The following is a 129,713-nucleotide window of genomic DNA, read 5'->3' on the forward strand; positions in this document are numbered from 1 at the left end:
GAGTTAATGCTGCTGTGTTGTGCTGATGCCAGTGTAAATGTTGAATAAAAGCTGTTTTGTGTTGGTACTAGAATAAAACTAGGCTTTTCCTTGTTCTTATTTATCAGCATGTGCCCGAGAGAATTTGGTGTTGTCTTTGCCATGGAAAAGCGGGAGACAGCAACTGTGAGATTAGGATCCCAGAACCCTTTACACATTCTTTGGAAACATTCACTCACTCACTCATTCATTTATAGAACTAATTAGGGGCCAACTGTCTGCAACATTATGGTCTGTACTTCTGGAGTCTGAAATCTAGTGGAGAACTGAGGAACACACCCCATGAGCTATCCCAAAACTTCCTCCAGGCAGGCTGTTGTTTCTTGTTCCCAGGGAACAGGAAGATCCTTGGAGCTCCTGGAGGATGCTCTTAGTTCAGGGAAGCAAACCTCCTTCAGCTGGGGGATCAAATTATTTCTAGACAGTGATGATTTCCTCAATGTTCACTGAGAGCTTGAGACTTCTCACCTGTGCTGGGGAGACACTATTTGTATCCAACCGCAGGGTTGAGACGTGAGGACTTGAACCAGTCCTCTTGGGTCCAAATATCTGGCATGGTTCAACTGCTACTTAAACTCTGCTTTTGGGAGAGGATAATGATATCTATTTCAGTGTTGTACTAGAGATTAAATGTGTGGTCTACTTTAATTTACCCCTTGGATATCATAATCACTATATAAAAACCTAATAATAACAACAATATGATAATTATCATCTTTCTGAGCAAGAGTACAGGATTGATAACCAGGGTGGACCACCCCGAGGTCTTAGGTCAGGAGTCTGGGAGGCCAGTTGCAATACCACATTATGCCATTAGATGGCACCAAACCCACATTGTCCAAACATTGACTCCTGCCTCCTTGTTCTTAATCACATTAATAATTGGTTCTGCCTAATGAAGATAACTCGCAGAAGGCAATGGCAACCCACTCTGGTACTCTTGCCTGGAGAATCCCATGGATGGAGGAGCCTGGTGGGCTGCAGTCCATGGGGTCGCTAAGAGTCGGACACAACTGAGGGACTTCACTTTCACTTTTCACTTTTATGCATTGGAGAAGGAAAGGGCAAGCCACTCCTGTATTCTTGCCTGGAGAATCTCAGGGACGGGGGAGCCTGGTGGGCTGCCGTCTATGGGGTCGCACAGAGTCGGACAGGACTGAAGTGACTTAGCAGTAGCAGCAATGAAGATAAACGGGAGAACTATATAAATACATTGCTCTGTTGGGGGAAGAAGGTTCTTTCCTGAACAATAAAAATAGAAGATTATAATTTATGATTTAAGAATAGTGAATATGACTTTTCAAATGTTATCCTTATAATGCTACCTGTCAGGGACCATGCAGTAGAAAGATTTCTATGTGACTTTGATCTATCACATCAACCATGATGGGTTCTGTATCATTAGGAAATTTGAGTCAGCATCATACCAAGGATTAAAAGGCTTCTGGTTAAAAGGCTTCTGCATCCACTTTTACTTTGTTTGAAAAATATTTATTGGGACTTCCCTGGTGGTCCAGTGGTTAAGGCCCCATGCTTCCTGTGCAGTGGTTGCAGGTTCAATCCCTAGTCAGAGAACTAAGATCCCACGTGCATTGTGATGTGGTCAAAAAATTAAATGAGAAGTATTTATGAAATTACAACCAGGAACCTCAGAGGCCATCTAGCTCAAAGACTTCCTTTTACACATGAGAATATTGAGGTAGAGGGAAATGAAGTGACTTCCTCATATCAAGTCACTGGTCAAAGGCAGTTTTGCTGGGTGCAGCCTGGGTCTCCTGACTAAGGGTCTTTCCTGGACCCAGATGACTCTGGATTTTAAGGCTGCTGCAGATGTGCTCTGCGAAGATTTGGATACATGTGCTAATCTGTATGGCTCATGATCGTCACACTAGATGATAAGCAGGAGTGGCATGGACATTGGACACAGCCTGGAAGAGAGATTCACCACAGGTTAACATTCAGTAGTCGGCAGTATATTGGGTTGTATTAATAGAGGTAGAACAGCTGAAACAAAGGAGGTGATAGTTGTGATCTCCCCACTGTTGGTTATACCAGCCTGGGACATTGCAGCTGTTTTCAGGCAGAACACACTTTCAAAGAAGGGGGTTGGGAGGCTCAAAGAGAAATCTGTCTTCAGATATCTGAAGGGCTATCATGTGAGAGGAAGATTAAATTTCTACTTTGGCCCCGAGGAGTACAACCATAAGCAGGGAAGCGGCAAAAGAGCATTAGTTTGGAAATCAAACAGGCTTGAGTACACAGGGCCACTCACTAGTTATGACCTTGGGATGATTTACCTTATTGATGCCAAGTTTGTTCATTTATAGGAGGGAGATTCTACCTTCCTCATAGAATTTTCTGGTAAATACATCAACTAGGGTATACTAATATTTGGCTACCTTCCCAAACAAGGGTTCAGATCTGTAAATGAGCTCCAGTGGACACCTAAGCATGTGTGTGCTGCCATCCGTTCTCCCTCCCCGCTCCGCATGGTCTGGGTTTTCCTTTGCTTGTAAGGGACACATCACCCTGTGTGTTGTCTGCCCAGCCTTCCTCGAGTTTCCTGCTTTAGGGCAACCACAGCCCAGAGAAGCACTTCCTCCTGCTGGACTTCTCCGACTGGCCCTCCCTGCAACCTGTCCTCTTGGCCCTCCTCCTCTGCTGCCTCCTGATTGTAACTGGCAGCTCGGCGCTGGTCCTGCGGGCAGTGTGTGCCTGTGTAGTACTTCCTCTGCCATCTGACCCTGGTGGGCTTCACCACGAGCATGGTGCCACCCCTGCTGGCCAACGTGCACCACCAGGCGCTGAGGCTGGAGCGTGGTGGCTGCCTGGCACGGCCGTGTGCATCGCTGGCACTGGGCTCGGCTGAGTGTGTCCTCCTGGCGGTGATGGCTCTGGACTGTGCAGCCGCTGGTGTGGTCTGCCATCATCCTGGCCTACCTGGTGCCGTGGCCCATGCTGTATGGGGCATGAGGACCAGAGGCAGCCGCAGGAAGGTAGTGGGCACCTGTAGGTCTCACTGACAGCCATCTGCTTGTTCCATTGATCCGCCATCTACCTCTACCTGCAGCCCAGGCACAGCTGCAACCAGTGTTGGGCAAATTCATTTCTCTTTTCTACACTGTAGTCACACCCGCCCTCAACCCACTCCTCACCACCCTCAGGAATAAGGAAGTGAAGGGGGCAGCGAAGAGTTACCTGGGGGCGGGGTGTGGGGAGAGGGCAAGATGCACAGTGAGTCAGGCGGGGAGGGAAGGAGGGGAGTGTTACCCTGGGGCCCAAGGATGGGAACGCCCACTGGAAAGTCAGTCAGTTTATCCTTCAGGCTCTTCACTTCTCTATGAGAATCTGTAAGATTTGTCCTTAAGCAGCCAGTGGTTAATGGGGGAGATCCCTTCCTCCCATCAGGAAGGGTTCATGTGCTTCTAGGGAAGTGTCTATATCTGTACACTTGTAGGTTTAGTGTTCGTGGAAATGGTCCTCAGGCTCTCTCTAAGCCAAGAAAGAGAGGATACATGATTTGAGGGGGAATTTCCCCATCCTCAGGGGATGCTATAAGCAACCCCCCCCCCCCCACCCAACCAGAGATTCCATGTGCTAAAATGATGTACGACTTGATCACGGCTGTTAGAAGAGACCATGGAAGACCCCGTGGCCTGCTATCAGAGTATCCCCAAATGACAAGAGGATCATGGATTTTTCCCTGCAGGAGACCCCACCCAGAAGCATAAGCCCTGGTCTCTCAGCTCAGGGAATCAGTCCAACCACGTGTCCCCCTGCCCACTTGAATAGCGCCCACCCCAGAACATCTGAGTCATGGTTGTGATGAGCAACGCCTATGACTGTGCTTTGTACTCAGCGGTGTTACGTTCAGAAACTCTTCTGCAGGAAGTGGTTCTTGAGACAACTGTAAAGAAGGGAAGAGACTAGTAGGGGAGAGGACGGACATATATCAGGTCAAGAGAAAAGCATATACATGATCAGGAGGGAGACTTGAAGTGGTGACAGAGGAGGAAAGGAAGGGAATGAGATGGAGGAAGCAGAGAGGGAAAAGCTCCACTAGCCAGACTGGGCAGAGTGTGGGGGTCAACCCAGAAACCAATCTCCACCCCCCTCACTCAACCCAGAGAAGACCTGCTAGAGCCTGAGGCAGGCAGGAAAGAGACTGCTCCTCAATACCCCACCTTTCTGACAGTGTTCCCACCTCTAGCATATATGTTCCCACAGAGCTCCCACCAGAGGCATAAAATCTCTAGATCCCCAAGGTGAATATCTTGCCATGATCACCATCATCTCCGGAAATAAGAACCATTTAAGTGGGTGTGAGAATAACAGGGGGCTTGGTACCAAGTTCCATTCATACCAAATAGCTTTTAAAAAGTCAAGAGGACATAGTGTAATTGAATTTCTGAATTATTTATGAATAAGCCTGCAATCATGTCAGAGTAAGTAATTACCTCACTTGGTAATAAACTATTTCACTCTTCTCTGTAAATAGAAAGTGAGTTTGGCTCAATGTTTATTTACTGATATGACAGATGAAGCACTGAGCTAAACATAGATGCAAATACAAATATGAGTAAAACATGAGACCCCCACCTAAAATTGACTATGTTGTTGGATGGAAAAGAAATAGACATTTTGAGATAAATCAGAGGGAACCAAGAAAGGATTAAATTGCAAGCTTCCTTGAATGTTATCTCTAATTTCCCTTAAATTTTCATTTATTATTTTCTAGTATATTATGCCTGTATTATATGAATTCTCCCATTTAGTCAATTATGTTAGAATCAAAGAATCGTTGAGCTAGAAATATTCTGCAGATTTTGTCCCCACTCTGTCCAGTCTTTGAGTTTTATTTATTTTTCCGATTAAATTTGAGAATTTTTCAAAGGATGTGATTAGTGAGTAAGGATAAAAAGGATAAGTGGTCTTTTACTCCTGGTATCATTGCACTCCCAGGATGGTCATCAATCAATGCAGTGCTATGTCAGAAAAAGTAAATGATCTTTGCTGTAGCCTACAAAAAAACGCGACACTGCAAATCAGTTATACATCAACCGTAACAAATGTGGAATTATCCAAATGGACTCTACTTCCCAGGGCAGAGGTCTACTTGGCCTACTTCATTTCCAATCCCAGCTCCTTGCTCAAATAGTTTTTCAGCATATTCATCAGCTGGTCCTCCAGGATTATATTGTTCATGACCTGCATGGTCAGCTGCTCGATAGTCATATAGGACAGGTGCCTAATGATGGCAATGGTATTGTTATAGAGCCTCTCCTGTTTGTCAGCTGGTAGCTCCATTATGATCTGAGGAACTGACTTAAACTTTCCCCTCGTCATCCATGCACCTAACAGACCCCCGACGGCTCCCCCAACAGCTATTCCTTGTGGACCGCCCATCAAACCACCTGCAAGGGCCACAGTCCCCGTGACTACAGCGCCCAACCAGGAGTACTTGAAGGCAGCCTTCATCTTTCTCTTCTCAGAGACGGAGCACAGCAGCTTCATGATGTCCTGCACTGCAACCTCAATGCTAGGCACATAGGCCCCTTTCTCTCGGGATCCTCTGGGGGTCTTCTGGGGTTTTGCGGTCTTCGAACTCCTCTGAAGGAGGAAACGGGAATCAAAACAGTGTTTCCATAGTTTGAAGTTTTGCCAGCCCTGCTGAGCACAAAGGCCACCGCCACTACATACCACATGCCCTACCGGTGGCCACGGCAAGGTCTCAATACCAGAGAACTCAGGAGCCCAACAATCAGGTCCTCTTCACAGAAACTTACTTCACATTGCGTACGTATCCATGCTTGTCTCCTCCACTTCCAGATGTCTTCTTGGCCACCCCATCTCCCCAGCACTGTCCCTCATGCACCCCTGAGAGCTCTGTCATGTCTCGGAGGTCCTCTCTCTTTCCCCTCCACAGTATCAGATCCAAACCTACACCAGGCTTGGCAGCCATCTCTGCGCTCAAGAGAGCAGAAACAGGAGAGAGAGCAGAGGAGCTGGCCTCCCGTTTATAGAAGCAGCTAAGCTGGAAATCCTCTGCCTGCCTGCTGTGTGTGTCAGGCTTTCCTGGACCCTTTGTTCTTGCAAGTGCTAGAGAATTTACTGTCACTTTCTCTACAGTAGATTCCGTAAGCAGAAATGTCATCTAATCAAGCATGTCTCTCTCAGCCAATCTATTGCCCTGCTTGTACCTAACGTGAGAGACTCTTCTGTGTTGGAAATGGTTGTGTGCTTAACCACATCCTTCACCACTCGCAATCCTGACTTCTGTGTGGGCCTGGACCCTCAGTGGCTTGATGACTTTGAACACTTGGTGGTCCTTTCCGGCTCTTTCCATCCTGGAGAACATGGTTTTACAGCAGTGTTCATGTAGTGAGAGGAATGGGAGCCGAGAACTCATTTTGATATTTTGAAAACCTTAATCAGATGTCATGTTCTCCTCTTTGAAACTCTCACTAGAGAGTGAATCATGTTGGAAAACCCAATACTTACTTGAGTGTATTTTGTGGGGAGAGACATACATTCTGAAACACACAGAATGAGTGTGAAGGGGGAAGAATGCCTGATGGAATTGAATGGAAACCTTGGCTTGCCTTTTCTCTCGTCAGATAGCTCTCCAGGATCTTACTCTCCCTGTGTTTAGAAAACACGACTGTGAGCTTGGACTGAGGCACAGTAGTAAAGGGCTATCCCAAGTCCACTGTCCAGTACGATCCTGGGATTCTGAAACCTCACCAGTGGGCAGGCAGAAAAGCTCAGATTAGGTTGAGGGTGATCTGGAATGAGAAAGTCCTGTGGCAGGACAGGGATGGGGTGAGGGGCCTGGAATGAGTAAGGAAGCCTGAGCAAGGCAGCCTATTTTCCAACTTTACTTGCACTCATTTGGTTCCTTAAATCTGCACGCCACTTCTGGAAAGAGAAGAGGAAGTGTGGACGCTTAAAACTGCTCAAAATTAAATCATGTCTTCTCTGAGGCTTTCTGTCTTGCCCTTCTGGCTCCAGGGGCCTATGCCATGTTGGTGCCTATGTCTGCATTCTCAGGGGCAGCAGGGAACCTTGGTCAGAGTCTCCAGGATGCTGAGCCCAGAAATGTCATTTACCAGGAATGATATCTGTGTGCCAATACCCCTGAGATCTCTCCCCACAGCCAGCCCCCTGAGCTGCAGATCTGTGGATCTAGCTGCTTCCATGCATGGTTCTGTGGACTTCCCTGTTTGTCCTTGAACTTGCCTGGCTCTCTGCCACCTGGGCACTGAGCACCCCTTTCCCTCTGACTCTACCCTCAACACAAACGATTTATTAGAATATGCAATGTAAGCAGCATCTCCTCCAGGAAGTCCTCCCTGACTCTCTCCCACCCTCTTCCGGGTTATATGCTCCTCTCCTGTCCTTTTCCAGACCTTCTGCAAGCCTTCCAGAGCATGTTCTCCAGCGATAGGGTCATCTGCTTACTTGTCCTTTACCCTTAGTCAACAGTGGAAATCTTGAGGGTCATGATTGTGTCTGAATTATCCTATACGTTCAGCACTTCCCAGGCATGTTGACGGACACAGGGTGTACTTACTAACTGGTTACAAAATGCATGAATGAGTTAATAGATGAATGAATAAGTGAGTCAAAAAGGAAGCATTTCTTGAGTACTTATACCTCAAACTATAGATGCGGCTCTACTGTTGATAGTAGTCTGGTACTTGGGTAAAAACAGACATATAGACCAGTGGAACAGAAACGAGGGGCCAAATGTAAGCCCGTGCATATGTGGTCAATGCCTATTTCACCAGGGAGCCAAGAATGCTCAACGGGGAGAAGACAGACCTTTTAATAAATAGTGTTGGGAAAATGGGATGTCTGCATGATGAAAAACTGAAAGGGATCTCAGTCCCACTCCCTTTCGCAATGTCAGATGGAGTAAAGATTCAAGTGTAAGACGTTTAAGCATAGAGCTCTTAGAATGAAATACAGAGGAAAAGGCCCTTGACATTGCTAGGGGCTGAGGGTTTCAGAAAATGGGGAGGTGGATGTTCAGAAGGTGCCAACTCTCAGTTATGAAATGATAAGTTCTGCGAATCTAATGTTCAGCCTGTAGACCAGTGGTCCCCAAGCCCGGGCAATGAACAGGAACCAAACCGTGGCCTGTTAGGAGACGGGTTGCCCAGAGAAAGTGCACGGCAGGAGAAAGGAAAACCATCCCCACCTTTCCCAAGTCCCTGGCCGAGGTCCCTGGAAAAATTCTCTTCCACGAAACTAGTCCCTGGGGTCATAAAGGTTGGGGAGTGCTGGTGTTGACCATAGTTAATATTATTGCATTGGATACTTAAAAGTTGCAATGAGAGTAGAATGTTAATGTTCTCACCACCATCACAATACAAAATGATGATTATGAGATGAAGAATGTGCTAACCTTTTTGTGGCAAACACTTTGCCATATATAGGTTTATAAGGCATAATATTATATGCTTTACATTTACAAGATGTTAAATGAAAACCACTTCTCAATAAAGCTGCAAAAATACAAAAATGAAGGTAGTGGTCATGAATGCTATGTGAAATTTCTGAACACAACTATGGCCTTTTCTTCATCTACAATCAACTGAACAGATGCAGGGAAAGGCTAGGATTTTAGCCGGATTTCAACACAAACCTTGATAGTATGTGTGAAAAAAAATAGTAATTATAATGACTGACTAGGGAATCTAAACTGGAGAGAGAGATGTAAAGATAAGAGGGAGATGAAGGACAGTGATAAATGTCTAGGTACGTACTGAGGAAGAAACTGAAAGGAGATGGTATAGAAGTATAGTCTCTGTTGATACTGAATTCTCAGGAATCATGCACGTAGCTTTGGAGAGAGTGAGAGTGAGTCAGGACAAGCCCGTCAAGGAATAAAAGGGAGCCAAGGCGGTTTGGTGGGGATGACAGCAGCTAGGAGGGTTAGGGGGCAAAGCTGCAGTCAAAACTGAGGATGATGTCATTTAATCTGCAACATCTCCCACAGGGAAGGTATTCTTTTTTTTTAAGATTTATTAAATTTTGGTTGCCCCGGGTCTACGTTGCTGTGCACAGGCTTTCCCTTGTTGTGGGACACAGTTTTCTCATTGCTGAGGCTTCTCTGGTTGCTGCGCACGGCTTCTAGAGCACAGGCCAGGAGCTGTGGGCACCGGCTTTGTTGCTCAGGGGGAATGTGCCAGCTTTCCAGATCAGGGATGGTACCTGTGTCCCCTGCATTGGCTGGTGGACTCTTAGCCACCAGACCAACTAAAATCCCCCACAGATGAGGACTGCAACACATGCCTTATAGATGACGACACCAAGCGGCATGAGGTTAAATAGCTGGCTAAGGTCTCTCAGCAGAGCCTGAAATCTTAAGTCAGTTAAAAATTAAGAGTAAAAAGCAAAAAAATTCAGAGTAGCAATGATGTGAGAAGGAATTGTGCTGCCTCTGGCTTCCACACACTGCCAGGGACAGTCTACCCAAGAGGGCCTCTCCCTCCAAAGTTTTCCCTTCGCTACACTGGGGGAGCTCACTCTGAATGTCCCATACAAAGGACTAAATAAGGGCCAGGGTCGTAGAGTCTCCAGAGCTTCATCTTCTCTCCTAAACACCAGGAATAGTTGATTCCCTGGTTTCCTCTCCAGTAAGAGGGTCATCAACACCCTTTCTCATTCTCTACAGCTGCTCTGCCCTTTACAACCAGGAAGGACAATTTTGCTGCCACCACCAGCTAATCCTGATTTGCCATCGCCACAAGGGTCAGGCAATTCTTCTCGTCTAAGGTAACTGCTCTGATCGCAAGCATCCATTTCAGAAATCAACAGTTGTGTCACCTGGCCTTTCTTCCATCCTTGCCCTGGCCACTTCAAACCCGGAGAATCCAGAGCAGGAGCAAGAGACCAAGAGACCAACTTCTCACCTGGAAACTGAAGTTGGTGATGGACCCTGAGGCCTGGCGTGCTGTGATTCATGGGGCTGCAAAGAGTCGGACATGACTGAGTGACTGAACTGAACTGAACTGAGCTGAAATATACTTGCCACAGAATAAGACACAAAGGCGGGCATATTATACACCACACTTCAAAAAATGGTCCTACAGATGAGGGGCACATTCTAGAGTACAAAATGATGTGTGGGGACACATTATAGATTATTATTTCAGACGGAGTTGTGTTCTGGATCTTGAGAGTAGTTTTGGGGTTTGTCTTTGTATATGTGTCCAAATATGTCTGAGCTATGTGTTTGGAAATGCATGTGTACCTGCAGTGAAGATGTCTGTGCAGTTTGATCCTTCTGTGCCTGTTTGCAGAGTTTGGCATCTTTGACTTGCCTGTCTGAACTAGTGTGTGTCTATGAAATCACAGAATTTGATGAGTTGACTTTGTATAACTCTAGGTCTCTGGAACCAGTGGTCTACCAACCTGAATGTTATCTCATGCATTTATTTATCTTTAGTATGACTATAAAATTATCTAGACATAAAGGTCAGTCTTTGCTTGCATGTACTTTTTTTTTTAATATTATTTTATTAGTCACTATCCCTAGCTTATCAGAGCCTGGTTCCTGAAAAGATGAAGGATCTTTCAATTACTCAGATTTGTGTTGAAATCCTGATTAGCATTTAGAAACCATGTGACCCTGGGCCTATTATTTAATCTCAATTACCTTCTTTTGTTACTGTATAAAATAGAAATAGTAACCAATTTTCAGATGACTGAGATTAGAATTAATATATGATAAGTGATATAAATTTTTACCCCAGTCTGTCTTTACCTTGTGTAGAACCCTCAAAAAATCTGTGTTCTGATGTGAAATAAGGATAGTAGTTACCATGTATTAAAAGCCTATTATATTGTCAGGCTGCAATGCCGGAGACCCTGGGTTCAATCCTTGGGTCAGGAAGATCACCTGGAGAAGGGAATGGCTACCCTGTCCAGTATTCTCACCTGGCTTGGTGGATTCCAAGGGAAGCTTAGTGAGTCATACGAGGTTTTGGTGTTAGTGTGAGTCATGTCCTCTTTATATTCTATACTGGTTGGAGAATCACCCTACAATGGGTAGATATAAAAACATAAGAAATACTTACAGCCAAGTGATATTGAAAATAGGGTCACTATAATAAATGAATTCATATTATAAAATAAAAGTAAAAACAGTACAGAGAAGATGTTTTCTAAACAGGGTTTCCTGCTCATTCCATCTCCCAATTGGTCAGTGAAGGTCTCTGTAATGGGTAGATACCCATTACACAATGAGTAGGTAGTAAAACATAGGAAATCCATATGGCCAAGTGATATTGAAAGTAGGGTCACTATAATAAATGAATTATTAATATAAAAAATGTACAAACAGTACAGAGAAGATGTTTCCTAAACAGGGTTTTCATCTAAAATAGTCATAGTCATGGAGGAAGCCCTCGGAATCTCCCATTAGACTGTCAAGTCTTGGAAGGTCTCTGTACTCCATTGGTTAGTATAATCAGTCACCTGGACGAAAAAGGCCAAGGACAGTTGCCTAGACTGCCTGCTCCCTTCTACACCATTGTGACCCCTCCTTCATTGCCCCCACCCCTCTCTGCCTGACCGGTCCTCCAACAAGCTATATCCCTTCCTTGTTTGAGACTTATCTTTTGAAACTTTCAGGCCATAATGTAAGAAAACCAGTCTTATTCTTTGGTAACCATACCTCTTAGCCATCCCCAAAATGTTATCTATAATTTCCCACCTTATTTACCTTTCTCCTATCCAGATAAAGTTTGTCATATGTCAAAACCCAAGCATCTAACAATGTACATCAGAGTTTATAAACACCTCTCAAAGAGAATTTCCAAGATTTGACAGTCTAATGGAAGATTCCTAGGGCTTTCTCCATGACTATGACTATTTTAGATAAAAACCCTGTTCAGGAAACATCTCTGTACTGTTTGTACTTTTTTTTAAAAAAAATAATGGTAATTTGTTTATTACAGTGTCCCTATTATTAGTATCACTTGGCCATATGTATTTCCTATGCTTTTATATCTACCCATTATAGAATATGATCTCCTCCTTTAACCAAATCAGGGCCCCACTCACAGAAAGTAGGGACTACATCTGAGTCTTACTTTAACAATCTGAACACAGAGCATCTCACTCCTGTGCTCTCACTAGAAAGCCTCAGAGGACTTCTTTCAGGCTCCATTCAAAAATATCTCCCCAGTCCAGGTGCCACAGACATTTCTTCACTGAACTCTTACTCTTCTGTGCTAAGCTCTGCCCTCATTGCAAGTACTCTTTGTCGAGAGTATAGTCTTACAGAAGGCAATGATTCAGGGCATTAACAACTTAGGATAAATGAATTCTGTGAACTTCACTTTTGGGAAAATAAGAAATCTTAGGTTTAAGAACCCTGGAAGCCTGAAAAGAATAAGAGAGAAAGGGATCAAGACAGTATTTCCATAGCTTTAAGTCTTGCCATGGTGCTGAGCACAAAAACCACTCCCGCCTCCTACCAAATACCCTTATCAGTGACCAGTATAAGCTCTTGATGCAAGAGAACTCAGGAGGCAAACGACCTGGTTCTCTTCATGGAAATTTTCTTCACATTGAGTAGGTATCAATACCCATCTCCTCCCCTTCCAGATGCATTTCCAGCATGCCTCCTTCAACTCCCAGCACTGTCCTTCATGCATTCCCGAGACCCTCTCATGTCTCAGAGGCCCTCTCAATTCCCCCAACCCGGGTATCAAATCCCAACTCACACAGGTAGTGTAGGTGTCCATATCTGCAATCAGAGGAGCAGAATCAAGAGACAGAGCAAAAGACTTGTCGGCCAGTTTAAATAAGCTGCTTAGTAGGAAATGACCCGCCCACCTGCTGTGTTTATCAAGCTTCCTTGTACCCTTTGTTCTCTTGCAAGTTCTCCTGAATTTACTCTCACTTTCGCTATTGGAGAGTCAATAAAAATACCTCCTCACCAAGCACATCTTAGGTCAGCCAATCCATTTGCCCTCCTTTTTCGAAACATGGGATGGTATTTTTCTGTTGAGAATTTTTCTCTGATGAACAACTGAGAAAACGGTTAGCCTGCAGCCCTGGAGCCTTACTGGCCTGAAGACCCTTAACACTTGTGGTCGTTTCCTGCTGCTCTTAAGTGACCCACCCACATTAGTTGGGAGCCTTCGTGAGAGCAAGGGTACCCAGGAAAAGACAGTGAGACTCGCTGTGTGTGATGTGACCAGGAGCAGCCTGTTCACACTAGCCTGCAGGGTATGTGAAGCACACCTAGAGAAAACACAGGATAGATAGCCCTGGACTGAGAAGAGCCATGAGTTCCAGTCCCAGGGCTGACTCAATTAACCTGGGCAAGTCTGCTCCCCTCCCTGGATGCTGGTTTCTGGTCTATAAAATGATATGGTTGGAGAGAATTCCTAAGTGTCTTCCAGGCTCTGAAATCTTTGTTCATAAATGCCCTTTACAAAGAACTTTAGATTCCTGGATCTTGAGCTTTCTATCACTTCCCGTGCTGTCTGTGAACCTGCAAATCAAACCCACTACTTGAGAACAACCCCAAACCAGCAATCAAAGGCTGACTCCTACCTTCCACAGGGAAAGCAATCACACATCCCTGTCACACCACAGTGCCTCCACTTCCTCGCCTTTACTCCTGGACACTCACTAGGAGCTATTTACTCCCTGGCTCTTCAGATATGGATTAGGGCAAAAAGAGAGTACATAAACTGTGGGTGCTCAGGGAATTTTCCTGATCACTCTGACCTCCTGACATTCCAAATGAATTCCTGTGCTTTCCCAAAGTCTCAGGACATTGCCAGAGAGCCAGTTCAAGAAAAACTTTTATTGAAAGTGCTTCAAACGTTTTCAAAGTGAAAGGTCTGTGAAAATGCAGGTTGTCATCTTTGTTTGCTGTGTTTTCAGTGGTCATCTACTGTATCTTCACTCACTGATAAATATCAGACGATCCCATTTATTCTAGGTGTTTCCATCCTGGAGAACTTGGGTTACAAAAGTGGCTACACAGAGTTATGGGATTCAAGAGCTCATTCCAGTATTTTAACAAACTTAACATAAATCACATATTTGAAACTCTTATTAGATAGCTAATTAAACTGAAAAAACTGATTGTTATTTCAATTATTTTGTGGTTTAGACATACTTTTTTAAACACAGGATAAGTATGAAGGGAAAAGAATGCTTGATATAAAGACTGGAAATCTTGGCCTACTACTCTCCCTTCAGATGTTTCTCCAGGTTTTCTGTTTAGAATACGAGTTTGTGATATCTGGTTGCTGCAGAGTAGAAAATGTTGACCCGTGCTGTTCCTGCATCCACTGTTCAATAGGATTTGGGAACTCTGAAACGTCATCAGTGGCCAGGCAGAAAATGTCAGATGAGGTTGAGGGCAATAGGAGAAGTGAAACCCCTGCAGCAGGATAAGGATGAGGGCACAGGTCTGGAGCAAGAAAGGAGAGCAGTACAAAGCAGAGTTGAATAAACACCATCTCCTTCAAAATTTTATTTGTATCTAATACTTTCTTAGGTCTTAATGTTATTTCTGAAAAAAGAGAAGAGGGACAGTAGATGGTTAAAGCTTCTTATAATTAAATCTCTCTCTTACAGGCTTTCTCTCACCCTCAGGCATGCAGGATCTTAGTTCCTGGAACTAGGGATTGAACCCTTGCCCCTGAAGTGGGAGCAGGAGTCTACTGCTGGGAAAGTCTATCCTACAAGCACCATCCTGGTGACAATATCTGCATTCTCTGGGGAAGCAGGGAACCTTCACCAGAGTCTCCTGGAGGGAGAGCCCAGGAATGACATTTCCCAGGGATGACATTTGTCTGTTGATACCCCTCAGATCTGTACCCACAGCCAGCCCTGAGCTGCAGATCTGTAGGTCTAGCTGCTTCCACGCATGGTTCCCTGGATTCCCTGGGTGTCCTTGAACATGCCAAGCTCTCTCTGTCACCGAGTCACTGAGCACACTGTTCTGTCCCACTGTATCCCCAACACTGTGGATGTACAAGAATATGCAACGGAAGCAGCATCTTCTCTAGGAAGGCCTCCTGACTCTCTTGCATCCTATGTCATATTATTCAGGGTTACATGTCCTTCTTCTGTCCTTTCATACTTCCTCTACAAAGCTGTCAGAGGCCATTTCTCCAGTCATAAGTTCATCAGTTTACTTGCCCTTCACCCTCAGTCAGCAGTACGAATCTTAAATATCATAATTGTGTCTCTCTTTTTGCTTCTGGCTGCACCTCGCAGCATATGGGATCACAGTTCCCTGATCAAGGATCGAACCTGGGGCCCCTGTATTGGATGCAAGGCATTTTAACGTCTGGACCACCAGGGAAGTCTTTCATAATTGTGTCTTAATTTTCCTGAATTTTTAGCACTCCTCAGGCATGCTGTCTGGCACACTAAATAAACAAATATTTAGTACATGCATGAATGAATTATTAAATGCATAAATAAGGAAGTGAATAAAAAGTGAGAAATAACATTTACCTAGTCCTTACTATATTTCAGAAGTAGCACAAGATATTATTAAATAGTACCTCATTAAAATTTTAACATTCTGATGAGGTAAGTATTAGTATTTTTGTTGATAAGCAAAAGTCCTATCAGTAGTAGCTGGTAAGCAAGTGTTCAGATGTGAAGCTCTATTTCTGCATTCCTTGTCTTCTCCTGTTGTGCCTCAGTGGAAAGAAAAGTGAGGCGTGTGTACACACGCAATCTTTTTGATTATAGCATAGGTACAAGTTGAAGGAAGGAAGAGAGAGAAAGGAATGTGGAGGGTGCACGGAGCCTTAGGATGAATGAAAGCAAGAGGCATTTGGGAGGTCTCTGTGTAGGCAGGAGCATCCGTGGGTGGTGGGCCCTGCCTGGAACAATCTATGGCTCCATTGTGTGGTAGGGAACAAAGAGTCCGTGAGTGCAGGACTCAGATCCTGGAGGAAGATCGCACCATGGTGCAAAGGTAGAGAAGAACTGCTCTCCCAGAACTGTGAGTGACAAAAGATGACACTGTAAGGCAATTCCACAGCGCAGTAGAGAAACTGCCTGCTGGAGCTGGGGATTTCCAGCTTATACAGGATCTGGATTCCGAGAAATGGTGTCTCTTCAAGGAAGGAGAATAACAGATCTGGACTTTGATCTCTCTTTTCCCTCCTCCCTTCCTTTTTGGAGAAATTCAAAAAGAACTTACGGAGTTCTCCCAAGTCCAGGAGAAGCGGAGTTCTAAATGCCCCAATATCCCTTGCTGACCACAGGTTCTTCCTGGGATCTGACTCTTCTTTGCTTTTTACCACAGCATCCATCTGACATTTTTCCATCAAAGTAACAAACTTTTTCAGAGGCAAAGAGATCTCTTTTCCTTTGCCCCTCTAACAAATTCAGAAGATCAGCCAAGGTCGAAGATCATGCTGTGTAGATTTTGGCAGGTTTTAAAGCAAATGTCTCAGATATCAACAGCCCCTCAGCTTGGCCCTAGCTGACGGGATGGTCTAGGGCTCATCACTGTTCCCTCTGGGACTCCCAGGAGCAGACGCCTCTTTCCCATCTCTTTCATAAATGCCCATGAAAGAGGTTATAAAACTGCTTTGGGATCAGGAATATTGCTTCAGAATAGCCAGGCAAACTCAATCCAAATACACCTGGGCATTCTTATAGAATGATGGTTAGGGGAAAAGTTTCTGCTGCACTGTCCCTCATGCACCCCTGGGCTCCGTCATGACTCGGAGGTCCTCTCTCTTTCCCCTCCACAGTATCAAATCCCAACTTACACCAGGGGCGGCAGCGATCTCTGTGCTCAAGAAAGTAGAAACGGGAGAGTGAGCAAAGGATCTGGCCTCCCGTTTATAGAAGCAGCTAAGTTGGAAATCCTCTGCCTGCCTGCTGTGTGTGTCAGGTTTTCCTGGACCCTTTGTTCTTGCAAGTGCTAGAGAATTTACTGTCACTTTCTCTACAGTGGATTCTGTAAACAGAAATGTCATCCAATCAAGCATGTCTCTCTTGGCCAATCCATTGCCCTGCTTGTTCCTAACGTGAGATGACCCTGTTGTGTTGGAAATTGTTCTGTGCTCAACCGCCCACTACTCCCAATCCTGACTTCTATGTAGGCCTGGACCCTCAGTGGCTTGAAGATTTTGAACCCTTGGTGGTCCTTTCCAGCTGTTTTCATCCTGGAGAACACAGTTTTACCGAAGTGTCTGTGTAATGAAAGGAATGGGAGCCGAGAACTCATTTCAATATTTTTAAAACCTTAATCGAATGTCATGTTCTCCTCTTTGAAACTCTCATTAGAGAGTGAATCATGTTGGAGAAGCTAATACTTACTTGAGTGTATTTTGTTGGGGGAAGACATACATTCTGAAACATATGAGTGTGACGGGAGAAGAATGCCTAATGAAATTGAGTGGAAACCTTGACTTGCCTTTTCTCCCTTCAGACAACTCTCCAGGGTCTTACTGTCCTTGTGTTTAGAAAACACAATTGTGAGCTTGGACTGAGGCACAGCAGTAAAGGGCTATCCCAAGTCCACTGTCTAGTAGGATCCGGGGATTCTGAAACTTCACCAGTGGCCAGGCAGAAAAGCTCAGATCAGTTGAGGGTGATCTGAAAAGAGAAAGTCCTGCAGCAGGACAGGGATGGGTCTGGAAAGAGTAAGGAAGAGTTGGACAAGGCAGACGTGAGTAAAATCTTTTCGGTTTTCAAATTTTTCTTGCATCCTTTTAATTTCTTAACTCTTCATGCCACTTTTGGAAAGAGAACAGGAAGTGTGGATAGTTAAATCTGCTTAAAATTAAGTCACATCTTCTCAGAGGCTTTCTGTCTTGCCCTTCTGGCTCCAGGAGCCTATGCCATGTTGGTGCCTATGTCTGCATTCTCAGAGGAAGCAGGGATCCTTGGTCAGAATCTCCAGGATGCTGAGCCCAGAAATGTCATTTACCAGGAATGATGTCTGTGTGCCAATACCCCTGAGATCTCTCCCCACAGCCAGCCCCCTGAGCTGCAGATCTGTGAATCTAGCTGCTTCCATGCATGGTTCTGTGGACTTCCCTGTTTGTCCTTGAACTTGCCTGGCTCTCTGCCACCTGGAAACTGAGCACACCTTTCCCACTCACTCTACCCTCAACACCTTGGATTTATTAGAATATGCAATGTAAGCAGCATCTCCTCCTGGAATCCTCCCTGACACTCCACACTGACACTCCATCCTCTCTTGGCTTATATCCTCATCTCCTGTCATTTTCTAACCCCTCTGCAATGCTCTCCAAGCCCATTCTCCAGCGATAGGATCATCTGCTTACTTGTCCTTTACCTTTAGTCAACAGTGGAAAACATGATGGTCATGGTTTTGACTGCATTACCCTATACCTTCAGCACTTTCTGGGTGTGTTGTCGGGCACAGGATGTATTTACTAACTAGAATAGTTACCAAATGCATGAATGAATTAATAAATGAATGAATAATTGAATAAAAGTTCAGTTCAGTTCAGTTCAGTTGCTCAGTCGTGTCCGACTCTTTGTGACCCCGTGAATTGCAGCATGCCAGGCCTCCCTGTCCATCACCAACTCCCGGAGTTGACTTAAACTTATGCCTATCGAGTTGGTGATGCCATCCAGCCATCTCATCCTCTGTTGTCCCCTCCTCCTCCTGCCCCAACCCCTCCCAGCATCAGGGTCTTTTCCAATGAGTCAACTCATCCCATGAGGTGGCCAGAGTACTGGAGTTTCAGCTTCAGCATCAGTCCTTCCAATGAACACCCAGGACTGATCTCCTTTAGGAAGGACTAGTTGGATCTCCTTGCAGTCCAAGGGACTCTCAAGAGTCTTCTCCAACACCACAGTTCAAAAGCATCAATTTTTTGGTGCTAAGCCTTCTTCACAGTCCAACTCTCACATCCATACATGACCATGGGAAAAACCATAGCCTTGACTAGATGGACCTTTGTTGGCAAAGTAATGTCTTTGCTTTTTAATATGCTGTCTAGGTTGGTCATAACTTTCCTTCCAAGGAGTAAGCGTCTTTTAATGTCATGGCTGCAATCACCATCTGCAGTTATTTTGGAGCCCCCCAAAAAATAAAGTCTGACACTGTGTCCACTGTCTCCCCATCTATTTCCCATGAGGTGATGGGACCAGATGCCATGATCTTAGTTTTCTGAATGTTGAGCTTTAAGCCAACTTTTTCACTCTCCTCTTTCACTTTCATCGAGAGGCTTTTTAGTTCGTCTTCACTCTCTGCCATAAGGGTGGTGTCATCTGCATATCTGAGGTTATTGATATTTCTCCCAGCAATCTTGATTCCAGCTTGTGCTTCTTCCAGCCCAGCGTTTCTCATGATGTACTCTGCATATAACTTAAATAAGCAGGGTGACAATATACAGCCTTGAGGTACTCCTTTTCCTATTGGGAACCAGTCTGGTGTTCCATGTCCAGTTCTAACTGTTGCTTCCTGACCTGCATACAGGTTTCTCAAGAGGCAGGTCAGGTGGTCTGGTATTCCTATCTCTTTCAGAATTTTCCACAGTTTATTGTGATCCACACAATCGAAGGCTTTGGCGTAGTCAAAAAAGCAGAAATGTTTTTCTGGAACTCCCTTGCTTTTTCGGTGATCCAGCGGATGTTGGCAATTTGATCTCTGGTTCCTCTGCCTTTTCTAAAACCAGTTTGAACATCTGGAAGTTCACGGTTCACGTATTGCTGAAGCCTGGCTTGGAAAATTTTGAGCATTACTTTACTAGTGTGAGAGATGAGTGCAATTGTGCGGTAGTTTGAGCATTCTTTGGCATTGCCTTTCCTAGGGATTGGAATGAAAATTGACATTTTCCAGTCCTGTGGCCACTGCTGAGTTCTCCAAATTTGCTGGCATATTGAGTGCAGCACTTTCACAGCATCATCTTTCAGGATTTGAAATAGCTCAACTGGTATTCCATCACCTCCACTAGCTTTGTTCGTAGTGATGCTTCCTAAGGCCCACTTGACTTCACATTCTAGGATGTCTGACTCTAGGTCAGTGATCACACCATTGTGATTATCTGGGTCATGAAGATCTTTTTTGTACAGTTCTTCTGTGTATTCTTGCCACCTCTTCTTAATATCTTCTGCTTCTGTTAGGTCCATACCATTTCTGTCCTTTATCGAACCCATCTTTGCCTGAAATTTTCTCTTGATATCTCTCATTTTCTTGAAGAGATCTCTAGTCTTTCCCATTGTTGTTTTCCTCTATTTCTTTGCATTGATCACTGAGGAAGGCTTTCTTATCCCTCCTGGCTGTTCTTTGGAACTCTGCATTCAAATGGGAATATCTTTCTTTTTCTCCTTTGCTTTTCGCTTCTCTTCTTCTCACAGCTATTTGTAAGGCTGCCTCAGACAGCCATTTTGCCTTTTTGCATTTCTTTTCCATGGGGATGGTCTTGATCCCTGTCTCCTGTACAATGTCACGAACCTCTGTCCACAGTTCATCAGGCTCTCTGTCTATCAGATCTAGTTCTTTAAATCTATTTCTCACTTCCACTGTATAATCATAAGGGATTTGATTTAGGCCATACCTGAATGGTCTAGTGGTTTTCCCTACTTTCTTCAGTTTAAGTCTGAATTTGGCAATAAGGTTTTCATGATCTGAGCCACAGTCAGCTCCCGGTCTTGTTTTTGCTGACTGTATAGAGCTTCTCCATCTTTGGCTGCAAAGAATATAACTGATTTTGGTGTTGACCATCTGGTGATGTCCATGTGTAGAGTCTTCTCTTGTGTTGTTGGAAGAGGGTGTTTGCTATGACCAGTGCATTCTCTTGGGAAAACTCTATTAGCCTTTGCCCTGCTTCATTCTGTCCTCCAAGGCCAAATTTGGCTGTTACTCCAGGTGTTTCTTGACTTCCTACTTTTGCATTCCAGTCCTCTATAATGAAAATGACATCTTTTTTGGGTGTTAGTTCTAAAAGGTCATATAGGTCTTCATAGAACCGGCTTGGATTACTGTGGTATTGAATGGTTTGCCTTGGAAACAAACAGAGATCATTCTGTTGTTTTTGAGATTGCATCCAAGTACTGCATTTCAGACTCGTTTGTTGACCATGATGGCTACTCCATTTCTTCTAAGGGATTCCTGCCCACAGTAGTAGATATAATGGTCATCTGAGTTAAATTCACCCATTCCAGTCCATTTTAGTTCGCTGATTCCTAGAATGTCGACATCCACTCTTGCCATCTCCTGTTTGACCACTTCCAATTTGCCTTGATTCATGGACCTAACATTCCAGGTTCCTATGCAATATTGCTCTTTACAGCATCAGACCTTGCTTCTATCACTAGTCACATCCATAACTGGGTGTTGTTTTTGCCTTGGCTTCATCCCTTCATTCTTTCTGGAGTTATTTCTCCACTGATCTCCAGTAGCATATTGGGCACTTACTGCCCTGGGGAGTTCCTCTTTCAGTATCCTATCATTTTGCCTTCTCATACTGTTCATGGGGTTCTCAAGGCAAGAATACTGAAGTGGTTTGCCATTCCCTTCTCCAGTGGAGCACATTCTCTCAGCCCTCTCCACCATGACCCAACCGTCTTGGGTGGCCCCCCATGGCATGGCTTAGTTTCATTGAGTTAGACAAGGCTGTGGTCCTGTGATCAGATTGGCTAGTTTTCTGTGATTATGGTTTTAGTGTGTCTGCCCTCTGATGCCCTCTGGCAACACCTACCATCCTACTTGGGTTTCTCTTACCTTGGACGTGGGATATCTCTTCATGGCTGCTCCAGCAAAGTGCAGCCACTGCTCCTTACCTTGGCGGAGGTGTATCTTCTCACAGCCACCCCTCCTGACCTTGAACGTGGAGTAGTTCCTCTCAGCCCTCCTGCACCCCCGCAGCCGCTCCTTGGAACTGGGGTTGCTCCTCTCGGCCACAGCCTTTCTTGAGTACTTAATATATATCAAACTATAAGACAAGGCTATCCTATTGAAAAAAGTTTGGTACTTGGATGAAAAACAGACATACAGGCCAGTGGACCAGAACTGAGGGGTCAGATTTAAGCCCATGCTGCTGCTAAGTCGCTTCATTCATGTCCGACTCTGTGCGACCCCATAGATGGCAGCCCACCAGGCTCCTCCACTTCTGGGATTCTCTAGGCAAGAACACTGGAGTTGGTTGCCATTTCCTTCTCCATAAGCCCATGCAAATGTAGTTAACTCATATTTCCCAAAGGAGCCAAGAATTCTCAATGGGGAAACCAAATTTTTATTAAATCTTGTTGGGAAAACTGGGAATCTGCATGCTGAAAAATGAAAAAGGATCTCTATCTCACTCCCATTCACAACAATTCATGTGGAATTGAGTAAAGGTTCTCCTATAATGCTTTATGCATAGAGCTCTTAGAATAAAACATGGGCAAAAAGTCCCTTGACATGTGTGCAGGCAAGAGTCTTCGTACTGTGCTTCAAGTTCAGTCAATAAAATCCATTTTCAACAAGCCACAGTTTCTTAGGGGTTACAGCTCTCCGAGTCTGAAACAACTGTCTCACCCGGGCCACTGAGAGGGCCCTTCGTACCTGGAGATTGTGCCTCTGCCCCTCATCACCAGGTTCCATCAGAACCAAGGGCAGCTCCTCATCACTGGGCTTCACCACCTTCAGGGTGAGGTGGATGGTTGTTTCCTTGTCAGTGCCATACGATGACAGAGTTCTCTGGGACTTTAGGGTCTTTGAGCTCAGCTGGAGGACCTGGTCCTTCTTGGGAACCTTGGGCTTAGACCGCACATTTTCAGTGATGTCGTTTGCTCTTTGTCTCAAGTTGACTTTGAAGGTCGTGCATCCCACTGGCTCACAAGGGACATTCACCTGGACAACAAAGGCCAGGAGACTGTTCCTTAGAATGCCTGCCCCCTTTTACATCCTTTGTGCCACTGCCTAATTAAAGCTCCCACCTTTCACTGCCAGTCTGTTTCTCCACTTTCTTTGCAACAATGTCTGTCCTTTCCATCTGTGGTGCTTCTTTCTCTGAATTTTCAAAGTTATAACGTCAGAAAAGCAGTGATATTCCTCTGTGACCATATCTCTTACCCATCTTAAAATGTTGTTAATGATTTCCTACCTTATTTACCTGTTTCCTGTTTAGATAAACTTTGTCAAGTGTCAAAAGTATATACAGCTACCAAGCATCCAAAGATGTACTTGACATTCCAAACAACTCCCAAAGAGAATTTCTAGCACTTGACAGCCTAGCGTAATACTGACAGGGTTGTCTTCCATGATTATGTGAGAAGGCGATCATGGTTAGGACACATATTCACTGTGCTGTTAATTTCCTTTTAATGTTCCAATGCTATACAGTAACAACCTACATATTCTGGTGGTGGTATGTTCAATATCTCTCGTTCACCTTTATTTCCTCTGTTTTTATATCACCTAGTATAGAATATAATCTCCTCCTTAATCAGATAAAGGTTCCACTCACAGAAAGTAGGGAGTATGTCTAAGTCTTAATTCAATATTCTGAACACGGGGATGCTCACTTCTGTGTTGCATGAATGTGGACAATTATATGCCAACAAATTTACAACTTAGTGGAAATGGATAAATTGCTAGCAATATAATATAACCTATTATGTCTGAAATCATGATGAGTTGAAAAATCTGAGCAGAGCAATAACAAGGAAGGCAATTGAATCAGTAACCAAAAGCCTCCCAATAAGGAAAAGCTCGGGACTACATTGTCTTGAAATGAATGCCACCAAAATTTTAAAGATGAATTAAAACCAATTCTTCTCAATACCTTCTTTCAAATAGAAGAGGGCAGAACACTGCTAAACCCTTTTGATGAGGCAGCAGTACCTTGATGGTGGGCCTTAGGAAACATCACTATGGACAAACCTAGTGGAGGTGATGGAATTCCAGTTGAGTTATTTCAAATCCTAAAAGATTATGCTGTTAAAGTGCTGCACTCAAAATGCCAGCAAATTTGGGGAACTCAGCAGTGGCCACAGGACTGGAAAAGGTCAGTTTTCATTCTAATCCCAAAGAAAGGCAATGCCAAAAATTGTTCAAACTATCGCACAATTGCACTCATCTCACATGCTAGCATAGTAATGTAAAATCCTCCAAGCCAGGCTTCAACAGTACATGAACTGTGAACTTCCAGATGTTCAAGCTGGATTTAGAAAAGGCAGAGGAACCAGAGATCAAATTGCCAACATCCACTGGGTCATCAAGAAAGCAAGAGAGTTTCAGGAAAACATCTACTTCTATTTATCGACTACCCCAAAGCCTTGACTGTGTGAATCACAACAAACTGTGGAAAATTCTTCAAGAGATGGGAATACCAGACCAACTGACCTGCCTCCTGAGAAATCTGTATGCAGATGAAAAAGCAACAGTCAGAACTGCACATGGAACAACAGGCTGGTTCCAAATTGGAAAAAGAGTCTATCAAGGCTGTATATTGTCACCCTGCTTATTTAACTTATATGCAGAGTACATTATGCAAAATGTCAGGGTGGATGAAGCGGCACAAGCTGGAATCAAGATTGCTGGGAAATATCAATAACCTCAGATATGCAGATGACACCACTCTTATGGAAGAAAGTGAAGAACTAAAGTGCCCCTTGATGAAAGTGAAAGAGGAGAGTGAACAAGTTGGCTTAAAACTCAAGATCATGGCATCTGGTCCCATCACTTCCTGGCAAATAAATGGGGAAACAGGGAGTTTGTTTTTTTGGGCTCCAAAATCACTGCAGATGGTGACTGCCACCATGAAATTTAAAGACACTTAGTCCTTGGAAGAAAAGCTATGACCAACCTACACAGCATATTCAAAAGCAGAGACATAACTTTGCCAACAAAGGTCCGTCTAGTCAAAGGTATGATTTTTCCAGTAGTCATGTATGGATGTGAGAGCTGGACTATAAGGAAAGTTGAGCACCAAAGAATTGATGCTTTTGAACTGTGGTGTTGGAGAAGACTCTTGAGAGTTCCTTGGACTGCGAGGAGATGCAACCAGTCCATCCTAAAGGAAATCAGCGCTGAATATTCATTGGAAGGACTGATGCTGAAGCTGAAACTCCAATACTTTGGCCACCTGATGCGAAGAACTGACTCACTGGAAAAGACCCTGATGGTGGGAAAGATTGAAGGCGGGAGGAGAAGGGGATGACAGAGGATGAGATGGTTGGATGGCATCACCGACTTGATGGACATGATTTGAGTAGGCTCCGAGAGTTGGTGATGGACAGGGAAGCCTGGCGTGCTGCAGTCCATGGGGCTGCATAAAGTTGGACATGACTGAGCGACTGAACTGAACTGAATACCTTGATACCAAAGCCAGATAATGGTAGTAGAAGAAAAATAAAATTGAGAAAGAGACTGGTCCATTTTCCTAATGAATAAAGTAATGAGTGAAAACATGATGTAAAAAATCCCAAGAAAAGTTGGGAACCAGATGGCTTCACAGGAGAATTCTAGCATGTATCTTTTTGAAACTATTCCAAAAAATTGAAGAGGAAAGAATACTCCCAAGATCCATTTATGAGGCCACCATCACCAAAACCAAAGATACCGCAAAAGAAGAAAATGACGGGCCAGTATCACTGATAAGCATAGATGCAAAAATCAATAAAATACTAGCAATTCTATCCAACATTACATTAAAAGGATCAAACACTGTGATCAAGCGGGTTTATCCCAGGGGTGCAAAGACTTTTCAATATCCACAAATCAATCAATGTGATACAGCATAAGAACAAAGCAAAGAACAAAAACCATCAGATCCTTTCAATGGATACAGAAAAATCTTTGGACAAAATTCAACACCAGTTTATAGAAAAAGTTCTCCTGAAAGCGGGAATGGAGGGACCACACCTGAACATAATAAAGCTCTGTATGACAAACCTATAGCCAACATTATACTGAATGGTGAAAACCTGAAAGCATTAAGTCTAAAATCAGGAATAAGACAAGGATGCCCACTCTCACCACTTTTATTCAACATGTTGATAGTTTTGGAAATCCTAGTCCTGGCAATCAAGGAAGAAAAAGAAGTAAGAGGAATCCAAATTGAAAAAGAAGAATTAAAATTGTCACTGTTTGCATATGACATGACACGATACATAGAAAATCCTAAAGCTGCTACCAGGATACTACTAGAGCTTCCCAATGAATCTGGTTAAGTTGCAGGATACAAAATTAACACAGAGATATCTATTGAATTCCTCTACACTAACAACGAATATCAGAAAGAGACATTAAAGAAACAACCCCATATTATTGCAGAATAAAGAATAAAATACCTGGGAATAAACCCACCTAAGGAGACAAGAGACTTGTACTCCCAAAACTATAAGATCCTGATGAAAGAAACTGAAGATGACACAAGAATATTGGAAAATATACCATGTTCTGGGTTGCAAGAATCAATATTGTCAAAATAACCACACTGTCCAAGACGATCTACAGATTAAGTGCGATCCCTATCAAATTACCAATGTCATTCTGAGTAAAACTAGAACAAAATATCTTAAAATTTGTATGGAGACATCAGAGATGTCTAATATCTAAAGCACCTAATACCTAATACCTAAAGCAATCTTTAGGTCTAAAGAATCTAGACCATTCAGGTATGACCTAAATCAAATCCCTTATGACTATACAGTGGAAGTGAGAAATAGATTTAAAGAACTAGATCTGATAGACAGAGTGTCTGATGAACTATGGATGGAGGTTCGTGACATTGTACAGGAGATAGGAATCAAGACCATCCCCAAGAAAAAGAAATGCAAAAAAGCAAAATGGCTGTCTGAGGAGGCCTTACAAATAGCTGTGAAAAGAAGGGAAGCAACAGCAAAGGAGAAAAGGAAAGATATTCCCATTTCAATGCAAAGTTCCAAAGAATAGCAAGGAGAGATAAGAAAGCCTTCCTCAGCGATCAATGCAAAGAAATAGAGGAAAACAACAGAATGGGAAAGACTAGAGATCTCTTCAAGAAAATGAAAGATACCAAGGGAACATTTCATGCAAAGATGGGCTCAATAAAGGACAGAAATGGTAGGGACCTAACAGAAGCAGGAGATATTAAGAAGAGGTGGCAAGAATACACACAAGAGCTGTACAAAAAAGATCTTCATGACCCAGATAATCACGATGGTGTGATCACTGACCTAGAGTCAGACATCCTAGAATGTGAAGTCAAGTGGGCCTTAGGAAGCATCACTACGAACAAAGCTAGTGGAGGTGATGGAATACCAGTTGAGCTATTTCAAATCCTGAAAGATGATGCTGTGAAAGTGCTGCACTCAATATGCCAGCAAATTTGGAGAACTCAGCAGTGGCCACAGGACTGGAAAATGTCAATTTTCATTCCAATCCCTAGGAAAGGCAATGCCAAAGAATGCTCAAACTACCGCACAATTACACTCATCTCACATGCTGGTAAAATAATCCTTAAAATTCTCCAAGCCAGGCTTTAGCAATACGTGAACCATGAGATTCCAGATGTTCAAGCTGATTTTAGAAAAGGCAGAGGAACCAGAGATCAAATTGCTAACATCCGCTGGATCACCGAAAAAGCAAGGGAGTTCCAGAAAAACATCTACTTCTGCTTTATTGAGTATGCCAAAACCTTTGACTGTGTGGATCACAATAAACTGTGGAAAATTCTGAAAGAGATGGGGATTCCAGACCACCTGACCTGCCTCTTGAGAAACCTGTATGCAGGTCAGGAAGCAACAGTTAGAACTGGACATGGAACACCAGACTGGTTCCAAATAGGAAAAGGAGTATGTCAAGGCTGTATATTGTCACCCTGCTTATTTAACTTATATGCAGAGTACATCATGAGAAATGCTGGGCTGGAAGAAGCACAAGCTGGAATCAAGATTGCTGGGAGAAATATCAATAACCTCAGATATGCAGATGACACCTCCCTTATGGCAGAGAGTGAAGAGGAACTAAAAAGCCTCTTGATGAAAGTGAAAGAGGAGAGTAAAAAGTTGGCTTAAAGCTCAACATTCAGAAAACTAAGACCATGGCATCTGGTCCCATCACTTCATGGCAAATAGATGGGGAAACAGTGGAAACAGCGGCTGACTTTATATTTCTGGGCTCCAAAATCACTGCAGATGGTGGTTGCAGCCATGAAATTAAGACGCTTACTCCTTGGAAGGAAAGTTATGACCAACCTAGACAGCATATTAAAAAGCACGGACGTTACTTTGCCAACAAAGGTCTGTCTAGTCAAGGCTATGGTTTTTCCAGTGGTCATGTATGGATGTGAGAGTTGGACTATAAAGAAAGCTGAGCACCGAAGAATTGATTCTTTTGAACTGTGGTGTTGGAGAAGACTCTTGAGAGTCCCTTGGACTGCAAGGAGTTGCCTCCAGTCCATCCCAAAGGAGATCAGCCCTGAATATTCATTGGAAGGACTGATGCTGAAGCTGAAACTCCAGTACTTTGGCCACCTGATGCAAAGAACTGACTCACTGGAAAAGACCCTGATAGTGGGAAAGATTGAAGGCGGCAGGAGAAGGGGACGGCAGAGGATGAGATGGCTGGATGGCATCATCAACTTGATGGTCATGGGTTTGGGTGCACTCTGGGAGTTGGTGATGGACAGGGAGGCCTGGCATGCTGCAGTTCATGGGGTCGCGGAGAGTTGGACACGACTGAGCAACTAAACTGAACTGAACTGTGCTCGTTAAGTTCAGAAACACTTCTGCAGGAAGTGATTCTTGAGACAGTTATAAAGAAGGGAAGAGACTAGTGTGGGAGAGGGTGGACATATTTCAGGCTGAGAGAGAAGCATAATGTGATCAGGAGGGAAACATGAGATTGTGACATGGAGGAGGAACGGAAGGGAAGGAGATGGAGGAGGCCGAGAGAAAAACGCTCCACTAGTCAGACTGTGGGCAGAGTGTTGGGGTCAAATCAGAAACCAATCCCCACCCCCTCAACTCAACCCAGAGAAGACCTGCTAGAGCCTAAGTCAGGCAGAACAGAGACTGTTCCCCAACACCCCACCTTCTGAAAGTGCTCCCACCTAGAGCACATCTATTCCCAAAAAGCCCCCATGAGAAGCACAAAATCTCGAGATCCCTAAGGTGACTGTCTTGCCATGACCACCATCATCCCCAGATATAGGAACCATTTAAGTGGGTGTGAGAATAACCGGGGCCTTGGTACCAAACTTCATTCACCAGTTCAGTTCAGTTCAGTTGGTCAGTTGTGTCTGACTTTTTCAACCCCAGGGACTGCAGTACACCAGGCCTCCCTGTCCATTGCCAACTCCCGAAGTTACTCAAACTCATGTCCATTGAGTCAGTGATGCCATCCAACCAGCTCATCCTCTGTCGTCCCCTTCTCCTCATTCATACCAAATAGCTTTAAAAAGGTTGAGGGGATGTAGTGCAATTGCATTTCTAAATTATTTATGAATAAGCCTGCAATCATGTCAGAGTAAGTAACAACTCACTATGTAATAAACTATTTCACTCTTCTCTGTAAGTAGAAGTGAGTTTGGCTCAATGACTATTTACTGATATGTTAGATGAAGTACTGGGCTAAACATAGATGCAGATATAGATACATGTAAAACATGAGACCCCATCTAAAATTTGCCGTATTTTGGATGGAAAAGAAATAGACATTTTGAGATAAATTCGAGGGAACCAAGAAAGGATTAAATTTCAAACTTACTTGAATGTGATCTCTAATTTGCCTTAAATTTTCATTTATTATAGTATCTTATACCTATATTATGTGAAAATCTGTCATTTAGTCAATCATGTTAGAATCAAAGAATCACTGAGCTAGAACTATTCCGCAGGTTTCCTCCCTACTCTATTCACTCTTTGAGTTCTATTTATCTTTCTGATTAATTTTGAGAATTTTTCAAAGGACGTGATTAGTGAGTAAGAAGGGAAAGGATAAACGGTCTTTTGCTCCTGATATACCTGCTTTCCAAGGATGGTCATCCATCAGTGCAGTGCTACATCAGAAAAAGTAAATGGGCTTTGCTGTACCGCACAAAAACAAAAAAACGCAACATTGCAAATCAATTATGCATCAACCATAGCAAATTTAGAATCATCCAAATGGACCCTGCTTCCCAGGGCAGAGGCCTACTTGTCCTGCTTCACTTCTGAGCCAAGCTCCTTGCTGTTCAGCTGCTCCTGTAGGGTCTCATTGTGCACGACCGGCATGGTCAACTGCTTGACATCCTTCCAGTACAGGCTTCTGAGGATGGCAGTGGCTTCGTTAAAGAGTTTTTTCTGCTTGGCAGGAGGTAGCTTCATCACGATCTGAGAAATTGGCTTAAACTGTCTCTCTTCCTTTTGCCTAACTGACTCCCGATGATCCCTCCCAGGAGTATTCCTGCTGAACTGCCCAGGATACCACAAGAAGGTGCAGGCCAGAATGACCAAGATGACACTCCAGGTGTATTTTTTGGCTGCTTTCATCCTCCTCTTGTCAGAGACGGAGCACAGCAGCTTTATGAAGTCCTCCACTGCGAAGGAGCTGCGGAGGCAGCACTTCGAGGCTTCCCCACCCTGCACACTGGCCCCTACCTCCTGCCTCTGGGGGTTTAGTCTTTTAATTTCATGGCTTCAATCACCATCTGCAGTGACTTTGGAGCCCCCCAAAATAAAGTCAGCCACTGTTTCCACTGTTTCCCCATTTATTTGCCTTGAAGTGATGGGACCAGATGCCATGGTCTTAGTTTTCTGAATGTTGAGCTTTAAGCCAACTTTTTACTCTCCTCTTTCACTTTCATCAAGAGGCTCTTTAGTTCTTCTTCACTTTCTGCCATAAGGGTGGTGTCATCTGCATATCTGAGGTTATTGATATTTCTCCCGGCAATCTTGATTCCAGCCTGTGCTTCTTCCAGCTCAGCATTTCTCATGATCCGATTAGGATTGGTAAATTTAAAATAGGGATCTACATTGAGATTAGGATACAATCTAGTTAGGAGGCCAAGGAGACAAGAACGTTAGTCCATGAAGGCCGAAATGAAGATTAGGATTAAAATAGAGTTACTGCTGCTGTGTTGTGCTGATGCCAGCGTAAATGTTGAATAAAAGCTGTTTTGTGTTGGGACTAGAATAAAACTAGGCTTTTCCTTGTTCTTATTTATCAGCATGTGCCCGAGAGAATTTGGTGTTGTCTTTGCCATGGAAAAGCGGGAGACAGCAACTGTGAGATTAGGATCCCAGAACCCTTTACACATTCTTTGGAAACATTCACTCACTCACTCATTCATTTATAGAACTAATTAGGGGCCAACTGTCTGCAACATTATGGTCTGTACTTCTGGAGTCTGAAATCTAGTGGAGAACTGAGGAACACACCCCATGAGCTATCCCAAAACTTCCTCCAGGCAGGCTGTTGTTTCTTGTTCCCAGGGAACAAGAAGATCCTTGGAGTTCCTGGAGGATGCTCTTAATTCAGGGAAGCAAACCTCCTTCAACTGGGGGATCAAATTATTTCTAGACAGTGATGATTTCCTCAATGTTCACTGAGAGCTTGAGACTTCTCACCTGTGCTGGGGAGACACTATTTGTATCCAACCGCAGGGTTGAGACCGTGAGGACTTGAACCAGTCCTCTTGGGTCCAAATATCTGACATGGTTCAACTGCTACTTAAACTCTGCTTTTGGGAAGGATAATGATATCTATTTCATAGTGTTGTACTAGAGATTAAATGTGTGGTCTACTTTAATTTACCCCTGGGATATCATAATCACTATATAAAAACCTAATAATAACAATATGATAATTATCATCTTTCTGAGCAAGGGTACAGGATTGATAACCAGGGTGGACCACCGCGAGGTCTTAGGTCAGGAGTCAGGGATGCCAGAGGCAATACCACATTCTGCCATTAGATGGCACCAAACCCACATTGTCCAAACATTGACTCCTGCCTCCTCGTTCTTAATCACATTAATAATTGGTTCTGCCTAATGAAGATAACTCGCAGAAGGCAATGGCAACCCACTCTGGTACTCTTGCCTGGAGAATCCCATGGATGGAGGAGCCTGGTGGGCTGCAGTCCATGGGGTCGCTAAGAGTCGGACACAACTGAGGGACTTCACTTTCACTTTTCACTTTTATGCATTGGAGAAGGAAAGGGCAACCCACTCCTGTATTCTTGGCTGGAGAATCTCAGGGACGGGGGAGCCTGGTGGGCTGCCGTCTATGGGGTCGCACAGAGTCGGACAGGACTGAAGTGACTTAGCAGTAGCAGCAATGAAGATAAACGGGAGAACTATATAAATACATTGCTCTGTTGGGGGAAGAAGGTTCTTTCCTGAACAATAAAAATAGAAGATTATAATTTATGATTTAAGAATAGTGAATATGACTTTTCAAATGTTATCCTTATAATGCTACCTGTCAGGGACCATGCAGTAGAAAGATTTCTATGTGACTTTGATCTATCACATCAACCATGATGGGTTCTGTATCATTAGGAAATTTGAGTCAGCATCATACCAAGGATTAAAAGGCTTCTGGTTAAAAGGCTTCTGCATCCACTTTTACTTTGTTTGAAAAATATTTATTGGGACTTCCCTGGTGGTCCAGTGGTTAAGGCCCCATGCTTCCTGTGCAGTGGTTGCAGGTTCAATCCCTAGTCAGAGAACTAAGATCCCACGTGCATTGTGATGTGGTCAAAAAATTAAATGAGAAGTATTTATGAAATTACAACCAGGAACCTCAGAGGCCATCTAGCTCAAAGACTTCCTTTTACACATGAGAATATTGAGGTAGAGGGAAATGAAGTGACTTCCTCATATCAAGTCACTGGTCAAAGGCAGTTTTGCTGGGTGCAGCCTGGGTCTCCTGACTAAGGGTCTTTCCTGGACCCAGATGACTCTGGATTTTAAGGCTGCTGCAGATGTGCTCTGCGAAGATTTGGATACATGTGCTAATCTGTATGGCTCATGATCGTCACACTAGATGATAAGCAGGAGTGGCATGGACATTGGACACAGCCTGGAAGAGAGATTCACCACAGGTTAACATTCAGTAGTCGGCAGTATATTGGGTTGTATTAATAGAGGTAGAACAGCTGAAACAAAGGAGGTGATAGTTGTGATCTCCCCACTGTTGGTTATACCAGCCTGGGACATTGCAGCTGTTTTCAGGCAGAACACACTTTCAAAGAAGGGGGTTGGGAGGCTCAAAGAGAAATCTGTCTTCAGATATCTGAAGGGCTATCATGTGAGAGGAAGATTAAATTTCTACTTTGGCCCCGAGGAGTACAACCAGAAGCAGGGAAGCGGCAAAAGAGCATTAGTTTGGAAATCAAACAGGCTTGAGTACACAGGGCCACTCACTAGTTATGACCTTGGGATGATTTACCTTATTGATGCCAAGTTTGTTCATTTATAGGAGGGAGATTCTACCTTCCTCATAGAATTTTCTGGTAAATACATCAACTAGGGTATACTAATATTTGGCTACCTTCCCAAACAAGGGTTCAGATCTGTAAATGAGCTCCAGTGGACACCTAAGCATGTGTGTGCTGCCATCCGTTCTCCCTCCCCGCTCCGCATGGTCTGGGTTTTCCTTTGCTTGTAAGGGACACATCACCCTGTGTGTTGTCTGCCCAGCCTTCCTCGAGTTTCCTGCTTTAGGGCAACCACAGCCCAGAGAAGCACTTCCTCCTGCTGGACTTCTCCGACTGGCCCTCCCTGCAACCTGTCCTCTTGGCCCTCCTCCTCTGCTGCCTCCTGATTGTAACTGGCAGCTCGGCGCTGGTCCTGCGGGCAGTGTGTGCCTGTGTAATACTTCCTCTGCCATCTGACCCTGGTGGGCTTCACCACGAGCATGGTGCCACCCCTGCTGGCCAACGTGCACCACCAGGCGCTGAGGCTGGAGCGTGGTGGCTGCCTGGCACGGCCGTGTGCATCGCTGGCGCTGGGCTCGGCTGAGTGTGTCCTCCTGGCGGTGATGGCTCTGGACTGTGCAGCCGCTGGTGTGGTCTGCCATCATCCTGGCCTACCTGGTGCCGTGGCCCATGCTGTATGGGGCATGAGGACCAGAGGCAGCCGCAGGAAGGTAGTGGGCACCTGTAGGTCTCACCTGACAGCCATCTGCTTGTTCCATTGATCCGCCATCTACCTCTACCTGCAGCCCAGGCACAGCTGCAACCAGTGTTGGGCAAATTCATTTCTCTTTTCTACACTGTAGTCACACCCGCCCTCAACCCACTCCTCACCACCCTCAGGAATAAGGAAGTGAAGGGGGCAGCGAAGAGGTACCTGGGGGCGGGGTGTGGGGAGAGGGCAAGATGCACAGTGAGTCAGGCGGGGAGGGAAGGAGGGGAGTGTTACCCTGGGGCCCAAGGATGGGAACGCCCACTGGAAAGTCAGTCAGTTTATCCTTCAGGCTCTTCACTTCTCTATGAGAATCTGTAAGATTTGTCCTTAAGCAGCCAGTGGTTAATGGGGGAGATCCCTTCCTCCCATCAGGAAGGGTTCATGTGCTTCTAGGGAAGTGTCTATATCTGTACACTTGTAGGTTTAGTGTTCGTGGAAATGGTCCTCAGGCTCTCTCTAAGCCAAGAAAGAGAGAATACATGATTTGAGGGGGAATTTCCCCATCCTCAGGGGATGCTATAAGCAACCCCCCCCCCCCACCCACCCACCCAGAGATTCCATGTGCTAAAATGATGTACGACTTGATCACGGCTGTTAGAAGAGACCATGGAAGACCCCGTGGCCTGCTATCAGAGTATCCCCAAATGACAAGAGGATCATGGATTTTTCCCTGCAGGAGACCCCACCCAGAAGCATAAGCCCTGGTCTCTCAGCTCAGGGAATCAGTCCAACCACGTGTCCCCCTGCCCACTTGAATAGTGCCCACCCCAGAACATCTGAGTCATGGTTGTGATGAGCAACGCCTATGACTGTGCTTTGTACTCAGCGGTGTTACGTTCAGAAACTCTTCTGCAGGAAGTGGTTCTTGAGACAACTGTAAAGAAGGGAAGAGACTAGTAGGGGAGAGGACGGACATATATCAGGTCAAGAGAAAAGCATATATATGATCAGGAGGGAGACTTGAAGTGGTGACAGAGGAGGAAAGGAAGGGAATGAGATGGAGGAAGCAGAGAGGGAAAAGCTCCACTAGCCAGACTGGGCAGAGTGTTGGGGTCAACCCAGAAACCAATCTCCACCCCCCTCACTCAACCCAGAGAAGACCTGCTAGAGCCTGAGGCAGGCAGGAAAGAGACTGCTCCTCAATACCCCACCTTTCTGACAGTGTTCCCACCTCTAGCATATATGTTCCCACAGAGCTCCCACCAGAGGCATAAAATCTCTAGATCCCCAAGGTGAATATCTTGCCATGATCACCATCATCTCCAGAAATAAGAACCATTTAAGTGGGTGTGAGAATAACAGGGGGCTTGGTACCAAGTTCCATTCATACCAAATAGCTTTTAAAAAGTCAAGAGGACATAGTGTAATTGAATTTCTGAATTATTTATGAATAAGCCTGCAATCATGTCAGAGTAAGTAATTACCTCACTTGGTAATAAACTATTTCACTCTTCTCTGTAAATAGAAAGTGAGTTTGGCTCAATGTTTATTTACTGGTATGACAGATGAAGCACTGAGCTAAACATAGATGCAAATACAAATATGAGTAAAACATGAGACCCCCACCTAAAATTGACTATGTTGTTGGATGGAAAAGAAATAGACATTTTGAGATAAATCAGAGGGAACCAAGAAAGGATTAAATTGCAAGCTTCCTTGAATGTTATCTCTAATTTCCCTTAAATTTTCATTTATTATTTTCTAGTATATTATGCCTGTATTATATGAATTCTCCCATTTAGTCAATTATGTTAGAATCAAAGAATCGTTGAGCTAGAAATATTCTGCAGATTTTGTCCCCACTCTGTCCAGTCTTTGAGTTTTATTTATTTTTCCGATTAAATTTGAGAATTTTTCAAAGGATGTGATTAGTGAGTAAGGATAAAAAGGATAAGTGGTTTTTTACTCCTGGTATCATTGCACTCCCAGGATGGTCATCAATCAATGCAGTGCTATGTCAGAAAAAGTAAATGATCTTTGCTGTAGCCTACAAAAAAACGCGACACTGCAAATCAGTTATACATCAACCGTAACAAATGTGGAATTATCCAAATGGACTCTACTTCCCAGGGCAGAGGTCTACTTGGCCTACTTCATTTCCAATCCCAGCTCCTTGCTCAAATAGTTTTTCAGCATATTCATCAGCTGGTCCTCCAGGATTATATTGTTCATGACCTGCATGGTCAGCTGCTCGATAGTCATATAGGACAGGTGCCTAATGATGGCAATGGTATTGTTATAGAGCCTCTCCTGTTTGTCAGCTGGTAGCTCCATTATGATCTGAGGAACTGACTTAAACTTTCCCCTCGTCATCCATGCACCTAACAGACCCCCGACGGCTCCCCCAACAGCTATTCCTTGTGGACCGCCCATCAAACCACCTGCAAGGGCCACAGTCCCCGTGACTACAGCGCCCAACCAGGAGTACTTGAAGGCAGCCTTCATCTTTCTCTTCTCAGAGACGGAGCACAGCAGCTTCATGATGTCCTGCACTGCAACCTCAATGCTAGGCACATAGGCCCCTTTCTCTCGGGATCCTCTGGGGGTCTTCTGGGGTTTTGCGGTCTTCGAACTCCTCTGAAGGAGGAAACGGGAATCAAAACAGTGTTTCCATAGTTTGAAGTTTTGCCAGCCCTGCTGAGCACAAAGGCCACCGCCACTACATACCACATGCCCTACCGGTGGCCACGGCAAGGTCTCAATACCAGAGAACTCAGGAGCCCAACAACCAGGTCCTCTTCACAGAAACTTACTTCACATTGCGTACGTATCCATGCTTGTCTCCTCCACTTCCAGATGTCTTCTTGGCCACCCCATCTCCCCAGCACTGTCCCTCATGCACCCCTGAGAGCTCTGTCATGTCTCGGAGGTCCTCTCTCTTTCCCCTCCACAGTATCAGATCCAAACCTACACCAGGCTTGGCAGCCATCTCTGCGCTCAAGAGAGCAGAAACAGGAGAGAGAGCAGAGGAGCTGGCCTCCCGTTTATAGAAGCAGCTAAGCTGGAAATCCTCTGCCTGCCTGCTGTGTGTGTCAGGCTTTCCTGGACCCTTTGTTCTTGCAAGTGCTAGAGAATTTACTGTCACTTTCTCTACAGTAGATTCCGTAAGCAGAAATGTCATCTAATCAAGCATGTCTCTCTCAGCCAATCTATTGCCCTGCTTGTACCTAGCGTGAGAGACTCTTCTGTGTTGGAAATGGTTGTGTGCTTAACCACATCCTTCACCACTCGCAATCCTGACTTCTGTGTGGGCCTGGACCCTCAGTGGCTTGATGACTTTGAACACTTGGTGGTCCTTTCCGGCTCTTTCCATCCTGGAGAACATGGTTTTACAGCAGTGTTCGTGTAGTGAGAGGAATGGGAGCCGAGAACTCATTTTGATATTTTGAAAACCTTAATCAGATGTCATGTTCTCCTCTTTGAAACTCTCACTAGAGAGTGAATCATGTTGGAAAACCCAATACTTACTTGAGTGTATTTTGTGGGGAGAGACATACATTCTGAAACACACAGAATGAGTGTGAAGGGGGAAGAATGCCTGATGGAATTGAATGGAAACCTTGGCTTGCCTTTTCTCTCGTCAGATAGCTCTCCAGGATCTTACTCTCCCTGTGTTTAGAAAACACAACTGTGAGCTTGGACTGAGGCACAGTAGTAAAGGGCTATCCCAAGTCCACTGTCCAGTACGATCCTGGGATTCTGAAACCTCACCAGTGGGCAGGCAGAAAAGCTCAGATTAGGTTGAGGATGATCTGGAATGAGAAAGTCCTGTGGCAGGACAGGGATGGGGTGAGGGGCCTGGAATGAGTAAGGAAGCCTGAGCAAGGCAGCCTATTTTCCAACTTTACTTGCACTCATTTGGTTCCTTAAATCTGCACGCCACTTCTGGAAAGAGAAGAGGAAGTGTGGACGCTTAAAACTGCTCAAAATTAAATCATGTCTTCTCTGAGGCTTTCTGTCTTGCCCTTCTGGCTCTAGGGGCCTATGCCATGTTGGTGCCTATGTCTGCATTCTCAGGGGCAGCAGGGAACCTTGGTCAGAGTCTCCAGGATGCTGAGCCCAGAAATGTCATTTACCAGGAATGATATCTGTGTGCCAATACCCCTGAGATCTCTCCCCACAGCCAGCCCCCTGAGCTGCAGATCTGTGGATCTAGCTGCTTCCATGCATGGTTCTGTGGACTTCCCTGTTTGTCCTTGAACTTGCCTGGCTCTCTGCCACCTGGGCACTGAGCACCCCTTTCCCTCTGACTCTACCCTCAACACAATCGATTTATTAGAATATGCAATGTAAGCAGCATCTCCTCCAGGAAGTCCTCCCTGACTCTCTTCCACCCTCTTCCGGGTTATATGCTCCTCTCCTGTCCTTTTCCAGACCTTCTGCAAGCCTTCCAGAGCATGTTCTCCAGTGATAGGGTCATCTGCTTACTTGTCCTTTACCCTTAGTCAACAGTGGAAATCTTGAGGGTCATGATTGTGTCTGAATTATCCTATACGTTCAGCACTTCCCAGGCATGTTGACGGACACAGGGTGTACTTACTAACTGGTTACAAAATGCATGAATGAGTTAATAGATGAATGAATAAGTGAGTCAAAAAGGAAGCATTTCTTGAGTACTTATACCTCAAACTATAGATGCGGCTCTACTGTTGATAGTAGTCTGGTACTTGGGTAAAAACAGACATATAGACCAGTGGAACAGAAACGAGAGGCCAAATGTAAGCCCGTGCATATGTGGTCAATGCCTATTTCACCAGGGAGCCAAGAATGCTCAACGGGGAGAAGACAGACCTTTTAACAAATAGTGTTGGGAAAATGGGATGTCTGCATGATGAAAAACTGAAAGGGATCTCAGTCCCACTCCCTTTCGCAATGTCAGATGGAGTAAAGATTCAAGTGTAAGACGTTTAAGCATAGAGCTCTTAGAATGAAATACAGAGGAAAAGGCCCTTGACATTGCCAGGGGCTGAGGGTTTCAGAAAATGGGGAGGTGGATGTTCGGAAGGTGCCAACTCTCAGTTATGAAATGATAAGTTCTGCGAATCTAATGTTCAGCCTGTAGACCAGTGGTCCCCAAGCCCGGGCAATGAACAGGAACCAAACCGTGGCCTGTTAGGAGACGGGTTGCCCAGAGAAAGTGCACGGCAGGAGAAAGGAAAACCATCCCCACCTTTCCCAAGTCCCTGGCCGAGGTCCCTGGAAAAATTCTCTTCCACGAAACTAGTCCCTGGGGTCATAAAGGTTGGGGAGTGCTGGTGTTGACCATAGTTAATATTATTGCATTGGATACTTAAAAGTTGCAATGAGAGTAGAATGTTAATGTTCTCACCACCATCACAATACAAAATGATGATTATGAGATGAAGAATGTGCTAACCTTTTTGTGGCAAACACTTTGCCATATATAGGTTTATAAGGCATAATATTATATGCTTTACATTTACAAGATGTTAAATGAAAACCACTTCTCAATAAAGCTGCAAAAATACAAAAATGAAGGTAGTGGTCATGAATGCTATGTGAAATTTCTGAACACAACTATGGCCTTTTCTTCATCTACAATCAACTGAACAGATGCAGGGAAAGGCTAGGATTTTAGCCGGATTTCAACACAAACCTTGATAGTATGTGTGAAAAAAAATAGTAATTATAATGACTGACTAGGGAATCTAAACTGGAGAGAGAGATGTAAAGATAAGAGGGAGATGAAGGACAGTGATAAATGTCTAGGTACGTACTGAGGAAGAAACTGAAAGGAGATGGTATAGAAGTATAGTCTCTGTTGATACTGAATTCTCAGGAATCATGCACGTAGCTTTGGAGAGAGCGAGAGTGAGTCAGGACAAGCCCGTCAAGGAATAAAAGGGAGCCAAGGCGGTTTGGTGGGGATGACAGCAGCTAGGAGGGTTAGGGGGCAAAGCTGCAGTCAAAACTGAGGATGATGTCATTTAATCTGCAACATCTCCCACAGGGAAGGTATTCTTTTTTTTTTTTTTTAAGATTTATTAAATTTTGGTTGCCCCGGGTCTACGTTGCTGTGCACAGGCTTTCCCTTGTTGTGGGACACAGTTTTCTCATTGCTGAGGCTTCTCTTGTTGCTGCCCATGGCTTCTAGAGCACAGGCCAGGAACTGTGGGCACCAGCTTTGTTGCTCAGGGGGAATGTGCCAGCTTTCCAGATCAGGGATGGTACCTGTGTCCCCTGCATTGGCTGGTGGACTCTTAGCCACCAGACCAACAAAAATCCCCCACAGATGAGGACTGCAACACATGCCTTATAGATGACGACACCAAGCGGCATGAGGTTAAATAGCTGGCTAAGGTCTCTCGGCAGAGCCTGAAATCTTAAGTCAGTTAAAAATTAAGAGTAAAAAGCAAAAAAATTCAGAGTAGCAATGATGTGAGAAGGAATTGTGCTGCCTCTGGCTTCCACACACTGTCAGGGACAGTCTACCCAAAAGGGCCTTTCCCTCCAAAGTTTTCCCTTCGCTACACTGGGGGAGCTCACTCTGAATGTCCCATACAAAGGACTAAATAAGGGCCAGGGTCGTAGAGTCTCCAGAGCTTCATCTTCTCTCCTAAACACCAGGAATAGTTGATTCCCTGGCTTCCTCTCCAGTAAGAGGGTCATCAACACCCTTTCTCATTCTCTACTACTGTTCTGCCCTTTACAACCAGGAAGGACAATTTTGCTGCCACCACCAGCTAATCCTGATTTGCCATCGCCACAAGGGTCAGGCAATTCTTCTCGTCTAAGGTAACTGCTCTGATCGCAAGCATCCATTTCAGAAATCAACAGTTGTGTCACCTGGCCTTTCTTCCATCCTTGCCCTGGCCACTTCAAACCCGGAGAATCCAGAGCAGGAGCAAGAGACCAAGAGACCAACTTCTCACCTGGAAACTGAAGTTGGTGATGGACCCTGAGGCCTGGCGTGCTGTGATTCATGGGGCTGCAAAGAGTCGGACATGACTGAGTGACTGAACTGAACTGAACTGAGCTGAAATATACTTGCCACAGAATAAGACACAAAGGCGGGCATATTATACACCACACTTCAAAAAATGGTCCTACAGATGAGGGGCACATTCTAGAGTACAAAATGATGTGTGGGGACACATTATAGATTATTATTTCAGACGGAGTTGTGTTCTGGATCTTGAGAGTAGTTTTGGGGTTTGTCTTTGTATATGTGTCCAAATATGTCTGAGCTGTGTGTTTGGAAATGCATGTGTACCTGCAGTGAAGATGTCTGTGCAGTTTGATCCTTCTGTGCCTGTTTGCAGAGTTTGGCATCTTTGGCTTGCCTGTCTGAACTAGTGTGTGTCTATGTAATCACAGAATTTGATGAGTTGACTTTGTATAACTCTAGGTCTCTGGAACCAGTGGTCTACCAACCTGAATGTTATCTCATGCATTTATTTATCTTTAGTATGACTATAAAATTATCTAGACATAAAGGTCAGTCTTTGCCTTGCATGTACTTTTTTTTTAAATATTATTTTATTAGTCACTATCCCTAGCTTATCAGAGCCTGGTTCCTGAAAAGATGAAGGATCTTTCAATTACTCAGATTTGTGTTGAAATCCTGATTAGCATTTAGAAACCATGTGACCCTGGGCCTATTATTTAATCTCAATTACCTTCTTTTGTTACTGTATAAAATAGAAATAGTAACCAATTTTCAGATGACTGAGATTAGAATTAATATATGATAAGTGATATAAATTTTTACCCCAGTCTGTCTTTACCTTGTGTAGAACCCTCAAAAAATCTGTGTTCTGATGTGAAATAAGGATAGTAGTTACCATGTATTAAAAGCCTATTATATTGTCAGGCTGCAATGCCGGAGACCCTGGGTTCAATCCTTGGGTCAGGAAGATCACCTGGAGAAGGGAATGGCTACCCTGTCCAGTATTCTCACCTGGCTTGGTGGATTCCAAGGGAAGCTTAGTGAGTCATACGAGGTTTTGGTGTTAGTGTGAGTCATGTACTCTTTATATTCTGTACTGGTTGGAGAATCACCCTACAATGGGTAGATATAAAAACATAAGAAATACTTACAGCCAAGTGATATTGAAAATAGGGTCACTATAATAAATGAATTCATATTATAAAATAAAAGTAAAAACAGTACAGAGAAGATGTTTTCTAAACAAGGTTTCCTGCTCATTCCATCTCCCAATTGGTCAGTGAAGGTCTCTGTAATGGGTAGATACCCATTACACAATGAGTAGGTAGTAAAACATAGGAAATACATATGGCCAAGTGATATTGAAAGTAGGGTCACTATAATAAATGAATTATTAATATAAAAAATGTACAAACAGTACAGAGAAGATGTTTCCTAAACAGGGTTTTCATCTAAAATAGTCATAGTCATGGAGGAAGCCCTCGGAATCTTCCATTAGACTGTCAAGTCTTGGAAGGTCTCTGTACTCCATTGGTTAGTATAATCAGTCACCTGGACGAAAAAGGCCAAGGACAGTTGCCTAGACTGCCTGCTCCCTTCTACACCATTGTGACCCCTCCTTCATTGCCCCCACCCCTCTCTGCCTGACCGGTCCTCCAGATCCTTTACAACAAGCTATATCCCTTCCTTGTTTGAGACTTATCTTTTGAAACTTTCAGGCCATAATGTAAGAAAACCAGTCTTATTCTTTGGTAACCATACCTCTTAGCCATCCCCCAAATGTTATCTATAATTTCCCACCTTATTTACCTTTCTCCTATCCAGATAAAGTCTGTCATATGTCAAAACCCAAGCATCTAACAATGTACATCAGAGTTTATAAACACCTCTCAAAGAGAATTTCCAAGATTTGACAGTCTAATGGAAGATTCCTAGGGCTTTCTCCATGACTATGACTATTTTAGATAAAAACCCTGTTCAGGAAACATCTCTGTACTGTTTGTACTTTTTTAAAAAAAAATAATGGTAATTTGTTTATTACAGTGTCCCTATTATTAGTATCACTTGGTCATATGTATTTCCTATGCTTTTATATCTACCCATTATAGAATATGATCTCCTCCTTTAACCAAATCAGGGCCCCACTCACAGAAAGTAGGGACTACATCTGAGTCTTACTTTAACAATCTGAACACAGAGCATCTCACTCCTGTGCTCTCACTAGAAAGCCTCAGAGGACTTCTTTCAGGCTCCATTCAAAAATATCTCCCCAGTCCAGGTGCCACAGACATTTCTTCACTGAACTCTTACTCTTCTGTGCTAAGCTCTGCCCTCATTGCAAGTACTCTTTGTCGAGAGTATAGTCTTACAGAAGGCAATGATTCAGGGCATTAACAACTTAGGATAAATGAATTCTGTGAACTTCACTTTTGGGAAAATAAGAAATCTTAGGTTTAAGAACCCTGGAAGCCTGAAAAGAATAAGAGAGAAAGGGATCAAGACAGTATTTCCATAGCTTTAAGTCTTGCCATGGTGCTGAGCACAAAAACCACTCCCGCCTCCTACCAAATACCCTTATCAGTGACCAGTATAAGCTCTTGATGCAAGAGAACTCAGGAGGCAAACGACCTGGTTCTCTTCATGGAAATTTTCTTCACATTGAGTAGGTATCAATACCCATCTCCTCCCCTTCCAGATGCATTTCCAGCATGCCTCCTTCAACTCCCAGCACTGTCCTTCATGCATTCCCGAGACCCTCTCATGTCTCAGAGGCCCTCTCAATTCCCCCAACCCGGGTATCAAATCCCAACTCACACAGGTAGTGTAGGTGTCCATATCTGCAATCAGAGGAGCAGAATCAAGAGACAGAGCAAAAGACTTGTCGGCCAGTTTAAATAAGCTGCTTAGTAGGAAATGACCCGCCCACCTGCTGTGTTTATCAAGCTTCCTTGTACCCTTTGTTCTCTTGCAAGTTCTCCTGAATTTACTCTCACTTTCGCTATTGGAGAGTCAATAAAAATACCTCCTCACCAAGCACATCTTAGGTCAGCCAATCCATTTGCCCTCCTTTTTCGAAACATGGGATGGTATTTTTCTGTTGAGAATTTTTCTCTGATGAACAACTGAGAAAACGGTTAGCCTGCAGCCCTGGAGCCTTACTGGCCTGAAGACCCTTAACACTTGTGGTCGTTTCCTGCTGCTCTTAAGTGACCCACCCACATTAGTTGGGAGCCTTCGTGAGAGCAAGGGTACCCAGGAAAAGACAGTGAGACTCGCTGTGTGTGATGTGACCAGGAGCAGCCTGTTCACACTAGCCTGCAGGGTATGTGAAGCACACCTAGAGAAAACACAGGATAGATAGCCCTGGACTGAGAAGAGCCATGAGTTCCAGTCCCAGGGCTGACTCAATTAACCTGGGCAAGTCTGCTCCCCTCCCTGGATGCTGGTTTCTGGTCTATAAAATGATATGGTTGGAGAGAATTCCTAAGTGTCTTCCAGGCTCTGAAATCTTTGTTCATAAATGCCCTTTACAAAGAACTTTAGATTCCTGGATCTTGAGCTTTCTATCACTTCCCGTGCTGTCTGTGAACCTGCAAATCAAACCCACTACTTGAGAACAACCCCAAACCAGCAATCAAAGGCTGACTCCTACCTTCCACAGGGAAAGCAATCACACATCCCTGTCACACCACAGTGCCTCCACTTCCTCGCCTTTACTCCTGGACACTCACTAGGAGCTATTTACTCCCTGGCTCTTCAGATATGGATTAGGGCAAAAAGAGAGTACATAAACTGTGGGTGCTCAGGGAATTTTCCTGATCACTCTGACCTCCTGACATTCCAAATGAATTCCTGTGCTTTCCCAAAGTCTCAGGACATTGCCAGAGAGCCAGTTCAAGAAAAACTTTTATTGAAAGTGCTTCAAACGTTTTCAAAGTGAAAGGTCTGTGAAAATGCAGGTTGTCATCTTTGTTTGCTGTGTTTTCAGTGGTCATCTACTGTATCTTCACTCACTGATAAATATCAGACGATCCCATTTATTCTAGGTGTTTCCATCCTGGAGAACTTGGGTTACAAAAGTGGCTACACAGAGTTATGGGATTCAAGAGCTCATTCCAGTATTTTAACAAACTTAACATAAATCACATATTTGAAACTCTTATTAGATAGCTAATTAAACTGAAAAAACTGATTGTTATTTCAATTATTTTGTGGTTTAGACATACTTTTTTAAACACAGGATAAGTATGAAGGGAAAAGAATGCTTGATATAAAGACTGGAAATCTTGGCCTACTACTCTCCCTTCAGATGTTTCTCCAGGTTTTCTGTTTAGAATACGAGTTTGTGATATCTGGTTGCTGCAGAGTAGAAAATGTTGACCCGTGCTGTTCCTGCATCCACTGTTCAATAGGATTTGGGAACTCTGAAACGTCATCAGTGGCCAGGCAGAAAATGTCAGATGAGGTTGAGGGCAATAGGAGAAGTGAAACCCCTGCAGCAGGATAAGGATGAGGGCACAGGTCTGGAGCAAGAAAGGAGAGCAGTACAAAGCAGAGTTGAATAAACACCATCTCCTTCAAAATTTTATTTGTATCTAATACTTTCTTAGGTCTTAATGTTATTTCTGAAAAAAGAGAAGAGGGACAGTAGATGGTTAAAGCTTCTTATAATTAAATCTCTCTCTTACAGGCTTTCTCTCACCCTCAGGCATGCAGGATCTTAGTTCCTGGAACTAGGGATTGAACCCTTGCCCCTGAAGTGGGAGCAGGAGTCTACTGCTGGGAAAGTCTATCCTACAAGCACCATCCTGGTGACAATATCTGCATTCTCTGGGGAAGCAGGGAACCTTCACCAGAGTCTCCTGGAGGGAGAGCCCAGGAATGACATTTCCCAGGGATGACATTTGTCTGTTGATACCCCTCAGATCTGTACCCACAGCCAGCCCTGAGCTGCAGATCTGTAGGTCTAGCTGCTTCCACGCATGGTTCCCTGGATTCCCTGGGTGTCCTTGAACATGCCAAGCTCTCTCTGTCACCGAGTCACTGAGCACACTGTTCTGTCCCACTGTATCCCCAACACTGTGGATGTACAAGAATATGCAACGGAAGCAGCATCTTCTCTAGGAAGGCCTCCTGACTCTCTTGCATCCTATGTCATATTATTCAGGGTTACATGTCCTTCTTCTGTCCTTTCATACTTCCTCTACAAAGCTGTCAGAGGCCATTTCTCCAGTCATAAGTTCATCAGTTTACTTGCCCTTCACCCTCAGTCAGCAGTACGAATCTTAAATATCATAATTGTGTCTCTCTTTTTGCTTCTGGCTGCACCTCGCAGCATATGGGATCACAGTTCCCTGATCAAGGATCGAACCTGGGGCCCCTGTATTGGATGCAAGGCATTTTAACGTCTGGACCACCAGGGAAGTCTTTCATAATTGTGTCTTAATTTTCCTGAATTTTTAGCACTCCTCAGGCATGCTGTCTGGCACACTAAATAAACAAATATTTAGTACATGCATGAATGAATTATTAAATGCATAAATAAGGAAGTAAATAAAAAGTGAGAAATAACATTTACCTAGTCCTTACTATATTTCAGAAGTAGCACAAGATATTATTAAATGGTACCTCATTAAAATTTTAACATTCTGATGAGGTAAATATTAGTATTTTTGTTGATAAGCAAAAGTCCTATCAGTAGTAGCTGGTAAGCAAGTGTTCAGATGTGAAGCTCTATTTCTGCATTCCTTGTCTTCTCCTGTTGTGCCTCAGTGGAAAGAAAAGTGAGGCGTGTGTACACACGCAATCTTTTTTATTATAGCATAGGTACAAGTTGAGGGAAGGAAGAGAGAGAAAGGAATGTGGAGGGTGCATGGAGCCTTAGGATGAATGAAAGCAAGAGGCATTTGGGAGGTCTCTGTGTAGGCAGGAGCATCCGTGGGTGGTGGGCCCTGCCTGGAACAATCTATGGCTCCATTGGGTGGTAGGGAACAAAGAGTCCGTGAGTGCAGGGCTCAGATCCTGGAGGAAGATCGCACCATGGTGCAAAGGTAGAGAAGAACTGCTCTCCCAGAACTGTGAGTGACAAAACATGACACTGTAAGGCAATTCCACAGCGCAGTAGAGAAACTGCCTGCTGGAGCTGGGGATTTCCAGCTTATACAGGATCTGGATTCCGAGAAATGGTGTCTCTTCAAGGAAGGAGAATAACAGATCTGGACTTTGATCTCTCTTTTCCCTCCTCCCTTCCTTTTTGGAGAAATTCAAAAAGAACTTACGGAGTTCTCCCAAGTCCAGGAGAAGCGGAGTTCTAAATGCCCCAATATCCCTTGCTGACCACAGGTTCTTCCTGGGATCTGACTCTTCTTTGCTTTTTACCACAGCATCCATCTGACATTTTTCCATCAAAGTAACAATAAACTTTTTCAGAGGCAAAGAGATCTCTTTTCCTTTGCCCCTCTAACAAATTCAGAAAATCAGCCAAGGTCGAAGATCATGCTGTGTAGATTTTGGCAGGTTTTAAAGCAAATGTCTCAGATATCAACAGCCCCTCAGCTTGGCCCTAGCTGACAGGATGGTCTAGGGCTCATCACTGTTCCCTCTGGGACTCCCAGGAGCAGACGCCTCTTTCCCATCTCTTTCATAAATGCCCATGAAAGAGGTTATAAAACTGCTTTGGGATCAGGAATATTGCTTCAGAATAGCCAGGCAAACTCAATCCAAATACACCTGGGCATTCTTATATAATGATGGTTAGGGGAAAAGTCTCTGCTGCACTGTCCCTCATGCACCCCTGGGCTCCGTCATGACTCGGAGGTCCTCTCTCTTTCCCCTCCACAGTATCAAATCCCAACTTACACCAGGGGCGGCAGCGATCTCTGTGCTCAAGAAAGTAGAAACGGGAGAGTGAGCAAAGGATCTGGCCTCCCGTTTACAGAAGCAGCTAAGTTGGAAATCCTCTGCCTGCCTGCTGTGTGTGTCAGGTTTTCCTGGACCCTTTGTTCTTGCAAGTGCTAGAGAATTTACTGTCACTTTCTCTACAGTGGATTCTGTAAACAGAAATGTCATCCAATCAAGCATGTCTCTCTTGGCCAATCCATTGCCCTCCTCGTTCCTAACGTGAGATGACCCTGTTGTGTTAGAAATTGTTCTGTGCTCAACCGCCCACTACTCCCAATCCTGACTTCTATGTAGGCCTGGACCCTCAGTGGCTTGAAGAGTTTGAACCCTTGGTGGTCCTTTCCAGCTGTTTTCATCCTGGAGAACACAGTTTTACAGAAGTGTCTGTGTAATGAAAGGAATGGGAGCCGAGAACTCATTTCAATATTTTTAAAACCTTAATCGTATGTCATGTTCTCCTCTTTGAAGCTCTCACTAGAGAGTGAATCATGTTGGAGAACCTAATACTTACTTGAGTGTATTTTGTTGGGGGAAGACATACATTCTGAAACATATAGAATGAGTGTGACGGGAGAAGAATGCCTAATGAAACTGAGTGGAAACCTTGACTTGCCTTTTCTCCCTTCAGACAACTCTCCAGGGTCTTACTGTCCCTGTGTTTAGAAAACATGATTGTGAGCTTGGACTGAGGCACAGCAGTAAAGGGCTATCCCAAGTCCACTGTCCAGTAGGTTCCGGGGATTCTGAAACTTCACCAGTGGCCAGGCAGAAAAGCTCAGATCAGTTGAGGGTGATCTGAAAAGAGAAAGTCCTGCAGCAGGACAGGGATGGGTCTGGAAAGAGTAAGGAAGAGTTGGACAAGGCAGACTTGAGTAAAATCTTTTCGGTTTTCAAATTTTTCTTGCATCCTTTTAATTTCTTAACTCTTCATGCCACTTTTGGAAAGAGAACAGGAAGTGTGGATAGTTAAATCTGCTTAAAATTAAGTCACATCTTCTCAGAGGCTTTCTGTCTTGCCCTTCTGGCTCCAGGAGCCTATGCCATGTTGGTGCCTATGTCTGCATTCTCAGAGGAAGCAGGGATCCTTGGTCAGAATCTCCAGGATGCTGAGCCCAGAAATGTCATTTACCAGGAATGATGTCTGTGTGCCAATACCCCTGAGATCTCTCCCCACAGCCAGCCCCCTGAGCTGCAGATCTGTGAATCTAGCTGCTTCCATGCATGGTTCTGTGGACTTCCCTGTTTGTCCTTGAACTTGCCTGGCTCTCTGCCACCTGGAAACTGAGCACACCTTTCCCACTCACTCTACCCTCAACACCTTGGATTTATTAGAATATGCAATGTAAGCAGCATCTCCTCCTGGAATCCTCCCTGACACTCCACACTGACACTCCATCCTCTCTTGGCTTATATCCTCATCTCCTGTCATTTTCTAACCCCTCTGCAATGCTCTCCAAGCCCATTCTCCAGCGATAGGGTCATCTGCTTACTTGTCCTTTACCTTTAGTCAACAGTGGAAAACATGATGGTCATGGTTTTGACTGCATTACCCTATACCTTCAGCACTTTCTGGGTGTGTTGTCGGGCACAGGATGTATTTACTAACTAGAATAGTTACCAAATGCATGAATGAATTAATAAATGAATGAATAATTGAATAAAAGTTCAGTTCAGTTCAGTTCAGTTGCTCAGTCGTGTCCGACTCTTTGTGACCCCGTGAATTGCAGCATGCCAGGCCTCCCTGTCCATCACCAACTCCCGGAGTTGACTTAAACTCATGCCTATCGAGTTGGTGATGCCATCCAGCCATCTCATCCTCTGTTGTCCCCTCCTCCTCCTGCCCCAACCCCTCCCAGCATCAGGGTCTTTTCCAATGAGTCAACTCATCCCATGAGGTGGCCAGAGTACTGGAGTTTCAGCTTCAGCATCAGTCCTTCCAATGAACACCCAGGACTGATCTCCTTTAGGAAGGACTAGTTGGATCTCCTTGCAGTCCAAGGGACTCTCAAGAGTCTTATCCAACACCACAGTTCAAAAGCATCAATTCTTCGGTGCTCAGCCTTCTTCACAGTCCAACTCTCACATCCATACATGACCATGGAAAAAACCATAGCCTTGACTAGATGGACCTTTGTTGGCAAAGTAATGTCTTTGCTTTTTAATATGCTGTCTAGGTTGGTCATAACTTTCCTTCCAAGGAGTAAGCGTCTTTTAATTTCATGGCTGCAATCACCATCTGCAGTTATTTTGGAGCCCCCCAAAAAATAAAGTCTGACACTGTGTCCACTGTCTCCCCATCTATTTCCCATGAGGTGATGGGACCAGATGCCATGATCTTAGTTTTCTGAATGTTGAGCTTTAAGCCAACTTTTTCACTCTCCTCTTTCACTTTCATCGAGAGGCTTTTTAGTTCGTCTTCACTCTCTGCCATAAGGGTGGTGTCATCTGCATATCTGAGGTTATTGATATTTCTCCCAGCAATCTTGATTCCAGCTTGTGCTTCTTCCAGCCCAGCGTTTCTCATGATGTACTCTGCATATAACTTAAATAAGCAGGGTGACAATATACAGCCTTGAGGTACTCCTTTTCCTATTGGGAACCAGTCTGGTGTTCCATGTCCAGTTCTAACTGTTGCTTCCTGACCTGCATACAGGTTTCTCAAGAGGCAGGTCAGGTGGTCTGGTATTCCTATCTCTTTCAGAATTTTCCACAGTTTATTGTGATCCACACAATCGAAGGCTTTGGCGTAGTCAAAAAAGCAGAAATGTTTTTCTGGAACTCCCTTGCTTTTTCGGTGATCCAGCGGATGTTGGCAATTTGATCTCTGGTTCCTCTGCCTTTTCTAAAACCAGTTTGAACATCTGGAAGTTCACGGTTCACGTATTGCTGAAGCCTGGCTTGGAAAATTTTGAGCATTACTTTACTAGTGTGAGAGATGAGTGCAATTGTGCGGTAGTTAGAGCATTCTTTGGCATTGCCTTTCCTAGGGATTGGAATGAAAATTGACATTTTCCAGTCCTGTGGCCACTGCTGAGTTCTCCAAATTTGCTGGCATATTGAGTGCAGCACTTTCACAGCATCATCTTTCAGGATTTGAAATAGCTCAACTGGTATTCCATCACCTCCACTAGCTTTGTTCGTAGTGATGCTTCCTAAGGCCCACTTGACTTCACATTCTAGGATGTCTGACTCTAGGTCAGTGATCACACCATTGTGATTATCTGGGTCATGAAGATCTTTTTTGTACAGTTCTTCTGTGTATTCTTGCCACCTCTTCTTAATATCTTCTGCTTCTGTTAGGTCCATACCATTTCTGTCCTTTATCGAACCCATCTTTGCCTGAAATTTTCTCTTGATATCTCTCATTTTCTTGAAGAGATCTCTAGTCTTTCCCATTGTTGTTTTCCTCTATTTCTTTGCATTGATCACTGAGGAAGGCTTTCTTATCCCTCCTGGCTGTTCTTTGGAACTCTGCATTCAAATGGGAATATCTTTCTTTTTCTCCTTTGCTTTTCGCTTCTCTTCTTCTCACAGCTATTTGTAAGGCTGCCTCAGACAGCCATTTTGCCTTTTTGCATTTCTTTTCCATGGGGATGGTCTTGATCCCTGTCTCCTGTACAATGTCACGAACCTCTGTCCACAGTTCATCAGGCTCTCTGTCTATCAGATCTAGTTCTTTAAATCTATTTCTCACTTCCACTGTATAATCATAAGGGATTCGATTTAGGCCATACCTGAATGGTCTAGTGGTTTTCCCTACTTTCTTCAGTTTAAGTCTGAATTTGGCAATAAGGTTTTCATGATCTGAACCACAGTCAGCTCCCGGTCTTGTTTTTGCTGACTGTATAGAGCTTCTCCATCTTTGGCTGCAAAGAATATAACTGATTTTGGTGTTGACCATCTGGTGATGTCCATGTGTAGAGTCTTCTCTTGTGTTGTTGGAAGAGGGTGTTTGCTATGACCAGTGCATTCTCTTGGGAAAACTCTATTAGCCTTTGCCCTGCTTCATTCTGTCCTCCAAGGCCAAATTTGGCTGTTACTCCAGGTGTTTCTTGACTTCCTACTTTTGCATTCCAGTCCTCTATAATGAAAATGACATCTTTTTTGGGTGTTAGTTCTAAAAGGTCATATAGGTCTTCATAGAACTGGCTTGGATTACTGTGGTATTGAATGGTTTGCCTTGGAAACAAACAGAGATCATTCTGTTGTTTTTGAGATTGCATCCAAGTACTGCATTTCAGACTCGTTTGTTGACCATGATGGCTACTCCATTTCTTCTAAGGGATTCCTGCCCACAGTAGTAGATATAATGGTCATCTGAGTTAAATTCACCCATTCCAGTCCATTTTAGTTCGCTGATTCCTAGAATGTCGACATCCACTCTTGCCATCTCCTGTTTGACCACTTCCAATTTGCCTTGATTCATGGACCTAACATTCCAGGTTCCTATGCAATATTGCTCTTTACAGCATCAGACCTTGCTTCTATCACTAGTCACATCCATAACTGGGTGTTGTTTTTGCCTTGGCTTCATCCCTTCATTCTTTCTGGAGTTATTTCTCCACTGATCTCCAGTAGCATATTGGGCACTTACTGCCCTGGGGAGTTCCTCTTTCAGTATCCTATCATTTTGCCTTCTCATACTGTTCATGGGGTTCTCAAGGCAAGAATACTGAAGTGGTTTGCCATTCCCTTCTCCAGTGGAGCACATTCTCTCAGCCCTCTCCACCATGACCCAACCGTCTTGGGTGGCCCCCCATGGCATGGCTTAGTTTCAGTGAGTTAGACAAGGCTGTGGTCCTGTGATCAGATTGGCTAGTTTTCTGTGATTATGGTTTTAGTGTGTCTGCCCTCTGATGCCCTCTGGCAACACCTACCATCCTACTTGGGTTTCTCTTACCTTGGACGTGGGATATCTCTTCATGGCTGCTCCAGCAAAGTGCAGCCACTGCTCCTTACCTTGGCGGAGGTGTATCTTCTCACAGCCACCCCTCCTGACCTTGAACGTGGAGTAGTTCCTCTCAGCCCTCCTGCACCCCCGCAGCCGCTCCTTGGAACTGGGGTTGCTCCTCTCGGCCACAGCCTTTCTTGAGTACTTAATATATATCAAACTATAAGACAAGGCTATCCTATTGAAAAAAGTTTGGTACTTGGATGAAAAACAGACATACAGGCCAGTGGACCAGAACTGAGGGGTCAGATTTAAGCCCATGCTGCTGCTAAGTCGCTTCATTCATGTCCGACTCTGTGCGACCCCATAGATGGCAGCCCACCAGGCTCCTCCACTTCTGGGATTCTCTAGGCAAGAACACTGGAGTTGGTTGCCATTTCCTTCTCCATAAGCCCATGCAAATGTAGTTAACTCATATTTCCCAAAGGAGCCAAGAATTCTCAATGGGGAAACCAAATTTTTATTAAATCTTGTTGGGAAAACTGGGAATCTGCATGCTGAAAAATGAAAAAGGATCTCTATCTCACTCCCATTCACAACAATTCATGTGGAATTGAGTAAAGGTTCTCCTATAATGCTTTATGCATAGAGCTCTTAGAATAAAACATGGGCAAAAAGTCCCTTGACATGTGTGCAGGCAAGAGTCTTCGTACTGTGCTTCAAGTTCAGTCAATAAAATCCATTTTCAACAAGCCACAGTTTCTTAGGGGTTACAGCTCTCCGAGTCTGAAACAACTGTCTCACCCGGGCCACTGAGAGGGCCCTTCGTACCTGGAGATTGTGCCTCTGCCCCTCATCACCAGGTTCCATCAGAACCAAGGGCAGCTCCTCATCACTGGGCTTCACCACCTTCAGGGTGAGGTGGATGGTTGTTTCCTTGTCAGTGCCATACGATGACAGAGTTCTCTGGGACTTTAGGGTCTTTGAGCTCAGCTGGAGGACCTGGTCCTTCTTGGGAACCTTGGGCTTAGACCGCACATTTTCAGTGATGTTCTTTGCTCTTTGTCTCAAGTTGACTTTGAAGGTCGTGCATCCCACTGGCTCACAAGGGACATTCACCTGGACAACAAAGGCCAGGAGACTGTTCCTTAGAATGCCTGCCCCCTTTTACATCCTTTGTGCCACTGCCTAATTAAAGCTCCCACCTTTCACTGCCAGTCTGTTTCTCCACTTTCTTTGCAACAATGTCTGTCCTTTCCATCTGTGGTGCTTCTTTCTCTGAATTTTCAAAGTTATAACGTCAGAAAAGCAGTGATATTCCTCTGTGACCATATCTCTTACCCATCTTAAAATGTTGTTAATGATTTCCTACCTTATTTACCTGTTTCCTGTTTAGATAAACTTTGTCAAGTGTCAAAAGTATATACAGCTACCAAGCATCCAAAGATGTACTTGACATTCCAAACAACTCCCAAAGAGAATTTCTAGCACTTGACAGCCTAGCGTAATACTGACAGGGTTGTCTTCCATGATTATGTGAGAAGGCGATCATGGTTAGGACACATATTCACTGTGCTGTTAATTTCCTTTTAATGTTCCAATGCTATACAGTAACAACCTACATATTCTGGTGGTGGTATGTTCAATATCTCTCGTTCACCTTTATTTCCTCTGTTTTTATATCACCTAGTATAGAATATAATCTCCTCCTTAATCAGATAAAGGTTCCACTCACAGAAAGTAGGGAGTATGTCTAAGTCTTAATTCAATATTCTGAACACGGGGATGCTCACTTCTGTGTTGCATGAATGTGGACAATTATATGCCAACAAATTTACAACTTAGTGGAAATGGATAAATTGCTAGCAATATAATATAACCTATTATGTCTGAAATCATGATGAGTTGAAAAATCTGAGCAGAGCAATAACAAGGAAGGCAATTGAATCAGTAACCAAAAGCCTCCCAATAAGGAAAAGCTCGGGACTACATTGTCTTGAAATGAATGCCACCAAAATTTTAAAGATGAATTAAAACCAATTCTTCTCAATACCTTCTTTCAAATAGAAGAGGGCAGAACACTGCTAAACCCTTTTGATGAGGCAGCAGTACCTTGATGGTGGGCCTTAGGAAACATCACTATGGACAAACCTAGTGGAGGTGATGGAATTCCAGTTGAGTTATTTCAAATCCTAAAAGATTATGCTGTTAAAGTGCTGCACTCAAAATGCCAGCAAATTTGGGGAACTCAGCAGTGGCCACAGGACTGGAAAAGGTCAGTTTTCATTCTAATCCCAAAGAAAGGCAATGCCAAAAATTGTTCAAACTATCGCACAATTGCACTCATCTCACATGCTAGCATAGTAATGTAAAATCCTCCAAGCCAGGCTTCAACAGTACATGAACTGTGAACTTCCAGATGTTCAAGCTGGATTTAGAAAAGGCAGAGGAACCAGAGATCAAATTGCCAACATCCACTGGGTCATCAAGAAAGCAAGAGAGTTTCAGGAAAACATCTACTTCTATTTATCGACTACCCCAAAGCCTTGACTGTGTGAATCACAACAAACTGTGGAAAATTCTTCAAGAGATGGGAATACCAGACCAACTGACCTGCCTCCTGAGAAATCTGTATGCAGATGAAAAAGCAACAGTCAGAACTGCACATGGAACAACAGGCTGGTTCCAAATTGGAAAAAGAGTCTATCAAGGCTGTATATTGTCACCCTGCTTATTTAACTTATATGCAGAGTACATTATGCAAAATGTCAGGGTGGATGAAGCGGCACAAGCTGGAATCAAGATTGCTGGGAAATATCAATAACCTCAGATATGCAGATGACACCACTCTTATGGAAGAAAGTGAAGAACTAAAGTGCCCCTTGATGAAAGTGAAAGAGGAGAGTGAACAAGTTGGCTTAAAACTCAAGATCATGGCATCTGGTCCCATCACTTCCTGGCAAATAAATGGGGAAACAGGGAGTTTGTTTTTTTGGGCTCCAAAATCACTGCAGATGGTGACTGCCACCATGAAATTTAAAGACACTTAGTCCTTGGAAGAAAAGCTATGACCAACCTACACAGCATATTCAAAAGCAGAGACATAACTTTGCCAACAAAGGTCCGTCTAGTCAAAGGTATGATTTTTCCAGTAGTCATGTATGGATGTGAGAGCTGGACTATAAGGAAAGTTGAGCACCAAAGAATTGATGCTTTTGAACTGTGGTGTTGGAGAAGACTCTTGAGAGTTCCTTGGACTGCGAGGAGATGCAACCAGTCCATCCTAAAGGAAATCAGCGCTGAATATTCATTGGAAGGACTGATGCTGAAGCTGAAACTCCAATACTTTGGCCACCTGATGCGAAGAACTGACTCACTGGAAAAGACCCTGATGGTGGGAAAGATTGAAGGCGGGAGGAGAAGGGGATGACAGAGGATGAGATGGTTGGATGGCATCACCGACTTGATGGACATGATTTGAGTAGGCTCCGAGAGTTGGTGATGGACAGGGAAGCCTGGCGTGCTGCAGTCCATGGGGCTGCATAAAGTTGGACATGACTGAGCGACTGAACTGAACTGAATACCTTGATACCAAAGCCAGATAATGGTAGTAGAAGAAAAATAAAATTGAGAAAGAGACTGGTCCATTTTCCTAATGAATAAAGTAATGAGTGAAAACATGATGTAAAAAATCCCAAGAAAAGTTGGGAACCAGATGGCTTCACAGGAGAATTCTAGCATGTATCTTTTTGAAACTATTCCAAAAAATTGAAGAGGAAAGAATACTCCCAAGATCCATTTATGAGGCCACCATCACCAAAACCAAAGATACCGCAAAAGAAGAAAATGACGGGCCAGTATCACTGATAAGCATAGATGCAAAAATCAATAAAATACTAGCAATTCTATCCAACATTACATTAAAAGGATCAAACACTGTGATCAAGCGGGTTTATCCCAGGGGTGCAAAGACTTTTCAATATCCACAAATCAATCAATGTGATACAGCATAAGAACAAAGCAAAGAACAAAAACCATCAGATCCTTTCAATGGATACAGAAAAATCTTTGGACAAAATTCAACACCAGTTTATAGAAAAAGTTCTCCTGAAAGCGGGAATGGAGGGACCACACCTGAACATAATAAAGCTCTGTATGACAAACCTATAGCCAACATTATACTGAATGGTGAAAACCTGAAAGCATTAAGTCTAAAATCAGGAATAAGACAAGGATGCCCACTCTCACCACTTTTATTCAACATGTTGATAGTTTTGGAAATCCTAGTCCTGGCAATCAAGGAAGAAAAAGAAGTAAGAGGAATCCAAATTGAAAAAGAAGAATTAAAATTGTCACTGTTTGCATATGACATGACACGATACATAGAAAATCCTAAAGCTGCTACCAGGATACTACTAGAGCTTCCCAATGAATCTGGTTAAGTTGCAGGATACAAAATTAACACAGAGATATCTATTGAATTCCTCTACACTAACAACGAATATCAGAAAGAGACATTAAAGAAACAACCCCATATTATTGCAGAATAAAGAATAAAATACCTGGGAATAAACCCACCTAAGGAGACAAGAGACTTGTACTCCCAAAACTATAAGATCCTGATGAAAGAAACTGAAGATGACACAAGAATATTGGAAAATATACCATGTTCTGGGTTGCAAGAATCAATATTGTCAAAATAACCACACTGTCCAAGACGATCTACAGATTAAGTGCGATCCCTATCAAATTACCAATGTCATTCTGAGTAAAACTAGAACAAAATATCTTAAAATTTGTATGGAGACATCAGAGATGTCTAATATCTAAAGCACCTAATACCTAATACCTAAAGCAATCTTTAGGTCTAAAGAATCTAGACCATTCAGGTATGACCTAAATCAAATCCCTTATGACTATACAGTGGAAGTGAGAAATAGATTTAAAGAACTAGATCTGATAGACAGAGTGTCTGATGAACTATGGATGGAGGTTCGTGACATTGTACAGGAGATAGGAATCAAGACCATCCCCAAGAAAAAGAAATGCAAAAAAGCAAAATGGCTGTCTGAGGAGGCCTTACAAATAGCTGTGAAAAGAAGGGAAGCAACAGCAAAGGAGAAAAGGAAAGATATTCCCATTTCAATGCAAAGTTCCAAAGAATAGCAAGGAGAGATAAGAAAGCCTTCCTCAGCGATCAATGCAAAGAAATAGAGGAAAACAACAGAATGGGAAAGACTAGAGATCTCTTCAAGAAAATGAAAGATACCAAGGGAACATTTCATGCAAAGATGGGCTCAATAAAGGACAGAAATGGTAGGGACCTAACAGAAGCAGGAGATATTAAGAAGAGGTGGCAAGAATACACACAAGAGCTGTACAAAAAAGATCTTCATGACCCAGATAATCACGATGGTGTGATCACTGACCTAGAGTCAGACATCCTAGAATGTGAAGTCAAGTGGGCCTTAGGAAGCATCACTACGAACAAAGCTAGTGGAGGTGATGGAATACCAGTTGAGCTATTTCAAATCCTGAAAGATGATGCTGTGAAAGTGCTGCACTCAATATGCCAGCAAATTTGGAGAACTCAGCAGTGGCCACAGGACTGGAAAATGTCAATTTTCATTCCAATCCCTAGGAAAGGCAATGCCAAAGAATGCTCAAACTACCGCACAATTACACTCATCTCACATGCTGGTAAAATAATCCTTAAAATTCTCCAAGCCAGGCTTTAGCAATACGTGAACCATGAGATTCCAGATGTTCAAGCTGATTTTAGAAAAGGCAGAGGAACCAGAGATCAAATTGCTAACATCCGCTGGATCACCGAAAAAGCAAGGGAGTTCCAGAAAAACATCTACTTCTGCTTTATTGAGTATGCCAAAACCTTTGACTGTGTGGATCACAATAAACTGTGGAAAATTCTGAAAGAGATGGGGATTCCAGACCACCTGACCTGCCTCTTGAGAAACCTGTATGCAGGTCAGGAAGCAACAGTTAGAACTGGACATGGAACACCAGACTGGTTCCAAATAGGAAAAGGAGTATGTCAAGGCTGTATATTGTCACCCTGCTTATTTAACTTATATGCAGAGTACATCATGAGAAATGCTGGGCTGGAAGAAGCACACGCTGGAATCAAGATTGCTGGGAGAAATATCAATAACCTCAGATATGCAGATGACACCTCCCTTATGGCAGAGAGTGAAGACGAACTAAAAAGCCTCTTGATGAAAGTGAAAGAGGAGAGTAAAAAGTTGGCTTAAAGCTCAACATTCAGAAAACTAAGACCATGGCATCTGGTCCCATCACTTCATGGCAAATAGATGGGGAAACAGTGGAAACAGTGGCTGACTTTATATTTCTGGGCTCCAAAATCACTGCAGATGGTGGTTGCAGCCATGAAATTAAGACGCTTACTCCTTGGAAGGAAAGTTATGACCAACCTAGACAGCATATTAAAAAGCAGGGACGTTACTTTGCCAACAAAGATCTGTCTAGTCAAGGCTATGGTTTTTCCAGTGGTCATGTATGGATGTGAGAGTTGGACTATAAAGAAAGCTGAGCACCGAAGAATTGATTCTTTTGAACTGTGGTGTTGGAGAAGACTTTTGAGAGTCCCTTGGACTGCAAGGAGTTGCCTCCAGTCCATCCCAAAGGAGATCAGCCCTGAATATTCATTGGAAGGACTGATGCTGAAGCTGAAACTCCAGTACTTTGGCCACCTGATGCAAAGAACTGACTCACTGGAAAAGACCCTGATAGTGGGAAAGATTGAAGGCGGAAGGAGAAGGGGACGGCAGAGGATGAGATGGCTGGATGGCATCATCAACTCGATGGTCATGGGTTTGGGTGGACTCTGGGAGTTGGTGATGGACAGGGAGGCCTGGCGTGCTGCGGTTCATGGGGTCGCGGAGAGTTGGACATGACTGAGCAACTGAACTGAACTGAACTGTGCTCGTTAAGTTCAGAAACACTTCTGCAGGAAGTGATTCTTGAGACAGTTATAAAGAAGGGAAGAGACTAGTGTGGGAGAGGGTGGACATATTTCAGGCTGAGAGAGAAGCATAATGTGATCAGGAGGGAAACATGAGATTGTGACATGGAGGAGGAACGGAAGGGAAGGAGATGGAGGAGGCCGAGAGAAAAACGCTCCACTAGTCAGACTGTGGGCAGAGTGTTGGGGTCAAATCAGAAACCAATCCCCACCCCCTTAACTCAACCCAGAGAAGACCTGCTAGAGCCTAAGTCAGGCAGAACAGAGACTGTTCCCCAACACCCCACCTTCTGAAAGTGCTCCCACCTATAGCACATCTATTCCCAAAAAGCCCCCATGAGAAGCACAAAATCTCGAGATCCCTAAGGTGACTGTCTTGCCATGACCACCATCATCCCCAGATATAGGAACCATTTAAGTGGGTGTGAGAATAACCGGGGCCTTGGTACCAAACTTCATTCACCAGTTCAGTTCAGTTCAGTTGGTCAGTTGTGTCTGACTTTTTCAACCCCAGGGACTGCAGTACACCAGGCCTCCCTGTCCATTGCCAACTCCCGAAGTTACTCAAACTCATGTCCATTGAGTCAGTGATGCCATCCAACCATCTCATCCTCTGTCGTCCCCTTCTCCTCATTCATACCAAATAGCTTTAAAAAGGTTGAGGGGATGTAGTGCAATTGCATTTCTAAATTATTTATGAATAAGCCTGCAATCATGTCAGAGTAAGTAACAACTCACTATGTAATAAACTATTTCACTCTTCTCTGTAAGTAGAAGTGAGTTTGGCTCAATGACTATTTACTGATATGTTAGATGAAGTACTGGGCTAAACATAGATGCAGATATAGATACATGTAAAACATGAGACCCCATCTAAAATTTGCCGTATTTTGGATGGAAAAGAAATAGACATTTTGAGATAAATTAGAGGGAACCAAGAAAGGATTAAATTTCAAACTTACTTGAATGTGATCTCTAGTTTGCCTTAAATTTTCATTTATTATAGTATCTTATACCTATATTATGTGAAAATCTGTCATTTAGTCAATCATGTTAGAATCAAAGAATCACTGAGCTAGAACTATTCCGCAGGTTTCCTGCCTACTCTGTCCACTCTTTGAGTTCTATTTATCTTTCTGATTAATTTTGAGAATTTTTCAAAGGATGTGATTAGTGAGTAAGAAGGGAAAGGATAAACGGTCTTTTGCTCCTGATATACCTGCTTTCCAAGGATGGTCATCCATCAGTGCAGTGCTACCTCAGAAAAAGTAAATGGGCTTTGCTGTACCACACAAAAACAAAAAAACGCAACATTGCAAATCAATTATACATCAACCATAGCAAATTTAGAATCATCCAAATGGACCCTGCTTCCCAGGGCAGAGGCCTACTTGTCCTGCTTCACTTCTGAGCCAAGCTCCTTGCTGAAATAATTGTTCAGCTGCTCCTGCAGGGTCTCATTGTGCACGATCGGCATGGTCAACTTTCTTGACATCCTTCCAGTACAGGCTTCTGAGGATGACAGTGGCTTCGTTAAAGAGTTTTTTCTGCTTGGCAGGAGGTAGCTTCATCACGATCTGAGAAATTGGCTTAAACTATCTCTCTTCCTTTTGCCTAACTGACTTCCGATGATCCCTCCCAGGAGTATTCCTGCTGAACTGCCCAGGATACCACCCAAGAAGGTGCAGGCCAGAATGACCAAGATGACACTCCAGGTGTATTTTTTGGCTGCTTTCATCCTCCTCTTGTCAGAGACGGAGCACAGCAGCTTTATGAAGTCCTCCACTGCGAAGGAGCTGCGGAGGCAGCACTTCGAGGCTTCCCCACCCTGCACACTGGCCCCTACCTCCTGCCTCTGGGGGTTTAGTCTTTTAATTTCATGGCTTCAATCACCATCTGCAGTGACTTTGGAGCCCCCAAAATAAAGTCAGCCACTGTTTCCACTGTTTCCCCATCTATTTGCCTTGAAGTGATGGGACCAGATGCCATGGTCTTAGTTTTCTGAATGTTGAGCTTTAAGCCAACTTTTTCACTCTCCTCTTTCACTTTCATCAAGAGGCTCTTTAGTTCTTCTTCACTTTCTGCCATAAGGGTGGTGTCATCTGCATATTTGAGGTTATTGATATTTCTCCCGGCAATCTTGATTCCAGCCTGTGCTTCTTCCAGCTCAGCATTTCTCATGATCCGATTAGGATTAGTAAATTTAAAATAGGGATCTACATTGAGATTAGGATACAATCTAGTTAGGAGGCCAAGAAGACAAGAACGTTAGTCCATGAAGGCCGAAATGAAGATTAGGATTAAAATAGAGTTAATGCTGCTGTGTTGTGCTGATGCCAGTGTAAATGTTGAATAAAAGCTGTTTTGTGTTGGGACTAGAATAAAACTAGGCTTTTCCTTGTTCTTATTTATCAGCATGTGCCCGAGAGAATTTGGTGTTGTCTTTGCCATGGAAAAGCGGGAGACAGCAACTGTGAGATTAGGATCCCAGAACCCTTTACACATTCTTTGGAAACATTCACTCATTCACTCATTCATTTATAGAACTAATTAGGGGCCAACTGTCTGCAACATTATGGTCTGTACTTCTGGAGTCTGAAATCTAGTGGAGAACTGAGGAACACACCCCATGAGCTATCCCAAAACTTCCTCCAGGTAGGCTGTTGTTTCTTGTTCCCAGGGAACAAGAAGATCCTTGGAGTTCCTGGAGGATGCTCTTAATTCAGGGAAGCAAACCTCCTTCAACTGGGGGATCAAATTATTTCTAGACAGTGATGATTTCCTCAATGTTCACTGAGAGCTTGAGACTTCTCACCTGTGCTGGGGAGACACTATTTGTATCCAACCGCAGGGTTGAGACCGTGAGGACTTGAACCAGTCCTCTTGGGTCCAAATATCTGACATGGTTCAACTGCTACTTAAACTCTGCTTTTGGGAGAGGATAATGATATCTATTTCATAGTGTTGTACTAGAGATTAAATGTGTGGTCTACTTTAATTTACCCCTGGGATATCATAATCACTATATAAAAACCTAATAATAACAATATGATAATTATCATCTTTCTGAGCAAGGGTACAGGATTGATAACCAGGGTGGACCACCGCGAGGTCTTAGGTCAGGAGTCTAGGATGCCAGATGCAATACCACACTCTGCCGTTAGATGGCACCAAACCCACATTGTCCAAACATTGACTCCTGCCTCCTTGTTCTTAATCACATTAATAATTGGCTCTGCCTAATGAAGATAACTCGCAGAAGGCAATGGCAACCCACTCTGGTACTCTTGCCTGGAGAATCCCATGGATGGAGGAGCCTGGTGGGCTGCAGTCCATGGGGTCGCTAAGAGTCGGACACAACTGAGGGACTTCACTTTCACTTTTCACTTTTATGCATTGGAGAAGGAAAGGGCAACCCACTCCTGTATTCTTGGCTGGAGAATCTCAGGGACGGGGGAGCCTGGTGGGCTGCCGTCTATGGGGTCGCACAGAGTCGGACAGGACTGAAGTGACTTAGCAGTAGCAGCAATGAAGATAAACGGGAGAACTATGTGCTCTGTTGGGGGAAGAAGGTTCTTTCCTGAACAATAAAAATAGAAGATTATAATTTATAATTTAAGAATAGTGAATATGACTTTTCAAATGCTATCCTTATAATGCTACCTGTCAGGGACCATGCAGTAGAAAGATTTCTATCTGACTTTGATATATCACATCAACCATGATGGGTTCTGTATCATTAGGAAATTTGAGTCAGCATCATACCAAGGGTTAAAAGGCTTCTGCATCCACTTTTACTTTGTTTGAAAAATATTTATTGGGATTTCCCTGGTGATCCAGTGGTTAAAGCCCCATGCTTCCTGTGCAGTGGTTTCAGGTTCAATCCCTAGTCAGAGAATTAAGATCCCACGTGCTTTGTGGTGTGGTCAAAAAAATTAAATGAGAAGTATTTATGAAATTACAGCCAGGAACCTCAGAGGCCATCTAGCTCAAAGACTTCCTTTTACACATGAGAATATTGAGGTAGAGGGAAATGAAGTGACTTCCTCATATCAAGTCATTGGTCAAAGGCAGTTTTGCTGGTGCAACCTGGGTCTCCTGACTAAAGGTCTTTCCTGGACCCAGATGACTCTGGATTTAAAGGCTGCTGCAGATGTGCTCTGCGAAGATTTGGATACATGTGCTAATCTGTATGGCTCATGATCGTCACACTAGATGATAAGCAGGAGTGGCATGGACAATGGACACAGCCTGGAAGAGAGATTCACCACAGGTTAAAATTCAGTAGTCGGCAGTATATTGGGTTGTATTAATAGAGGTAGAGCAGCTGAAACAAAGGAGGTGATAGTTGTGATCTCCCCAGTGTTGGTTATACCAGCTTGGGACATTGCAGCTGTTTTCAGGCAGAACACACTTTCAAAGAAGGGGGTTGGGAGGCTCAAAGAGAAATCTGTCTTCAGATATCTGAAGAGCTATCATGTGAGAGGAAGATTAAATTTCTACTTTGGCCCCGAGGAGTACAACCAGAAGCAGGGAAGTGGCAAAAGAGCATTAGTTTGGAAATCAAACAGGCTTGAGTACACAGGGCCACTCACTAGTTATGACCTTGGGATGATTTACCTTATTGATGCCAAGTTTGTTCATTTATAGGAGGGAGATTATACCTTCCTCATAGAATTTTCTGGTAAATACATCAACTAGGGTATACTAATATTTGGCTGCCCTCCTAAACAAGGGTTCAGATTTGTAAATGAGCTCCAGTGGACACCTAAGCATGTGTGTGCTGCCATCCGTTCTCCCTCCCCGCTCCGCATGGTCTGGGTTTTCCTTTGCTTGTAAGGGACACATCACCCTGTGTGTTGTCTGCCCAGCCTTCCTCGAGTTTCCTGCTTTAGGGCAACCACAGCCCAGAGAAGCACTTCCTCCTGCTGGACTTCTCCGACTGGCCCTCCCTGCAGCCTGTCCTCTTGGCCCTCCTCCTCTGCTGCCTCCTGATTGTAACTGGCAGCTCGGCGCTGGTCCTGCGGGCAGTGTGTGCCCGTGTACTACTTCCTCTGCCATCTGACCCTGGTGGGCTTCACCACGAGCATGGTGCCACCCCTGCTGGCCAACGTGCACCACCAGGCGCTGAGGCTGGAGCGTGGTGGCTGCCTGGCACGGCCGTGTGCATCGCTGGCGCTGGGCTCGGCTGAGTGTGTCCTCCTGGCGGTGATGGCTCTGGACTGTGCAGCCGCTGGTGTGGTCTGCCATCATCCTGGCCTACCTGGTGCCGTGGCCCATGCTGTATGGGGCATGAGGACCAGAGGCAGCCGCAGGAAGGTAGTGGGCACCTGTAGGTCTCACCTGACAGCCATCTGCTTGTTCCATTGATCTGCCATCTACCTCTACCTGCAGCCCAGGCACAGCTGCAACCAGTGTTGGGCAAATTCATTTCTCTTTTCTACACTGTAGTCACACCCGCCCTCAACCCACTCCTCACCACCCTCAGGAATAAGGAAGTGAAGGGGGCAGCGAAGAGTTACCTGGGGGCGGGGTGTGGGGAGAGGGCAAGATGCACAGTGAGTCAGGCGGGGAGGGAAGGAGGGGAGTGTTACCCTGGGGCCCAAGGATGGGAACGCCCACTGGAAAGTCAGTCAGTTTATCCTTCATGCTGTTCACTTCTCTATGAGAATCTGTAAGATTTGTCCTTAAGCAGCCAGTGGTTAATGGGGGAGATCCCTTCCTCCCATCAGGAAGGGTTCATGTACTTCTAGGGAAGTGTCTATATCTGTACACATGTAGGTTTAGTGTTCGTGGAAATGGTCCTCAGGCTCTCTCTAAGCCAAGAAAGAGAGGATACATGATTTGAGGAAGAATTTCCCCATCCTCAGGGGATGCTACAAGCAACAACCCCCCCCCTCCCCAGAGATTCCATGTGCTAAAATGATGTACCATTTGATCACGGCTGTTAGAAGAGACCATGGAAGACCCCGTGGCCTGCTATCAGAGTATCCCCAATAGACAAGAGGATCATGGATTTTTCCCTGCAGGAGACCCCACCCAGAAGCATAGGCCCTGGTCTCTCAGCTCAGGGAATCAGTCCAACCACGTGTCCCCCTGCCCACTTGAATAGCGCCCACCCCAGAATATCTGAGTCATAGTTTTGATGAGCAACACCTATGACTGTGCTTGTGCTGGGTGGTGTTACGTTCAGAAACTCTTCTGCAGGAAGTGGTTCTTGAGACAATTGTAAAGAAGGGAAGAGACTAGTAGGGGAGAGGACGGACATATATCGGGTCAAGAGAAAAGCATATATATGATCAGGAGGGAGACTTGAAGTGGTGACAGAGGAGGAAAGGAAGTGAATGAGATGGAGGAAGCAGAGAGGGAGAAGCTCCACTAGCCAGACTGGGCAGAGTGTTGGAGTCAACCAAGAAATCAGTCTCCACCCCCCTCACTCAACCCAGAGCAGACCTGCTAGAGCCTGAGGCAGGCAGGAAAGAGACTGCTCCTCAATACCCCACCTTTCTGAATGTGTTCCCACCTCCAGCATACCTGTTCCCAAAGAGCTCCCACCAGAGGCATAAAATCTCTAGATCCCCAAGGTGAATATCTTGCCATGATCACCATCATCTCCGGAAATAAGAACCATTTAAGTGGGTGTGAGAATAACAGGGGGCTTGGTACCAAGTTCCATTCATACCAAATAGCTTTTAAAAAGTCAAGAGGACATAGTGTAATTGAATTTCTGAATTATTTATGAATAAGCCTGCAGTCACGTCAGAGTAAGTAATTACCTCACTTTGTAGTAAACTATTTCACTCTTCTCTGTAAATAGAAAGTGTTTTTGGCTCAATGTTTATTCACTGATATGACAGATGAAGAACTGGGCTAAACATAGATGCAAATACAAATATAAGTAAAACATGAAACCCCCACCTAAAACTTACTATCTTGTCGGATGGAAAAGAAATAGACATTTTGAGATAAATCAGAGGGAACAAAGAAAGGATTAAATTGCAAGCTTCCTTGAATGTTATCTCTAATTTGCCTTAAATTTTCATTTACTAGTTTATAGTATATTATGTCTATATTATATGAATTCTGCCATTTAGTCAATTATGTTAGAATCAAAGAATCTGAGCTAGAAATATTCTGCAAGTTTCCTCCCTACTCTGTCCACTCTTTGAGTTCTATTTATCTTTCTGATTAATTTTGAGAATTTTTCAAAGGATGTGATTAGTGAGTAAGAATAAAAGCAGTAAACGGTGTTTTACTACTGGTATTATTGCACTCCCAGGATGGTCATCCATCAATGCAGTGCTATGTCAGAAAAAGTAAATGATCTTTGCTGTACCGCACAAAAAAACACGACATTGCAAATCAGTTATACATCAAGCATAACAAGTTTGAAATCATCCAAATGGACCCTGCTTCCCAGGGTAGAGGCCTACTTGTCCTGCTTCACTTCTGATCCCAACTCCTTGCTAAAATAGTTTTTCAGCATATCCACCAGCTGCTCCTGCAGGGTCTCACTGCCCATGACCAGCATGGTCAGGTGCTCGACCTTTGTCCAAGGCAGCTGCCTAAGGATGGCAATGGCTTTGATAAACAGCCTCTCCTGTTCGTCAGCCGGTAGCTCCATTATGGTCTGAGGAACTGGCTTAAACTTTCCCCCGTCATCCATGCACCTAACAGACCCCTGAGGGCTCCCCCAACGGCTATTCGTGGTGGACCGCCCACCAAACCACCCACAAAGACCACAGTCCCGGCGACTACAGCACCCAACCAGGAGTATTTGAAGGCCGCCTTCATCTTCCTCTTCTCAGAGATGGAGCACAACAACCTCATGATGTCCTCCACTGAGACGTCAATGCTAGGCACATAGGCCCCATTTTCTTGGGATCCTCTGGGGGTCCTCTGGGGTTTTACGGTCTTCGAACTCCTCTGAAGGACTTTGTTTTTCACAGGAAACTGGTCTTCAGACCTGATGTGGTCAGTGATGTTCTTCACTCTGTCCTCCGAGTGGGCAGCGAAGCCCTTTAATTTCCCTTGCTCAGACTGGACATTCACTGGGACAACGGAGGACAGAAGACAATTACCTACAGTGTCTTCTACCATTTGCACCCTTTATTCCCCCTACTTATTGCTCCCACGCTTCAATGCCTGCCTGATCCTCCTCACCCATTACAACAAGCTATATCCCTTCCTTCTTTGCAATTTTCCAGGTTATAAGGCAAGAAAAACTGTCCTATTCCTTTGTGATCATACCTTGTACCCATCCCCAGATATTTCAATGATTTCCCACCTCATTTGCCTACTTCCTATCCACACAAAGTTTGTCAGATGTTAAGATCCACTGCAACTTGGAATTGACATATATACACCATTGATCCTATGTATAAAATAGATGCCTAATGAGAACTTACTGTATAGCACTGGGAACTCCACTCAGTGCTTTGGTGGTGAACTAGATGGGAAGAAAATCCCAAAAAACACAGGCTACATGTGCACATATATCTGATTGACTTTGCTGCACAGCAGAAGGTAACATGACATTGTAAAGACACTGTGTGTGTTGCATGTGTGTGTGTGTGTGTGTGTGTGTGTGTGTGTGTCCATGGGCATGTACACATGTGCTTAGTTGTGTCTGACTCTTTGCAACCCTAAGGACTGTAGTCTGCCAGGCTCTTCTGTCCATGTGATTTTCCAGACAAGAGCATTGGACTGTGTCTTCATTTCCTTCTCCAGGGGATCTTCCTAACCCAGGGATGGATCCTGGATTTCTTGTGTCTTCTGCTATGGCAGGCAGTTTCTTTACCACTGAAACACCTGGGAAGCCACCTGGTGTTTTTTTTTTTTAATTTTTAAAAATTAAATAAAATATTAAAAAAATTTTTAAAAATATTTTTAAAAATTAAAATATTTTTAAAAATTAAATACAATGACAAAGTATCCAAAGATGTACACCACATTTCCAAAGAGAGTTTCTCAGATTTGAGAACCTAATGAAATGCTCTCAGGGCTTCCTTCTTGAATATGTTACAAGGAAATCCTGCTTAGAAGATGCATTCTCTGTCTTGTTAGTTTCTTTTTTAATGTCCCAATGGTTTATAGTAATAACTCATGTATTATAGTGACACTATGTTCAATATAGGTGGAATCAATATAGGGAGGAGAAACATCAACAACCTCAGATATGCAGATGATACCACTATAATGGCAGAAAGCAAAGAGGAACTAAAGAGTCTCTTGATGAGGGTGAAGGAAGAAAGTGAAAGCGCTGGCTTAAAACTCGTATTAAAAAAACTAAGACTATGGCATCCATCCCCATTACTTCATGGCAAATAGAAGGGAAAAAGGTGGAAATAGTGACAGATTTCCTCTTCCTGGGCTCTAAAATCACTGTGGATGGTGATGCAGCAATGAAATCAGAAGACCTCTGCTTCTTGGCAGGAAAGCAATGACAACCTAGTGTGTTGAAAAGCAGGGACATTACTCGCCAACAAAGGTCCATATAGTCAAGACTATGGTCTTCCCAGTGGTTACATTCAGTTGTGGGAACTGGACTGTAAAGAAGGCAGAGCACCAAAGAATTGATACCTTCAAACTCTGGTGCTGGAGAAGACTCCTGAGAAGAACTTGGACAGCAAAGAGATCAAACCAGTCAATCTTAAAGGAAAATCAGCTCTGAATACTTGTTGGAATACTATCCTGAAGTTGAAATTCAGCTGTTCACATCAGATGACTGAAATACTGGACTCGTTGGAAAAGTCCCTGATGCTGGGAAAGATTGAGGGCAGAAGGAGAAGAGGGCATTAGAGGATGAGATGGTTGGATATCATCACTGATGCAATGGACATGAACCTGGGCAAACTCCAGGAGATGGTGAGGGATAGAGAGACCTGGTGTGCTGCAGTCTATGAGGTTGCAGAGTCAGACACGACTTGGCAACTGAACAACAACAATAATGTTCAATATTTGGGCTTCCCAGGTGGCACTAATGGTAAAGAGTCTTTCTGCTGTAATACTAGAAACTATAAAACTCTTAGAGGAAAACCGGCAGAACACTCAATGACATAAAGCAAGATCCTCTATGACCCACCTCCTAGAGTAATGGAAATAAAAACAAAAGTAAACAAATGTGGCCTGATTAAACTTAAAAGCTTTTGCACAGCAAAGGAAACTATTAGCAAGGTGAAAAGACAACCCTCTGAATGGGAAAAAATAATAGCAAATGAAGCAACTGACAAAGGATTAATTTCCAAAATATACAAGCAGCTCATACAACTCAATACCAGGAAAATAAACAACTGAATCAAAAAGTGGGAAGACCTAAATAGACATTTCTCCAAAGAAGACATACAGATGGCTAACAAACATGAAAAGATGCTCAACATCACTCATTATTTGAAAAAGGCAAATCAAAACCACAAGGAGATATCACCTCACACCAGTCAGAATGGCCATCACCAAAAAGTCTACAAACAATAAATGCTGGAGAGGGTGGGGACAAAAGGGAATGCTCTTGCGCTGTTGGTGGAAATGTAAATTGATACAGCCACAGTGGAAGATGGTATGGAGATTCCTTTAAAAACTAGGAATAAAACCACCATATGACCCAGCAATCCCACTCCTAGGCATATACCCTGAGGAAAACAGGGTTGAAAAAGACACATGTATCCCATTGTTCACTGTAGCACTATTTACAATAGCTAGAACATGGAAGCAATCTAGATGCCTATCAACAGAGGAATGGATAAAGAAGTTGTGGTACATATACACAATGGAATATTACTCAGCCATAAAAAGGAATGCATTTGAATCAGTTCTGATGAGGTGGATGAACCTAGAACCTGTTATACAGAGTGAAGTGAGTCAGAAAGAGAAAGATAAATATCATATTCTAACACACATATATGGAATCTAGAAAAATGGTTCTGAAGAATTTATTTACAGGGCAGCAATGCCCTGTACAGACACAGAGAATAGACTTATGGACGTGGGGAGAGGGGAGGAGAGGGTGAGATGTATGAAAAGAGTAACATGGAAACTTACATTATCATATGTAAAAGATAGCCAATGGGAATTTTCTGTATGGCTCAGGAAACTTAAACAGGGGCTCTGTATCAACCTAGAGGGGCGGGGTGGGGAGGGAGATGGGAGGGAGTTTCAAAAGGGAGGGGATATATGTATGCCTATGGCTGATTCATATTGAGGTTTGACAGAAAACAACAAAAGTCTGTAAAGCTATTATCCTTTAATTAAAAAAAAAAAAAAAAGAGAGAGAGAGAGAATCCTTCTGCCAATGCAGGAGACTTAAGAGGCTTGGCTTTGATCAGGAAGATCTCCTGAAAGAGGGCATGTAAACACACTCCAGTGTTCTTTCCTGGCAAATCCCATGGACAGGGGGGCCTAGTCAGCTATAGTCCATGGGGTCGCAAGGAGTCAGATACTACTGAAGTGACTTAGCATGCTTATGTTCAATATCACTTGCTCATCTGTATTTCCTGTGTTTTTAAATTTACCTGTTGCAGAAAATGATCTCTTCCTTTAATCCAGTCAGGGTTCCACTTACAGAAAGTAGGCGGCCTGTCTAAGTCTTAGTTCAAAATTCTGAATGTGGGAATTCTAATACCTAACTTGTCACTGGACTGCCTCAGAGGACCTCTTCCAGGCTTCATTCAAAAATATCTTCCTAATCTAGATGCCACATTTCTTTCCTGAAGTCTCACTCTCCTGTGCTAAGCATTGCCCTGATGCAGAGTTCCTTTTGAGTGTTTATAGTCTTACGAGGTTAACAGCTCAGGTCATAAAGAATATAGGATAATAGAGTTATGTAAACCTCTCTCTGGGGACTAGAAGGAGGTTTAAGAGCCCTGGATCCCTAAACAAGATAAGGGAAATGGGAATCAAAACAGTGTTTCCATAGTTTGAAGTTTTGCCAGCCCTGCTGAGCACAAAGGCTACTCCCACTTCATACCACATACCCTACCAGTGGCCATGGCAGAGGTCTCAATACCAGAGAACTCAGGAGCCCAACAACCAGGTCCTCTTCATGGAAACTTACTTCACATTGCGTAGGTATCCATGCCTGTCTCCTCCACTTCCAGATGTCTTCCTGGCCACCCCATCTCCCCAGCAATGTCCCTCATGTACCCCTGAGAGCTCCGTCAAATCTCTGAGGTTCTCTCTCTTTGCCCTTCGCAGTATCAGATCCCAACTTACACCACGGGTGGCAGCCATCTCTGCGCTCAAGAGAGTAGAAACGGGAGAGAGAGCAAGGGAACTGGCCTCCCGTTTACAGAAGCAGCTAAGTTGGAAATGCCCTGCCTGTCTGCTGTGTGTGTCAGGATTTTCTGGATCCTTTTTTCTTACAATTGCTTTCACTTTCTCTACAGCAGATTCCATAAGCAGAAATGTCATCTAATCAAGCATGTCTCCGCGCAACTAATCCATTGCCCTCCTCGTTCCTAATGTGAGATGACCCTTTTCTGTTGGAAATTGTGTGCTTAACCACCCACCACTCCCAATCCTGACTTTTATGTAGTCCTGGACCCTCAGTGGCTGGAAGAATTTGAACACTCTGTGGTCCTCTCCAATGCTTTTAAGAGCCCTACCGACCCACAACCCCTCCTCCTCCTGCCAATGGTTAGGGGTCTTTCTGAGAGCAAGGGTGCCCTGGAGATGACAGTGAGAGTTGCTGTGGGTGATGTGACTAGGAGCAGCCTGTTCACACCAGCCTGACAGAATGTGTGAAGGAGGAGACATAAGACACGTAACCCTGCACTGAGAAGAGACATGATTCCAGTCCTGGGACACCACCTGCTGAATTAACTTGGGCAAATCTGTTCATGTCCCGAGATGTCGGTTTTCTGGTCTATAAATGACATGATTGGAGAGAACTCCTAAAGGTCTTCAGGCTCAAGAAACTTTTTAATAAACTGTCCCTTACAAAGAACTTTAGATTCCTGACTCTTGAGCTTTCTAGCACTCTTCCTCTCCTGTCTGAGAACCTGCAAACCAAATCCACTACCTGAGAACTACCCAGAACCACCAGTCAAACACTGACTCCCACCTTCCAGATGTCAAAACAATCACACATCCACTCTCACACCATAGTTCCTCTACTTCCTGGCCTTTCCTCCTGGAGACTCACTAGTGTCATCTCACATCTTCCTAAGGCGCTTCTTACTCGTGCGTCTTTGGATTTGAATCGGGACAAGGGAGTACATAAGCTGTGTGTTCTCCTGGAAGGTTTTCCTTACCCTGATCTCCTAACTTCCCAGATTAATCTCTGCCCTCCTCCAAAGACTCAGGACATTTCTACACACCCCTCTCCCCTTTTCTGAGAGTGATTACTAAAAGTTCCTCCTAAAGTTCAACGTAAAAAGTCTGCAGAAATGCCAGATATTCATCTTCGTTTACTGTGTTTCAGTGACCCTTTCGTGTACCTTCACTCCCTGACAGGTTTCAAATGATCCCATTTTACTTCCAGCTCTTTCTACCTGGAGAATATGATTTTACAGAAGTGTCCGTGTAATGAAAGTAATGGGAGCTGAGAACTCATTCCAGTACTTTAAAAACTTTAACATACATCATGTTCTCCTTTTTTAAATTCTCACTAGAGAGAGAATCAAGTTGGAAAACCTAATACTTATTTAAGCATATTTCGTGTGTGTGTGGGGAAGACATATATTCTGAAACACACAGAATAAGTATGAAGGTGGAAGAATGCCTGATGGAATTGAGTGAAAACCTTGACCTGACTTTTCTCCCTTCAGATAGTTTTCCAGGTTTCTATTGTCCCTGAGTTGAGAAGACAAGATTGTGATCTTGGGCTGAAGCACAGCAGCAAAGGGCTTCCCCCCACCCTCCCCGAGTCCACTGTCCAATAGGATCGGGGGATTCTGAAACCTCACCAGTGTCCAGGCAGAAAAGCTCAGATCAGGTTGAGGTTGATCTGGAAAGAGGAAGTCCTGCAGCAGGACAGGGATTGGGGATTGGCCCGGAGAGATTTAAAGTTTGTCTGTCTGAACTAGTGTGTTTCTACGTAATCACAGAATTAGGTGATTTGACTTTTTATAACTCTGCATCTCTAGAACCACGGGTCTATAAGCCTGAATGTCATCTCTTGCATTTATTCATCTCCAGTATGACTATAAAATCATCAAATCACTGGACCAAGGCGGTTCTGTTAGATGAAACTCAGGTCTCCTGACTAATGTTTTTTCCTCCACACAGGTGTCTCTGCATTTAAATGCTGTTATACTTGTGCCCATCTGTGTTGCTCGTGATCGTCACACTAGATGGTAAGCAGGAGTGGCATGGACTTTGGACATACCCTGGAAGAGAGACCCACCACAGATTAAAATTCAGTAGTCTGCACTATATTGAATGTATTATTCGGGTTATAGTAGAGCCCCTGAAACAAAGGTGTCAGTTCTGATCTACCCCATGTTGGTTATACTAACCTGGAGCATTTCATCTATTTTTAGGCACTTTTTTACATGCTTCCAAAGAAGGGGGTTGGGAGGCTCAAAATAGAAATCAGTCTTCAAATATCTGAAGGGCTATCACATGAGAGGAAGTTTAGATTTCTACTTTCACTTTGGCCCCTAGGAATACACCAGAAAGAGGGAAGCAGCAAAAGAGTACTGGTTTGGAAATCAAACAGCAAACTCAGCAAGGTGCTGAGTACATGTCCAAAGGACCACTCAGTGGCTATGACCTTTGGACGCTTTATCTTATAGAACCCAAGTGTGTTCATATCTAGGAGGGAAATTCTATCTTCCTCATAGAATTTTCTGGTAAATACATCAACTAGGGTATCCTTATACATGGCTGTCTTCCTAAACTAAGGGTTCAGATCTGTAAATGAGCTCCAATGGACACCTAAGCATGTGTGTGCTGCCATCCATTTCCCCTCCGCACTTGCCATCCCTTTGCTTGTAAGGGATACATCACCCTGTGTGTGTCGTCCTTCCAATCCTTCTGTGAGTTCCCCCTTCAGGACCAGGGGCAGTCGCAGGAAAGTGGTGGGCACTTGTGGGTCCCACATGAGAGCTGTCTGACTGTTCGGTGGATCCCTCCCCTGCAGCTACCTGCAACCCACGCACAGCTACAGCCAGTGGCAGGCAAGTTCATTTCTCTTTTCTGCACTGTCACTCACCTGCCCTCAACCAACTGCTCTCCACCCTCAGGAATAAGGAAGTGAGGGGGCAACGAGGAGGTTCCTGAGGGATTTGGGAGCAGGCAAGAGCACAGTGAATCAGTCAGGGAGGGAAGGAGGGCCATGTTACCCAGGGCCCAAGGATGGGAATGTCTGGTGTAAAGACTTTGGCCTTCATGCTGTTCATTTCTCCATGAGAATCTGCAACATTTGTCCCTAAGGAGCCCACAGTTAATGGGGAGTTCCCTTCCTCCCATCAGGAAAGGTTCACGTGCTGTAGGGAAAACCCCCATGTCCTTTATCTGTGCAAGTTTAGTGAGGGAGCATTGGCCTTTGGGCTTTCTCCTGATATTATGAAAAAAACTGTGATTTTGGGAGGGACTTTCTCATCTTCAGGGGTACTATATCTCCCAGTTAATAGCTCATTTGCTGGTAAGAGATGTACGAATATTCCAGTCTAGTGGAAGAGACCATGGAAGACCCCATGGTGTCTGCCATCAGACATATCCCTAAGTGACAATCAAATCATAGACTCAGCCGTGTAGGAGATTCCATCCAAAAAAAAGAAAAGCTCTAGTCTCTCATCGTAGGGCATCAGTACAAGCAAATGCCCTCCTAACAAGTTAAGAGTGCCCACCCCAGAGCACTTGACTCATAATTGCAATGAGCAACATCTACGCTGAGTGGGGTTACATTCATAAGCACTTCTACCAGAGGTGGTTCTTGAGACAGTTATAAAGATGAGGAGACTAGTGGGAAAGAGGGTGGACACGTTTCAGGCTGTGAGAAAACATACAGGTGATCACGAGGGAGAAATGAGATGGAGGAAGAAAGGAAGGGAGGGAGATGGAGGACACAGAGAGGGACAAGCTCCACTAGCCAGACTATGGGCAGAGTGTTGGGGTCAATCCTGAAATCAACCCCCACCCCCACATCCTAACCAGAGAAGTCCTGACAGAGCCTCAGGCAGGCAGGCCAGAGACTGCTCTAACACTCACTCACTTTTCTGAAAGTTTGTTCCCACCTAAAGTATATCTATTCCCAAGGAGCCCCTGCTAGAGGCATAAAATCTCGAGATCCCCAAGGTGAATATCTTGCTATGACCACCATCATCCCCAGGAATAAGAGTGGTTTAATTGGGTGTGGGAACCAGAGAGTAAGAAGGGGCATGGTGCCAAGTTTCACTTCATAACAAACAGCTTTAAATAAGGAGAGGGGAAGTAGTTTATTTTTTCTAAATTTTATTAACATTATGTCACAGTAAAGAAATCACTTCATAATAAATCATTTCACTATTGTCTACAGGCAGAGAGTCAGTGTGACTCAATGATTATTGAGTCATATGAGAGAGAAACACTGAGCTAAATATAGATGCAACACAGTAATTAGAAGAACATGGATCACAACCTAAAGTGGTCTATCATGTTGATTGGGAAAAGAAATAGGAGTTTTTCTATGAATCAGACAGAACCAAGACAGGATGAAACTGCAACTGTCATTGAATATCATCTCTAATAGGCCTTCAAATTCTAATATATTCTAACATATCAAATATACACAATTTTGCCAATATTCGATCTTGCTAGAATGAAAGAATCAATTGGTTAGAAATATTCTAGTCTTTCATCACAATCCACCCGAAATCTTTTGCTTCTCCTATCTCTCCATCTGCAGGATGGTCACCCGCCAATGCAGGGGTAAGTCAGGAAGAGTATATGGCCCTTTTTGATGCCATAGTCTCCCATGATCTTCCCATCTTCCAGTTTCTTTCCATTGCAGTTCACAATCTGCTTCTTAGGGGGTATAGCGGTCTTCATCTTGATCATCTCCTTCACCTGGGTCACTGAGCTGGACCTTCGCACCTGGAGCTCGTGCCTCTGCCCCTCATCACCCGGCTCCACCAAAACCAAGGGCAACTCCTCATCACTGGGCTTCACCACCTTCAGGGTGAGGTGGATGGTCGTCTCCTTGTCGATGCCATACGATGACAGAGTTCTCTGGGACTTCAGGGTCTTCGAGCCCAGCTGGAGGACCTGTTCCTGAACGGGAACCTTGGTCCTAGACCGGACATATTCATTGATCTTATTCACTCTGTCTCCCGGATGGGCAATGAAGGACATTGGTCTCCATTGCTCAGAGTGGACAGTCACCTGGACAAAAAAAGGCCAAGAGACAGTTCTAGAATGTCTGTCCTCTTCTACACCCATTGTGCCCACTCCTTCATCGCTACCCCATTCACTGCCAGTCTGATTCTCCAGATCCTTTACAACAAACCGTGTCCTTCCCTTGTTTCAAACTTGTCTTTTGAAATTACTACGTTATAATGTAAGAAAACCAGCCTTACTCTTTTGTAACCATACCTCTTATCTATCCCCAAAATGTTATCAATGGTTTCCCACCTCATTTACCTGTCTCCTATCCAGATAAACTTTGTCAGATGTCAAAAACAAAACATCTGAAAATGTACACTAGGATTTATAAACACCTCTCAAAGGGAATTTCGAAGACTTGACAATCTCATGGAATACTCATAGGGTTGTCCTCCATGACTCTGACTACTTTAGATCAAAACCCTGTTTAGGAAACATCTTCTCTGTACTGTTAGTACTTTTTTTGGTAATAATAATTCATTTCTTATAGTGTCCCTATTTTCAGTATCACTTGGCCACATGTATTTCCTATGTTTTCCTATCCACCCATTATAGAATATGATCTCTTCCTTTAATCAAATTGGGGCTCCACTCACAGAAATTAGGGACTACTTCTGAATCTTACTTCAGTAATCTCAACACTGGTAATCTCATTCCTGTGCTGTAGCTGGAAAGTCTCAGAGGACTTCTTTCAGGCCTCATTCAAAAATATCTCCCCAGTCCAGATGCCACAGAGATTTCTTTACTGAACTGTCACTCTTCGGTGCTAGCATGGCCCTCATTCCAGGTTCTCTTTGTAGAGAATATAGTCTTACACAAGGTAATGTAACAGGACATTAACAACTTAAAATAAGTGAATCCTGTCAACCTCTCTTTTGGGAAAAGAAGAAAGCTTAAGTTTAATTGCCCTGGAGGCCTAAACAGGGTAAAAGAGAAAGGGATCAAGACAATATTTTCATAGTTTCAAGCTTGCCAGCCCTGTTGAGCATAAAGCCCACTCCTGCTTCCTATCATATACCCCTAAGTGTGACCAGTGCAAGGTCTTGATGTAAGAGAACTCAGGAGCCCAAGAACTCTTTATAGGAACTTTCTTCACATTCAGTAGGTATCGATGCCCATCTCCTCCCCTTCCAGATGTCTTCCCAGCAACCCCCAACTTCATCTCCCAGCGCACTGTCCCTCATCTATTCCTCAGCCTTTCCCATGTCTCAGAGGTCTTCTCCCTTCCCCCACCCCTAGTATCAAATCTCAACTCACATCGATGGCAGTGGCTGCCATGTCTGCAACCAGAGGAGCAGAATCAGGAGACAGTGCAAAGGACCTCGCCTCCTCCAGTTTATATAAGCAGCTGAACCGGAAATACCCTGCCTGCCTGCTGTGTTTATTAAGCTTCCCTGTACCATTTGCTCTTGCATGGTATGCTGAATTTACTTTCACTTTTGCTACTGGGGAGTCAATAAACAAAAATACCTCCTAACCAAGCACTTCTCAGGTCAGCCAATCCATTTGCCCTCCTTGTTCCAAACATGGGATGGTCTTTCTCTGTTGAGAATTTTTCTCTGATTAACCACCCACCACTTCCAATCCTGACTTGCGACTTCCAGCCTGCAGCTCTGACCCTCATTAGCTTGAAGACCTTTAACACTGGTGGTCCTCCCCTTAGCTTTTAAGAGGCCGCCCCCCACCCCACCCCCGCCGGCTGCCGCCATTAGTCAGAGAACTTCCTGAGAACAGGGGTGCCCGGGAGAGGACAGTGAGAGTTGCCATGTGTGATGTGACCAGGAGCAGCCTGTTAACCCTAGCTTAGCAGAATGTGAGAAGCTGGTCTAGAGAAAACATGGGATAAATAACTCTGGACTGAGAAGAGCCATGAATTCCGGTCCTAGGGCTGACACTCAGTTAACGTGGGCAAATTTGTTCACTTCCCTGGATGTTGGTTTTCTGGTCTATAAAATGATATGATTGGAGAGAATTCCTAAGTGTATTCCAGGCTCAGAAAATTTTGTTTATAAATATTATTTACAAAGAACTTCAGATTCCTGGGTCTTGAGCTTTCTAGCACTTCCTACGGTATCTGCAAACCAAACTCACTACCTGAGAGCAACCCAAATCCAACAGTCAAAAGCTGACTACCAATTTCCACATGGAAAACAATCACACATCTCTTTCACACCACAGTGCCTCCATTTCCTAACCTTTACTCCTGGATATTCACTAGGAGCTATTTGCTCCCCGGCTCTTCAGATTTGGATTAGGACAAAAAGGGAATACATAAATGTGTGTCCTCAGGGAATTTTCTTGATATATCCTCCGAACATTCCAAATTAATCGCTATCTTTTCCCAAAGTCTCAGGTCTGTGCGCGCTAAGTCACTTCAGTCGTGTCTGACTCATTGCGACCCCGTGGACTGCAGGCTCCTCTGTCCATGGGATTCTCCAGGCAAGAATACTGGAGTGGTTTGCTGTGCCCTCCTCCAAGGGATCTTCCTGATCAGGCATCAGACTCACGTCTCTTGTGTCTCCTGCATTGGCAGGCAGGTTCTTTACTACTAGCGCCTCCTGGGAACCCCTCAAACCCACTTTAAGAAAAACATTTATTGAAAAGTGCTTTAAATGCTTTCAGAATACAAGGTCTGTAAAAATGCCAAGTTGTCGTCTTTGTTTACTGTGTTTTCACTGATCATTTACCATACCTTGATAACTATCAAATGATCCCGTTTAGTCCAGGGATTTCTATCCTGGAGAACTTGGCTTTACACAAGTGCCTACACAGAGTAATGGGATCCAAGAACTCATTCCAATGTATCAATAAGCTTAACATAAATTATGTTCTCCTATTTGAAGCTCTTATCAGTTAATAAAATTGGAAAAACTAATTGCCGTTTAGGTTATTTTGTGGGATAGACATACTTTTTTAAACTCATAGGGAGTGTTTGAAGGGGAAAGAATGCCTGATGGAATAGCTTGGAGACCTTGATCTTCTATTCTCCCTTCAGATATCTCACCACATTCTCTATTTAGAAAACATCATTATGACATCTAACCCCTCCACTGTCCAATAGGATATGAGGACTCTGAAACATCACCAGTGGCCAGGCAGAAAATGCCTGATCAGGTTGAGGGTGACAGAGAAAGTGAAACCCCTGCAGTAGGACAAGGATAGGGGATGGGTCTGGAGAGAGAAAGGGAAAACTGCACAAAGCAGACTTGAAGGAAGTGTTCTCAGTTTTCAAATTTTATTTGTACCTTAGGTCTTCATGTCATTTCTGGAAAGAGAACAGGGAAAGTAGATGGTTAAAACTTATTATAATTAAATCTCTCTCTTCTCATAACCTTTCTCTCACCCCAAGGCATACAGGATCTTAGTTCTCTGGACCAGGGATTGAACCCATGCCCCTGGAGAGTGGAGTCTTAGCCATTGGACCTCCAGGGAAGTCTAGCCTACACCATCTTGGTGCCAACATCTGCATTCTCTGGGGAAGCAGGGAACCTTAGCCAGAATCTCCTGGTGGGAGAGCCCAGGAATGACATTTCCCAGGGATGATATTTGTCTGTGGATACCCCTCAGATCTGTGCCCTCAGTTGGCCCTGAGCTGCGGATCTGTAGGTCTAGCTGCTTTCATGCAGGGTTCCCTGGACTCCCTGCATGTTTTGAACATGCCAAGGTCTCTCTGTCACTGGGTCACTGAGCATGACTTTCCATCCACTGTATTCCCAACACTGTGGATTTACAATAATATGCAAGGTAAGCAGCATCTCCTCCAGGAAAACCTCCCTGACACTCTTCCATCCTGTTCAGGGTTACATGCCCATCTTCTGTTCTTTTATATTTCCTCTGCAAACCTCTCAGAGACCATTTATCCAGCCATAAGTTCATCTGCTTATTGTGCTTTACCCTCGCTCAACAGTAGGAGTCTAGGAGGTCATAATTGTGCCTCTTTTTTGGCTGTGCCACGTAGCTTATGGGATCATAGTTCCCTGACCAGGGATCGAACCTGTGCCCCCTGCATTGGAAGTGGGGCATTTTAATGTCTGGACCACCAGGGAAGTCCTTCATAATTGTGTCTTAATTGTCTTGTATGTTTAGCACTCCTCAGGCATGCTGTCTGGCACACTAAATAATAAATATTCAGTAAATACATGAATGAATTATTAAATGGATAAATAAGTGAATAAAAAGTGAGAAATAACATTTAGTGAGTATCATTATATTTCAGAAACCACATAAGATATTATTAAATGGTACCTCATTAAAATTTTAGCATTCTAGTGAGGTAAGTATTAGTAATTTTGTTGATAAGCAAGAGTCCTATTAGTAGTAGCTGGTAAACAAGGGTTCAAATACAAACCTCTATTTCTACACTCCTTGTCTTCTTTTCCTCTTTCAGTGGAAAGAAAAGTGAGGCGTGTGTACACGTGTGTGGTTTTTTATTACAGCAAAGATACAGGTTGAGGGAAGGAATAGAGAGATAAAGGAAAGCCGAATATGCAAGGAGCCTTAGGATGAATGAGAGCAAGAAGGGTTTGGCGGAGGGGGTTCTGTTCGTAGGCAGAAGCTTCCCTGGGTGGTGGGCCCTACCTGGAACAACATATGCGCCTCCACTGGGCAGAAGGGACCAGAGTCCGTGAGTGCAGGACTCAGAGTCTGGAGGAAGGCTGCACCCTGGTGCAAAGGTAGAGGAGAACTGCTTTCTCAGGACTATGAGTGGAAAAAGACAACACTCAAGGCAATTCCACAGAGCAGTAAAGACACTGCCCGCTGGAGCTGGGGATTTCCTACTTAGACAGGATCTGGATTCTGGGAAACGGTGATCTTTCAAGGAAGGAGAATAACAAATCCGGACTTGGAGCTCTCTTTTCCCTCTTCCCTTCTTATGTGAAATTCCCTCCCAGCCCAAGTCCAGGGAGAGGGCTATCCTAAATGCCCCAATGTCCTTTTGCTGACCACAGGTTTTTCTTGGGAACTGACTCCTCTTTGCTTTTTACTGCAGCATCCATCTGACTTTTTTTTTCATCTGTCACAAACTTTTTCAGAGGCAAATAAAAATCGCTTTTCTTTTGCTCCTCTAACAAATCCGGAAAACCAGCCAAGGTCAAAGATCATGCTGTGGAGATTTTGGCAGGTTTTAAATCAAGTGTCTCAGATATCCAGAGCCTCCCAGCTCAGTCCTAGCTGGCCAGGTGATCTAGAGCTTGTCACTGTCCCCAGTGGGATGCCCTGGAGCAGATGCTTCTTTCCCATTGCTTTCATAAATGCCAGTGAAAGAGGTTGTAAAACTGGGATCAGGAATATTGCTTCAGAAATGCCAAGCAAACTCAATCAAAATGCACCTGTGAATTCTTATATAATGATGGTTAGGGGGAAAGTCCGTCCACTCTCAAGAAGGACCATTTGGAAAATGTCTGCCAAACTCCAAAATGGACATGCCAAATTAAAACAACCCAAATGTTTTTCAGTAATAGGGAAATAGATAATTGAACTGTAGAACAGCATTAGCAATAAACATGGTTGAATTATACCTGCAAGCAACCATACGGATGGACATGCCACATACCAATTGAGTGAAAGAAAACAAGGCCTAGGAGACTACAGAAAGTATGATACTCTTCATAACTCTTCAAACCAAACAAAACTACACAGAGAGACAGAGAAAGAGATAAGTTACTTTGAAATTCAGAGTATATTTGTTTTATTAAATAAATGAAACCCAATCTAAATGCTGATAGGAGTTACTTAAAGATTTTCAACAGGGAATAAGGCATTTAAGAACCCTCTGATAGCCTATCCTGTTATATTTAGAGTCTAAAGTTTAACTTTGGGAACTTAATGTTTGGTGACACAATGTATTGAATATAACTAATGCATGTTTTGTGTTAGTCGTTTGGTTGTGTTCAACTCTTTGTGACTCCATGGACTGTAGCCTGCCAGACTCCTCTGTTCATGAGATTCTCCAGGCATGAATACTGGAGTTGGCTGCCATTTCCTTCTCCATAATGTGTGTTACCTTATTAATTAATTCAGAGATTAACATAAATTAATTAAGAGATTAACTTTATTAAAGGTACAATAATGTTATAACCTGGGCTTCCCTGGTGGCTCAGCTGGTAAAGAAATCTGCCAGCAATGTAGGAGACCTGGGTTTGATCCCTGGGTTGGGAAGATCCCCTGGAATAGGGAAAGGCTACCCTCTCCAGTATTCGCCTGGAGAATTCCATTGAGCGTATAGTCCATGAGATTGCAAAGAGTTGGACACTATTGAGTGGCTTTCATTCACTCACTCACTCAGTATTATGACCTAAAACATAAATGGTTCTAAAGGGAAATAAATATAAGCAAAACTGAATAATCAGTGTTTGGACCATATACGTGTGCATTTAAGCTGTCATAAAAATTTGAAAACCGTGAGTGTTGATTATGACAAAATTATGCTTTAGAGTTTGCATATGTTACAAATATTCATTTGTGATACCAAAGTTGGTGACAAAAATATAAGTTTTTAAAAACTCATATACATATCCTAAATCCAACAATTCCAGTTCAGGAATTTATTCTATTAATATACTCATATGTATTAAATAAAATACATGTCAATGCAAGTATATAGTCATGTGGTATTATTTGTAATTAAAAATAGAAACAATATTTATCAATAAGGAACTAAAAAAAAAAAGAATGGGAAAAAATGACCTCAGATGATTAAAAAAATGATGAGTTGTAAGGGGATTTTAGTGCATCAAATGAAGATTAAACAATGTCCTAAATGGCTCTTCAAAACTTGAGATTCAAAAAAAAACAAAAACTTGAGATTCTTGAATTTGTGCTTAGTCCAACACAGAGAGAACAAAATAGAAGAACCTGAAAATTTACAACAAAGAGAACAGCCTGCATTAGATTACCTCTCCTGTCAATAATAATTATAAATTCTCTGAAAATAAAAATATATAAAAAACAACTTCACGTAAAGTCAGTGGGAATGATCAAAAGCAAGGAGAAGCTAGAGAACATTTGACCCTTGAAAAAAGAGAGTTATTCTATCAGGAAATTAAAGAGAAATCCCAGGAAAGAGGAAACTGCAAAAGGACACTCCCCCACCCGCAAACTACATACTTATGAAAGAGAAATTCAGTCAAAAGTATTGCTTTGTTAATACCTTCTGGATACATAACAGAATATTGAGAAATAGTGCAGTATTCCAAACAAAATAGGTGCTTAATAATTGATTGCTGAATTAATGAAAACTAATTCATTAATCCGTATTTTACATTAGTTTCTTTCGTCTTCACTTGGTGAGTCTGAGATTCCATTGTGAGGCTCCATGTGTTTTCTGCACGTTCATGGCTTCCTCACTCCCACTGGACCACATTTGACCAGGAGGAGCAGGGGGAGAGAAGGAGCTGCTGATGGTGATGTGCTGGGAAAGAGGCTGAGTGAGTGATGACAGAAGAGAACGTCCACCAGGTATGACCTGACAAGAACCCAGGGTGAGCTATTATAAAACAGGTGAGAACACACGTTCAGACAGCCCTCAGGAAAAGGCCTCTAGGTCTGGACAGGAATAGGCCATTGTTAACCACAGCTCGCTGGTGAACTTCCTCCTTCTGGGCTTCTCTGAACATCCAGGGTTTCCAAAAAGTCAGGAGCCCTGAATTTTCATGGTTCAGTGAGCCCTTCAGAAGTGAACTGGTGATTATATCTTGAGGTTCTTGAATAATGTCCCTTAAATGCTGCCAACTTATGTGTCATATTACATACACTCATAGGCTATAGATCTTCTGATTTTTAATTATCTGTACAAATGTTTCCATTTGTATCCAATTCAGTAGCTTCTATATGTTTCTCTCTCTCTGCTCTACTAAGTGGTATCCAACTCTTTGTGACCCTGTGGACTGTAAGCTCCTCTCTTCATGGGATTTTCCAGGCAAGAATACTAGAGTGGGTTGCCATTTCCTCCTCCAGGGGATCTTCCCGACCCAGGGATTGAACCTGTATCTCCTTCACTGCAGGCAGATTCTTTACCTGCTGAATCATCGGGGAAGCCCCTCTACATGTTTCTAACATAACCTACATTTTTCCCTTAATCATTTGGTTCCCCAGTGTAACTCTTCCTATCTTAATGCACAACATACATTAGCTCATTTCCACACAGTGAATTGATAAATATTTCATATTAATATTGATTTCTCTGCTGTGTTTCAAACCTCTTGGAAGAATTCTCTGATACCCACACTACCCACACACACACACTCGTACACTTTATTCTTTCATTCTCTATGCCTTTGACCTCGTACTTGCCCCAAACTCAGTTGTGTAGTGGCTACTTATGTTGGAATTGTGTCTCTGACCATCTCTATCTGCTTCAGACACTTTGAGGTTGTGATTGAATGATCTTGTGCTGGAGTATCTAATAGATAAGTGTCCACACAGACTGAGTGCATTCGGAATGTTAGTCCTAAAGCCTCTGTTAAACCATTTGTTCAACAAATCAGATTTCATGAAAACATATTGTTTACACAGCTTCATTTAATTCTCTATTGTATTTCCCCTACAGTCTGTCTAGAAAGGACTTTCTTGTATGGGAACATTAGGGCCTCTGGGCAGAGGAAGTTGATAAACAGGCAAGAAGAGTAGAGGTTTTCTGGTTCCACTAAGAGAAAGAAGATGGAGGTGGTATATGGTCAGGCCACTCAAGATGGATGCTCTCTTGCTCTCTCTGTTCACTCCTGCTGACCAGTTCCTGCCTTACCTCACCCTACTCACAGGACTGACCTTCCCCCCTCTTAGTCATAGAGCTTAATCAGTAACTATCTCCGTGCTGGCCCCAGGCTCCGGCAGTGATTGTTCTTATCTTTGGGTCAGATCAGAACAGTTTCACTATGCTAGTTATCAGAGAAAAACATCTGATCCTTGACTGGCATAATGGAGGGGTTAACCTGCCTCCTGAGAAATCTGTATGCAGGTCAAGAAGCAACAGTTAGAACTGGACATGGAATAACAGGATGGTTCCAAATCGGGAAAGGAGTACGTCAAGGTTGTATGTTGTCACCCTGCTTATTTAACTTATACGCAGAGTACATTATGCAAAACGCTGGGCTGGATGAAGCACACGCTGGAATCAAGTTTGCCAGGAGAAAAATACAATAAACTCTGATATGCAGGTGACACCACCCTTATGGCAAAAACAAAGAATTAAAGAGCCTCTCGGTGAAAGTGAAAGAGGAGAGTGAAAAAGTTGGCTTAAAGCTCAACATTCAGAAAACTAATCACATGGCATCTGGTCCCATCACTTCATGGCAAATAGATGGGGAAACAGTGGAAACAGTGACAGCTTTTATTTTGGGGGGGCTCCAAACTCACTGCAGATGGTAACTACAGCCATGAAATTAAAAGACACTTGCTCCTTGGAAGAAAAGTTATGACCAACCTTGACAGCATATTAAAAAGGAGAGGCATTACTTTGCCAACAAGGATCTGTCTAGTCAAGGCTGTGGTTTTTCCAGTAGTCATATATGGATGTGAAAGTTGAACTATAAGAAAACTGAGTGCCGAAGAATTGATGCTTTTGAACTGTGGTGTTGGAGAAGACTCTTGAGAGTCTCTTGAACAGCAAGGAGATCCAACCAGTCAATCCTAAAGGAAATCAGTCTTGAATATTCCTTGGAAGGACTGATGCGAAGAACTGACTCATTTGAAAAGACCCTGATGCTGAGAAAGATTAAAGGCAGGAGGAGAAGGGGATGACAGAGGATGAGATGGTTGGATGGCATCACCAACGCAATGGACATGAGTTTGAGTAAACTCCAGGAGTTGGTGATGGACAGGGAGGTCTGCGTGCTGTAGTCCATGGGGTTGCAAAGAGCTGAACATGACTGAGTGACTGAACTGAACTGAACTGAACTGATGAGAGGTGTGCTCCTCTGCTCGTTTCCCTGGTAATAGACGGGCAAACCAGAAGTTAATTCTCCCTATAACTGGTAACCTCCCCTCATCCCTACTCCCACAGCTAATGTTTGCTCTCTGCCTTATGCTGTGCAGGGATCACTCCAGGATCTTTCTCTATCCAATAAACTGATATTCAGTAAATCATTAATGTCTCTGTCACTGTTCTGGGCTCTTTCTTCAGACTTAAGGCTGGGTGTTTACAGGGCTTGAGAACTTTCATGGTGTAGCCCAATAGGTAATCATGAAAAAAATATATTACAAATGTTTGAAAAGTGGAATTAGGCTTAGCATTCACTGTAGGGCAAGATTAGAATTAATAAACAAAATGGGATATCTACATTGAAATTATAATAAGGCTAGTAAGGAGGCCAAGGAGACAAGATTAGTTCATGGATGGCTGAAATGAGGATTAGGATTAAAATAGAGTTAATGCTGCTGTTGTTTGCTGATGCCAGAGTAAATGCTGAATCAAAGCTATTTTATGTTGGGACTGGAATGGAGGTGGAAGTGTTAGTCACTAAGTCGTGCCCGACTCTTTGTGACCCCATGGCCTGGAGCCTGCCAGGCTCCTCCATCCATGAAATTCTCCAGGCAAGAATACTGGAAAAAAACAAACAAACAAAAGAATACTGGAGTGCCATTCCCTTCTCCAGGGGATTTCCCCATCCAGGGATTGAACCTGGGCTACACATTGCAGGTGGATTCTTTACCATCTGAGCCACCAAACCCAGGCTTTTCCTTTTTCTTATTTTATCAGCACGTACCTGAGAGAATTTGGTATTGCTGTCATTGCCATGGGAAAGCTGGGACATGGTATCTGTGAGATGAGGACTCCAGAACCCTTTACACGTTCTTCAGAGACATTCACTCACTCATTCTTTTATAGAACTAATTAGGGACCAACTTTCTGCAACTTCCTGGTCCTTGCTTCTAGGACTCTGAAATCCAGTGCAGGAACTGAGGAACACACACCATGTACCAAAACGTCCTCCAGGCAGGCTATCGTTTCTTGGGATACTTTGGAGCATGTCATAAACTCTTATTCCAGGGGAGCAAACACTTTTTAGACTGGGATGATTTCCTCAAAGTTAAAAAAAAAATACTTATGGTTGCACTGGGTCTCAGTTGCAGCATACAAGATCTTTTAGTTGTAACATGGGAACACTTAGGGCATGTGGGTCTAGTTCTCTGATCAGGGATGGAACCCAGGTGTTCTACACTGGGAGCATGGTCAGAGAAGTCCCCAGTTTCCTCAAAGTTTACTGAGAGCTTGAGAATTCTCACCTGGGCTGGGGAGACACTATTTGTATCCAACTGCAGGATGAAGATCATGAAAACTCAACTGAGTCCTCTCGGGTCCACATCTCCGACATTGTTAAGCTGCTACTAAATTTTGGGTCTTAGTTTCTGCATCTGATAAAGGATATTACATGTTTCATAGTACTGTAATAGAGATTAAAAGAGCTAATGTGTGTAAACTACTTTAAATGGTACCTGGGATATCATACTATTTAAATACTTAATAATAACAATATGATAATTATCATCTTTCTGAGCAAGAATAAAGGACTGATGACCCTGGACAGGTCTTAGGTCAGGAGTCTGAGATGCCAGATGTAATACCACATATTGCCATTACTAGTGTTAGTCATTTAGTCGTGTCTGACTTTTTGAGACCCATGAACTAGCCCGCCAGGCTCTTCTTTTCATGGGATTCTCCGGGCAAGAATACTGGAGTGGTTTGCCATTCCCTTCTCCAGAGGATCTTCCCAACCGAAGGATAGAACCCAGGTCTCCTGCATTATAGGCAGATTCTTTACTGTCTGAGCTACAGGGAAGATTCATTAGATGGCACCAATCCTTCCTTGTCAAAACTGTTCCACCAGCATAAATATTTTGATGTCTCCCTCTGTGTCTTAGAGGTTGGTCTGTCATCTGTGGGTGCCAGAGAAGAGGAAACAGCAGAACTGAAGAAACTAAGGTTTCTCCTAAGCCTCTGTTCTGACTTCCAGCCCAAGGATATGGAAATGTTTGATGCTGGTATGAAAACAACTGCCTGGAATTGTGAAGTTGCCTGATGGAACTCATGGGACCTGGGATTTAGTCCTAACACTGTGTGTCCTTGGGTGAGTCTCGGAACTCCCTGGGCTTTATCTCCCTATCTCCTTGCTGTCATGTGGGGGTAAAATAGAATGAGATAGCAAAATAGACACATCAGTTCAGTTTAGTTCAGTCGCTCAGTTGTGTCCGATCTTTGCGACCCCATGAACCGCAGCACACCAGTCCTCCCTGCCCATCACCAGCTCCCGGAGTTTACCCAAACTCAAGTTCATTGAGTCGGTGATGCCATCTAGCCATCTCATCCTCTGTTGTCCCCTTCTCCTCCTGCCCCAAATCCCTCCCAGCATCAGGGTCTTTTCCAATGAGTCAGCTCTTCCCATAAGGTGGCCAAAGTATTGGAGTTTCAGTTTCAGCATCAGTCCTTCCAATGAACACCCAGGACTGATCTCCTTTAGGATGGACTGGTTGGATCTCCTTACAGTCCAAGGGACTCTCAAGAGTCTTCTCCAACACCATAGTTCAAAAACATCATTTTTTGGTGCTCAGCTTTCTTCACAGTTCAACTCTCACATCCATACATGACCACTGGAAAAACCATAGCCTTGACTAGACGGATCTTTGTTGGCAAAGTAATGTCTCTGCTTTTTAATATGCTCTCTAGGTTGGTCATAACTTTCCTTCCAAGGAGTAAGCATTTTTTAATTTCATGGCTGTGGTCACCATCTGCAGTGATTTTGGAGCCCAAAAAATAAAGTCTGACCCTGTTTCCACTGTTTCCCCATCTATTTGCCATGAAGTGATGGAACCAGATGCCATGATCTTAGTTTTCTGAATGCTGAGCTTTAAGTCAACTTTTTCACTCTCCTCTTTCACTTTCATCAAGAGGTTTTTTAGTTTCTCTTTACTCTCTGCCATAAGGGTGGTGTCATCTGCATATCTGAGGTTATTGATATTTCTCCCGGCAATCTTGATTCCAGCTTGTGCTTCTTCCAGCCCAGCGTTTCTCATGATGTACTTTGCATATAAGTTAAATAAGCAGGATGACAATATACAGCCTTGACAGACTCCTTTTTGTATTTGCAACTAGTTTGCTGTTCCATGTCCAGTTCTAACTGATGCTTCCTGACCTGCATATAGGTTTCTCAAGAGGCAGGTCAGGTGGTCTGGTATTCCCGTCTCTTTCAGAATTTTCCACAGTTTATTGTGATTCACACAGTCAAAGGCTTTGGCATAGTCAATAAAGCAGAAATAGATGTTTTTCTGGAACTCTCTTGCTTTTTCGATTATCCATTGGATGTTGGCAATTTGATCTCTGGCTCCTCCGCCTTTTCTAAAACCAGCTTGGGGAAGTGGAAAAAACTTAAGAGAGAACTAAAGAAACTACAGTAGAAATTAGAAGTGGAGGTGAAGAAATAGTGACAATGTGACAAGGAGGTGAGTTAGAAATGGAAATGATAGAGTTGGGGAGATCAACCTTCACAAAATAGGGAAAATATTAAATTTGATTCATATGCTTCATACAGGGCTACATAAGTCCACTGAACACATTTTCAGTTTTTGTTTCTCTCTCTTTGTGTCACACATACACACTCACACTTGTGTGCATGCACACACAGGGGCTGTCATCCATCTCTGAGGCATCTCTCTGTGTCACACATCCACACTCACACTTGCACGCACACAGAGGGGGCTGCCATCCATTTCTGTGGTATGATGGGTGTGAGGAGAGCAGAGTTGTGTGGACACAGACTTCCTGACAAAACCACTGAGAAGGTGTTCTTGCTTTTCCAGCACATCAGGCAGCTCTCCCTCGGCTCTCCCTGGAGTCCCTGTCTTTCCCCAGCAACATCCTGAGCGCCCTCTTTACCTCCTTATTCCTCAGGGTGTATATGAGGGGATTAAGTAAAGGAGTGCCCACTGCATAGAAGAGACCAAAGAACTTGCCCCTCTTCTGGGCGTAGGGATTTTTGGGCTGGAGGTAGACAGCAATGACCGAGCTGTAGAAGACAGTGACCACAATGAGATGGGAGGAGCAGGTCCCCAGAGCCTTCCTCCATGCTACGGCAGAGTTAATCCTCAGCACTGCCTGGGCAATGGCACCGTAAGAAACTAGGATGAGGCTGAGAGGCACAACCAAGATGAATACACTGGCAACAGCCATCTGGATCTCATTGTAGGTGGTGTCTCCAGAGGAGAGGCGAATTAGAGCTGGGACCTCGCACACAAAGTCATCCACTTGCTGGTGGCGGCAGAAAGGCAGACGAAGGGTTGGTGGTGTCTGGATCACTGACTCCACCAGCCCAACGACCCAGGCCACAGCTGCCAGCTGCCGGCACAGGCGGGGGTGGATGATGGTGGCATAGTGGAGGGGTTGGCAGACAGCCACATACCGGTCAAAGGCCATCACGGTCAGGAGGACACACTCCGTGGTCCCCAGGAACAGGAAGATGAAGAGCTGGACAGAGCAGCCAAGGAAGCTGATGGTCTTCCTTGGGCCCCAGAGGTGGACCAGCATCTGCGGGACACAGCTTGTGGTGAAGCAGAGGTCCAGGAAGGAGAGGTTGGAGAGGAAAAAGTACATCGGGGAGTGGAGCCTGGGGTCCAGCACGGACAGCAGGATGATGAGTGTGTTGCCCACCAGAGTCAGGAGGTAAGAGACCAAGACAACCACGAAGAGGATTCTTTCAAGCCCTGGGTGTTCAGAGAAGCCCAGAAGGAGAAAGTCCACTGGGGAGCTGTGGTTGACCATGGCCTGTTCCTGTGCAGACCTAGAGGGATGAGGGCTGTCTGAGCTGTGTGTTCCCACCTGTCTTATGATAACTCACCCTGGGTGGTTGTCAGGTCATACCGGGTGGACATTCCTCTTCTGTCATCACTCACTCAGCCTCTTTCCCAGCACATCACCGTCCAGCAGCTCCTTCTCTTCCCCTGCTCCTCCTGGTCAAATGTGGTCCAGTGAGAGTGAGGAAGCTATGAATGTGCAGAAGATAGATGGAGCTTCACATTGGTCTCAGATTCACTGTTTCAGTTTAAAGGGGGCTGGTGTAAAGCATGGATTAATTAATTCACCCAATGTGCATTTATGGAGTGCTGCTATTTTCAGAGCCCTATTCTAAGTGTTGTCTTTTTCCTTATGTATTTTTTGGAAGAAATAGCAAGGTATATACTTTAAATACATTTTCTGATTGTAAATGAAGTCTTTAGATTTGATCATTTCTCTATTGTTCTGATGAATTTTTAGAGCTACTTATCATACTCCATGGATTTTATGCTTGTTTATTTTCAAGTTAGCTTATCAGAAACAGAATGTTTATCTAAGAGACAGGTTTTCCCTTTGTGTCTAATGACAGTTAAGTTTGCTTGCCTGAGTCACTGAAGCAGCAGTCCTGGTTGGTGAGTTGATCCACGTGCTCAGTATCTGCCACAGAAAGCCTACAGGCAGGAGGCGAGGTGGTCCCGTGTACATTAAAATTATGGAGGAGATCTCGGGGACATTGTCAAAGACTCCAAGATAAAGGTCAGGAATACCAATACACTGAGTGAATTAGAGAAAAAGTCAGAAAGATGACAGACCAACTTGGGTTGGTGTATCTGGGAAAGCTTCTTAGAGGAGGTAACTGGATTAAAAAAATAAATAGGGAAGTACTGGGGTATAGAAGGTCAGCTCAGGAATGGGGTGGAGGCTGCAGCCACTCTGGCAGTTGAGAGACAAGGACTCAGGGTTCTCTGGTCTTACAAGACCTTCAGAAGGCCGCTGAGGGATGGTGGCAGGTGGCAAAAGTGCCCCTGAAGCTCTAGGGTGGCCTGAACATCTCCCATCACAAGATCTCCATCCATGTTTAAGCTCTATTGTATCCCCTTCTTTCCAGAAAGTTCTGCTTTTGTATCTTTCTTGGTTTGTTCTTTCTTTTTCTTTCATAGTTCTTTTCTCCTTTATAGGATATATTTAAAAGTACTTTCAGATTGTTATATGCTCAAATGAAAGTGGAAGCAAAGCATATCTCTATAGTCTAAAGAGTAAGAAAGTCAACCCTGTTATACGTGCCAACCTGGACTGAACCAACGTCTCAAGTATCTTAGAAGCTCCTAGGGGCCCCTCCCTGACTGCTCAATTGCCCATTCCTGGAAGTGTAACCACCATTTTGAATTTGTTTTTAACATTTTGAATTTTAAATTGTGACTTTGTTTTCTTTTTTGAAGGTATATTTTACACACCATAAATTCACCCTTTTACAGTGTATAACCTAATGGTTTTTCATATATTCATAAATTGTGCAACTAGCATTATCAATTTCAGAATGTTTCATCTCCCAAAAAAGAAATCCCAGGCCCCTTGAGCAGTCATCACCTCCTTTATTTTATTTACTATAAAAGCCCTTGTACCCTTAATCAATAATCAAATATTTTTTAAGATTAATTCACCAGCTACCATCCTAATCTTTTTTTTGCATTTCTAACTTTCTCATTCTTTCGCCATTTCACTCCCTGTCTTCCTCTGCTTTATTCCTGAGTCTCTTTAAGTGAGATCTTTCTTAGTGAGTCTCTTCTTTTTCTCTCCTTTGATCTGTCTTTTCAACTTTTATTTTCATTTAGCATCTTCCTCCTAGTCCCTTTCCCTCTGATACATTCATTCTTCAGCTTATGCATTGATACAGTTTTTGCATCCCAAAAGTACCAGCCTTGTGCTAGGAGCCAGGGCAGGGGTTGGCGGGTCCACTAAAAGGAGTTTTAAATAATCCAATGATCAGTACCTGCTTTAGCTATTAGTCACAACATTTGTTAAATACTTCCTACGAGTCAAGCTTGGTGCCAGTCAACTCTTTGAACACCTGGTTCTCATAGTAATGCTGCAATATGATGTTATTAACCCAAATTTACCAAGAAAGGGACAGTTTCAGAGAGGTTAAGTAACTTGGCTAAGGTCAACCAGCCAGTTAGTTTCGGGGCCGGGATTCTAGTCCCTGTTTTAGTTTGAAGCTGTTGAAGACATGTGAAACATGAAAACTCATGCCTCAAAGGAGGAGAACAAGCTTTTTATTTACCCTCAATCACATAAAAATCTCTTCTGCTGCCAATGATGACAAAACTCTTAACTGGTGCCTAGCCTTCTTTTGGACATCGAGGGGAAAACCTAAAGTAAAGAGGAATGGACATCCTTGAATGGGCAGTAGGTCTCTGATCACAATACAGATTGCTAATACTTATTGCTAGGCACTTTTCTAAGCGTATGTACCTGTGATGTGTTGCAGTTGACTCATACTAGCTCTTGATTGTTTAATTTTCAGGAATTTTGTGAAACACATGCTAAACTATTGGTAGCTTGAATCAGCCATGGCAGAAATATTTACATAATGGAAACAGGTAACACTTCAATTTAAACACTTTAAGACAGGGCTCCGTCTGCCCCACAGCCAAGCTGGTTGTTAAACCTTTGCCAGCACGTCGCTGATTGTCCTTACCACAGTTCTGTGTGTTATCTTCCTTTTGGTGGTAGTAGAGGTGGTTTAGTCGCTAAGGAAGATGAGAAAATTGAAACTAAGAATATTTAAATAGCTTGTGCTCCCTCTGGGCGGCACATACACTAAAACTAGAATGATACAGAGAAGATTAGCGTGGCCCCTGCTCAAGAGTTTAAATAACTTTACCCAGACAATGTAGTTAGTAAGCTGATATCTGAAGCTAAGTAGTGAGTTGTAGAACCAACTCCAGTAATTTTGCCTGGAGAATCCCATGGACAGAGGAGCCTGGCCGCCTACAGTCCATGGGGTCACAAAGAGTCAGACATGACTGAAGTGACTTAGCACACACTCACGCAGTGGGTTGCAGAGACTGTACCCCACCACAGCCCTGAATATCTCTGGAGGGAAGGTGAGGCCAATGGAGTGGAGGTCAGAGTTACCTATGCTGTGGAGCTCCTTGAGAACAATCTTCTCCCTCTGTCTAGAGGAGCTGTTAGCCTGTTTTAATGGCAAGGGAGGTTAAGGATTGACACTGTGTGGTGGTGGAGGGAGGGGTCCCAGGACTCCCATCCCACGGAGAGGCAGCACTCATTACTCTGCTAAGACCCTGGGGCCTCACAGTTCAGGTTAATTAGCTAGTCACTAGTCATTGTAGAGAGGGTGGGGGGGAGCAGGGGAGGGGGATATCTAGAGGAGATTCGCCAGCAATAGTCATCCCTGTGGGAGGTAAAGATCACCCACCGATTCTGTCAGTAGGGAGAACAAAGTGATCTCTCCTTTCTACCACCTCCAGAGAGACCCCCCAGGCTTCCAGATAGTCCTTTCAAGCTTCTGATTCATCAATTCAGGATCCCATTTTTATTTTTTTGGCTCTGCCTGAGGTCTTAGTTGCCATGGGCAGACTTTTCTCTAGTTGTGATTTTAGGGTTTCATAGCATGTGGGCTCTTAATTCCCCAATCAGGGATTGAATCCGCATCCCCTGCTTTGGAAGATGGATTCTCAACCTCGGGACCATTAGGGAAGTCCCAGGACATCGTGTTTATTTTATTTTTTTTAATTGATTAATTAATTTTTGGGTTTGGCTTGCATTTCTAAAGCATTATTTTTTCTATTCTGTTAATAGTGTGTTTTCAAAGCACTTTCTCACATTCTCTCATGAGACTTTACTCCTGGAAGGAAAGGAAGCATCTTCCCCATGGAGGACTCGATGGGTGGTTTGATTTGATCAAGGCCACTCCATCATCCTGGGGCAAGATGGGAGGTTCATGAGCCTATGCGCTACTTACTCCATCTCCTTACCTGTCAGAATTCCCACAGTCTAATTCTACTCCTTGTCTGATTTATTTTTATATTGCTAGAGAATACACAGGGTCTTCTCAGGTGGCTCAGTAGTAAAGAACCAATGTAGGAGATGTGGGTTTGATCCCTGGGTAGGGAAGATCCCCTGGAGAAGGAAATAACAACTCACTCCAGTATTCTTGCCTGGGAAATCCCATGGACAGAGGAGCCTGGTGGACTACAGTCCATGGGGTCACAAAAGGGTTGGGCATGACTTAGCAACTAAGCAACAAAAACTGCAGAAAATAAATAAACTGAGAATATTCTGTCTTGAAGAGAATTTTACTTTTTTAGGACACAGAGCAAGAGAATCCATTCTGATGCTACATTCGTAGCCAAGGATGTGTGAAAACTCCTGAGGAAAAAAAAATGTTTTTGATCAGGAATGAAGGCAGCCAGGGAGTCCAGGTCTGTTCTGTCTCTGGGAGGGAGGTAATTTCACACAGGAAGGGAGGAGGAAAGAAGGATGACCAGGATTCCAGGTTTGTTTTCACATCTCTTGAAAGGGCAGCATTTCTCTGAACTCTGGCCCTCAGTGGGTAGGAAATCCCCTGGGTTAGTCTTTCCCAGAAGGAACCCATGTTTCCTCCTGTAACAGCTGCAGGCTGTAAATCCCCAGCTCCAGTCGGCAGGTTCTCTGTTGTCAGCTAGGGTCTGGCCAGTCAGGATCAACATGACACTCAGTGACTTTGGAGTGAGGATTTCTATTTGTGAAATCTGTAAGGGGAGGGGGACTTACTGTAAGTGACAGGAAGAGGTAACTGACACACCTCTAAAACTCTGTGTCTTAAAGTATAGTGTATTAATAGATACAGATATGAAAATCAGCTATGCCAACAGTTTCGAAAATGATGGCCTCTGAAGAGATGCTTTATTACTCATAGATTTCAAGAGCAGGTGGCCGTGCAGGGCCACATTAGAAAGCAGCAAAATTGGTCACAGGAAGAGAGAGGAGCAGAGAACTGTGGGCAAGAGGCTTTCACATAGTTTCGGCAGAAAGGAGTGGACAAAACAGAAGGAGGTTGAGAGCTAGCTAGTTTGTATAATTTCAGTGGACTCTGCCAAAGGGGCTGTTTCTAGTTGTCTGGAACCTGGCCCTGGCGAGATTAGGGTGGGTGGATGGTGGAGTGTGAGAGCGTGATGAAGGAGGTGGGTGGCCTGGAGTGTGAGAGCGTGATGAAGGAGGTGATGGGGTCCGAGCTCTGAGCTGGTTGATTTGCATTTGAAAAGCCACTCTCAGGGTGACCGTTTCCTGCGCAGCTATCGTGCCAGGGCTTTCTCCAGTTGTGGTGGGGGCTGCTCTCTAGATCCGGTGCACAGGTTTCACATGAGGTGGCTTCTCTTATTGCGGAGCACAGGCTCTAGGTGCCTGGGCTTCAGTAGTTGCAGTACTCAGAGTCAGTAATTGTGGCTTGCTGGCTCTAGGGCACGCAGGTTTCAGAAGCTGCAGCATTGGGGTTCACTAGTTTTGACTCAAGGATTCTAGAGCCAGCTGGCTTCATTAGTTGTGGTTCTCAGGCTCTAGAGCAGGGGCTTGGTAGTTGTGGCACCATTGCTCCGAGGCATGCAGAATCTTCCAGGACCGGGGGTTGAACCTGTGTCCCCTGCACTGGCAGGCGAATCCTTATCCATTGTGCCATCAGGGAGGTCCAGGAATGAGCTAGTTTTGGGACAAGTCCCTCCAGAGTCAACAAAACCCCAGATGTCAAAGCATCAGGATATAACAAATGAAAGACATGATTAATATATTCTGCCTGGGAGTGGAGACCTCAGGGGTTTAATCTTTGCTTTGCTTAACTGTTGAGACCCTGGCAACCCAGCAGGAGCCTGCAGGCCATGTGGCATCAGCTGATGGGTCCGAGTGTCGTCTGAAGTACAGGCTGGTGGGGCCCTGAACACTCACAGTCCTGGGACAACAGTTCTTGTCTACCTGTCCTCCAGCTGCATGCTTCCTTCAGGCCCCGTCCCCTGCATTCAGGGGCTGTTTTCTTCCCTTTGTAAAGTACGGGAAAAGTGCATGGGGAGGGGTAGCAGGGAAGGCCCGCCATCCAAAGACACTTACTCCTGCCCACATGTAGACCCCAAACCTCTCCTTGATTTCACTCATACCAAAGCTCCTTGAAGTTCTCTCTACTCTTTTTTTTTTTTTAAACTCTGTTTCCCTTTTTCCAACACACGTGTCTCCTGTAACATACACACACACAGACACACACAGACACACTGTGACCGGCCATAACAACTTGGATAGGTATAGGGAAGGCTGTAGACTGGAGGGGTCAAACTTGTTCAAAAAAAAATAAAGACTATCCTCTCAATGAAAGCACATCAAGCAGCTCACCTTTAGTTCTTTCTGGAGTCCCTGTCTTTCCGCAGCAACCTCCTGAGTGCCCTCTTTACTTCCTTATTCTTCAGGGTGTATATGAGGGGATTAAGTAAAGGAGTGCCCACTGCGTAGAAGAGACCAAAGAACTTACCCGTCTTCTGGGTGTAGGGATTTTTGGGCTGGAGGTAGACAGCAATGACTAAACTGTAGAAGAGGGTGACCACGATGAGATGGGAGGAGCAGGTCCCCAGAGCCTTCCTCCATGCTACGGCAGAGTTAATCCTCAGCACTGCCCGGGCAATGGCACCGTAAGAAATAAGGATGAGGGTAAGTGGCATGACTAGGAAGATGACACTGGACACAGCTAACTGGATCTCATTGTAGGTAGTGTCTCCACAGGACAGTTGAATTAGAGAAGGGACTTCACACACAAAGTCATCTATCTGCCGATGTGGGCAGAAGGGCAGGCGGAGGGTCGGTGGTGTCTGGACTGCCGATTGGACCAGACCCATTACCCAGGCCACGGCTGCCAGCTGCTGGCACAGGCAGGGGTGGATGATGGTGGCATAGTGGAGGGGCTGGCAGACAGCCACATACCGGTCAAAGGCCATCACGGTCAGGAGGACACACTCTGTGGTCCCCAGGAACAGGAAGATGAAGAGCTGGACAGAGCAGCCAAGGAAGTTGATGGTCTTTCTTGGGCCCCAGAGGTGGACCAGCATCTGCGGGACACAGCTTGTGGTGAAGCAGAGGTCCAGGAAGGAGAGGTTGGAGAGGAAAAAGTACATCGGGCAGTGGAGCCTGGGGTCCAGCACGGACAGCAGGATGATGAGTGTGTTGCCCACCAGAGTCAGGAGGTAAGAGACCAAGACAACCACGAAGAGGATTCTTTCAAGCCCTGGGTGTTCAGAGAAGCCCAGAAGGAGAAAGTCCATTGGGGAGCTGTGGTTGACCATGGCCTGTTCCTGTCCAGACCTAGAGGGATGAGGGCTGTCTGAGCTGTGTGTTCCCACCTGTCTTATGATAACTCACCCTGGGTGCTTGTCAGGTCATACCAGGTGGACGTTCTCGTCTGTCATCACTCACTCAGCCTCTTTCCCAGCACATCACCGTCCAGCAGCTCCTTCTCTTCCCCTGCTCCTCCTGGTCAAATGTGGTCCAGTGAGAGTGAGGAAGCCATGAACGTGCAGAAGACAGATGGAGACTCACACTGGTATCTCAGACTTACTGAGTGAAGGCAAGAGAAACTGATGTGAAATATGGAAAAATTAATTTGTTTTCCTTAATTCAACAGTCATTTACTGAATGCCTATTTTGTTCTGAGGACTGTGGTAGTTTTTGATATTTCCTTATGTCAGAAATCATTACCAAAGGAATCATTTTTACTAGTTTCCTTCCTGAGAGTATCTATGCAGTACTTCCTACTTTGGATAATAAATTGGGTCACCCATGTTTTATTCACTTTACTCTCATTTGTAGGAGAGCCACCAAAGGCAAAATGTATGAATTAAGGACCTTTCTTCTCTGTATGAAGTGACCCCACCACAGAGCTATTAACTAGGTTATCCTGTCCCATGAAAAAATTGTGATTGGGACTTTCCTGGTGGTCCAGTGGCTAAGACGCTGAGCTCCCAATACAGGGGGCTAGGGTTTGATCCCTGATCAGGGAACCACATCCCACATACATATCAGAACTGGCACAGACAAATATTTTTAAAAATTGTGATTTATTAAACTAAGTACAAGAGTGTTTTCTGTAAGTAAAAAACCCAAGGACTTCCCTGGTAGTCAGTGGCTAAGATTTCGAGCTCCTAATGCAGGAGGCCCAGGTTCGATCCCTGGTCAGGGAATTAGATTCCACATGTCACAGCTAAAGATCCCACGTGCCACACTAAGACCTCATGCATCCAAATAAGTAAATAAATATTTTTTTTTTATAAAGCCCTAAGCTCAACTTAACATTACATGCATGTCACAAAATAATACCAAACAGGCTGCCAGTTGTCTTGCTTTGGAAGTAGAAACATCTATACTAATTGGACCTTAAAATAAGGAAGATGATGTAATTAAAAAAATGCTTTCCCTTTCATAAAAGATTACATCAAAAGGAAAACATCCTGAGTTGATATTGAGATATTTAAGTAGAATATAGAATTTGTTGAATGCTTTCTTAATTCTACTCAGTATTTGAGATTTTAAAACTTTCTATATCCAACTCTGAAACTTGCAGAAAATCTCCAAGTCTAAAAATTCTTGTCTATTAATTTTTAATAAATTAATTAATTAAACACATTTATTAATAAATATTATTATTAATAAATTTATTGATTTATTAAAATTAAATATAAAGATTGTATTTAAAACAATTTATTAATAAATTGTTAGTATTTGCCACTTTTAAATCATTCTATCTTTTCTTTTTTTTTTTTTTCTTTTTTTTTTTTTTTCTTTTTTTTTTCTATCTTTTCTTTATATACAGCTATATTTATTCAGAGCTATTGGTGAGTAAGTTTCATACATAATGCTTCTTCACACCTTCATATGTTAGTTAGCATGTAGTTTCTAATCAAAAGGAAATTCTTTTATGTAAACACAATGTAGTGAAGTCAAGTCGCTTAGTCATGTCCGACTCTTTGCGACCCTATGAACTGTAGCCTTCCAGGCTCTTCCGTCCATGGAATTCTCCAGGCAAGAATACTCGACTGGGTAGCCATTTCCTTCTCCAGGGGATCTTCCTGACCCAGGGATCGAACCCAGGTCTCCTGCATTGCAGGCAGACTCTTTAACCTCTGAACCACCAGGGAAGCCCCAGTATAGCTACTCAATATAGAAAATCCACCATTGGCAAAACATTGACTGTAGCTCATACTCATAATTTTGCTAATAATGTTTTTTATAGCAAATTTCCCCATAAAAGATCCAATGCCTATCACTTACGTGTGACCTTGGTCCTATAGTAGCCTTTCCTTAGCTACTGAAATGAACAAGTCTTCAAGTATAAGGTGATGGGTTCAAGTCTCACAAGGAGAAGCGAAGGTTGGCGTACAGCTGGCCTTATGCAGAAGTTCAAAAGGGAGGAAAGGCATAGAAAACGTCGACACTGCCAAGAAATTGAAGGCAAATAAAGCAACGATGATGGGTGTGTGAGAGAAGGAAGTCTGCACAGTAAGGAGGATTCTGGGCAAGTAAGTCAAGAAAACATCCTGGAGAAGGTGACCTAAATCTTTGCTGTGAAAGACAGTTTGGGTCACAGGTGAGCTCACAATCCTAAAGGAAATCAGTCCTGAATATTCATTGGAAGGACTGATGCTGAAGCTGAAGTTCCAATACTTTAGCCACCTGATGGGAAGAACTGACTCATTGGAAAAGACCCTGATGCTGGGGAAGATTGAAAGCAGGAGGAGAAGGGGACGACAGTGGATGAGATGGTTGGATGGTATCACTGACTGGATAGACCTGAGTTTGAGTAAGCTCCAGGAGTTGGTGATGGACAGGGAAGCCTGGCATGCTGCAGTCCATGGGGTCACAAAGAGTTGGACATTACTGAGTGACTTGACTGAACTGAGCCCACAGATGGTTGTGAGATGTGGAATCACTCCGGCAGTCAAGGGGCAGAACTGGGGGTCTTCTGAGAAGAGACAGGTGTAGGAAGTCAGTCAGGGGATGTGGTGGCAGGCATGTGGGTAGCTTTGATGGCAGAAAATGTCCCAGAAGCTTCTGGAATAGGATAGGCTTCCATGTTGGCTCAGTGGTAAAGAATCTGTCTACCAGTGCAGGGGATGCAGGAGATGTGTGTTTGATCCCCGGGTCCGGAAGATCCCCTGGAGGAGGAAATGGCAGCCCACTCCAGTATTCTTGCCTGGAAGATTCCAGAGGAGTCTGGCAGGCTACAGTCCATAGGGTCACAAGAGAGTCAACACGACTTCGCTACTAAACAACAACAACAACAACAACAACAAAACATCTCTTCATCACAAAGTCACCATTTTGTGTTAGAAGCTACATTTCATTCCCATTTTGTTAGGACTCCTTTTTGTCTTCTTCGCCAGTTCTTCTTCCATCATTACCTTCCCTTTGAGGATAAGATTTGTTCCCTTTAATAACTTTTTTTTTTTTCCGCTTTCGGGATATTAGTTCCCTGACCAGGCATTGAATCCATGCAGTGAAAATGTGGAGTCCTAACCACTGGACCACCAGGGAATTCCCAACAATTTATTATCTGAGTAATAACGAGTGTATAAAATACGTCTATAAGCTTTACAGGATAATAAAGTAAACACATGGCATACCTGCCCCCTGACGATAATTTAAGAGCAGAACAAATGTTACCCATAGCTCTGGGTACCTCTCTGATAACATCTGATCACAAAGAGACATCTTCTCTTTGCCCTTTAGGAAGTAATTGGTATTCTGCTTATTTTAAATTTCTTTTGAACTTTATAGCTGTCCTATTGCTTGTATCTCAGCAATTACCTACCAAGTTTTATTTATCCATCAGCTGTAGAATTTCCCATATTCTTATTTTCTTGGCAATGTGTTGCCTTACTCTGTATGTTGTTTCTGGATATCTTCAGGTTCTATCTTTCTTTGACTCTCTGTTCCTTCCTTTTGTCTGTCTTTTGTAACAGGTCTTTTCCTCACCCTCTTTCTCTAAGTACTTCTTTCCTCTTACCTCAAGAAAGGCAAATACTGCCTCCCAGTTACCATTGATTCCAATATTTATATGCATGTTTAATCTTTTATCGGTCACCAAAGAGTCAGTCATTTCTAAGAGCTACAAGGTCATGAGATGCAAATTCTGCATCCAGTAATGATAATCTCATATTATTTTCATAGTTATCATCTCTTGAGTGTTTCCTAAGCACCAGGCACTATGTTTAAAAAATTCTCAATATCTGTATCTCATAAAAACCATGAAAAAACTTGTTGATACTATCCCCCATTTTTAGAAGAAACAGCCTCAGAAAGGATAAGTCAGTCACCTAGGATTATCCAGCTAGTAAGTGCCAGGGCCAGATTTCTAGGCCCTGTTTCATTTGTAATATTGATGATGATATATAGTAATGGATGGGCTATAGGAGAAGAATAAATATGTGACTTACCCACAATCAAGTCACAGTCTCCTCATTGCCTTGCTGCCAGGGCATCCCTATGATATGGAGCTTTTGGACTGGTTCAAGCCTTCACTTGATCCTCACACTGAAAACTAAAAGCAAATTATGAGAAATACTTTATCCTTGAAATTGATTAAAGCTCAGATTTCAGGTGAGGGTAATGATTGCTGTGGCTTCCGTCCCCAATCACTTTGCAAAGGACAACGCAGTATATTGCTCCTTATGACAGCTTCAAGAGATGGGCACAATTATTATCTTCTCTTTTGGACAAAGAAATGAAAACGAACAGAGGATGAACCACTTGTTCTGAAAGTGAAGCTAGCAGGCAGCATTGCTGAGATTTGAACCCAGGGTGGTGGCTGAGGAGGTCGTGGAATAACCACATCCCACCATCACTTGGCAGAACATCTGAGGCCGGAGGCAGCCTTTTACTGTGGAGCTTTAATAACAAGTTCTCCTCCTCAGTCCAGGAAGTTAGCTTCTCTTTTAGTGGTACTGGAGGTAGAAAGGGAAGAGCGGTGAGGTGATGGAGGGAGCGATCCCAGGACTCCTATCCCATGGAGAGAAACAGCGCCTCAATTCTGCCAAGACCAGGGGCCTCACAATTCACAATTAATTAGCGACTGCCACTAATCTTGGTTAAGGAAAGACAGGAGGATCTAGAATAAATGTGCCAGAAACAATGCTCCCTTTGGTAAATAGAAAGGTCTCCCTCTGCTCTTCTGTGTCACAGGGGAGTACATGTTTTTTTTAACTTTACTTTTTTTTTTTTTAACACTACCTCCTCCTGAGTGTCATGGGCTTCCCTCCTCGCTCAGGGTTTTTTTTTTTTTTTTTTTTTTCCTACTTTTTACTTTTCTTTTTACTACCACCTCCTGAGTGTCATGGGCTTCCCTCCTCGCTCAGCGGTGAAGAGTCTGCCTGCCAGTGCAAGAGATGCAGGAGATGCGGGTTCGATCTCTGGGTCGGGAAAATCCCCTGGAGAAGGAAATGGCAACCTACTCCAGTATTCTTGCCTGGAAAATCCCACGGACAGAGGAGCCTGGTCGGCCACAGGCCATGGGGTCACAAAAGGGTTGGACACGACTTAGCAACCAAACAACAACAACAAGGGGAGCAACAACATGCCTACTCAGAGTAAAGACTGTTTCACAGTCTCCCTTTCAATTTCATGTGGTTGTAAGATGCCAGGCAATAGGATGTAGGAGAAATCTCTTCTGGCTACTTCATGGAGACTTTTTAAAAATACCATTGAAGCCCTCTCTTCCTGGAATAATGATGTAATGGCTGGAGCACTAGATGCCATTTTGGACCATAACAATGTGGACTGTGTCTTAAAAACAGCAGAGCTCAAAGGAAGGTGGTCCTGAGTTGCTTTCTTTTGAACAGAACTATCACATTGGCTCTGAATCTTCTACTTCTAAATTTTGAAGTCACTTCTATCTTTATGAAGACAACTATTTTTAAGTATCTATTAATAGTAACAGAGCTTAATCCTAAGTGAAATCCCCTGCTGACAGAAGAAAGTACTAAGCTTGAGGATGGTTAAATAACTTGCAAAAAGTAGGAAGCAGAACCTGAATTTATTCTAGGAAGGCCTAATGGCTGCAAAGTAGACGTGGGCCACTGACCCATACGCCACCCCACACATCCTAGTGCATTAACTACTCCAGGTATTTTGTCCATTTAGTCAATTTTCACATGTTGCCATCAAACTAAGATGGTGGTTCAGTGATAGTTCTTGAGTTGTAGATATATAATATATACACTATATATATTTGGTTTATTTGGTTAGATTTGACCAAAAATCTAACCAAAGATTAGATTTGACCTCTGATTTTAGCTAATTTTAAATTCTCTTGATTTCAGATAATATTATAGAGTATATTATTGATCTTTCCAAGTTGTGGATTATGTAAAATATTAGTGGATGTTTCATGTTTGGGAGTAGGGAAGGCACAAGATCATGACAATTAACCTACTATCAGTTCAGTTCAGTTGCTCAGTCATGTCTGACTCTTTGCAACCCCATGGACGGCAGCACGCCAGGCCTCCCTGTCCATCACCAACTCCTGGAGCTTACCCAAACTCATGTCTATTGAGTCAGTGATGCCATCCAACCATCTCATCCTCTGTTGTCTCCTTCTCCTTCTGCCCTCAATCTTTCCCAGCATCAGGGTCTTTCCAAATGAGTCAGCTCTTTGCATCAGGTGGCCAAAGTATTGGAGTTTCAGCTTCAACATCAGTCCTTCTAATGAACACTCAGGACTGATCTCCTTTAGGATGGACTGGTTGGATCTCCTCACAGTCCAAGGGACTCTCAAGAGTCTTCTCCAACACCACAGTTCAAAAACATCAATTTTTCAGCACTCAGCTTTCTTTATAGTCCAACTCTCACATCCATACATGACCACTGGAAAAACTATAGCCTTGACTAGACGGACCTTTGTCGAAAAAGTTATGTCTCTGATTTTTAATATGTTGTCTGGGTTGGTCATAGCTTTCCTTCCAAGGGGTAAGCATCTTTTAATTTCATGGCTGCAGTCACCATCTGCAGTGATTTTGGAGCCCAAGAAAATATAGTCAGTCGCTCTTTCCACTGTTTCCCCATCTATTTGCCATGAAGTGACGGGACCGGATGTCATGATCTTAGTTTTCTGAATGTTGAGCTTTAAGCCAACTTTTTCACTCTCCTCTTTCACTGTCATCAAGAGACTCTTTAGGTTCTTCTTTACTTTCTGCCGTAAGGGTGGTGCATATCTGAGGTTATTGATATTTCTCCTGGCAATCTTGATTCCAGCTTGTGCTTCATCCAGCCCAGCATTTTGCATGATGCATTCTCCATATAAATTAAATAAGCAGAGTGACAATATACAGCCTTGAGGTACTCCTTTTCCTATTGGGAACCAGTCTGTTGTTCCATGTCCAGTTCTAACTGTTGCTCCCTGACCTGCATACAGATTGCTCAAGAGGCAGGTCCTGTGGTCTGGTATTCCCATCTCTTTCAGAATTTTACACAGTTTATTGTGATCCACACAGTCAATAAAGCAGAAATAGATGTTTTTCTGGAACTCTCTTGCTTTTTTGATGATCCAGCAGATGTTGGCAATTTGATCTCTGCTTCCTCTGCCTTTTCTAAAACCAGCTTGACAATCTGGAAGTTCACAGTTCATGAATTGCTGAAGCCATCTAGCATGTGAGATGACCTACTATAGTCCTAGCTTTTCATGACCATCTGCTTAGCAGCTAGGGATTGAACACAGAAACTGGTTCCCATCGGTGCATGGTGCAGAGCTTGTAGCCAGTTCTATCTTGAGCCAGTGATGGCATAAAAAAGATACACACCTCTTTGCTCACCCCTTTCTCTGTTCCCTCCTCTCTTTTGCTGTTGAATAGGTAATACATACACAGGAGGGTGAGAAAATGAAATATTGCTGGCTGTATCAGAAAACAGTATCACAGTCATCAGAGATTGCAGCACAGGTGAGCTGGTGAGCCCTGAGGGAACTCAGGAAGGAAACAAAGAGTACCTGCCATCTAGCATCTGTCAGACTGCAGCCGTTCCTTACAGTGAGCCCTGAGAGAGCTCAGGCTGAGAAAACACAGGATACAGGCCCCAGAGAGCTGAGACGCATACCAAAGGAAGAATTTCAATGAGCTCAGACTCTTACATCTTCCCATAGGTAGAAAAGCACTGAATTCCTTAAGATACCTAGTTTTCTTTTATTAACAGTAATCTTTTATTTCTAGTACCTGCCCTTTGTTGCAAAACTCCTATATATCCTAGCTTGCACTTCACCTTCTTGAAGCAGTTTTCTCAGGGTTACTTGAGATGTTGCTCTGGAGCTTAAAGTTGTGCTATGTCCCCTGAAGAAAACACAACCCTTAACTTTTAGGTTAAGATCATGGCATCTGGTCCCATCACTTCATGGCAAATAGATGTGGAAACAGTGGCTGACTTTATTTTTCTGGGCTCCAAAATCACTGAAGATGGTGATTGCAGCCATGAAATTAAAAGACACTTACTCCTTGGAAGGAAAGTTATGACCAACCTAGATAGCATATTAAAAAGCAGAGACATTATTTTGCTAACAAAGGTCTGTCCAGTCAAGGCCATGATTTTTCCAGTGGTCATGTATGGATGTGAGAGTTGGACTATAAAGAAAGCTGAGTGCTGAAAAATTGATGTTTTTGAACTGTGGTGTTGGAGAAGACTCTTGAGAGTCCCCTGGACTGTGAGGAGATCCAACCAGTCCATCCGAAAGGAGATCAATCCTGGGTGTTCATTAGAAGGACTGATGTTGAAGCTGAAACTCCAATACTTTGGCCACCTCATGCGAAGAGCTAACTCATTGGAAAAGACCCTGATGCTGGGAAAGATTGAAGGCAGGAGGAGAAGGGGACGACAGAGGATAAGATGGTTGGATGGCATCACCGACTCAATGGACATGGTTTTGGGTGGATTCTGGGAGTTGGTGATGGACAGGGAGGCCTGGCGTGCTGCGGTTCATGGGGTATCAAAGAGTCGGATATGACTGAGCGACTGAGCTGAACTGAACTTTTAGTTGTTAAATAGATGCTTTTAGTCGACGATGCAAAACTAAAAACAGTAACAGCACAAGGCACATAATAAGTAAATCTCCCTCCCATTCCAGTTCCTTATGCAATACAGTTTCTTTCTTCTCAGAAATATTGCAAGTATGCATATTTCAGCATATGTGTATATATTTTTCTTTTTAAAAATAATAAAATTACACATTTTGTAACTTTATTCTTTCAGTTAATTACTCTGTATACACATTCATTTATTTAATTCCTTGTTGATAAATGTTTCCATTTTTTGGATGACAAGTAATAATACCACATGAATACGCTTGTATTGATACATATCTTATTTCATACATACATAAGTATATTGATAGAATAAATTCCTAAAGTGAAATTGCTGGGTTTAGGATAGATAGATGAAAAAAAAATTATTTATAGCTTTGATACCACAAATGAATTATGTAACATATACAAACTCTAAAGCGTAATTGTGTCATAATCAACACTTATGGTTTTTACATTTTTATGACAGCTTGATGACACACTATATGGTCTTAAACACTAATTGTTGTTTTGCTTGTATTTATTTCCCTTTAGAACATTTATGTTTTAGGTTATAACATTATTTTATCTTTAATTGACTGAACATATGTTTTCTCTTTATTAATTAATAAGGCAACATACATTAGTTACATTTAATACATTGCTTCACCAAACATTAAACTCCCAAAGTTAAACTTTAAACTCTAAATATGACACGATGGGGCTTCCCTGGTAGCTTAGCTGGTAAAGAATCCGCCTGCAATGCAGGAGACCTGGGTTGGATCCCTGGGTGGGGAAGATCCCCTAGAGAAGGAAATGACAACCCACTCCAGTATTCTTGCCTGCAGAATCCCCGTGGACAGAGGAGCCTGGCGGGCTATGGTCTATGGGGCCGCCAAGAGTCAGACATGACTGAGCACAGAACAGCGTGTGACAGGATGAGCTATCAGAGCGTTCCTAAATGTCTTATTCGCTGTTGAAAATCTTCAAGTGACCCCTTTCAGGATTTAGATTGGGCTTCACTTATTTAAAAAACAAATACACTCTGAATTTCAAAGTAGCTTATCTCTTTCTCTGTCTCTCTGTGTAGATTTGCTTGTTTTGAGGAGTTATGAAGAGTATCACACTCCCTGTAGTCTCACTGGCCTTGTTTTCTTTCACTCAGTCGGTATGTGGCATGTCCATCCATGTCGTTGTTTGCAGGTATAATTCAACCACGTTTATTGCTGATGCTGTTCTACAGTTTCATTATCTATTTCCCTATTACTAAAAGGTATGTGGGTTGTTTTAGTTTGGCATGTCCATTTTTTATTCTGACAAATATTTTCCAAATGGTCATTCTTTGAGATTCGACAGACTTTCCCTACAGCCATTATTAAATAAGAATTCACAGATGCATTTTGATTGCATTTGGTTGGCATTTCTTTTTATTTATTTATGGCTATCTGAGTCTTCCTTGCTGCATGGACGTATCTCTAGCTTCTGTGAGTGGGGACTTCTCTCTAGTTGCAGTACACGGGCTTCTCATCGCAGAGGCTTCTCTTGTTGCAGAACACAGGCTATAGGGCCAGCAGGCTTTGGTAGTTATGGCATATAGGTCATAGCTGTGGTTCCCGGGCTCTAGAGCACAGGTTCAATAGTTGTGGCGCATGGGCTTAGCTGCTCCGTGGCATGTAAGATCTTCTCGGATCAGGGATCGAACCTGTGTCTCCTGCATTGGCAGGCAGATTCTTCATCACTGAGCCACCAGAGAAGCCTTCTGATTGGAATTTCTGAAGCAATATTCCTGATCTCAAGGCAGTTTTACAAACTGTTTCATGAGTGTTTTGAAAGAGATGGGAGTCTTCTGCTCCAGGGAGTCCCAGTAGGGACAGTGACATGCCCTAGACCACCAAGTCAGCTAGGGCCAAGCTGGGAGGCTGTGGATGTCCGAGACATTTGTTTTAAAACCTGCCAAAGTTTCCACAGCATGATCTTTGAACTTGGCTAGTTTTCTGAATTTGTTAGAGGGGCAAAGGAAAAGAGATCTTTCTGCCTCTGAAAAAGTGTATTGTGATAGAGGAAAAAAAACAAGGCAGATGGATACTGTGGTGAGAAGCAAGGAGGAGTCAGTTCCCAAGAAGAACCTATAGACAGCAAGGGACATCGGCGTGTTTGGGACAGCCCCTCCCCCTGACTTAGGCTGGGAGGGAATTTCACATAAGAAGGGAGAAGGGCAAAGAGCGATCAGAGTCCAGATGTGCTATTTTCGTTCCTTGAAAGGACTGAGTTTCTTGGAATCCGGATCTTATCTGGGGAGGGAATCACATGAACTAGTTTTTCCTGGGAAAATCTGTGGCTTGCCCTAGAGTAACTTAAGGCTGTAAAATCCCCAGCTCCAGCAGGTGGTTTTTCTATCGCTTGTGGAATTGCCTCGCAGAGTTGTCTTTTATTACTCACAGTCCTGGGAGAGCAGTTCTCTCCCGGGGTGCAGTCTTCCTCCAGGCTCTGAGTCCTGCACTCGCCACTGCTCTTTGCTTACCTCTGCCCAGGCAGGGTCTGCCACATGCATCCAAAGGCTCCTTGCATCCTCTGCTTTCCTTTATCTATTTATTCCCTCAACTCATACTTTTCCTGTAATAAAAAGGTATGCAAGGGCATATACTCCCCACCCTTCTTTCCACTGAAGTACAATGTGAGAAGATGAGGACTGTAGAAATAGAGGTTTGCATTTGAACCCTTACCCGTTATTTAGTCTCTCAATTGGGTTCAACTCTTTGCAACCCTATGGACTATAGCCCACCAGGCTCCTCTGTCCAAGGGGTTTCCCAGGCAAGAATACTGGAGTGGGGTGCCATTCCATTCTCCAGGGGATCTTGTGGATCCATGGATCGAACCCATTTCTCCTTCATTGGCAGGTGAATTCTTTACTGCTGAGCCACCAGGGATGCCTGTGGAACCCTTACTAGCTAGCACTAATATGACTGTGGGTAAGTTAGCATTCTGTTTATTCACAAGGATACTAATACTTACTTGTCAGAATCCTAAATTACTTAATAAGGTACCATTTAATATAACCTTGTGCAGTTCCTGTAATATAATTGGTACTCATTAAGTGTTATTTTCCTATTATTATTCACTTAATTATTCATTCATTTATTGATTTACTCATACATTTGGTAAATATTTAGTAAGAATGGAGTGTCAGACAGCCTGGGAAGTGTTGAAGATACAAGTTAAGACTTAGCCATGACCCTCAAGAGTCTCACTGTTTACTGAGGGTGAAAGACAAGTACGCTGATGACATTTCTAGAGAAACATGCTCTGGGAAGTTTGCTGAAGGAGTACAGAAGGACAGAAAATGGGCATGTAACACAGCATAGGATGGAAGAGAGTCAGGGAGGTCTTCCTGGAGGAGATGCTACTTCTGTTGTATATTCTTATAAATCCATGGTGTTGGGGGTAGAGTTAAAGGGAAAGCCATGTTCAATGATCTGGTGGCGGAGAGCCTGGCATGTTACAAAATACACAGGGAATTCAGGACCCCATGCATGGAAAGAAGTGGCTAGACCTACAGATCTGCAGTTCAGGATGGGGCTGTGGATGCAGATGTGAAGCGTATCAGCAGACAAATATCACCCCTGGGAAATATTCCTGGGATCCTCCTCCCTCTGAGAATGTAAACATTGGTACCAAGGTGGTATAGGTGCCAATATTTATTCCCAGGCCAGAAAGGCAAAGCAGAAAGGGTATGAAAAAAGAATGATTTAATTTAAAGCAGCTTTAACCATCTATTCTCCCTCTTCTCTTTCCAATAATGATGTGGAGACCTAAGAAATTGAGGGATGCAAATAAAATGTGAAAACTGAAAGCCGTTTCCTCAAATCTGCTTTGTACAGCTTTTTCTTTCTCTCTCCAGACCCAACACCCATCCTTGTCCTGCTAGAGGAGTTTCACTTCTTCTATCACTTTCAACTTGATGTGACATGTTTTGCCTGGCCACTGATGATGTTTCAGAGTTCCCAGATCTTATTGGACAGTGGGTGCGGGGTAGCCCTTTTCTACTGTGGTGTAGCCAGAGGTCACAATCATGTTTTCTAAACAGAGAGACTCTTGGAACCTGCAGAAATATCTGAAGGGAGAAGAGCAGGTCAGGGCTTTTAGTCTATTCCATCAGGTTGCATTCTTCCCTCTTCATATTCATTCTGTTTATAGAAAAGTTTGTCTACCCCACAAAGTATATTTAAACAATAATTAGTTTTACCAACTTTGTTAACTATCTATTAAGAGCTTCAGTTAAAAGGACATGATTTATGTTAAGCTTGTTGAAATATTGGAATGAGTTCCTGGATCCCATTACTTGTGTGTACACTTCTGCAAAGCCAAGTTCTCTAGGCTGGAAACTCCTGGAATAAAATGGGATCATGTGAAATTTATCAGTGAATGAAGGGACAGTAAATGTTCACTGAAAACCAGTAAAGAAATTAACTTGGCTTTTTTATAGACTTTTTACTTTGAAGCACTTTATTTGGAGCACTTTAAATACATATTTTATTTAAAAAAATGGGTTTTATGGAGATGTCCTGAGACTTTCAGAGAGAGCAGGGATTAACTTGAAATGTTAGGAGATCAGAGTGATCAAGAAAATCCTCTGAGCATGCACAGTTTTTGTATTCTCTCTCTTTTTTAAAAAAATTATTCATTTACTTGGCAGTGCCAGGTCATAGCTGCAGCGGGTGGGATGGCATGGAAATCCTTCAAGGAGGCATGTGGGATACATTTCCCTGACCAGGTTGAACCTGGGTCCCCTGGATTGGGAGCTTGGAGCCCTAGTCACTGGACCACCAGGAAGGTCCACTCTCTTTTTGTCCCCAATCCAAATCTGAAGATCCAGGGGTAAACAGCTCCTTAGGCATTTCTGAGGTCACACTAGTGAGGGTCCAGGGGTAAGGGTGAGGAAATAGAGGCACTGTGCTGCTACAAGGATATGTGGTTGTTTTGCATGTGGAAGGTGGGAGTCACTGACTGTTGGCTTCAGATTGTTCTCAAGTAGTGGATTTGGTTTCCAGGTTCTCAGACAGCATGAGAAGAATGTTAGAAAACTCAAGACCCAGGAATCTAAAGTTCTTTGTAAAGGGCATTTATAAAAATTTTTTTCTGAGTCTGAAAGACACTTAGGAATTCTCTCCAATCATACCCTTTTATAGACCAGAAAGCCAACATCCAGGGAGGTGAACAGACTTACCCAGGTTAATTGAGTGTCAGCCCTGGGACTGGAACTTATGGCTCTTCTCAGTCCAGGGTTATTTATGTGTTTTCTCCAGGTCAGCTTCACACATTCTGCTAGGCTAGGGTTAACAGGCTGCTCCTGGTCACATGACCCATGGCAACTCTCACTGTCCTCTCCCGGGCACCTCTGTTATCAGGAAGTTCTCTGACTAATGGGGGGGTGGGGTGGGGGGGCGGCTCTTAAAAGCTAAGGGGAGGACCACAAGTGTTAAAGGTTTTCAAGCTAGTGACGGTCAGAGCTGCACGCTAGGAAGTCACAAGTCAGGATTGGGAGTGGTGGGTTGTAAATCAGGGGAAAATTCTCAACAGAGAAAGACCATCCCATGTTTGGAACAGGGAGGACAAATGGGTTGACTGTGGGGCCAAGTGCCTAATCATAAGGTATTTTTGTTTACTGACTCCCCAGTAGCAAAAGTGAAAGTAACTCGAGGAGGTCTGACAACAAAGGGTAGAGAAAAACTTGAAAACCACAGCACCCAGGCAGGGGATTTCCAATTTAGCTCCTTATATAAACTGGAGGCGAGATCCTTTGCTCTGTCTCCTGATTCTGCTCCTCTGATTGCAGACATGGCCACTGTCGTCGATGTGAGTTGGGATTTGATACTGAAGGTGGGGAAAGGGAGAGGACCTCTGAGGCATGGGAGAGAATCGGGAATGGATGAGGGACAGTGCTGGGAGGTGAAGGGGGGGTTGCTGGAAAGGCATCTGGAAGGGGAGGAGATGGGCATTGTTACTTCCTGAGTGTGAAGAAAGTTTCCATGAAGAGAACCAGGTCACTTGGCTCCTGAGTTCTCTTGCACTGAGACCTTGCACTGTCACACTTAGGGGTACGTGGTAGGATGTGGGCTTTGTGCTCAGCACGGCTGGCAAGACTTGAAACTATGGGCATATTTTCTTGATTCTTTTCTCTCTTATCCTGTTGAGGCCTCCAGGGCTCTTAAACTTAAGCTTTCTTGTCCCAAAAGAGAGGTCCACAGAATACATTTATTCTAAGTTGTTAATGCCTGTGTAAGACTATATGCTCTACAAAAAGAACTTGGAATGAGGCTAATGCTTAGCATAGAAAAGTGAGAATTTAGTGAAGAAATGTCTGTGACATCTAGTTTGGGAAGATATTTTGAATGAAGCCTGAAAGAGGTCCTCCAAGACTTTCAGGTGATAGCACAGGAGTGAGATTCCCTGTGTTCATATTATTGAAATGAGACTCAGATGTAGTCCCTACTTTCTGTGAGCCAGACCCTGATCCAATTAAAGGAGGGATCATATTCTACAACAGGTGGATATAAGAACAGAGGAAACAGATGAACAGGTGATATTGAACATAGCTTCACTACAGTGTGTGGGTTATTATTTAAAGCATTAAGAAAGAAACTAACAGTACAGAAAAGATGTGTTGTAAACAGAATTTCCTTCTAAAGAAGTCATAGCCATGGAGGATAGCCATGTGAGTATTCCATTAGGCTGTCAAGTCTTGGGAATTCTGTTTGAGAGCTGTTTTTCAAATCTGGTGTACCTCTTTGGATGCTTTCTAGTTGTATTTAGTTTTTGACATTTGACAACATTTATCTGGAGAGGAGACAGGTAAATAAGATAGGAAATTATCAATAACATTTTGCAGTGGATAAGAGGACAAAGGGATAAGACTGGTTTTCTTGCATTATGACCTGGAAATTTCAAAGACAAGTTTCAAACAAGGGAGGGGCACAGCTTGTTGTAAAGGATCTGGAGGACCAGATAGGCAGAGAGGGGTGGGAGCAATGGAGGAGGGGGTACAAAGGGTGTAGAAGAGGGCAGGCATTCTAGGCAACTGTCTCTTGGCCACTTTTGTCCAGGTGACTGTCCATTCTGAGCAATGGAGACCAATGACCTTCACTGCCCATCCGGGAGACAGAGTGAATAAGATCAATGAACATGTCCGGTCTAGGACCAAGGTTCCCATTCAGGAACAGGTCCTCCAGCTGGGCTCAACGACCCTGAAGTCCCAGAGAACTCTGTCATCGTATGGCATCGACAAGGAGACGACCATCCACCTCACCCTGAAGGTGGTGAAGCCCAGTGATGAGGAGTTGCCCTTGGTTTTGGTGGAGCCGGGTGATGAGGGGCAGAGGCACGAGCTCCAGGTGCGAAGGTCCAGCTCAGTGACCCAGGTGAAGGAGATGATCAAGATGAAGACCGCTATACCCCCTAAGAAGCAGATTGTGAACTGCAATGGAAAGAAACTGGAAGATGGGAAGATCATGGGAGATTATGGTATCAAAAAGGGCCATATACTCTTCCTGACATACCCCTGCATTGGTGGGTGACCATCCTGCAGATGGAGTGATAGCAGAAACGAAAGAGCTCATTTCCTCTTACTTCTTACTCACTAACCACACTCTCTGAAAATCTCCCAACGTTAATGTGAACAATAAATAGAAAGAGAAGATTTAGGTTGGGCTGGTGAAGAAGGTTGTAGAACATTTCCAATTCATTGATTCTTTCATTCTAACATGATTGAATAATTGCAAAATTGCATATAATACATTATATGTTGATATGTTAGCGTATATTGGAATTTGAACACCTATTAGAGGTAATATTCAAAGTCAGCTTGCAGTTTGATCCTGAATTGGTTCTGTCTGACTCATAGAAAAACTATTTCCTTTCAAAATCAAAGAGTACATTTGAGGTTGTGATCCATGTTCTTCTAATTACTGTGTTTGCATCTATGTTTAGCGCAGTGCTTCTTCTATCATATCACTCAAAAATTGTTGAGCTACACTTACTTTCTACTTATAGAGAATAGTGAAATGCTTTATCATGAAGTGTTATTTACTGTGATGATTCCAATCTTATTAATAAATAATTTAGAAATTCAATCAAATGACTTCTCCTCGCCTTATTTAAAGCTATTTGTTATGAAGTGAAACTTGGCACCATGCCCCTTTTTACTCTCTATTTCTCACACTCTTATTAAACCAGTCTTATTTCTGGGGATGATGGTGGTCATGGCAATGTATTCACGGTGGGAATCTAGAGATTTTATGCCTCTAGTGGGGCTCCTTGGGAGTAGATGTACTTTAGGTGGGAACATTTTTAGAAAATTGAGTGATTGTGGAGCGGTCTCTGGCCTGACTGCCTTAGACTCTAGCAGGTCTTCTCTGGGTTGGATGGGGGCTGAGGGTTGGTTTCTGGGTTGACCCCAACACTCTACCCGCAGTCTAGCTGGTGGAGCGTTCCCCTCTCTGCTTCCTCCATCTCTCTCCCTTCCTTTACTCCTCTGTCTCACCACCTTGGGTCTCCTTCCCAATCACCTATATGTTTTTCTTGCGGCCTGAAACATGTCCACCCTCTTCCCCACGAGTCTCTTCTCTTCTTTCTAACTGTCTCAAGAACCACTTCCTGCAGAAGCCTTTCTGAACTTAACCCCACTCAGCACAAACCACTTACAGGTGTTGCTCACTATAATTATGGGTCAAGTTCTCTGGGGTGGGCGCTATTTAACTGGGTACCAGGGCATTTGTTTGCACTGATTCCCTGCAATGAGAGACCGTGTCTTCTTTTTTATGGATAGAATCTCCCGCAGGGCTGAGTCTATGATTTTATTGTCACTTAGGGATGTGTCTGATGACAGACACCATGGAGTCTTCCATGGCCTCTTCCACTAGACTGGGATCTTCATACATCTCTTACCATCTCTTACGAACTCTTGTCTTGGGGATATGGTAAGCCTGAAGATGTGAAAGGTCCTCCCCAAATCTCACTTTCTTATTTTCATCAGCTTAGGAGAAAGCCCCAGGGCCATCTTCGGCTCACTAAACCTGCACAGTTAAAGGACATGGCGGGTGCGGGGGGATGTTTCCCTACAGCACAAGAACCTTTCCTGATGGGAGGAAGGGACCTCCCCATTAACCATGGGCTTCTTAAGGACAAATCTTATGGATTCTTGTAGAGAAATGAACAGCCTGAAGGCTAAACCCTTTCCACTGGGCATTCCCATCCTTGGGCCCCGGGGTAACACTCCCCTCCTTCCCTCCCCGCCTGACTCACTGCGCATCTTGCCCTCCCCCCACACCCCCCAGGAGCCTCCTCGCTGCCCCCTTCACTTCCTTATTCCTGAGGGTGTAGATGAGTGGGTTGAGGGCCGGTGTGACTACAGTGTAGAAAAGAGAAATGAACTTGCCCCGCCGTTGGTTGTAGTTGTGCGCAGGTTGCAGGTAGGTGTAGATGGCTGAGCCATAGAACAGGCAGACAGCTGTCAGGTGAGACCCACAGGTGCCCACCGCTTTCCTGCGGCTCCCTCTGCTCCTCATGCCCCATACAGCGCGGGCCACGCCGCCATAAGAGGCCAGGATGACGGCGGACGGCACCAGCAGGATGAAGACTCGGGCAGCAAACATCTGGCGCTCGGTGGAGTCCTGGCCGCCGCCGTCGCAGGCCAGCTGGAGCAGCGCGGGCAGCTCGCAGATGAAGTGGTCCACCCGACGGGGCGCGCACAGAGGCCGGGCGGCCAGGAGCGCGGTTTGCGCGGCAGAGTTGGTGAGGCCACCGAGCCAGGCGGCGCCGGCCAGCGCGTGGCAGAGGCGCGGGGAGGCGAGGCCGGCGTAGCGCAGCGGCCGACACACGGCGGCTGCGCGGTCCACAGCCATCACCGCCAGGAGGACGCACTCGGCCGAGCCCAGCGCCAGCGATGCGCACAGCTGCGCCAGGCAGCCGCCGCGCTCCAGCCTCAGCGCCCGGCCGCGCAGGTTGGCCAGCAGGGATGGCACCACGCTCGTGGTGAAGCCCGTATCCACCAGGGCCAGGTGGCAGAGGAAGTAGTACATGGGCGTGTGTAGTCGCGGCTCGCGCACCGCCAGCAGCACCAGCGCCGAGTTGCCCATCAGAGTCAGGAGGTAGCAGAGGAGGACGAGGACGAAGAGGACAGGCTGCAGGGAGGGCCAGTCGGAGAAGCCCAGCAGGAGGAAGCGCTCCTCTGTGCTGTGGTTGCCCTAAGGGGAAACTCGCAGGTTTGGAAGGACGACACACACAGGGCGATGTGTCCCTTACGAGCAATGGAAAACCCGGACCATGGGAGTGGGGAGGGGGAACAGATGGCAGCACACACATGCTTAGGTGTCCATTGGAGCTCATTTACAGATCTGAACCCTTAGTTTAGGAAGGCGGCCATATATTAGTATACTCTAGTTATATATTTACCAGATAATTCTATGAGGAAATAGAATCTCCCTCCTAGAGATGAACAGACTTGGGCTCAGTAAGGTAAAGCATCCCAAGGGCACAGATAAATGAGTGGCCCTGTGGACGTGTACTCAGGACTGTTTGATTTCCAAAATCAGTGTTTTATCAGTGGCTTTCCTGCCAGAAGGAGAAATTTTAATTTGTAGTGAATCTCTCTTCTTGGCTGTGTTCAATGCCCACGCCACTCCTGCTTACCAGCTACTGTGATGAGCGTGAACAACACAGATGGACACACGTGTACTAGCCTTTAAATCCAGAGTCATCTGGGTAGAGAAAGACCACTAGTCAGTAGACATGGGTTTCACCTAGTAGAACTCGCTTTGGCTAATGATTTAATATGGGGATGTCACTTCATTTCCTCCCACCTCAATTTTTTTCATGTGTGAACCATTGAGTTTGAACTAAATGACCTCTGAGGTTCCTGTACTACCTTCTTGGCTCTCATTTTAATAATTTTTTTTTCATTTTAATAACTATTTTTCAAACAAAGTAAAAGTAGATGCAAAAGTCTTAACCTTTGAGGTAATGCTGAATCAAATTCTAACAGTACAGAAACCATCATGGTTGATGTGATGGGTAAAAGTTGCATAGAAATCTTCCTACTGCATGGTCCCTGACAGGTATCATTATAAGGATAACTTATTTTAAAAATCATATTCACTGTTCTTAAATTATAATCCTGTATTTTTTATTGTTCAGAAAGGAACCTTCTTCCCCCTAATACAACATTGTATTTGTATGGTTTTCTCATTTATCTTAAGCAGAACAAGTATTAATGTTTTGATTAACAATAAGGGTTTGGGGGACTTCCCTGGTGGTCCTGGGGCTAAGACTCGGCACTCCCAATGCAAAGACCCTTTGTTCAATCCCTTGTCAGGGAACCAGATCCCACATGCCACAACTAACAGTTCACGTGACACAGCAAAAGAGTCCTGCATGCCACAATGAAGGTACTTTATGCTGCAACTAAGACCCGGCACAGCCAAATATTGATAAATAAATAAATATAATTTAAAAAAAACAAGGATTTGGGAGTCAGACTGCCCCTGTTCCATTCTTGTTTCACTCATTTCTTACCTGAGCAACCTTGGCCAATGTTGTTTAACCTCTCTGTGCCTCAGTTTCCTCATATGAAAGTAGAATTGGTTAAGTAGGTCAAACATGTAAAGCTCTTAGATCAGTTTCTGACAACGTAGTAATGGTGAATAAATGTTAATAATAATAAATGTTATTGAACCCTATTTCATATCAGGAAATAGGTTTTTAGAGGGTTCCTACACTAAGTAAGGACAAAACTGGTGTGTGAATTTATATCCCTTTTCATATATTCACTCTGACCTTATGTCAAAAATTAGATAATACCCTCATTTTATACAGTAAGAGAGGAGGGCAATTGAGGTTAAATAACTTGCTAAAAGTCATAGTTTGTAAATGCCTCTCAGGATTTCAACTCAAACCTGATTAATTTGGGGATCCCTGCTTTTTTAAATGAACCAGGCTCTAATATGCTAAGGACTGTGATGGATAAAATTCCATACACAGATTTACCTTTATTTCTGGATAATATTATAGTCATATCAGAGATGAAAAAAGTGTGAAAACTGACATTCAGGCTTATGGTTCAATGGCGTTAGGGACATTAAGTTATAAAAAGTCAAATTTTCTAATTCTGTGGTTACATAGACACACAACAGTTCACCTAGGCAAGCCTTAAGACATTCTTTTGCAAACCCACCAAACTCTGAAAACAGGCACACAGTGGTAAAATTGCACAGACCTCTTTACTGTAGGTACACACAAATTCCCAAACACGTAGCTCAGAGATGTTTGTACACACACACAAATACCCCATAATCCCCCTCAAGCATCCAGAACACAAATATGTCATAAAAAATATTCTAATGTGTCCTCACACATCATTTGGTGTTCTAGAATGCACCCCTCATCCATAAGACCATTTTTAAAAAATGGGATGTGGTAATAAGCCTACCTTCATGTCTTATTCTATGGCACTGATGTTTAGGCCTTCAGCTAACAGATGAGAGGCTGGTCTCTTGCTCCTGCTCTGGATTCTCTGGGTTTGAAGTGGCCGGGGGAGGGCTGAAAGAAAGGCCAAGTCACATGACTGTTGATTTCTGGAATGGGTGCCTGAGATCAGAGCAGTTACCTCAGGGAAGAAGACTTAGGGTGTGTGCTTCTTGCTGGTCAGCAGAGGAATGAATAGAATGTCCTGGGGCAAGAAGCCCCCTAAGTCCTGGGATACATTGAGATCCAGGTAGAGGTGGTGATGTGGGTTCATTACAGGAGAACCCTGTAATGAGGTTTAGACAAGGTGAGGACCTGGCCCTTGTGGTGATAGCAAATCAGTATTAGCTGGTGGTGGCAGCAAAGATGTCTTTCCTTAAAAATGTTTTTTAAAAAATGAAAAAAAGCCCACATCTCATTTTATTAGATTTGATTCTTATGTGTTAGAAACAAAAAAAAGAAGCATAAAAATATTTTTTTAAAAATAGAAAAAGTCCATATCCCACTTTATTAGATTTGATTATGTATTTAAAACAAACAAAGAAACAAAAAACATTAAAATGTTTTTAAAAAATAGAAAAAAAAGTCTTTCCCGATTCTTAAGGGCAGAGCAGTTGCAGAGAATGAGGAAGGAGCCCGGGAATTAACGGATTCCTGTTATTTAGAGAGAGGGTGGAGCTCGGGGGACTCTATGACCCTCTCCCATAATTAGTCCTTTGTATGGAGGTGTCTGGAGAGAGAGCTCTCCCAGGGTAGGCAAGGGAAAATACTAGAGGGAACAGTCCTTTTGGGTAGAGTGTCCCTGGCAGTGTGTGGAAGCCAGAGGCAACACGATTCCTTCTCACATCGTTGCTATTCTTAATTTTTAACTGGTTTAGGATTTCATTCTCTGCTGGGTGACCTTCAGTCAGCTGTTCGACCTCAGTGATTCTTGATGTCACCATCTGTAAAATGTAGATAGCAACCCTGACCTGTGGGAGATGTTGGATATTTGATGACGTCATCGTCAGCTTTTTTTTTTTTTCACCCTCAGTTTTAAACGCAGATTCGGCTCTCACTTCATCAGCTTTACCCCCAACATTCTTCATTGCTGTCATTTCCCACCTCACCCACTTTGTTTTCCTTTGAAACACACACATATGTATGTACCACTTTACATCTCCACCAACAGCACACCAGGGTTCTCTTCCCCACATCCTCACCGACACTAGTTATCTCTCTTGTCTTTTTGATGATAGCTGTTGTAGTAAGTGTAAGGTGATATCTCATTATGTTTTTTTGGGGGGGGTCTGTGATGGGTCTTGGTTGTGGTGTGCTGGTTCTTTATTTGTGGCACTCGAGCTTAATTTCTCCGAGGCATGTGGGATCTTATTTCCCAGACCAAGGATTGGACCTGTGTTTCCTGCATTGAAAGGCAGATTCTTAACCATTGGACCACCAGGGAAGTCCAGTCCCCTCTCATTGTGGTTCTGAGTTGCATTTCCCTGATGACTAGTGATGTCAAGCACCTTTTCATGTTCCTGGTAACCCTTTTTATATCTTTGGAAAAAACATCTGCTCAGATCCTTTGTCCATTTTTTAATCAGATATTTTTTTTTCCTGAAAAATATCTATTCGAGTCCTTTGACAATTATTTAATTGAATTTATTTTGCTAGTGAGTTGTATATGTTTTTGTTTTGAATATAAACCCCTTATCAGATAATCTGGTTTACAAATGTTTCCTCCCATTCTGTAAGCTGCCTCTTTTGGGGACCTAGTGAAAACACTTGAAGACAGAAACCTTCACCATGGTCCCTTTGATCTTCTCTCCATGTCTCTCAGGACCTTTCAGAGTCCTTTTATTCATCTTGAATTTAACTTAAATGATTCCAGCCTCCATAAGAGTGTTGGAAGGTTAGAGAAGTATGTGACTTTCTCCTGTGTCCCCTCCCTAGATAGAGCCAGTAGTCTGAGGGCTGGCATTCAAGGCTTCAAGAATCCAGCTTCAAGTTTCCAAGCCCAGCATGTGTTCTGCTTTTTTTCACATAAACTTGCTGCACTGATGGGGTTGGGTGACTGTGCATCCCCACTTCTCTATCTTCGCTTGAAGGAATGCCCTCCTTGTGCCCTTGCACCGACTTCATTCCTCCCCATCCCTCCAGCTTCAAAACAAGCATCACCTCCTCCAGGAAGCCTTTCCAAGCCTCTTTCCACTTCTCACAGCCTTTAGAATTTGCAAAAACAAACAATCTTTTTCACCTTCTGCATTTCATTTCATTATAGGGCTTCCCCCGTGGTCCAGTGGTTAAGAATCTGCCTGCCAATTCAGGGGGCTTGGGTTGAATCCCTGGTCCAACATCTCTGGAGGACCCAGAGCTCCTGTTTCTCAGCCCCGTGGCACCTGAGTTTCTCCCACTTTCCTCTCCTCTTCCCTAGTTGACCCTGACAGTGAGAGCACACACCCTAGAGAGACAGAGAGGCTGCCAGCGAACAGAGTGAGCACCCACTCGTGTTTTCTGGACTGAGCTGAAGCCTTTGTCTCTATTCCTCACCCACTCCTGCTTCCTACATCTCTTTCCTGGCCCCCAAAGGAGATCCTCTACTGCCAGGCTCTCCAGTCCTTCCCTGCGACCCTGATCTGTGAATCCCAGAGGGCCTGGGGAGGAGGAGAAGCAGGGGCATCCGGGAGTGCAGGCTGGGGAGGTGAGATCCATGCATGAGCGCGCTGCTCCTTAATTCCTAAAAGAGGCTGGCCTAGGGACCCCAGACCCCAGTTTCCCTGTGAGCTAGCAGGTTTTCCTCTGGGCTGTTGTGGTGGTCCTTCTCTTTCTCCACCAGCGGGTCATCCTGCCTGCAGCCCTCCTTTTTCTATCCCAGTCACCGCCCACCTTGTTCTGCAGAGTGAGGGGCGGAGGCCACTTCCGGAGCGGATGCCTAGGAGCGGGGGCACTTTAGAGGGTGGGTCCTCTGGGGATGAGGAAGTTAAGGGAGGGAAAGTCAGGGGAGAGAGGCCGGGAAGAGGAAGCCTGAGGGAAAGGGCAGTGGGAGGTGAAGAGGAGGGCCAGGGGTTGTTGTGGGCAAGGGCAGGATCCGAGAATAGAGCAGGATGTGGATAGGGGTGATAGCTCCTAGGTGTCAGGTTCAGGGAGGCAGAATGGAGTAGGGGGTGATACCCTCAAGAATGGGATCTCTAATGGCCTCCCCAGCTTAACTTTCCCCTATCTTCATCCTCCACAGACTAACTGTGACATCCGTGCACTTTGCAACTGGGGTTCAGGGGAGAATGTGGCCTCTTGACATCCCCCTTGTCTTTTCTTCTACCTCTTCCTCTTTTCTACTTTTGTGGCGACTCTGTGTTCCTTTTCCTTTTTGCTCTTTGGGCTAGTACTCAGCCATCTCTTTCCTTTTACTCCATCTCACAAGCCTGATTGTTTCAATTTTCTCTGAACGGAAAGCTCTGCCTTGTCTTATGATGAAACCAGGTGGGCAGGATGCGTTCATTTGTTCATTCAGCTTGTATGTAGAGGCAAGATCACAATGGCCAGAGAACTTGGTAGGGCCAAAGGAGACCTAGGATTCTGGTTCTGCACTAGGTAGGTTTGTGACCATGGACACATTTAAGTCTCTCTGTGCCTTTGTTTTCTCATCTTCCAAATGATGGGATTAGACCAGATAAGCCCATTTTTCTGCTCAGATGCCCTATTGACTTCTTGATGCTGGAGTTATGTTTATTAAGCAGTGCTGGCCACCTAGTTCGTTTGGCCCCATTGGTTCAGGTCACTCTTGCCTTTATCTGCTCCTTATGTCATCCTCCTCTCTGTGTCTTTGAATCCTGCTTCCTCTTCATATTTGAATGTCCTTTCTTGTCCTTCAGCCCTTATGTATCTCATCCTTGGGCTCTCATGCTATTCCAGGGTTGCTGACATTTGAGGAGGTGGCGGCTGTGAGTTTCTTCTGGGAAGAGTGAGGGTGTCTGGACTCTGTTTTCCTTGTAGACCTCCTCATCGTGGAATGGTCATTCTGCATGTCCTCCCCCTGCCCCCCACTCCCCACCCATATGGCTTCTCATCTGCTGGGTTTATATGCCGCTTACAGCTCTGAGTCCTTTAAGAGAGTTTCATCTGTCAGTAATTCACAGCCCTAACACCCATATCTCATTGTATTTTAATCCTTGCCTTGCTGGATTGGGTGGGTGAAAAGAGAAACTCCAGCCTAAAAGGGTTCTTGCTAAAGTTTAGGAAAGTTTTATTGAATAAAGACTTCTCAAATTGTTGAATGTGAGAAATGGAATATTTCCTGCCATATAGTGAACAATGATGTCACAGTCCACAGTCGTCAGTGATTCCAGACCTCCAATGTGAACCTAAAGGCACTCAGGAAGGAGAAGAATATCTGAGATCTAATAGCCATCAGGTTGCAGCCACTCCCTACAGTGAGCCCAAAGGAGCTCAGAATGTGAAAAACACAAGATGCTGGCCCCGGATAGCTGAGACGGATATGAAAGGAATGATTTCAGTTAGCCCAGATTCTTTCTTGCATCCTCCCATACATAGAAAAGTGTTAAATTCCTTAACCTGAGATATCTCATTTTCTTTAATTAACAATAATCTTTTGATATTTAGACTATCTGCTCTTTGTTGCAAGACTTATATAAAACCTGGCTTCTTCCCATCAGCTCCTCAGAGCAGTTCTCTCAGGGTCACTTGAAGTGCCCTCTCCTGGGCTTAAGTCCTAAAAATTCCCACTGAGTAAAACAAAGCTCAAGTTTTAGGTTGTGAATATTTTTTAAGTCGATAGGTGCATTTGGTCAATTTCTAGAGCCTTCCCATTATTGTTTTTGACAAATCTGTACGGGTTTGTTTTTGTTTTTTTTTTTTTTTTTTTGCTGTTGTTGGTGGTGAGAGTATTTGCTGAGTGCTTGCCTCACTCAGATATTTTAAAATTTCCCCTCCACCTTAACCTCCCTAACCCCTAAATAATGGTAAGTCATGTAGAATCAGGAAATTAAATCTACTAAGACCAAGAAGAAACAACCTTTTATTTGCTTTGTTTTTGAAATGTCTGAGTTTCATGTGAGAATCCAGACCATGGAGGGTGAAGTAACCCTGGACACCTTCCCCTTTCCAAGTGCTCCATTCAGCACGTATTTATTAAACAGCTTTATAATCATACAGACCTGTTAAGTATGTCTTATTTCCCCCATTTTACAGATGAGGAAGAAGGCTTAGAGATCCTGAGTGATTTGCTCCATGGGTCAATATTAGCCTCAGTACTAAGGCTCGAATCTGCCAAATTGCACTGCACTTCATTTCCACCCATCTCAAACCCTGGCCTCTGCTTTCCCCTACAGGCGACATCATGAAATCCCTACGGAGCCCAGGAGATCTGTGAGGCAGGGACTCCTTTCCCCAGCTCTGCCAGTGGGGATGAGGTCTCCGAGGAGCCTTCTGACAAGATTCTCTACTGGTGCCCCTTAGAGGGCAAGGAACTGACCCTTTGCACTGCCTTGGACTCTCGCTGATGACCCTTTTCTGCTCCAGACCCGCGCAAGCCTTACCAATGCCCGCGGCGGGGCAAGGGCGTCAGCCACCCCTCCAAACGAACCGCCACCAGCGCAGCCCCAGGGAGGAGAAGCTTTTCCAGGGTCCACAGCTCAATCAGAGCCTGAGCTGGAGCTCAGATCCGACGTGCCACTGCTGCAGGCACCACGGGGAGGCTCCTTTCTGCTCCGCGCCGTCTGCGGAGCGCTTTGGCCTCAAATCTCTAGAGTTGCCGAGGACAAGGGACACCGGCAGTGCACGCACACCGCTGAGCTGCCCTGCCCGCTGTGCACCCGCAACTTTGGCCCCATCTCATCATGCTCGCGCACCAGCGCATCCACAGGGGCCAGTAGCCCTACCGCGGCAGTGAGTTTCGACAAGTGTTTCCGCCTTGGCCAAGATCTGGCACCAGTCATCCACGGTGGCAAGAGGCCCCACAATTGCGCGGATTGTACCAAGTGTTTCAGCCACCGCGCCAACCTCATTCCGCCCAGGCGCGTCCCCACTGGCAAGAAGCCCGGCAAGACAAGTGGCGGGATGGCAAGGAGCTCGCACCTCATCCCGCACCTGTGGCTGGGGATGGCTACGACCAGGGCTTCAGCAGATGGGCGCACCTGTGGCGGGGGATGGCTACGACCAGGGCTTCGGCAGATGGTCGCGCACCGCAGGGTCCATATGCGTGAGAAGCCCTAAGGCTGCGCGACAGGGATGTGGGGAGCTGGGGTGGGGGCGGCAGGAGCTTCAGTCCTAAAGCCAAACTCATCACGGTCCAGAAGCTGCAAGCCTTTGGCCACCTGATGCGAACAATGGACTCACTGGAAAAGACTCTGATGCTGGGGAAAGATTGAAGGCAGAAGGAGAAGGGATGATAGAGGATGTGATGGTTGGATGGCAACACTGACTCAACAGACATGAGTTTGAGCAAGCTCTGGGAGATGGTGAAGGACAGGGAAGCCTGGCGTGCTGCAGTGATGGGGTCGCAAGGAGTCAGACACGTCTGAACTACTGAACAACAACAACCAGGGTTTTGCCGTTTCTCAGGGTGAAGAAGAACTAAAGAGCCTCTTGAGGAAAGTGAAAGAAGAGAGTGAAAATGTTGGCTTAAAACTCAACATTCAGAAAACTAAAATCATGGTATCAGGTCCCATCACTTTGTTGTAGCCACGAGTTCCAGGAAACAAACTCCCTCAGAAGGACAATGCAGATAGTGGAGTGCAGTTTATGACACCGGCGAGCCCAAGACAGAGTCTCCTCTTAGCCAAGGACCCCCACCAGTTTTTGTGAAAACCTTATATACCCTAAGTGTACATGCACAAACCTGCCTCCCCAAATTCCCTGAAACTAGTCTGCACAAAGGAAAAAGAAAGAGACAATCAAAGTTTACCCGTGATTCATATGCCTTAAGCCTAGGAAGTTAACAGTGGACAATTATCAATAGGCCTGTGGTCATACTCCAATAAGCATAATAGAATGTATGATTCTATTTGGTTACCCAGATAATTAGGGTATTCTTTTAGGTTACAGAGAGCCCTGGGGCTCTTCCTTCTGGGTGCCTGGTTTTCCAGTTGGTATGTCGTTTCCATAGATACTGGGTATAGAGCTCAAAGTCCACAGTCCGGCCAAGATGGAGTCCTGCTTTCAAGACAGAGCCTGTTTTGTTTTCCTCCTTAACTTTATGGCAAATAGATGTGAAAACAATGGAAACAGTGAGAGAGTTTTGTTTGTTTGTTTGTTTGGGCTCCAAAATGACTGCAGATGGTGACCGCACCCATGAAATTAAAAGATGCTTGCTCCTTGGATGAAAAGCTATGACCAACCTAGACAGCATGTTATAGCCAAGCTTTTCGGGAAACAGACTCACTCAGAAGGACAATGCAGATAGTGGAGTGCAGTTTATTACACCGGCGGGCCCAAGGCAGAGTCACCTCTTAGCCAAGGACCCCGCCCAGCATTTGTGAAAATCTTTTATACCCCATGTGTACGTGTTCAAACCCATCACCTACCCCATGTGTACCACCTCAATTCCCTTGAGACTTACATAAACAAAGGTAGGGTAAATACAACTACAATAACCCCATCATTCAGGTGTTATGTGTTCAAACAGTCAATAATCAATAAGCCCGTAGTTACATTCCAACCAGTTAATAATCGATAAGCCTGTGATTACATCCTGATAGATACAGAAAAAGTTTATGACCTGTCCGGAGACAGGGGTGATTACCGTATGCTTCCTCTTAGGTAATGAGCAACCTGGATGTGATCTTCAAGATTCCCCTGTCTGGAGGGGGTCTTATCCTTCCATTGTCGTTCCCGCAGTCACTAAGCAGAGAGTTCAGAGTCCACTGGAGAGGCAGCCGAGCACGATCAGCATGGACAGGCCTGAGATGGAGTCCAGGCCCTATGAATTCCTTCTTCAAGCGTATTAAAAAGCAGAGACATTAAAAAAAAAAAAAAAAAAAAGCAGAGACGTTACTTTGCCAACAAATGTCCATCTAGTCAAAGATATGGTTTTTCCAGTAGTCATGTATGGATGTGAGATTTGAACTATAAAGAAAGCTGAAAACCAAAGAAATGATGCTTTTGAACTGTGGTGTTGGAGAAGATTCTTGAGAGTCCCTTAGACTGAAGGAGATCTAACTAGTCCATCCTAAAGGAAATCAGTCCTGAATATTCATTGGCAGGCCTGATGCTGAAGCTGAAACTCCAATACTTTGGTCACCTGTTGTGAAGAACCGACTCATTGGAAAAGACCCTGATGCTGGGAAAGATTAAAGGTGGGAGGAGAAGGGAATGACAGAGGATGAGATGGTTGGATGGCATCACTGACTTGATCTACATGAGTTTGAGTAAGCTCTGGGAGTTGGTGATGGACAGGGAAGACTGGCATGCTGCAGTCCATGGGGTCACAAAGAGTCCAACATGACTGAGTAACTAAATTGAACTGAGTGGCCTTCAGGCAAATCTCTGGGGTTGATGGTTACTAAGTAGGGTTTCTAAACAGGCCTAGGTCCTTCCTGCCTATTCAGTGTCTTCCATGCCCCATCCCCAAAGTGTAAGAAATCCTAGAGAGCATCAGACAGCGAATCCCTGGGTCCTTAGGGAATGATCCGGGAGCAGAAGGTACGGGGCAGGTGGTATGTGCTCAGGTTAAATCTGTTTGTAGAGTTTTCTCATCTAACTTACATTATCTTATTTTCTAAGGTTTTTATTCTCACTTGTTGGAGCCCCTGGTCTATCTCATGGGAGAACATAAAGAGGGAGAAGAAGGTGGCCCCTTTTTGAAGAGGTTCCTTGAAATATTTTCACCTCCCAAATGACCTGAGCCCCGCAGTCCAAGTATTCTCACTTGCACCAGCCCATGGTCAACTTGCTCCTCCTCCCTCACCCAAATCTTTGATTTTCAGAGTTCTGAATTATGGTGTTACGGGGTTGTGTTGTTTTCTTTAGAATTGTACTCTGCTTCACTGGTGCAACTTCCTGCCTACGTGCTGCATTAGGGGAGGATGTGGTGGGAGTCTGTGTGACTAGCAATTAAAAAAGCCAAACAAGCAGCACTTTCTGTGTTTAAACAGAACTCAAAACAGGGGATAGAAGTCAAACACAGAGGAACTGGTGGTGGAGAGTTAGAAGCCCAGTTTCCTCTCAGCATTTGATGTTTTCTGGTTGAAGAGGTGTCAGAGGTGATATGGTAAGGGTAGCAATACCATTCTTTGCTCAGTCCTCCAACTGAAAAT

General features: G+C 44.0%; 7 protein-coding genes, 1 non-coding gene and 2 pseudogenes across 11 annotated transcripts; 2 read left to right on the forward strand and 8 right to left on the reverse strand.

The window, feature by feature from the left end:
• Positions 1-4,589: 4,589 nt before the first annotated feature.
• LOC136151690 (protein C19orf12 homolog) lies at positions 4,590-12,846 on the reverse strand. Its single transcript, XM_065913020.1, has 3 exons — positions 12,780-12,846; positions 10,987-11,088; positions 4,590-5,649 (listed from the first exon to the last, which is right to left on the reverse strand). The coding sequence occupies exons 1-3, from the start codon at positions 12,798-12,800 to the stop codon at positions 5,161-5,163; spliced, it is 612 nt and encodes a 203-aa protein (XP_065769092.1). The 5' UTR covers positions 12,801-12,846; the 3' UTR covers positions 4,590-5,160.
• Positions 12,847-30,135: 17,289 nt separating this feature from the next.
• On the reverse strand, positions 30,136-33,849 carry LOC136151197 (protein C19orf12 homolog pseudogene; annotated as a pseudogene).
• Positions 33,850-35,588: 1,739 nt separating this feature from the next.
• LOC136151692 (protein C19orf12 homolog) lies at positions 35,589-43,923 on the reverse strand. Of its 2 annotated transcripts, XM_065913023.1 has the most exons (3): positions 43,844-43,923; positions 42,041-42,142; positions 35,589-36,696 (listed from the first exon to the last, which is right to left on the reverse strand). In XM_065913023.1, the coding sequence occupies exons 1-3, from the start codon at positions 43,862-43,864 to the stop codon at positions 36,208-36,210; spliced, it is 612 nt and encodes a 203-aa protein (XP_065769095.1). In that variant the 5' UTR covers positions 43,865-43,923; the 3' UTR covers positions 35,589-36,207. The 2 variants fall into 2 exon arrangements, with proteins under 2 accessions (XP_065769095.1, XP_065769096.1); XM_065913024.1 differs by lacking the exon at positions 42,041-42,142 and having other exon boundaries at positions 43,844-43,897.
• Positions 43,924-67,249: 23,326 nt separating this feature from the next.
• Positions 67,250-67,701, reverse strand: LOC136151199 (protein C19orf12 homolog pseudogene; annotated as a pseudogene).
• Positions 67,702-76,239: 8,538 nt separating this feature from the next.
• Positions 76,240-78,462, reverse strand: LOC136151732 (ubiquitin D-like). Its single transcript, XM_065913106.1, has 2 exons — positions 78,379-78,462; positions 76,240-77,121 (listed from the first exon to the last, which is right to left on the reverse strand). Exons 1-2 carry the CDS (start codon positions 78,397-78,399, stop codon positions 76,651-76,653), a joined length of 492 nt encoding a protein of 163 aa, XP_065769178.1. The 5' UTR covers positions 78,400-78,462; the 3' UTR covers positions 76,240-76,650.
• Positions 78,463-90,916: 12,454 nt separating this feature from the next.
• On the reverse strand, positions 90,917-91,870 carry LOC136151650 (olfactory receptor 2H1). The gene has a single exon (XM_065912947.1). The coding sequence runs from the start codon at positions 91,868-91,870 to the stop codon at positions 90,917-90,919; it is 954 nt and encodes a 317-aa protein (XP_065769019.1).
• Positions 91,871-94,677: 2,807 nt separating this feature from the next.
• On the forward strand, positions 94,678-94,785 carry LOC136152012 (U6 spliceosomal RNA). The gene has a single exon (XR_010660170.1). It is a non-coding gene; the product is annotated as a U6 spliceosomal RNA (small nuclear RNA).
• Positions 94,786-96,511: 1,726 nt separating this feature from the next.
• Positions 96,512-99,198, reverse strand: LOC136151660 (olfactory receptor 2H1-like). Of its 2 annotated transcripts, XM_065912964.1 has the most exons (2): positions 98,394-99,198; positions 96,512-96,636 (listed from the first exon to the last, which is right to left on the reverse strand). In XM_065912964.1, exons 1-2 carry the CDS (start codon positions 99,196-99,198, stop codon positions 96,563-96,565), a joined length of 879 nt encoding a protein of 292 aa, XP_065769036.1. In that variant the 3' UTR covers positions 96,512-96,562. The 2 variants fall into 2 exon arrangements, with proteins under 2 accessions (XP_065769036.1, XP_065769035.1); XM_065912963.1 differs by lacking the exon at positions 96,512-96,636 and having other exon boundaries at positions 98,260-99,198.
• A 14,475-nt stretch (positions 99,199-113,673) lies between these two features.
• Positions 113,674-116,029, forward strand: LOC136151598 (ubiquitin D-like). Of its 2 annotated transcripts, none has more exons than XM_065912853.1 (2): positions 113,674-113,799; positions 115,047-116,029. In XM_065912853.1, the coding sequence occupies exons 1-2, from the start codon at positions 113,782-113,784 to the stop codon at positions 115,515-115,517; spliced, it is 489 nt and encodes a 162-aa protein (XP_065768925.1). In that variant the 5' UTR covers positions 113,674-113,781; the 3' UTR covers positions 115,518-116,029. The 2 variants fall into 2 exon arrangements, with proteins under 2 accessions (XP_065768925.1, XP_065768924.1); XM_065912852.1 differs by having other exon boundaries at positions 113,759-113,823.
• Positions 116,030-117,239: 1,210 nt separating this feature from the next.
• Positions 117,240-120,430, reverse strand: LOC136151200 (putative olfactory receptor 2I1). Its single transcript, XM_065912150.1, has 2 exons — positions 120,425-120,430; positions 117,240-118,184 (listed from the first exon to the last, which is right to left on the reverse strand). The coding sequence occupies exons 1-2, from the start codon at positions 120,428-120,430 to the stop codon at positions 117,240-117,242; spliced, it is 951 nt and encodes a 316-aa protein (XP_065768222.1).
• Positions 120,431-129,713: the final 9,283 nt, after the last annotated feature.

This window comes from Muntiacus reevesi, chromosome 20 (genome assembly GCF_963930625.1).
Source record: "Muntiacus reevesi chromosome 20, mMunRee1.1, whole genome shotgun sequence".
In the NCBI taxonomy this organism is placed as follows: Eukaryota; Metazoa; Chordata; class Mammalia; order Artiodactyla; family Cervidae; genus Muntiacus; species Muntiacus reevesi.

Coding starts and splice junctions, on each gene's coding strand:
- LOC136151690 (XM_065913020.1), bottom strand. CDS start 12,800: ATGGACACCTACACTACCTGT. Junction 11,089..12,779: donor TGGACACCTACACTACCTGT/GTGAGTTGGGAT, acceptor TACCCATTGTAG/GGTGATTCTCCAACCAGTAT. Junction 5,650..10,986: donor CTTGGAATCCACCAAGCCAG/GTGAGAATACTG, acceptor TTCCTCCTTCAG/AGGAGTTCGAAGACCGCAAA.
- LOC136151692 (XM_065913023.1), bottom strand. CDS start 43,864: ATGGACACCTACACTACCTGT. Junction 42,143..43,843: donor TGGACACCTACACTACCTGT/GTGAGTTGGGAT, acceptor TACCCATTGTAG/GGTGATTCTCCAACCAGTAC. Junction 36,697..42,040: donor CTTGGAATCCACCAAGCCAG/GTGAGAATACTG, acceptor TTCCTCCTTCAG/AGGAGTTCGAAGACCGCAAA.
- LOC136151732 (XM_065913106.1), bottom strand. CDS start 78,399: ATGGCAGCCACTGCCATCGAT. Junction 77,122..78,378: donor TGGCAGCCACTGCCATCGAT/GTGAGTTGAGAT, acceptor TTTTTTGTCCAG/GTGACTGTCCACTCTGAGCA.
- LOC136151650 (XM_065912947.1), bottom strand. CDS start 91,870: ATGGTCAACCACAGCTCCCCAGTGGACTTTCTCCTTCTGGGCTTCTCT.
- LOC136151660 (XM_065912963.1), bottom strand. CDS start 99,198: ATGGTCAACCACAGCTCCCCAATGGACTTTCTCCTTCTGGGCTTCTCT.
- LOC136151598 (XM_065912852.1), top strand. CDS start 113,782: ATGGCCACTGTCGTCGATGTGAGTTGGGATTTGATACTGAAG. Junction 113,824..115,046: donor GTTGGGATTTGATACTGAAG/GTGGGGAAAGGG, acceptor ACTTTTGTCCAG/GTGACTGTCCATTCTGAGCA.